The sequence below is a fragment of the Lynx canadensis genome, chromosome D1 (genome assembly GCF_007474595.2).
Source record: "Lynx canadensis isolate LIC74 chromosome D1, mLynCan4.pri.v2, whole genome shotgun sequence".
NCBI classification, from domain to species: domain Eukaryota; kingdom Metazoa; phylum Chordata; class Mammalia; order Carnivora; family Felidae; genus Lynx; species Lynx canadensis.
The window spans coordinates 11,762,747-11,906,103 of NC_044312.2; the positions used below are offsets into that span (position 1 = coordinate 11,762,747).

Sequence of the window (143,357 nt, forward strand, 5' to 3'; positions counted from 1 at the left end):
TAATAAAATGATCCTCTTTTGTGTTATTGAATACTTGTGTGGAGCTTGTGGAATAAAAGAATGAAGGGAACGTGTTAGGAAAAGAAAAAAGGAGAAAGACGGAAATGCATACTTCTATTTCTTCTCTCTTCTCGTTTCACTCTGTAAATAGTTTCTGCCACTGTCTTTGGAGCAACTGGAACTGAGAGCTGAAGGCTGAGGCTGATTGACAGGTATGACTGTTCTCTGAGCAGTGGATTCCTTTCCAGGAACAATCTAGTCAGAAATGTCCTTACGGGCCAGCTTCTTAGCAGTTAGGAAAATGGCCTTTCTCACTATTTTGGAAACAGTATGGATATTTCTGTTATAACCCCTAGATTAAATAATTAGATGAATTACAAGGTTAAATTATAGGTATTCTGAAAGTGTCTCAGAAAAGGCTCTCTTTGGCTACTTGAAAAACGAATTTCTGGCCTTCCTGAAATGTGTACTGTAGGCAAATGTAGTTTGTTACCCTTTCAGTAAGGTGAATGAGTTCATTTTCATTTTCAAGGTATTTGGCCTTAGCATGCAAAATAACAACCTCATATCTCCTTGTTTTTGTTTCTCTAGAAAACAAACACTAAAAAAGAAAAAAACATAAAACAAACATCTTAAATCTGTTTTCTCAGAATTCATGAATTAACCTTTAACCTGTGGGATTCAATTTTCCTTTTATAAGAAGGTGAATATAACTTTAGCTTCCAGATTGAGACGTGATAATAAAGAACCAGAAATAAGCGTACTTCTGCAAACTTGATTTTTGACAAACCAGCATTGTAGACCAGTGGGCGTCAGATGGGACTTTTCATAAATGGTACTCAGACAACTAGTTATCCATATAAAAAATTAATTTTGGACTCTTAGCTTACATCATAAGTAGAAACCAGTTTTAGGTGGATTAAAGACTTTAAAAAAGCAAAATTAAAAAAATTTAAACATCCAGTTGGAGATTATACCTTGAGGATAGGAGAACTTCTTTAAATCAGATACAAAAGTACAAACCATAAAAGAAAAGTTGGTAACTTTAATTAATGCTAAAATTAAGAATTTCTCAGGGCGCCTGGGTGGCTCAGTCAGTTAAGGTTCCGATTTTGGCTCAGGTCATGATCTCATGGTTCGTGGGTTCAAGCCTGGCGTCGGGCTCTGTGCTGACAGCTCAAAGCCTGGAGCCAGATTCTGTGTCTCTGTCTCTCTCTGCTCCTCCCCCACTCACGCTCTGTCTCTCTCCCTCTCTCAAAATAAATAAACATTAAAAAAAATTAACAAAAGATTAAGAATTTCTCTTCGTTAAAAGGTACCATGAAAAAAAAAATCCACAAACTGGGAGAAAATAATTGTAACAATGTAACTGATAACATATTAGTATCCAGAACAAAATTCCCAAACCTTGGCACTGTTCACATGTTGGGGCCAGATACCTCTTTGTTTTGAGGCCTGTCCAATGCGCTGTAGGATGTTTTGGCATCATCTCTGGCCTCTCCCTACTAGATGCCAGTAGCTCTCTGCTGCCTACCTATGACCATCACAAATGTCTCCAGACCTTGCAAAATGTTCCCTAAGGGGCATATTCTCCAGTTGAGAACCAATGATCCAGACCAGGTGAAACACCTTTACAAAAGAGACAGTGTAATAGAAGGAACAGCCAAACGCTGTGCAGATGCTGGATAGAAAAGGAAACCCAAGCAGTTGAAAAGATGCTTAAACTCACTGATAATGAGGAACACAGGAATTAAGACCACAAAGATGCCATGTCATGCATCCAGTTGGCAAAAATTTTTAAATACCACAATTACAAGTGTGGTCAAGAATGTGGAGCAATGGGAGAACACTTACACACTCGCTGGTAGTGTAAATTAGCACAGCCACTTTGGAAAAATTTGGCATCTAGTACTAAAATTTGAAGTTGTGTGTGCCTCACATTCAGCATGTCCTAAGTATGTATCCTAGAACAATTCTTAGTGTTAGTTAGGATCTATGTGTAAGATGTTCTTAACACTTTTAATGGCAGATGAAGCAGGGATCAACCTAAATATATCAACGGTAAAATTGATCAATTGTTTTGTGTTGTCATTCGATGGAAATTTATAGAGCAGTTAAAATGAGTGAATTACAGCTATGCAATATCATGGATGAATCTTAGGAACATAGTACTGTAGGGGATCAAGCAAATCACAGAAGATGGCACATAATGTAATTCCATTTGTATGAATTACAAAAACCATCAAATAATATATCATCTAGGGAGATAAACATATGGTTAAACTACAAATGAAAGCCTGAATATTATAAACACAAATTTGAACAAGAAGCTCTGAAGGAAGGGATGGGAAGGGAAGGGATAGGGAACGGGCATATAAGGGAATTTACAGGTACTCCTAATGTTCTGGTTTCATAAATCAAGTGGTATTTACATGAGGGTTCATTATATCATTTTACATAAATTTTATTAACTACTCAGTAATACAAAAGTTTAAAAGAACATTAAACTTAAAATGAAAAGCCTATCAATCCTTGCTCTAATGATGTTTCCGTGCCCTCAAAAAATATTGAGAAAAGTCTCTGTAGTTTGCAGGTTACCCTTTTGAATGCCGGCTGATGCATGAGGCAGAAATTTAACATTCTCTGAAATTAGGGGCCCCTGCGTGGCTCCGTCGGTTAAGCATCCCACTTCGGCTCAGGTCATGATCTCGTGGTCTGTGAGTTTGAGCCCCGAGTCAGGCTCTGTGCTGGAGCTCAGAGTCTGGAGCCTGCTTCAGATTCTGTGTCTCCCTCTCAAGCTCTCTGCCGCCCCCCCCCCCCCCCCCCCCCGCTCACACTCTGTGTGTGTGTGTTGTGTGTGTTGTGTGTGTGTCTCTTAAAAAAAATAAACATTAAAAAAATTCTCTGGAATTATAATTTGAACTATCATCAAGATAAATGAAAAATATTGCCATTCCATTTTATGCAGAGTGTGCCCCAAATCCATATTTTAGATGATGTCCAATGAGCTAGAAATTCTATTTTATAAACATTTTCCTCTTTAGCTTCAAGATTTGGGGAAAGACTTCTATGTCAAAGTTGTGGCCTCCTACAGAAACCGAAAATATCATTTAAGATAAAAACCAGAAAGCTACCCAGAAAAAAAAAAAAATAGAAGTTTGTATAATGCAGCAAGTACTAGAAGCATAAATTGGAACTTAAGGTGACTTAATGTTTTCACCCAGGGCCCCATTGAAGTGAAAAATCTTCCTCCTCAAAATATCAGAATTTGAAAAAATAGATGAGGCCAGAGTAACTAATACAAACTTGCCTTCGGAAATGTGGATGTTTTTACTGATCTGATAACTTGACCTTGGAAGAAAACAGAACATTTTTAGAGGAAGTAATAACTTCACTGAGCACTTATAGGCTAGGTGGTGTCCTGAGTGCTTTGCAAGTATGAACTCATTCTCACGAGACCCTATGAAGTGCTGTTTTATTAATACCTCCTTTACAAATGAGGAAACCACCACAGAAAGGTAAAGTACTTTGCCCAAGACTTTTCTCCTCTAAAGACGGGAGCCCTGATTCTAAGCTAAGCAGTCTAGCTCTCTTTCTATAGGCTGAGGTAAAATAGAAGATTCTGGCTTAAAGAAACCCAGGAAAGATGAATCATTAAGAAACAGCCTGTAAAGATTTCTAGGAGGAGGTGTTACCTGAACTGAGTTGACAGAGAAAGCAGAGAGTAAGACAATGGGAGTCTTGGCAGGCCATTAAAGACTAGTTATAGGTGGAGTTAACCACAGGTCCACCCAGTTTGCCTGGGGCAATTATGGTTTACCCCCTGTTTTCCCCGGAATGATTTTTGGTAGCTTTTCCTTCCTCAAACTTCTAGGATTGGATGTTAAATTGTCTGGTCATCCTACTACGGAGCAGTTTATCTTGAAAGTAAGCAATTCCTAGAGAATCTCACCATAGTATAACCCAAAGTCTTTCAGATATAACTAAAATGCAAATCTCTAACCCTGTCTGATTAAGTATGTATCCTTAATAAGAACTGGTTCATCTGTTTCTAAAGAACATAGCCAGAGGGAGTAGAGGGCACCCCATTGAAGGTGGGTGGGATCACTGCCTGGAGACCCTTGCCCTTAAGGGACTGGGTAGCTTTTTCAGTTTTGTAAGCCATCCTCTGTGGCATTTAAGGCCAAGAGGTGCCTGAGAGCCATCCCGGAAGAGAAAGGCGACAACGTGGAGTTCAAAGGAGGGAAAATATTTGATGGTCTCTGCCAGAGGGGGGCAGAAGTTGAATGGGTTTTTGATTTTGCAGTTGTGGGATTTTTTTCTTCCCATGAGAGAAGAGAGTTTTAGAATTTTATTTAGACCTGGAATGTTGAAGGGAACAACTTTAAAATTTGGAAACAGTGGTTTGTTGGAGTATTTATTGTCTCTTCCACTTCTCCAGAGTAACCAGAAAGTGAAAACCGAAGGAAGACAGTGTCCTGAATAGAGTGGACTCTTGAGCCATTTTTGTGAGGAGCCGCCACTCCATAGAGGGGACATCAGTTGTGTTCAGGAGGACAGGTACGTAGTGCGTGCTTTGGGCTGGCAGTTCAGAGAGCTGGTCTGTGCAAATCAAGATTCTCTAGTACCAAGGAGTAAAAAGATTTGGAAAAGTTACTTAGCTCGAAATTACTAGTCATGTTATTTGAAGTAGAGGATTCTCAAATTTGGTTCCCTTAACTTTATGAAAAGAGAACAGTGATCCCCACAATTATTGTCATATGTTAAAGCTCATTAATTCGTTGGCAAGACAAAGAGAATGGAAAAGCAGCCAGACCAGCACTCTGGCTCGATCGTGGTGAGCAGGTCCATGATCTGGTTGTGACCTCGCTGGGAGAACGTGATGAAAATACTTTCCGCATTATGAAGTGACACTTAAATAAGTTTTGATTTTTACAAAAACAAAATTTGCATTGCTCAAACTGAATAGGGTCAAGAGCCCCTTTCTGTCACTTTGTGGACATTACCAAGGAAGCCTGCCTGTTCAGAGCCAGTGCTAGAGGTTCCTGGTTGGGGAAGGAGCACTTATTGAAGCAAAAGTTTAACAAAAGTGATGTTTTTGTTTCTTTTCTTGTCTAGGAATTCATTCTTAGTATTTAACCATACTAGAAAAGCCATATGTGGTGTATATTTTGGCTTCCCCCCCCCCCCCACCATGGACACATTATTTGGGAATCTCTGTCTTGGTTATCATAAAGACTAAAAATCTGAAGCTTTGGTGTTGTAAGCCCTTACCTTTTTTTTTTTTTAATTTAAATTCAAGTTAGTGTAGTGTTGGTTTCAGGACTAGAGCCCAGTGATTCATCACTCCCATATAACACCCAGCGCTCATCCCAACAAGTGCCCTCCTTAATGCCCATAACCCATTTAGCCCCCCCCCCCCCCCACCGACCTCCCCTCCAGCAACCCTCAGTTTATTATCTGTACTTAAGAGTCTTTTATGGTTTGCCTCCCTCTCTGTTTTTATGTGATTTTCCTTCCCTTCCCCTATGCTCATCTGTTTTGTTTCTTAAATTCCACATGTGCGTGAAATCATATGTATTTTTCTTCTCTGACTGAATTAATTTGCTTAGCATAATAATACTTTAGTTCCATCCATGTTGCAAATGGCAAAATTTTATTCTTTTTGATCACTGAGTAATATTCCATTGCATATAAGATAAAAAGCTTCTGCACAGCAAAGGAAACAATCAGTAGAACTAAAAGGCAACAGACAGAATGGGAGAAGATATTTGCAAAGGATATATTGGATAAAGCGTTGGTATCCAAAATCTATAAAGGACATATCAAGCTCAACAACCCAAAACCACATAATCCGGTGAAGAAATGGGTGGAAGACATGAATAGATACTTTTCCAAAGAAGACATCCGGGTGGCCAACAGACACATGAAAAGATGCTCAACATCACTCATCATCAGAGAAATGTAAATCAAAGCCACAATGAGGTACCACCTCACACTGGTCACAATGGCTAAACTGAACAACTCAGGAAACAACAGGTGTTGGCGAGGATGTGGAGAAAGGGGAACACTTTTGCACTGTTGATGGGAATGCAAACTGGTGCAGCCACTCTGGAAAACAGTACGGAGGTTCCTCAAAGAATTAAAAATAGAACTATCCTATGACCCAGTAATTCCACTACTAGGTATTTATCCAAAGGATGGAAAAATGCTGATTCGAGGGGGCACATGTACCCCAATATTTATAGCAACACTATCAACAATAGTCAAATTATGGAAAGAGCCCAAATGTCCATTGAACGATGACTAAAGAAGATGTGGTATGTATATACAATGTAAGCCCTTATCTTGGTATTTAACAGCTACTAGAACTCATTTTCCCTCTTATAAATGACAGACTGAAAATACTTTCATTTTTTTTACAGAAGTTATGTGATTCATTGTTACTTGTAGTTCTTATTTATTTTTCTTCAGATTTGAAAACTTAGTAATTAATAATTGTGATTTTGATGATTACGTTCAGTCCATAACAAGTTATATTTATTTTCTTTTTATGTTGCTGAGATAGTATTGCCTTTTTTTTTTTTTTTCAACGTTTATTTATTTATGGGACAGAGAGAGACAGAGCATGAACGGGGGAGGGGCAGAGAGAGAGGGAGACACAGAATCGGAAACAGGCTCCAGGCTCCGAGCCATCAGCCCAGAGCCTGACGCGGGGCTCGAACTCCCGGACCGCGAGATCGTGACCTGGCTGAAGTCGGATGCTTAACCGACTGCGCCACCCAGGTGCCCCAGTATTGCCTTTTTTTAAGTTTATTTATTTTAAGAGAGAAAAAGTTAGCATATGTGCATGCACAGGGAAGGAGCAGAGAGAGAGGAGAGAGAGAGAATCTAAAGCATGTTCCACACCATCAACATGGAGCCCGACGTGGGACTTGAACTCGTGAACCATGAGATCATGACCTGAGCTGAAATCAAGAGTTCGACACCCAACTGACTGAGCCACCCAGGCACCCCACCGTGTTGCTTTTTAAAATAAATTAATCAAGCGGCGCCTGGGTGGCTCAGCCCATTAAGTGACTTCAGCTCAGGTCATGATCTCACAGTTTGGGAGTTCGGGCCTCGCATCGGGCTCTGTGCTGACAGCTCAGAGCCTGGAGCCTGCCTCGGATTCTGTGTCTCCCTCTCTCCCTGGCCCTCCCCTACTTGTGTACTCTCTCTCCGTCTCTTTGTCAAATATAAACATTAAATTTTTTTTTTATTTATAAAATAAATTAATCAAGAATGTTGCTTTTGGTATGGAGGATTAAGATCTTAACAAATCTCCTGTCTAACAGATAACAGTTACAAAGTCTGGACAAAATAAAAAGTACCTGAAGTATCTGGAGCTTGAATAGAGGTTTCAAAAGGGAGTCGTAACGTGGCAGAAAGGTCCGACGAGGGGTGTGTGCCCCAATATTTCAGCTTTACTCAGATAACGGACCATAGTCACAGCATGACACGCGGTGGTGGAAGTGCTAGTGGAAAACCAACCAGGCTTCTGGCCTGAGGAACCAAAAACTAGAGTTAGGACAAACATGGCAACCCAAAAGAAAGGGAGGGAATTGTGAAGAGGAGAGAGGTAGAGAAAAGATCCCCAGGTTTTTGTGCAAAGTCTAACCACGTTTCTGGCTGACCCTTCCAGCAGCCGCAAAGCACCTCAAAAAGGACAGAACAAATCGGATGAGCTTTGAGCTGTTGCCTGTGTCCAAAAGAGACAGTTTGCAGTTTGAGTCTCACCAAATTAGCTGCCAAAGCACAAAACTGCCAAAGCACAAAAACATCGACATTCATTGGAGAAAGAGGTTACACACACACACACACACACACACACACACACACACACACACACACACAAACACCCTCTCCATCCTTTAGACAGAGATTTGAGAGTCTCGGTAAAACATAATATATAAGGGGGCACCTGGGTGGCTCAGTTGGTTAAACGTCTGACTTCAGGTCAGGTCATGATGTCACAGTTCATGGGTTCAAGCCCTGCGTGCTGACAGCTTGGAGCCTGGAGCCTGCTTCCGATTCTGTGTCTCCCTCTCTCTATATCCCAACCCTCCCTCTCTCTTGCTCTCTCTCTCTTTCTCAAAAAAAAAAAAACATTAAAAACAAACATAATATGTAGGAATACAATCCCAAATTACTTGATATATAAAGAACCAGGAAAATATGACCTCTTACCAAGAGAAAAGACAGGCCAGATGAAGATGTTAGAATCCATTAGACAAGAACGTTAAAGTGTCTGTGATAACTAAGCTCTGTGAAGTAAAGGAAACCATACTTGTAGTAAGCAAAATGGAAGAACCTCCACAGATAATTATAAAACATAATAACAAAATGAAAAAAGTCAAGCTTAAACATTCAGTATTTGAAATGAAAAAGTCATTGACTTGGCTTTATAGTAGGGTACGTATTGTGTAAAGGAAAAACTCTCACACTGTCTTGTGGGGTGTATCTATTTAGATGTAACACGTGACACAACGGAGCATGGTGATGGCAGGGGCCAGTAAATGGAACCAAATGATTGCATGGTAACTACATTTGATGGGAAAGTGCTGTAGTAACTTGAAAAGTAGACTGTGTGAACAATGTTTATTTAATTTCTAGTATAACCACTAAAAAGAGTTGTGCAAAAAGTATAGCTAAAAAGCCAATAGGTAATCTTTATTAAAAACCAAAAAAATCCAGGGGTGCCTGGGTGGCCTGTTCGCTTAAGCATCCAACTTCAGCTCAGGTCATGATCTCGTGGTTTGTGAGTTGAGACCTGTGTCAGGCTCTGTGCTGACAGCTTGGAGCCTGGAGCCTGCTTCAGATTCTTTGTTGCCCATTCTGCCCTCCCTCCCTTGCTCGGTGCTCTGTCTCCTCTCTCTCTCTCTCTCTCTCTATCTATTTAAAGAATAAATAAACATTTAAAATTTTTAAAAAGTTAAATCCAAAAGTAGGCAGAAAAGGAGGAGTTTTTTAAAAGAAAGAATATAAAATACAAATAATAAATGGGTAACTTAAATCCAAACGTATCAAAAACTACTTTTAAATATTAGTGGATCAATATTCCAATTAAAAGGCAGAAATTAACAAACTGAAATGAAAAAGAAGACCCAAATATGCTAGATGTAAGAGATGGCTTTAAATATAAACACACATGTAGGCTGAAAGCAAATAGATGGAAAGGGAAGACATACCATGTGCCATGGACTGAATGTTGGTTTCCACCCCCCCCCATTCATATATTGAAATCTTAACCCCCAATTAGGAAGTGAGGCCTTCTGGGGGGTGATTAGGTCATGAAGGTAGAGCCTCATGATGAAATTAATGCCCTTATTATATATTATGGCCCCAGAGAGTTTCTCTAGTCCCCTTTCCATTATATGAGGATACAAGAAGCCAGCAACCTGCAACCCTGAAGAGGTCTCTTCACCCAGAACTTGATCATGCTTACACCCTGACCTTAGACTCCAGCCCCGAGAATGGTTGAGAAATAAGTTCCTGTTATTTTAAGCCAAACCAGTCTGTGGTATCCTGTTAAAGCATGTAAATAAGCATGGAAAGGCCACAGTGGGTTATTAATATCAGACAAAACAGACCCGTGGCAAAGAGTATTATCAAAAACGGGCCATTTTATAATGATGGATACATGGATTCATCAAGAAGACTGATATTCGTAAATGTGTCAATGTGTATGTGCCTAATAACAGAGCTCCTAAAATGTATGAAGCAAAATTGAAAGGATAAAAGAAGAAATGGACAATTCCACAATGGTAGTAAGAGGTTTTAACACCCCACAGGAAGTGGTACAACAAGAGACAGGAAAGAACCGCAAAAATATAACCCAAACAACACTATCTACCACCTTGATCTAATTGTTATTCACGGAATGTTACATCCAACGATGTCAGACTGCACCTTCCTTTCAGTACACACGGTGCTTTTACAACAAATCATATGCTAACCCACAAACAGCTCTCAGTCAAAATAAGATTATTGAAATCATCGAATATGTTCTTTTACCACAACAAAATTAAATTGCAAGTCAAGAACAGTACAGATGTCCCCAACTTTTGAAGATCTCACTTACAATTTTTCAACCTCACAGTGGTGCAAAAGTGATATACATTCATTAGAACCACTATGAATTTTGAATTTTGATCTTTTCCTGAGCTGCTGCTGTACAGTATGGTTCTTTGTTGTGACACTGGGCAGCAGCTTTGTGCCACTGTGCCCAGTCAGCCACGACGATTGATCCACCTACCACCTACAACCATTCTATACCCATGCAGCCATTCTGGTTTTGGGTTTTCACTTTCAGTATAGTATTGAGTAAATTATATGAGAGATTAAACTTTATTATAAATAGGCTTTGCGCTAGATGAATTTCTCCCACTGTAGGCTATGTAAGTGTTGTGAGCCCGGCTAAGGTCAGGTAGGCTAAGCTATGATGTTTGGTAAGTTAGGTGTATTAAATGCATTTTCTGCTTAATGATATTTTCAACTTATGATGGGTTCATGGGGATGTAACCTCATCATAAGTCGAGGAAGATCGTACAATATCTAGAAAAACATCCCAAATTTTAAAATAAAAACTTACTTCTAAATAATCTGTGGGGCAAGAAAATCACGAGAGGTTAGAAAATATTTAAGACAGAAAAGTAACGAATATACAATATATCAAAATTTGTGTAATGCCCCTAACCTAGTGCTTAGAGAAAATGCATGGGTTTATTTTATGTTTTATTTAAGTATAATAGACACACAATGTTACATTAGTTTCATATGTACAACATAGTGATACAAGAAGTTTATATGTCATGCTGCGTTCACAAGTGTGGCTACTGGTCTGTCCTGATACATCCTGATACATCGCTATTACAATACCATTGGCTATGTTCCTTATGCTGTGCCTTTTATTCTGGTGGCTTATTCACTCCATAACTGGAAGCCTGTATCTCCCACTCCTCTTCACCTATTTTGCCCGACCCCCAAACCCACCCCTCTGGCAACCATCAGTTCTCTGTATTTACAAGTCTGATTCTGAAATGGCTACATACTGTATGATTCTAACTATATGACATTCTAGAAAAGGTAGACCTTTATAACATTAAAATTCTTTATTGGTTTTGGGGCTCCTAGGTGGTTCAGTTGGTTGAGCATCCAACTTTGGCTCAGGTCATGATCTCAGGGTTCATGGGTTCGAGGCCTGCATCAGGCTCTTTGCTGACAGCTCAGAGCCTGGAGCCTGCTGCAGATTCTGTGTCTCCCTCTCTCTCTGCCCCTCCCCCATTCACACTCTGTCACTTTCTCTCAAAAAATAAATAACACTAAAAATTTTTAAATTCATCTCTTGTTTTTTTAATGTTTATTTTTGAGGGAGTGAGGGAGGGAGAGAGAGAGAGAGAGAGAATGCATGGGGGAGGGGCAGAGACAGAGAGAGGGAGACACAGAATTGGAAGCAGGCTCCAGGCTCTGAGCTGTCAGCACAGAGCCCGACATGGGGCTCGAACCCACAAACCGTGAGATCATGACCTGAGCTGAAGTCGGACGTTCAACTAACAGAGCCACCCAGACGCCCTTATATGGTTTTTTTAATTAACACTTTTTATAACATTTCAGAAGTGGAGAGCCAAGGCTTTCTTTATTTCCACTCTTAGGGAGAAAGAGAAACTGCCTCTTCAAACATCACTGAATCACTGGGAAACTTGGGTGCTCCTGGGACCAAGAGTTTGGAGAAGGAAGAGTAAGGAAGTAAGCAAAGAGGAATTTGTTGACAGTTGCAAGCAAAGTAGAAACAGATGATGAATTGGTGTTGGGGAACCTGGAGAGGAATGTTTACAGCAAAGAAGACAAGAGGCATGAATAGAGGCATGGCATGACTTTCAAGCTGTGGAAACGTGAACAGTAAAGTACGACGGACAATAGGTTGGATGGATGTTCCCTGGAGCTGCAGGTGCAGTGGCTGCCACAAGGCGGTGCTCTGACTACATCTACTTTGGCTTCCACTGTGCTTTTCATTTTCCCACTCCTCTCTCCTCTTTAAGGGCTCTAACTAGAGGTCTGTCACACTCCAGCCATAGTCAGCCAGCCTGTTATTAGTGCCAAGCCATCCTCCTGGAGCAGTGACAGTGTAAATTTCAGCAGTGGCAGAAAGGGGACAAATACAGCTGTTGTGCATTTTAGAATAATTGCCACAGACCATTTAGAGACAGCTTTATAATAACGGCACTTATACAGACTTATACAATATTTCCCTTTTCTGTTTTATTCCTCTCTCAACACTTTGCAACATGAATGTGTTAATCCGCTCATCTTGTGAGTCTAGAATTATCTGCTCCCTAATTTGCTTTTCTTTTACTTTATTTCATGTGTTTGTGTTTAAAGCGACTGGCCTTTCTTTGGGCAATTAGGGTGGTTCAGGTAGAAACCTGTGTTCTGTCTGCTCCCCAGTTTTACAAAAGGAGGCTTGCAGTCCCAGGGAAGGTACCATTCGGCCTTTTCCTACCTTATTCCTTCTGCTGGGAGTTCCACTCTTCCTGCCCTCGCCTTTTCCCAACAGAAATGCTATTTGTGAAACCCCTCTTCTCACCCCACCCCAAGTCTGGCTCCTCTTTTTGCTTCCATTGTCCCGAGTTCACTTACCAGCTAGCTAGTGTTTATCTCATTGTGTGCTCAGTGTTTCTTATCTATCACCTGTATTCCAAGTTCCTTGAACTTTCTTTATATTCCCCAGTGTCCACCACAACTCCCCACATAGTGAGCACATGGATGGCTGGATAAATAAAACAGGCTCCAGCAGGTCAAAGCCCTTGCCCCATCTTGAGTCCGCAGCAGAGTTGGAAATGTCCAGAAATTTAGACCCGAACCAGAATATCTTACTGGCTGCTGTGGTTGACCGTGGTCTCTCCACAGAAAAGTTCTAAGTGGGCCTAAATGGAGAAGCCCTGGGTCCTGCAGTGCGCCACAGATCCGGGGAGATGCCCGGAGCTGGCACAGCAAGACTTCAAGGCCCATAATGTGTGCAGGAGGCCTGGACGATGCAGATTACTAGGACCACCTGCCTTACATGGCAGCTGAAGCAGCGTCCTGGAGCCGATGTCCTCAGAGGCATGACAAGAAGCAGCAAACCATGTGATCCCATGTTCCTCTAGTTTTTTTGGGCGGGGGGACGGACATCTCTCTCCAGGTAACTGTGAGACCCCTGAATTTTAGCACCCTCTGAGAGAATCAAAGAGGCATGAACTCCCTGTGTCTGGATCCAGTGTGTATCCTTTGCATGGCTTGCTGGCTGGCTCTGGACCAAACCCACCAAAAGTGATCTTGCTCTGAACCCGAGTCATCGTTGCCGCCCATCCTTTCTGAGATGGTGGAGGAAGGACAGCATATTGGGTATGGTTGTGAAAAAGCTCATCCCTTTTGGTGTGTCCTCTTTCTTGCGTAAACCAAACTTCTTTTCTGCCCGTCTGTTAATTCTTCCCTCCCTCTCTTTGTTCCATCCTCCTTATGTATTTAATGAGTACTCACTAGGTGCCAAGCTCTGTGCTGGAGACGCAAAGATGAATTAGATACAGTGCTCTACCTTCAAAGAATCCACAGGGTTCTGGAAGAGACAGGAAGGTCACAATATACTTGCATAAATGCCATAATGTAGGAGGTATCTGTGAGACCCTGGAAGTTCAAGGGAGTGGGCCATAGCACACTAGCAGGTGTTTGGTAGCCAGCTGGTGGGAGGAGCGCTGACTGGTAGTGTTTGCCGATGTCCGACGTCCGTGTGGCAGACATTCCCATCATGGCTGCTCTCAAGCTACTAACCTGATGTCACTGAACAGAGTTGGGAAGGGATGTACACAGTTGGCCCTTTTGATGCAGTAAGAGCCATTTCTAGTATACCACCATGACTTCCCCCTCTAAGACCCTGAGCAGAGAACCCATTCAAGCTGTACCTGGGTTTCTGACTTACAGAACCATGAGCTCACAAACGAGTTTGGTTTTAAGCTGCTAAGTGTGTAGGAATCTGTTTTGTTGCCATAGAAAACTAAACAGAGCCTATTACACCCTTTTTACAGATGTGAAAACTGAAGCTTAAAAACAGTAAGCAATTTGACCACGGCCATGAGCATCTAGCAAGTGATGGGGCTGGGAGGGCAACTGAGATGTGTCAGATTCCAAAGCCTGGGAAACTTACTCCTGTGTTCCATGACTTCCCGTAGAAAACCATGTCACATAGCCAGGAAGGGCCAGGGTCATGGGTGATACTATTCCTCTGTTCCTTCGTCCGTTCATTCGTTCATTTATTCATTCATTCATTTTTAAGGACCAGGAGAAAATGTGCGTTATTATTAAAAATGAAATTCTGAGCCAGAAGAAAATCAAATGTTGAGTGCGGCTTTGTACTTGAAGTGGCGTCCCAGTGGTTACCTTGATATTTATTTCAGAGGATAATGCTATAGAGTAAAAGAAGTTTCACATGGGACTGTACTCATTAAATATTTGATTTCGGCTAGAGTGTCCATTTCTACTTTTCTGCTCCAGCCTGACCAGATGTGCTCAGAAAATGTGGTTTCCCCTGAATATGTACATCTGTCAAAATTCCTGTCAATGTTAGCACAACTGCCAAGAGAGTGAACAAAGAGAGTTAGCGATTAACTTCAAAGAATTTTGTTGGAGAGGAATAAAGATATTTAAGGTCTGTTTTGTGAACTAATTGCATTTGCATATTTATGGGATTTACTGATATAGCAGTAATTAAAAACTATTTAGTAGTCTTAAAGGACACATAACTCAGTTGCTGTTTGCATAATAAACACTTCTTATTATGTTTGCATAATAAAACCTCTCCCCCTCCTTCTTCCAAAGACACTGGTCCAGCTAAGAGGTGTTGTATCTTACTTGGAAATAATGGAGAGACAAAGTGCAAGGGCTCCTGGGAATGTGGAGACGGGACTTCTGAAAGAAATACATCTCTAGGTAGCCTCTTAGTGACAGGCCTGACCCTAGACTGCTTTCAAGAAACAACAGATTCAAACCTCAGATTACTAAGTCTTTTTCTTAGCTGATATTTTAAGAAGGCTGAATGCTTAGCTTCTGACAATTCCATTTTTTTTCGTTTTAATACACTGATCTGCTTGAAAGGCCTGAACGGGGTTCACCTCACATTCATTCTTCCTAAATAGCTTAGAGGGGTGTGGTGAGATCTTTGAGTAATGGATAAAAAGTACTGTATTAATGAGTGAGAAGAGACCATGTTCCTGAAAAATTTCATGAAAAATTAAATTTTCATGAAAAAAAAAATGAACAGGGAAGAGATACCAAATCTAAAAGCACCAAGTAAACAAACTAAATCCAGACAGGGCAGTAAGATTGGAAAAACAAATATCTGAGCCATTTGGTGATACAGAGCAAGGCGATCAAGGAAAGATGGGGAAGCGTCTGTGTATAAACTATTTTGAAAACAAGTCAGTCACACAAAACCGTTCCCATCTTGGCAGAATTCATCAGCCAATAAAGAGCTGTAATGGGCAGGATCACCAGACTGTTGTTAAATTAGCTAATGAAGGTTGTAATGTACCTGTATTACACATCATTAGCAGTGGCCTTCCAGTAACAGATGGGTACATGAGGAAGTGAGAAGAAAAGGGAGGGGAAAGCATATCCCAGAAGGTCTGACTTACCGTGGCTTGCTAAAATAAAATGTGTGGCAAGAATGTAGTGCCGATCATCATCGCGATTAAACCTTTGCATAAAGGGAAGCTTCTGTGTCGCCTTCCCATAAAAAGTGCTAGGTGCATAGATATGTCTGTCTGCAGCTTGCTTTTCTTCTCATGGAAAGTTCTGGGACTTTGGTGGCCAGATCAGTCTTTGGAGGTCGGATCTCTTGATAAAGCCCCATTTATCTGGCCATCCTCTTTCAAGGATGTTTCTAAACTTTCCATAAGTTTGTATCAAATTTTCACTACCAGGTTACGTTTCTTTTTTTTTTTTTTTCCTGAAATATTTTCAAATACACAGCAAGACTGGGAGAATAGTAAAATGAATCCCGCCCCCAACCGTTTGAGAGTAGTTTGCCAACATGATGCTCTGTCGCCTGTGCGTGCTTAGAATCTGATTCTTACGAACAAGAACATTACATGATCTCAATTCCATCAAAATCGGGAGTCTCTAGGCCCCCACCTTGGGTTTTGCGAAGTCTCCCCAAGATGTTCTTTGTAACAAAAGGATCCAATCCAGAGTCACACATTGCACCGAGTTGTCATGTCTCCTTAATCGGCTTTATGGGACACGGTTTCTCCGTCTTTCCTCAGCTTCCCTAACCTTGACACTTTTGAAGATTATAAGCTGTTTTGTAGAGTGTCCCACAGTATGGGGTTATCTGGTGTCTCCTTCCAGATAGATCCAAGTTTTGAATTTTTGGCAGGATGATCACAGAAGTGCAGCTGTGTCTTCTCAGTCCCTCCTATCTCATGGCACACAACTCCCGTGATTGGTAACGTTAATTTTCATCATTTGATTAACGTGTTGTCTGCCAGATTTCTCCACGGAAAGTTTTTTTTTTTTTTTTTTACTCATTCTGATTAATAAGTATGTTGTGTAAGTGTCCTGTTTTTCATCAAACTTTCGCCAGCTAGGTTTTATCAGCCACTGATGTTTTTTGAGTGAATTATGACTATGAAGATTCTGACATTCCTTCTACATGTGTTAGTTGGCATTCTAACTTAAGGAAAAGTCTTCATTTCATTCATTTAAATCAGCATGGACTTGTGGATTCATTTTTTTTTTTTTTAATTTTTAATGTTTATTTTTGAGAGAGAGAGAGAGAGAGAGAGAATGAGAGGGGGAGGGGCAGAGAGAGAGGGAGACAAAGAATCTGAAGCAGGCTCCAGGCTCCGAGCTGTCAGCACAGAGCCTGACGTGGGGCTCAAACCTGCCGATCACAAGATCATGACCTGAGCTGAAGTCAGACGCTTAACTGACTGAGCCTCTCAAGCACCCTGTGGATTTGTATTTTATTTTGGGAGTTCCTTCAACTAACTATGCCCTTTTAACATGTCTCTATCATTCTTTTATTTTTAATTATTTTTTAATGTTTATTTTTGAGTGAGAGAGGGAGACACAGAATCTGAAACAGCTCCAGGCTCTGAGCTGTCAGCACAGAGCCCGACTCGGGGCTCGAACCCACAAACCACGAGATCATGACCTGAGCCCAAGACGGATGCTCAACCGACTGAGCCATCCAGGTGCCCCTCCTTGTCATTCTTTTAGCACTTCTTCACTTTGTGACGCAACAAGATGTTCTTGGGTCTTCTCACACATCCCCTGTTCAGCTCCATGTCTTCCTTTTTAGGTAAGTGTGTTATTTAGAAACTAAGATCTGGGTGTCGGGTATACTCATTGCTACTGGGGTGTCTTGGCTCCCAGACTCACCAGTGGACAGAGCTTGGGATACAAGTATGTATTAACATCTGTACACACACATTGACATCTGTGTTTATTTTTATATGTAGCCACATGTATTGAAAACCACAAATTCACACTGATGCCTCCAAAACCAACTCGATGCTTCAGGGTTCATCCTAGTTTCCTCCCTTTCCATATTTGTAACTCCTGTCACCAACAGTAGGAAGTCAGTCAGGCTACATTTTATTGGTAGATGAAAATTAAGGAGACAGCTTCATAGATTGTAAACAAAGGGACTAGATAAATTAGCAGAACAGGGATCAGGTATGTATTTCTCCCCTCGGTTTGCTCTGTGAAACTCATCTCAATCCTATGCCTCTACAATCCCACTCGTATTAAAAAGCAGATAGATGTTGGAAATGGTATGAAATTCAGTTTTTGTTTCTAGAGCATCTAGGGGTCTACCAGTGGCAGATAGAATCATATGGAATTAGGTCTCTTTTTCCTTCATAATGAAGAGTATGGGTGCTCAGTGAAAAGATGTAAGAAAAAATTTATCACATGATGTCCAGCTTTCGTAGCCCTCATCTTCAGTCAGCCTAGAAGGATCCTCTCATACATGGTTTACTTTCTGGATTGTATACTCAGTGACAATTTAAGAAGCACCCCCATTTATCAAACATCAACGTTTCTTTTAATTAAAGGAGCTCAGGAAACACAGAGTACACTTTCCCCACTGTATTGTTAGCAGCTGTTCTTGATTAGACAATAACAGGGTTCCATTAGCTTTGTGTGATTCAAGAGTCCAATAGCCATTGTCAAATGCTGAAGAGGCTCCTGCATAAGTCTGGTTTAGAACAGCTATTTAGGTCTCAATTATTAATGAAATTAGTGTCCTGAATGTCAGCAAGATCATCGCCTTAGGTAAAGGCTGTAAAGGAAACCATATTAGTGTGGAATGTCCCCTCCTTAGGGGCTCCTCTTAGATTACATTTTTCACTTAGCTATCTCTTGTCAGGGAAATTGAAATGTTGGCCACGATCTGATGCTGGGGCAGAACCAAATGGAGAAGTTAAGGGGTATTGCTGTGGCATCAGTTCTGAAACATTGTGTGGTGCTGGCGTCGCCTTTGGTCCTGTTCAATGTTTACAAAATAGCACCGGCGAGGACAGCATAAACTGGCAAACAGCAAAGAACGGAGTGAAGAGGGGCCCCTTTGGGAAAAATTGAGTGGTGTTCCGTCCCGTAGGCAAGTTTACGTTTCTTCTCTTTGGGATGTGCCCGGGAACAACGGCAGGTGCAATGGCTCCTCTGTGGCCCTTCATCCTGGTGGCTGCCTCAGGTGGGTCCTTGTAATGATTTTATTTTAGGCATTGAGTATTAACTCTTAGAAGCGAGAGATGATATTTGTCTACATTGTGCTGTATAACTCTTTTCAAGTGTTTGTTTTTATTTATCATCTGTACAATGCCTAGTCCTCTGAAGCTACATGGAGACCTACGATGATAGATCTATATATGTATATGTATACCTACATCTGTATCTTTATCTACATGTATACATACACACAGAGGCACACAGTGGGGCTTTGTACAGGCAGCTGGAAATATGCTCTGAAATGTTAAAACTGTTTGATAAACCCCTGTTTCTCTAGAAATCAGTCTTTCTTGGCAGCAATTTACATTGATAGTCTGGGGAATTCTTTTTCAGATTTGCTTTTATGTCTGAATAATACATTTTTTATCCAAAATGGTCTTGGCTTCATTGTAAGCTTTTAGTAGACCACAGAAAGAGTCTCTTGGATACAGCATGGCTATAGATGCCCGGATGTCATTTTGATATTAAGGGTTTCATCCAGCTGTACAAAGTCTGTATAGATAATGAGTATATCTCAAAAGACAAGCACTATGAACTTGCGTGTTTTAAGTGTACAGTTCCCCTTAAAATGCTTTAGAAACTAAAATATTTTTCCATATTTCTGGAACTGAACTACACTTTTATGGTTCCAGTATTAACAGCACTGAATTGGGCCATTAGAGTTCGGATACAATGGATTCTTAAAGACACATACACATCAAGCAGATCACTTAGGCTGGTGTTTCCCAACACCCCACTTTTTTGAGGGGTCTTGTGGAACTCACATCTAAGAATTTCCATGTTTTAAAATATAACTGGAAGTGGAATCCGTCATTTATGGCAATGAGGAAGGAATTTGGTAGCAAAGCAGCTGGAAATGAGTTTTTCTTGGGTAGAGAAGAAACTTAGCCTTAAAGTATAAAAATCCTGAATGTTGAACTTCAAGGATAAAATCATTATATAATTATAAAAATGAAAATAGGAAATTTCATTAAATGCCAGATGAGTTTCTTAGCAGAAAATAATTGTAAACATTGAGCTAAGTAAGATAGAAGGATAAAGGGTAAGGAAAAGAAAGAAATTGTTCTTAACGATATCTCTTTCTAATGTTTAGTATTACGCTTGATTTTTGTTCTAAATGTGACAGAAAATGTGTTTTAATGGTGTCTAGTAATCCGTACTTGACTATAAATCATACTGGGAACATGTGTTGCAGAAAAATCTGCCCTTTGGAATCTTTGCTGGGTTAATATCAAGATGATTTGTAAATGCAAGAGCACTGAACCAACCACCAATTCAAGGCCACTGCCTGGAGGTGATGTGTGCTGGGGTAAGAGGCCCAGGTTAGGAGACCTGTTTGGTTCCTACTCTGCTACTCACCAGCCATGTAACTCTGAAGAAGCCAATTAGTCTCTTAGAGATTCAGTTTTCCTGTAAGTTAAATGTTTCTCTTGTATATTTGTGAAGATCTAGTAAGATAACATTGTGAAATTGTAGGGTGCAATGCAAATGTAAGGTACTTTTGACCTAAACATACACACACACACACACACACACACACACAGAAAATAACAGCGGGCTGTTTCTACCCAGTCATGCACACCATGCAACATGTCAGTCTTCCTTTTGAAGGGTTACTTACTCACTGCTATCCCTAATATTCTGGGGGAGTCAGGTCAGTGTAGTGTCATGATTAAGAGCTTGGGCTTTGGATCCAGATAACTTGTGTTTAAATTCCAACCTCTTCATTTGCAAGCTGTGGGACTTTGGGTGGTACTAACCTCACTGAGCCTGTAGTCCCTTACCTGTAGCAAAGTGACTCTGCATCGGGCTGTAGGGTACCTATGTCGTAAGGCTGCTGTAAAAGCCAAATGAGATAATCCATGTCAATTGCTCTTAGCACAGTGCCTGGCATATGGCACATATTCAGTCAGATTTGGGAATTCAATAGACCACACACCTAAATCTGAATGTCCTTGTAACCCCTCAGATAGATGATAACTCTTTTTTTTTAATAATCCTAGACATGACATACTCACTAAAGCAAGAACATCTCTTTTCATCAGAGTGCCCAGAACACTTTAAGATAGGTGTGAGAGTAATTTGTTAAAACAAGAAAACGAATAATTCTATTGTATTCTTACCTTAAAAAAAAAAAATCTCTCTTCACCTAAAAGTGCTTCATAGCTCAGTCCCCTAACACATTCTACTTTCCAGAAATCTTACAAATAAATTATTAGCATCCACAGAGGCAGTGCTAACAAGGAATCTTTCCTGGGTCTGTGGATCGTTTCCATCAGCTCTGTTGAAACATCACTGAACTGAGTCATTTAGTGCTTGTGTGAATGTCACATTAGCTTTCAAGGGGGCATAATTTACTGTTAATTAATGGTCACTTAAATCCTTAATCTCTCTCTTGTAATTGATCTTTCTCCTCAGGCAAATTTGCATTCATAGTAGAAATGTAATTTATTATTTCTTCCTGTTTTGGACAAAGAACTCTGCCCTTATAGTTTTTTCAGCATATTTTCATTTCCTTCTTATTTTTCTTCGTATCATTGCTTGTTTCTCTATTGTTCCTAGTTCTAGATTCCAGAACTTTCTCTTTTTACCCAAGGACTTTGACATGTTCTGGAAACTTATGTTATTCTATAGGGTATCTATGGATTGTTTCCTAGAAAAGATAGCAGAGGGAAATTTGGGTCTTTATGGGCAGAGGGTGTAGGGAAAACACATTCATTTCTCAGAATTATGCTTTCACTCTATCTCTGATAGTTTCCTGTATTGGAACACGCACATTTCAGTACTTCCCCGACTGGGACTTGAATTGGGAGCTTCCAAGCGAGGTGAAAGTGAAGTTGCCCAAAGCAAAGTTCACAGGAAAAGCACCAAACCAGCTTTGCTTTTATGCACCTGACTTCTCTCCCCTGGGGTACAACAGCAAGAAATGGTCTCAGGTGGAGAGGTTCACAGCACATTTTTTTGACAATCACAGTTCACAAGAACCTTAAAAATGATGCCTGATGCAAGCCACCTGCCTTAGTCCTGCATGCCTGAATAGCTGATGCCATTTTAGGCGTCTTCCTGGGTGAATAGTTAGGAAGTTAAACTGCTCATTAGCTTTGCAGCTCTGGTGGTAATGAAAGTGAATATTCCACTGCCCACAACGAGTCTGCAGTTGCACCCCCAGCATCGTTGTTAGCATTTTGGTCACACTGACATTGATAAATCATAGAAATTGCTGCCCGTGGTGGCGAGTGACACGACATCATTCATAAAGAAACGGGTAGAAACAGGACTGTTGCACAGAGAGAAGAGATCTCATTTACAGTTTCCTGCTGGACCCTGCACACCTTCAGCGGCTCATCAAAATAACCATCAAAACCACTGAGAGGCGAGGTGAATTCACGCACAGGACACGACAGATAGATTTCACTCACGCACTGTGGCAGGAGGTGTGCAATTTGCTTCAGTCCAATGACTTAGCGAAGCTTTGAATCCCCCAGGAGCTGGCAGAGCTTGTGAGCAAAATATCTTTTTGCAATTCAGAGGAAGCCCTCGCAAATTTGTCACTTCCAATTGTTGGTGCTCGCTTCCCGGGCTTCCTTTCCCCTGGCCTCCCCTGCCTCAACACCAATCACTGCTCCTCTGCAAATCAGGATTCCCAGGTCATAGAAAATGGTTGTTCTCTGGAACCAGAAAGAATTTTTTCCCAAAGCGGAGATCTCCTTTTCTGACAGGCATGTTTTATTTAAAGACAGTTGAGTGCAAAAAGAGATTTTTTTTTTTTTTGAGAAGAAAAGTGTGAATTGTAATCTCATTAATCCCATTATTGAGGAATCCACACAGATCTTTGGGTCCATTGGTTTGTCCATGTTCCTGCTTGGATTTTCTACTTAACCGTTGAATTGTGAATGGAAAATCAAAAGAAAAATCCAAATAGGACATAACTTGTCGCTGAGTGTATAGGAAGGTTTTTTTCTATGTAGGTGTAGGTGGGGGTGATACAGAAATAAAGGATTCTGTCTCCAAGATGCAAGACTGCTGTGAAAACAGAATTGTAGGTGAAGTTCAGATCCTTGGAGATCAGGTTGGTTTATTTATCTTTACAGTGAGATTTCTCTACTGGGCAGTTAGACCATCAGCTTGCTTTAAATAAGTGTCTGCCAGAAAGTCCACCAGCTGGCTATGAATTTAAGCAGATTGGGGTAAGCTGAAAACTATGTTCTGTTAGGAACCACCAAGTCCTGAACTGTCTGAAATCTCGTAAAGATGCTAAGATGCTAAGTTTTGTTTTTCAGAAATCCTAGTCACAGATACACCTCATCCCAGGAATTCTACTCTGTATCGTCTCGCCAAGCAGCTATTACAGAAATATCACAAGAAAGTGAGGCCAGTTCATGACCGGACTAAGGCCACCACGGTATACCTGGATGTATTTGTCCATGCCGTATTGGATGTGGTAAGGACCATCTTACCCTTTCTGATTCATGTTACCCTTTTGTAAAACTACCTGCTATTTACGCAGGAGCCTAAGAGATGTTTTATCCTTAAGACTCCAGTTGAGCTGGTAGGGAAGTTGCACTAGACTCATGTTAGCAGTAAGCGTGAGATAAAATACTTATTAGACACATGCTTTCTAGTCCCCAACTTGTAAGCTGAGATACAGATGGTCTAGAAATAGGAGTTTCATGGAATTAAGAGTTTTGTTTTAATTTTTTTAATGTTTATTTATTTTTGAGAGAGAGAGAGAGACAGGGTGTGAGTTGGGAGGGGCAGAGAAAGGGAGGCACAGAATCCGAAGCAGGCTCCAGGCTCTGAGCTGTCAGCACAGAGCCCAACGTAGTGCTTGAACTCACAAATGGTGAGGTCATGACCTGAGCTGAAGTCAAACACTTGACTGAGCCACCCAGGCACCCCAAGAGGTTTTAAGAATTATAGTCATACAATAGCCAAAGTATGGAAAGAACTCAAATGTCCACTGACGGATGAATGGATAAAGAAGATGTGGTATATATATATAATGGAATATTACTCGGAAATCAAAAAGAATGAAATCTTGCCATTTGCAACTACGTGGATGGAACTAGAGGGTATTATGCTAAGCAGAATTAGTCAGAGAAAGACAAATATATGACTTCACTTGTGTGTGGAATTTAAGATACAAAACAGATGACCATAAGGGAAGGGAAGCAAAAATAATATAAAAACAAGGAGGGGGACAAAATGTAAGAGACTCTTGAATACAGAGAACAAACTGAGGGTTGCTGGAGGGGTTTGGGTGGGGGATGGGCTAAATGGGCAAGGGGCATTAAGGAAGACACTTGTTGGCATGAGCCCTGAGTGTTATACATAGGAGATGAATCACTGAAATCTACTCCTGAAATCACTATTGCACTATATGCTAACCAACTTGGGTGTGGATTAATTAATTAAATTAAAAAAAAAAAAGAATGGTGGTCATAGATCAGTGTACATATTTTATGAGTTTGCTGACACCGAAAATAGCAATAGGTATGTTTTTTCCCCATGGCTCACGTTTTTTAGTGACAGTGGTAGATTTAAGAAAACATCTACCACTTATTTAAAAAAAATTTTTAATGTTACTTTTGAAAGAGAGAGAGAGCACAAGCGGGAGAGGGGCAGAGAGAGAGGGAGACACAGAATTCGAAGCAGGCTTCACGCTCTGAGCTGTCAGCACAGAGCCCAATGAGGGGCTTGAACTCACAAACTGTGAATCATGACCTGAGCCGAAGTCGGACGTCTAACTGAGCCACCCAGGCGCCCCTACATCTACCACTTATTGCCTGAAATTGAGGAAAAGAAAAAAGTGCCCTGGTGTCTTGAGTTTATACCTAACGTATTTCATAAGGATGGTGAGGGAAGTTTGTGTATAAAACTGTCTCTCCTTCTATATCTAAAGAGGGGGTTGTTGCAGGAATCAAATGAGAGAATTCATGGAAAGCAGTTAGCAGAGGTCTCAGTACACCCTCAGTAAATGGTGGCTTACCCCTGCTCCTCTCTCTTCTTAATTACAAAATTTCCAGTATCAATAGGTCCCAGATTTATTTTGATTTTTCTTATGAGCAGACCTTACTGAGCTTGTTTGTTAATATAGTTTAATATTTTTTTCAAGTTACTGCTCAAACCTTTTTTCTAATTAAGGTATAACATACATATGTGGAAATGCACGGATCTTAAGTGCACAGTCCAATGAGTTCTGGTAATTGGGTGTACCCATAGAATCCACACCCCTGTCAATATAACAGTCCTTTCCATCACCCCAGAAAGGTCCCTCATTGCCTGCCTGCCCAGTCAGTTCCCATCCCCTCTACCCACAGAGACAACTGCTGTTCTGATTTCTTTCACCATAGATTATTTTTGCCAGTTCTAGAATTTCATTGAATGAAATTTTATTGTGTTGTCCTCTATTGTGTCTGGAGTTTTTCGCTCAGCATCATGTTTTTGAGGTTCACTCATGTGGTGTATATCAGTAGTTTTTCTCTTCTTCTTTCGTTTTTTTAAAAATTTTTAATTTACTTTTGAGAGAGGTAGTGCAAGAGGACACCAGAGGATCTGAAGCAGTGTCTGCGCAGTCTGACAGCAAGCAGTGAGCCCGAGGTGGGGCTGGAACTCAAAAATTGTGAGATCATGACCTGAGCTGAAATGAAGAGTTAGGCACTTAACTGACTGAGCCACCCAGGTGCCCCTAATGGAGTCCATTTTAAACCAGCTCGTTAGGGGCGCCTGGGTGGTCCAGTCGGTTGAGCGTCCGACTTCGGCTTGGGTCATGATCTCACGGTTCCTGAGTTCGAGCCCCGCGTCAGGCTCTGTGCTGCCGGCTTGGAGCCTGGAGCCAGCTTCAGATTCTGTGTCTCCCTCTCTCTTCCCCGCTCATGCTCTGTCTCTCAAAATTGAGTAAACATTAAAAAAAATTAAAAAAAAAATAAACCAGCTCGTTAGTTGTGGTTAGTGCTTTCTAGGTCCTAGGACATCTTTGCTACTCCAAGTTCACAGACATCATTTTCCTGTATTTTCTGTCAGAAGATTTACAGCTCCTTACCTTTAGTTCTATGATCTATTAAGAATTAATCTTTGTGATGGTGTGTGATATAGATCAAGGTTTTTATCATTGTTTTTGTGTTTTGGTTTGGTTTGGGTTTTTGCATTTAAACAGGAGTTGTTTCAGCCTTGTTTTTTCCCCCATTGAATTGCTTGATGCCTTGATTGAAAATTAAATTGACTGGTAAGTGTCAGGCTCTTTCTCTTGAAATCAGGCAGTGTAAGTCCTTGGACTTTGTTCTTCATTTTTGAGATAGCTTTTTAGGACCTTTGCATTTCTACATAAATTTTATACTCAGCTTGTCAGTTTCTATTTTTTAAAAAAACTGCTGGGAGTTTGTTTAGAATGATATGGCATCTACAGAGTAATTTACGGAAGAATTAACATTTTAATAGTATTAAATATTATTCTAGTCCTTGAATATTATGTTGTTCCATTTATTTGGGTCTTCAACAGTGTTTTATTATAATTTTCAATGTAGAAGCTTTACACATATTTCTATTAAATGTATCCCAAAGTATTTTTGATGCTGCTATAAATGTTACTTGAAATTTTTTAATTTTCTATTTGTTATTATAGAGAAATAGGAATTTTGCATGTTGACTTTGTATGCCTTACTAAATTTACTTATTCTAGTAGTTTTTTTGTAGATTAATGTTGTCTACATACACAATCATGTCATCTGTACATGGTTTTGCTTCTTCCTTTCTGATCTGTTTATGCTCTTTATTTTTTCATTGCCAAATTGTACTGCCTAAGACTTCTACAATGTTAACAGAAACGGTGAGAGCAGACATCCTTGTTTATTCCCATTCTCAGGGGAAAATTTTTCACCATTAGGTATGATGTTAGCTATAGCTTTTTCATAGATGTTCGTTATCAGGTTGAGGAAGTTCCTTCCTATTTCTTGTACACTGAGAGTTTTGTTTTGTTTTTTTAATCATGACTACATATTGAATTACATCAAATGTTTTTTCTCCATCTATTTGGAGAGCAGATAACTTTTCTGTTTTATGCGGTTACTAGGGTAAATTATTTTGATTTTCAAATGTTAATCATCCTTGCATTCCTAGGATAAACCCCATTTAATCTTGATATGTTATCCTTTTTCTATATTTCTGGATTTAAATTCCTACTCAATACAGGTTGTGTCTATGTTAATGAGGAGTATTGGGCAGCAGTTTTTATTTCTTGTAATGTGCATGTCTGGTTTTGATACCAGGGTTATGTTGGCCTTAAAAAAACTAGTTAAAAATGTTTCTGCTTCAGTTTTCTGAAAGAGTTGTTTAATGTGGATATTTTTCTTTCTTTTAAAAAATTTTTTTTGAGTTTATTTATTCAAGAGAGAACAAGTGCAAGCAGGGGAGGAACAGAGAGAGAGGGAGAGAGAGAATCAGAAGCAGGCTCCACTCCCTGTCAGTGTGGAGCCTGATGTGGGGCTCGATTCCACCAACCATGAGATCATGACCTGAGCTGAAATCAAGAGTCTGCTGCTTAACCGATTAAGCCCCTCAGGTGCCCGTATGTTTTTCTTTCTTAATGTTTGATAGAAGTCACCAGTAAAACTATCTAGGATTGGAATTTTCTTTGTGAGAAGATATTGAAATGTGAATTCGTGGGTGCCTGGATGGCTCAGTTGATTGAGTCTCGGACTCTTGATTTCAGCTCAGATCATGATCCCACGGTCATGGGATTGAACCCTGATTCAGGCTCCTCACTGAGCATGGAGACTGCTTAAGATTCTCTCTCTTTCACTCTGCCCCGTCCCCCCACTCTCGCTTGCTCCCTCCCTCCCTCTCTCTCTCAAAAACAAGTGTGCGTTCAATTTAATTAACATGTGTAAGAATGTTTATATTTCCTATTTCTTCTTGTGTCACTTTTAGTAGTTTGTATTTTTAAAGGGATTTATTTTATCCAAGTTGTCATATTCATTCGTTTACAATATTGCCTTTTTCATTCCTCATGTTGGTAATATGTGTTTTCTTTTATTTTCCCTTAACCAATATTGTGAAAGCTTTATCAGTTTTACTTATTTTTTTTCAAAGAACCAAATATTGGCTTTGAATTTTATCTATTGTTTTTTATTTCATTGATATCTGCTCTTTATTTGTTTTCTTTCTTCTACTTACATTTAATATGTTTTTCTTTACTTAGTTTCTTAAAGTGGAAGCTTAGAGCTTTGATTTTAAACCTTTTCTTTTTAATTTTAGCAATTATGGCCGTAAATTTCCCTCTAAGCACTGCTTTAACTGTATTGTACAAGATTTTGAGCATCTTAAAATTGAGATATAAGTTACATAAAATGAAACATCTTTTTTTTTTTTATTTTTTTTAAGTGTTTATTTATTCTTGAGAGAGAGCAAGCACACATGAACACACATGAGCTGAGGAGGAGAGAGGGAGACGCAGAATCCGAAGCAGGTTCCAGGCTCTGAGCTGTCAGCACAGAACCCAATGCAGGGTTCAAATTCACAAACTGTGAGATCATGACCTGAGCCAAAATTGGACATTGAACCAACTGAGCCACCCAGGCACCCTGAAACACCTTTTATTTTTTTTTATTTTATTTTAAAAAAATTTTTTTAACATTTATTTATTTTTGAGACAGAGAGAGACAGAGCATGAACAGGGGAGGGTCAGAGAGAGAGGGAGACACAGAATCGGAAACAGGCTCCAGGCTCTGAGCTGTCAGCACAGAGCCCGACGTGGGGCTCGAACTCACAGACCGTGAGATCATGACCTGAGCCGAAGTTGGACGTTTAACCGACCAAGCCACCCAGGCGCCCTGAAACACCTTTTAAAACACCACTCACTTCCCCCTAACCCCAATACCTGGCAACCAGTGATCTTACCTTTTTCACTATAGTTTTGCCTTTCCAGAAAGCCATATAAATGGAATCATGATATATTACACTTTGTTTTGGCTTCTTCCATGTGGCATGCTGCCTTGGAGACAACCCACGTTTTGCTGTAGAGTCAGTAGCATTCTGTTGTGCGAGTGTCCTGCAATTGGTTTCTGTTTACCAGTTTTTGGACATGTGGGTTATTTCCAGTGTGGGGAAATTATGAGTAAAGCCACTATACACATTTGCATATGTTTTCACTTCTCTTGGATAAATACTTAGATGTAGGATTGTGAGTTGTATGATAAGCTTGTGTTTAACTTTGTAAGATACTGCCATACTGTTTCCCAAAGTGGCTGTATCATTTTGCATTCCACCTGCAATGTGTGAGAGTTTCAGTTCCTCCACATGATTGCTAGCACTTGATATTGTCAATCTTTGTAAACGTTAACCATTCTGGTAGATTTGTGGTGATAGCTCACTGTTTTTTTAACTTTCATTTCAGTAAAGACTAATGACCTTGAATATCTTTTTGAGCTCTAATTTGCCAATTGATATCTCTTTTGGTAAAGTGCTCAGATCTTTTACCCAGTTTTAAATAGTGTTGCTTATTATGTTATTGAATTTCAGGAGTTCTTTATATATTTTGAGTCTATTTCTAGACTCTGTTCTGTCCAACTAATCAGTGTCTCTCCCTCCATCAGTACACTGTCTCAATTACTGCAGCATTACAGAAACTTGAAATCAGAGCATGTTTTCCAAGCTTGTTCTTTTGTTTGGAAATCATTTTGACTCTTATAGGTCCTTTGCATTTTCATATAAACTTTAGAGTCAATTTCTATTTAAAAAACTGCTGGAATTTTTGTTGAGATTGCATTAAATCTATAGGTCAATTTGAGGAGAATCAACATCTTTAACAATAGTCTTGCAATCCGTGAGCCCATTTTATCTCTCCATTTATTTAGTCCTTTCATTTCTCCTCGTAATATTTTGTAGTTTTTAGTGCTTTACACATAATTGTTAAGGTGTATCCCTATTTCACATTTTTTGTTATTCTATAAATGGTATTTAAAAATGAATCTCTGCCTAGCATACAAAAATACAGTTGATTTATATGTATTGGCCTTGAATCCTGTGGCCTTATGATACCTTATTAGTTTTAGAGGCTTTTTTGTAGATTCTTTCAGATTTTCTATGTAGAAGATCATGTTGTCTATGAATAAAGACAGTTTTTCTTCTTTATTCCCACTCTTTATACCTGTATTTCCTTTTATTGCCTGTTGCACTGGCTCGAACCTACAGTACAGTGTTGAATAGAAGGGTTTACTATTCCATAAATATCAATTTGATAAAAGTATTCGATAGTATTATTAAAATCTTCTCTAACTTTTTAAATTTTTGTTGCTTTATTAATTTCATAGTGAGGAGTGTTAAAATCCCCAACTATAACTGTGCTTTATTTCTCTGCTCTGTTGTTAGGTGAGTATACATTTAGAATTACATGCCTTCCTGATGAACAGATCCTTGTATCATTATGAAATGCCCCTCTTCATATCTAGTAATACTCTTTTTCTTGAAGTTTTTCTCATGCTTACTTTTTGCATGGCGTGTGTCTTGCCATCCTCTTATTTTCCATCTCTCCGCATGACAATGTATTCAAAGTCATTTCTTGGAGACAACATATAGTTGGGTCTTGCTTTTTTTTTTTTTTTTTCAACTTTTATTTTGAAATTATTATAAATTTACAGGAAGTTGCAAATAAATTTATAGGGAGGTTCTGTGCACCCTTTACCCAACATCCCCCAATGTTAACATCTTAGGCAAATAGAGTATTGGTACTAGAAATCGACATTGGTTCAATCCACAGAGTTTATTCAGATTTCTCCAGTTTTACATATATTCATTTGTCTCTGTGTGTGTGAGCTTCTATGCAACTTTATCATGTGTGTAACTTTGTGTGACCACCACTACCACACATTAAGCAACACAGTCATCACCATGGGGCTACCTGGTTCTGCTCCTTTATAGCCACATCCCTGCCCCTGCCCCCTATTCCTAACCACTGGCAACCAATAAATCTCTCTTCCATCTTTGTATTTATGTTTTTTAAGAATATCACATAGGGGAGCCTTGGTGCTTAGTTGGTCAGGAGTCAGACTCTTGATTTCGGCTCAGGTCATGATCTCACAGTTCATGGGTTCAAGCTCCCCATCAGGCTCTGGGCCCACAGCACGGAGCCTGCTTGGGATTCTCTCTCTCCCTCTCTCTCTCTTTTTGCCCCTCCCTCACTCACTTTCTCTGTCTCTCTCTCAAAATAAATAAACTTAAAAAAAAAAAGAATATAAATGCAAAGATACAGTATGTAACCTTTTGAGATAGGGTTTTCATTCAGTGTAATTCCCTTCAGGTTCATCCAAGTTGTCCATAATCTTCAGTTCATTGTGTTTGTTGCTGAGTAGTACCCCAGGGCATTGCTTTTTTTAACCTGTCTATCTGTGCATTTTAACTGAAGCATTTCATCCATTTACCAATACTGTCTTTCTATTTGTTCTCTAGTTGGGCCATCTGTTTTTGTTGTTCTCTTCTTTCCTTCCTCTCCTGCCTTCTTTTAAATAAAGAAGATATTTTTTTTAATATTTGATTTTAGTTCTTGTATTGGCTTTTTAGCCTGCCTCTGAATCATTTTTTTTTAGCTGTTGTTTTAGGGATTCCCATTTCCATCATTCATTTAATACAGTTTACTTAGAATTAATGTTATTATCCTTCACATACATTGTACAAATCTTGCAATAGTAACATTCCATTTACCTGCTCCACTGACTTTTTTACTATTTTTGCCTTCAACTTTACATTTACATACATAATATACCCTACAATACAATGTTAGTATTTTAATGTACTTTGTTAAAATCACTTAGTAATTTCTCTTTATTTAAATAGAGGTAGTTTTCTATGTTAATATCTTAGTGCTGTGCTGGGAGTCATAGACTGATTTTTTTGTGACTGAGAATTAGGCATTGTAATTGATGAAAAACATAATTTGAAACTGAAAGTATAATCAATATAACAGGGTTTAAATTATTTTTTTGTCTGATGCAAGATATTTTAGCATAATTTTCCTCCAGCTTAGATAAATCCCCAATCATTATTTCTTTGCAAACAGGAACATTTAAATGACACACACACACACACACACACACACACACACACACAAATCTCAGTTTTAGCAAAAGTACTAGATCTAAGATCCTAGAAAATATTATTTAATACATGCCAGGAAATATCCACCCCTCCTCCAAAGGCCTAGTCTTACAGAAAGCTCCAACAGAAAACTCCCTTAAATGCTCTCTGTAATTGGATATTGAACTTAAATTCTTGAGACTTAATTTCCTGGGGCTATATTTTCACCTACTTAAGAAATGTCAGTCTTTGCTGGTTGTCTGTGAGCTATTATGACTGCGTCGTTTACCAGACATTGTACAGTGGGAATAGCATGATTTGAATTGAGTAAAGACACATGAGATGAACCATGTCATGTGAAACCCTGGGACAGATGTATAATCAGCCTTGAGTAAGGGAATAAGAGAGGCCTTCTAGGTCCCTCCGCATCCTCCCACTTTTTATTCATATTGATTTAGATAAAGTAGAATTGCTCAGGCTTTCCTTTAGAGGCTTATTAGGAGATAAATATAGAAAAGGAGTTAAGTTCTATATTCATATTTTCCCTTAGAACAACTGTATCAAATTGGAATTTTTTTTTACCTAATTCTTTCTTTCTATCCCGATAAAAGTAAATAAAACCAGATTCCTTATGGTAGTTAAGGAGAACACCATTACTTTTTCAAAGATATGTTTTTCTCCACTGTTGTGGAATATACTAATTTTTTACTAGAATACATTAGACATACCCCTGTTACTGGATAAGACAGACTTTCCTTAGAAATTTGGAAAATATTATATTCTATCCCTCTAGTTTTATCCCTGTCTACTGTCTTAGCCTTATCTCCTCAATACTACAATGAAATCAACTCCTTGTTGTTTCCTGCCTGTATGCTGTTTCCTCCACTAAATGTCTTTGTCTTCCTTCTCCATCCGTAAAATATTCTAGTCCTTCAAATCTCCACTTCTGAGAAAGATTTCCCTCAATTCTGCAAGCTGACAGCAACATCTCCTCCCTTTAAATCCACAGAAGTCTGTATATATTTTTTAAATTTTTTAAATATTTATTTATTTTTGAGAGAGACAGAGCGTAAGTGGCGGAGGGGGAGAGAGAGACAGAGACACAGAATCGAAGCAGGCTCCAGGCTCTGAGCTGTCAGCACAGAGCCCAATGCGGGGCTCGGACTCAACGAACTGTGGGATCTTGACCTGAGCCGAAGTTGGACGCTTACCCGATTGAGCCACCCAGGTGCCCCAAGTCTGTATATTTCTTAACACACATAGTGATTTGTTAAAATGTCACATACCCTAATTTATTAATAAGCTTCCTGAGGGAAGGACTTGCTTACTCATATTCATATTTCCCATATTATGCAGCACAGCATATCTTGCTTCAAAGATACTGGATAGATATTTGTCAAGCAATTAATTAATCAAAATACATAAGTGCCAATTTTAGTACCGTCATTATGAATGGCTCCGTCTAATAGGCTTTGCGAACGTCTCTATTACATTCAGCAGGGCCAAGCCTAGAGTCCATCCTGGAGGCAGGGTCGGTTTGGAAGGACTTGATGACATGGCACACGGAATCAGCCAAGGACACCCCCAGTGTGAATAGATAACTTGTTGGGTGCATCTGGCGACAGCTGAGCTGCTGGCAACTTTTGTTTGGCGTGAAGAGCTTTCAGCCCAGCTCTCATTGTGGCACCTCGCTTCCATTATGTTTTGCCTCCTGTTTTGTTTACATGAAAGACTACAGTCTTGTCTTAGAATTTCTGGGTATTATGAGTACCTTAGGGAAATCTGATTATAGAGATAATCTACTCAACAGTGAAGAGTTTCAATTTGTTTCTATTGAGTTTTGTCAATTCCGAATCCCAGATACCTTTGTCTTCCAGCCCATTGACTAGAGCCTCCCAGCCAGACGTTGAGGCATCTGTTTCTATAGTCTTCCGAACTGGGAAATAAATAAGAATGTGCGGGAATTATCTGTGTATTTGCTAACCACCAATTTAGATCTAAATAGACTCCCTCTGTTAGGAAGACTAATGAATTCCAATTCTCTGAAATATCCTTTGCTTTTAACAAGCAAGATGGAAGGTAGCTAAAGAAAAAGAGAGGGAGAGAGAGAGAGAGAGATACACAGAGGGAAGAGCTGTGAATAATGCCACCAGAGAACCAATTATGTTCACCAGCTGGCATTGAGAAACTTGTTTCCTGTGACAAAAAAAAAAAAAAAAGATTTCAGTTTTAGCCTCAGACTCCTTTTTGACATTGTGTTCTTTAGGGCTGAATGACAAATGCTCCCAGATACCCCCTAAATATTAGAAAAAAATTCTTCATACTTGTTACATGTAACATGACAGAGCAATGGGTGGGAACAGAAGGGCCAGCAGAGGCATCAATATGGCAGTCAATCCGAATCGATGGGATAAAATGCTGGTCTCCCCAGCCACATAACTGACTTAGTGATACGTTCATGACTTGGCGAGACGGGGATTTAAAAAAACACTTGGTCAGGACATTTCATAGATGTAAGACTATATTTGTTGTGAAAGAAGAGTGAAAAAGCTGTGTTTCCCAGTAATACAAAGTGCATTTTGAACTTGGGTTATTTTTTCCCCTGTTTGTGATGGCAGCGAAACCCAGAACTGAGCCTTTATGTGTTTTAGTGGGGGACAGCCCAGATCTTAGAATGTCAGTAAATCAAAGCCCAGTTCTACAGTATGACAGTTCAGAGGAAGAAAGTCAGATGTAAATAATACTGACTTTAAAAACAGTATCTATTTCAGAATCTCTCAGCTGGTAAAACTTGGAAGGAAGCAGTGTCACCTCAAGGTTCATTCATGTTGTAGCATGTGCCAGAATTTCCTTCCTTTTTAAAGCTGAATAATATTACGTTGTATGCATATATCACATTTTGCTTATGCATTCCTCTTTGATTGACACTTGGGTTGCTTCCACCCCTTGGCTACTGTGAATAATGGTGCTGTGAACATGGGTGTGCAAATAACTGAGTCTCTGCTTTCAGTTCTTTTTGGATTTATACCAAAGAATGGAATTGCTAGACCATATGGTAATTCTATTTTTAATTTTTTAGGAGCTGCCACTGTTTTCCATAGCAGCTGTACCATTTTACATTCCCACTAATAGTGCACGAGGATGTCAATTTCTTTATATCCTCACCAACACTTATGTTATGTTTTTGTTTTATTTTGTTTTGTTTTAGTAGCCATCTAATGAGAGTGAAGCGGTATTTCACTGTGGTTTTGATTTGCATTTCCCTGACGGTTAGTGATTGTATTGGCCAGCGTGGACTGCCATAACAAAGACCATCAACTCTGTTTCCTACAGTTCCAGAGGCTGGGAAGTCCAAGATCAAAGTTCTAGCCAGTTAGGTTCCTGGTGGGAGCTCTTCCTGGCTTGCTAATGCCTGCCTTCTTCCCATACCCACATGGAGGAGACAGAGAGATCATTCTCTCTACCTCTTCTTCTAAAGCCACCAATCCTAGTAGATAGTGCCCTCATTTAACCTTAGTTACCTTTTAAAAGTCCTGTCTCCAAATTTAGTCACATATGAATTTTGGAAGGACATAATTTGGTCCTTGGCAGTGATGTTGAGCTTCTTTTCATGTGCTTATTAGCCATTTGTATATCCACTTTGGAGAACTGTCTGTTTAAATCCCTTGTCCATTTTTAAATGGGGTTATTGTTTTGTTTGGGTTTGTAGAAATTCTTTATGTATGGATATTAACTCCTCATCAGGTATATGATCTGCAGGTATCGTCTCCATTCTGAGGGTTGTCTTTTTACTTCTTGATGGTGTCCTTTAAAGCGCGAAAGTTTTTCACTTTGATGAAGTCCCATTTACTTTTCCTTTGGCTGCATGTGGTTGTGGCCTCATATGCAAGAGACCATTGTCTGAGTCAGAGTCATGAAGATTTACTCCTATGTTTGCTTCTAAGAGTTTTACAGTTTTAGCCATTATGTTTAGGTTTATGTTAATTTTGAGTTAATGTTTGTACATGGTGTGAGATATCCCTCTTTGTTCCTAAGACCATAGTAGTTTTAGAATGCTCATTACTAGATCAGATATGAAAAAAAATTGGTAAGGAGTGTTTGTTTTTTGTTTTGTGGTTTTTCTTTTCTTTTCTTTTCTTTTTGGTTGTTATTCTTAAGGGTCTTCTCCAAAACAATTACTTATTGCAGACATGGGTAAATCACATCTACTTATATCATCACAAATATACTTCATTTACATTAAGCTCATTCAGTCTGATAACCAGAGAAATCCAAACATCAGGTAACCTAACAGGAATGGCTGCCAGTAGCAGTTGAGATTAACAGTCGTTGAAATGTTGTGAATAATATCTCGATGACAAATAAAAGCTTGGCCTCATCTTTGTACCCAGAATTGGCTAAGACTACATGTCATTTTTAATTTTGATTAATGGCAGAGTAATTAGGGTGGGAAAGGGATTAGAAAATCATTCAAGATGTCGGTGTAGTCCTCGTGCCATTTTGTCATGGATGCTATAGTCAAGTTCACAGTGACAGGCACATGTAATAACTAGGAGCTGAGAATAGTCAGATTTGAAGAGTCAAGGCAGTGCTTTTAAAATCAGCATTTTTAGTTAGATTTGATTTTCTTTCTCTGAATGATTATGCTGTTGAATTGGGCTTTGATTTATTGACATACTGAGATTTGGTACAGATTTTCTTTTTGCTTTGCAGGATGCACAGAATCAAAAATTAAAGACCAGTACATGGTACTATGAGGTAAGTGCTGTTTCCTTCCATGCATACTGGACTCCTGATTTCTCTAGTGGTGCCTGGGTGGCTCAGCCAGTTAAGCGTCCGACTTTGGCTCAGGTCATATCTCGTGGTTCATGAATTCGAACCCTGCATCGGGCTCTCTGCTGACAGCTCAGAGCCTGGAGCCTGCTCCTCATTCTGTGTGTCCTCTCTCTGCTCCTTCCCCACTAGCACTCTGTCTCTATCTCTCTCTCTCAAGAATAAATAAACATTAAAAAAAATTTAAATCTGTTGCAAAATATAATTATTCTAAGGAATAGATATTTTCTTGGTGTTTGCAATTTAGTTTCTTAGACCTGCAGCAGATCTAATTTATTAGAATCTGTGTAAGATATGGCCACGGTTTCTGGTTGGGGCACCATCTTTAGGGGTTAGCAGGGAAGTCCTCTCCCCTAACAGTACCAGCAAGCAGATCAGTTGGGTTTTCATCCAAATCCTTCTTCAGTTCTTTGGGGAGATTGACATTGCCCCTTTTTGATACATTTCTTTTCTAGCTCCTCCTAACAGGTTTGGGATGATGAATTTTTATCCTGGAGCCCCACCATGTTTGATGGGATCAGGGAGATCTCTCTACCTCTAAGCGCCATCTGGGCCCCTGATACATCATCAGTGAGTTGTAAGTGTGCTGGGGTGTATTTCTACGGGGCTTAAACTGCTTGGACTACTTATGCCAGTTGTCACTTTCAGTCACTGTTGCTGTCTTTCGTTTCTTAACCTAAAGAGGATCATAGTGTTGGGAATATTCCAGGTAGAAGTACCATGAGGTGACATCATTTAAGATACAGATTTAATTACAAATGCTTGAGGTTACTCATGGGTTATGTCCGTTGCAAAAGTAGCAAGTGAATTATCTTTTGAGGCTGTCATTACTGAATCCATCTTTGCCAGGGTAAATGACGTCATGGGAAATGTGATTCTGTCTTTGCACTTCTAGACTATCCTGAGTATCAACAGCCACTACCATCTCATAATCAGTTCTGTTCATGTATTGAAATGACTAAGGCCTTCTCTGTAACAGCGAGGTTCTTGTGTTTCATATAGTGTGGACATTGAATGATCACCCGGCCTCCCTATGTCTGTGTGAACTCATCTGGGACCATTAAGCCTACCCAGGTGGTTTCCACATGCAATTTAGAGACATAACGCTTTTCCATTTGATATGCAGAACTGCAGCCTAACTTTCAGTAGCATCCTGCACACGGGTAAACCGTGAGCGGCATAGTCTGCCAATGGGAAAACACTCTTGTGCTGGGTTGGTGCACTTAGGTGAAATTATATCATGCTGTCTGTGAGGTTTATTTTGTTACTGCACATAGTTTTTACAAATAGAAATCTTTCTTACAGCTATTTGGCTACCATTGTAATTTGGACTGAGTACAGTGTTGTGCCCAGGTATATTGCTCACTGCTGCTCTAGGTTTGGGAATACAGTATTAGGCCTCCTCTGCCACTGAGAAGGTTATAGAAGTGGTAGGACCAGGTCCATCATTCTATGGATAATGGAGTGCAAACTATAAATTCACAGTTGGTTGTTTGTTTTGTTTTTTTCACTGAGAGGGAGACTCTATTCCACATCCCTATCCCTAATTCAAAATGGTTATACTGAGCCCCATCTCAGTAAGACTGTACATGTGGGGGCAAGAGTGAAAGGAATAATTTGAGTTGGGAGTTGGAAAAGCGGGTGGTTATTGGGGCCTCTGTGTGTGGGGAAGTCCATTGTTTCTCTTGTTGTCAGTGGAAGATGTAGACCTGGCCTTCCTGAGAGAGAGAAGACATTAAGCATGACAAAAAGGAATTTTTGAAGGACAGTGAGTGGGAGCTTCTTTCTGTGTCCTCAACATACAACATCCTGCAGAGCAACACTGGAGATTTTGCACAGATTCAGTTTAACGTAGGTCCTTCCTGTTCCTGTTGCCTACTTCTCTGCAGTCGCAAGCCTTCTCTGCTGGGCTCAAGGATCTCTGCTCTGTCGTGTATTCTCATTCTTTATCATCATCCAAAAACTGATGATTCAGGTGGCTCTGGAAGCCCCTTGCATTACAGCATTTCACAGACCAGAGATTCAGTCCCAGATCCTGGACTCCTACTGTAAGGATTCCATATGTGAGTAAAAAGAGAATGGTTTCAGGCACCTGAACCACCCACCTTAGCAGGCATCCTCAAGCCTTTCGGTGCATACTAACATCCCCACTCCCAATTGCTGCTGAGAGGAGGGGGAAACAAAAAAAAAAGAAAAGAAAGAAAACCCATATACAGCAACAACAACAGAGTGGGAGAAGAGCGTCTCTTTAACGTTACTGTCCTGTTTTTAACTGAGTAAATTATTAATTAATTCCAGAAACAAATGCATAAAGCTATCATTATTAATTTGACTATCTTGAGCAGTTAGCTAACAAATCACCTACAGGATCCTCAGAGACTCCTGGTGGTTTCTGGATCAGAGAGAACAGCTGCTCTAAAGGGATTCGATGAGAACCCAAGCTTCTCGGGAGCACCACCAGGATGCTCTTGGCTGCATTTTCATGGGACAGTTTGTTCAGCAGGAGCCTGAGGGGTGGGGTGCAGGACAGCGAAACTGCTGTTTTGCACTCCAGAAGCAGCCATTCTCCCTTCCCTGGCCCTTCTGGCAAACTGTCCTGATAAGTGGTTTGTAGCAAGTTCATGCAACTGGTAGGTCCGCTGTCAGTATTCACTTCTGCTTTTCTGCACAAAGTCAGCTAATAGTGTTGATAGCTGGGTGGGGAGGAGTTCTTCATGCCAGGTAATGTCTGTGATTGACAAATAGAGACTACAGGCAGGTCAGGATGACACACGACATGAATTCTCTTGGAAACAATCCTTTTGGATAAGAAGGAAAATTCAGACTAGCCTAGGTGCTATGGTTATGCTGGATAATCATACGCTAAGAGAGGGTGGTATCGAAATAAGCTATTATTGAGGGCACAGATGCCCCTCCATTGGTCAAAAGATGTTCCATGCAGCTTTCCAGCAAAGCTCTGGTTAAATCAGGGCCTCCTAGAAATAGCTGTGGCTTGAACGTGACCAATGTATAACTCACTCATCACAACTCATACCTTCCTGGTGGTGGAGTCTGGGTGTTTGCCTGTACTGCTTGGATTTTAGCAAAGCTGGCGTCGTGGCTTATTTGTCCACTTTTTTTTTTTTTTTAAAGTGAGAGAAAGGGAGGGGAAAAAAGAAAGCTTTTTTAATTTCAATGAGTTTCTTGGCTAAGAGTAAACACCTCATTAATTTTAAAGATATCAGCCCACAAACATTATTAATGCAGCCCGAATAATGGCGAGCATTAAAGGGAAATGTGAGGGAGGAGCACGTGCGAGGTGGAACACAGTCACCTACCAAGCGCTCCGGAGAACGCTGCACACACCATTACCTACACTGCACGAAGGAGACAAACAAAGGCAAGAGGCAGGGCCGATAAACAGGAGTGCGCACGCACACACGCACACACACATACACTCACACTCTTTCCATAAAGCAGCCATTATTTGTAGTTACACGTCACCCTTTACCCTGAATATTAATTTGTCTTCCCAGTCGTGGCGAAAGGCTTTCTATGTAGTAGGTCCGTTTTTAAATATGATGGACAGAGGCGTAAAACAGTGCTTACGGAAGGAGAAGCTTCCCTGTGTCTCGGGAACAGTGATCCCATCCCTTTGCTCTGTTCACCGCCATGCTTCCTCTGCATTTACAGTGTTTACATTGAGGTATGCCAGAGGTGGGCATCGACAGCACTGTATGCTTTTGGAGCTGTTTCCTGTGTCTCTTTGCCCTGGAGGCTGCTTTCCACCCTCACCCTCTGGAACAGAGTAGGGAGAGAACCCTGAGTAGTCACAGATCATGTTTCATAGGCAGGGAGCCACGCCCAGAAGCAGTTATACAACTTTGGAAAGACTTAAAGTAGATTCAGTGGCTATCCTAGGTCTCTTGTCTCCCTTGGCCTCTCTCAGCCCCCATGCCTCCGCACACCTGCTATGTGCCCTGATTGGTTCATGATCTCTTACTCCATACCAGTCATCCTGCTCTGAAGTTAACAACTGAGGCATCCTGGTGACCTTCGGTAGCCTTTGGGCAATGACGTGAAATTGAGAGCCCGGTTCTCTGCCAGCACTGGTCTGCCAAGGTCCTGACAGCAAAGGGCCATCTCCCTCCTGATCTAATCACCTGCATTGTCCCTGTCCAGGCTGCCCAGTGCGGGGGTGGAGACAAGTGGAGCAGACAGGAGGAAAGATGATCTAAATATTGTCTGGGCCTGATGTACATTGCTGCCATTACTACTAAATCAAGTGCTCAGGATTCCTGGTTAGCTCGAGCTAATGTGCAGTCATATCTGCTGGCTCTAGAACACGTATTGTTTATCAGAGGGCACTGCTAACACATTGGAGTCAGGCTACATTCCACAGGGGGCTCAGAGCATGGGCACCTTTTGCCTACAAGGAGGTCTGTGTGCAGCCTGGCACCTGCTCCAACAGCCATAGGAGGGAAGATTCCCTCCAATACATTATCGGACATGCTGCTTCCAGAAACAGAAGGGTGAGCATTCCATGTCTACGTGGCAGCTTTTTGTTTTTTTGTTGTTTAAAAAAAAAAAAACGAGGGTAGAAGTGGGAGGAGGTAGGAATAAAATGTGAGAATTCATTTTGGATGGAAAAGGGTGGACAGCTGTTGGAAGAACTAAAGTGAGCCCAACACGCACATATACTCACAATGAGTGAGATGTTCATGCAGGCAGGGCTGGGAGCCTTCCCGGGCACCCCTGGAAAAATGCAGAGGGGCAATTGAGAAAGCAAGGTGCCCCATCTTTTCCTCTTTTTCTGGCATAGTTTTCCTTATAGATTAGGTTAGAGTAGTTTTGTTGAGATATCCATTGAATGCAGCTCATGAACTTGAGAGAGGTTCCTTCTGAACTCCACCAGATCGGGAGGGAGAGTGAGAGAATAAGAATTTAGAGCCCTAGAAATCATTCCAGGGTCACTCATGCACCCTGACATCATGGACTTTGTGCTAACCCAGCCTGACCTGTGGTCCAGATCCAACTCCGAGTCCGGAAGCTCTCGCTCCTGTGCAGGGATCTTACTTAAATGGCAGCAACTTTCCCATTCTTTCTGAATTGGGAATGGTGGGAGGGGCTTGGGAGAGGAGGAAAATGGGCTTCTGTATGAAGCGTGAGTCTGGGCGTCAAAAATTCCAACTATGTCATAAAGACGGTCATGCAAAATTGAGTACTGGTGGGGTCTACCATCAAGGAGGCAATTAGAGGCTAACCTTGGGGCCTATTCCATCTCCAAGGAGCTCTCCACACACACACTCTGAATTAGATTGATCTCTTTCATTAACATCAATAGGCTCCAAATACCTTTGTGTACTTATTATTACCTGGCTTTAATGGATAATGAAATTGTGGCATAATATTGCTAACACCTGAAGGGTGTCTAATGGAGAACACGGACTGAAACTAAAGTGCTTTTTCTTCCCTTTCTGTGGAATTTAAAGGCACCAGCTCCTTTAGTCCGTTAGAAATGATGGGCTCTAGGTAGGGGCAGTTCCACAGAGAGTGGTCTCACTGAGCTGGTGACATCCCTTCCCCCCCTAGCATCAGCCATCAGCTGGAGTCCCTTACTGTCTCTGGAATGACCCGCCGAGAGGTAGCCCTCAGGGGATGGCTCTCAATAGGAGAAGCCCTATCTGTGCTAACTCCACGCTCCCACCTTCTTCGAACTAAAAGTAACATTACTAATAAGACTCCAGTACAACGCAGCGAACATCTCTTGAGCCCTTATCATGTGCCAGGCTCAGTGGCCCCACTGAGGACACAAGCATGGGTAAAGCGGGGCTTCTGCTATCCATCATGGGCCTGGGATGTTGCCCAGGGAGACATTGTGACAATGACCACAAAACCCAGCATTTACTTGACCCTGGGCACCATTTTAAGTTTGCACATGTAATCCTCACATCTCTATGAGTTGGGTACTCTGAGTATCTGCATTTTTACAAATGGATGGATCGGGGTACAGAGAAGTTAACTTGCCCAAGTTTAAGTAACTTGCCCAAGGTTACAGGGTAACTGTGGAGCCTGACCTTGAGCCCCCAGTCAGTCTGACTCCAGAGACTATGTGCTAATCCTCTTTGATGTTGACATGCAACTCGGCTTGACATGGTCTATTCTAGTCCATTCTTTGGCGTTCATCCAACTGTGTGTTACTGGGCAAGTAACCTGTGCTCGTTTCCTAGGGCTTCCATAACAAAGTACCACAAACTGGGTGGCTTAAAACAACAGAAATTCATTCTCCCAGCTCTGGAGGCTGGAAATCAGGGTGTGAGCATGACTACTTCCTTCTGGGAGCTCCAGAAACAATCTGTTCCGTGCCTCTTTCTTAGCTTTTGGTGGCTGACAGCAACCCTGGGCTTGTAGGTATATCAGTCCAGGATCTGCCTCCACCCTCATGTGGCATTCTCCTTTGTGCGTCTCTCTTCTTCTCATAAGGACCCCAGTTGTGTTGGCCCACCCCACTGCAGTCAGCCCTCATCTTAACTAATTATATGTGCGGTGATCCCATTTCCAAATAAGGTCACATTCTTACCTTCCAAGAAGGACATTAATTCTTGGGGCCATTATTCAACCTGGACAGTCCACTGCCCTCTCTGGCTCCCCCAAATTCATGTCCATCACCTGTGCAAAATATCCACCCTCTCCCAACATCCCTAAATGTCTTACCCCATTTCAGCATCAACTCTGAGACCAAAATAACATCTAAATATAAACTCAGAAAGTCCCAAATCACATCGTCTAAATCAGGTACAGACTCTGGATGTGGTCCATTCGGGGGCAAATTCCCTTTCCATCTTCAGAGTCTGGTTGCTGATCCCCTGGGATGGGCAGAAACCTGTCCTATTAACTCTTCTAATTCCAGTATTTAAAAAAAGTACCTGACGCTGCGTTTATGGTCAGTTAATGTTCCTTCAACAAGAGAGTAAAGAGATTTGAAGATCAAATGAGATCATGAAAACAAACCGTATCTGAAAACTGTGATAAAATTAGAATTTCTTTAGGCTGCACTGGGCTTGCAGAGAAAATTAGTCCATAAGTACATTGCTCCTAAATCAACCTGAAGAAAAAGGAAGGCCCCTTGTTCTTGAAGAAAACCAAAGAGGGGGCCTATGTAGCTTTACAGTGTTATAAGCCAAACATAGGTGGCAGGATTTCTGCCTTATGTTACAGGACAGCTAATTGTCTGCCTTGTAGCCGCCATGTTTCCCTTGCACTTCCGGCTGCTGGCACTATCCAGTGACAAATATTCTCCTGACAGGACTGGGTACATTCTTGGTGGGGTCCGGTGCAAAGGGAAAATGTGGGACCCCCTGTTCATAAATTACGAGTTTCAAAAATGGCACCAGCAGAGCCTGAAACCAAACAAGCCCTTGTAAGTGCCAGGACCCGGGAAGTTTCCCAAGCCTCATGCCCATGAAGCCCGCCTACCTCGCAGCCTCTTGGCCCCTGCCACACCTCTCCCCTGGCACTGTGAGGGACACATGGTCTGACAAAACTGAGGAGCCGTCTTTGGTTCTGACCCAGATTTATGTTCACTCTCTGCACCAGCCTCTGGGTGGAGAGGAACCATCTCAGCATGTGTTATTTACACAGGGGCTTTATTTAAAGAGACAACAGCCAATCTCAAATGTACCCAACATGTTCAGCAAGCAAAAGTGAAGTGCATTTTAAAAAAAAAAAACTAGGGGGCACCGGGTGGCTGAGTCGGTTAAGCATCAGACTCTTGATTTCAGCTCGGGTCATGATCTCACAGTACGTCGGTTTAAACCCTGCCTCAGGGTCTGTGCTGGCAGCACAGAGCCTGCTTGGGATTCTCTCTCCTCTCTTTATCCCTCCCCTCCCCTTCTCTCTCAAATAAACAAACATAAAAAAAAAAAAAGAAAAGAAAGGAAAGTCAAGGCATGCACCTGGGAGCACTTAAACTAGGACATGTAGGCACTTAGAATCCAGGGACTCTGCAACTCTATTCCCTTGACTCTAAGCCTAGGCTCTTCCTGCTTAGGCAGCTGCCTACTTGTACTTCCTTTAGGGCAGGGTTCTTACACTTACTGTTCATGTCGTATCTGCCATGAGGTCTGGGGGGGCGGAGGTGGTCTTCCCACTTCTACCCTCTAGCGACAGCAGGCTTGGTTGCCCCCCACCACACCACATAGCCCAGGTCAGGCCCACAGCACAAGACACCTGTGGACTCTGACCACGTGGCTCCCTTTCTGTGGCTCCCTTCCTACGGCCCCCAGCTAACCACTGCCTGGTGGGTCATGTCACAGCATGACCAAGAGAGCTGGAGACACACGGGTTGGTGACAGTTCATTTTGTTGTGGTTTTTCTTGTAGACTGTGCTTTGGTAGAAATGTGTTTTAACCAAATCATTACAAAGCATGAGTGTGGCTCTCATTTAGATATCTGCAGCCCATTATGCTTCATGTGAAAGACAACAGCCAGACTGCAATCCTCCAAATGGCTCTGGCCTACCAAGCTCCACTGAGTCGGGATATGCTCCCAGACCCAAAGGCTGGGGGACCCCTGTTATCTCCTGTAAGGTGGTAGGTATCTGGTCTCCCCCAGCCAAGCTCTTCCCCACCTCCGTCTCCTCCATTCCCGGCCTCTGCCTTGGCCTTCAGGTATCATTTCCATGCCACCCCCCTCCTCCAAATCCAACAGCAAAGAGCTCAGAACATGCATTTGTTTGGCAAACTGATTGAACACCCATCATAAGCTAGGTATTATCTTTGGCCCCATGAGGAATGTTTTAAAGGTTGGCTTTTGCCCCAAAGGGTCACAGAAAGCAGTCCTATCGTTCCCTGATGAAAATAGTTTGTGTTTATTAAAGACACTTCCTGTCACCGCCCCCAGAGAAGCGAGGTCTACAAAAATGGCCATGACAGAGCAACTTTCTCAGTCTCAAATTCCCAGCTACAGAGCCCCGGCAGGAGCTCCGGATGCTCAGCCATCCTGCGGGGTGTCTTCAGTTATCTCCCCAACTTAGACCCACTTCGCCCCTTCTCCTCCTGCTCTGTGCCCCTGGAGACGAGCCACGGTCTCTCTGACCAATAGGATGAGGGGATGGAGTGGTAGGAGATTGGAGAGAAGGGGAGGGTGAGGAGGGTGCAGATGAGCACTCCATTTTTCTCCCGGTGGAGTCAAGTTACCACGAGGCTGGCTGTGCCCCTAAGGGGAAGCCACAGCTCCTGCTTGGTGTCCTTCTCCACCCAGCTTTCTCTCAGATTCTGTTCACATTCTCAGCCCTTGCCCCTTCAGGACTAAGGACAGAAGCAGCTCACCCAGTCCTCCCAAGTATCGGGGGCACTGCCCCCTTCTTGTGGTTTCCCTCTGCCCTGCTCCTTGTAAACGGTCTCCTTGCCAAGCGCTCCACAGATTTCCCAGTGGTGCTATTTGTTCCTGCCCAGACTCTGACACATACACAGGTGCTAAGGTACTCACGTTCCACATAGGAAGACGGGCTAAACCAAAAATAGTACAAGATGTTGCCTACACGCTGTCCAAAGAAAAATGTTGGTGTGAGACCTCAATTTAAAACAGCTTCTCACTCACCAGCTGTGTAAGTTTGAAAAAGAAATTTAATGTCTGTGTACCTCGGTTTCTTTGTCTGGAGATGATAATACCCAGCCTTTAGTGTTGGTGTGAGGGTTGAATAAGAGCATAGGAAACACAGCCCAGTGCCTGGCATACAGCAAGTGGTAAATAAATAGAGGCTTCTTTTATAATTATTAATAATATTAATACAAGTTCTACATAAAAGCTTAAAGGTTTTTTTTTTTTTTCTATTTTCTAAAACACAAAATAATCTCCGTTCTCGAAACTACATAGTCATTTCACATTATGTAGAACTGCTGGGACTTCAGGAATCTCTTGGCCGTGGGTTTGGCCAAACATTAGTCCATCAGCTTATACCCTGTCTTCAGTAGACTCCATGGCCCCGGCCAGGTGGTGATTCGCAGGCGCCCACTGGTCTACGTCATGAGCCTGCTGATTCCCAGCATCTTCCTCGTGCTCGTGGATCTGGGAAGCTTTTACCTGCCACCCATCTGCCGAGCCAGGATTGTGTTCAAGACCAGTGTGCTGGTGGGCTACACCGTCTTCAGGGTCAACATGTCTGATGAGATGCCAAGGAGCGCAGTGAGCACCCCTCTGATTGGTAAGCAGCTTTGGGGACACCAGACCTCCATGTTACAGATTCCCATCAGAGATGAGATGCTGCATTTCAGACAGGGGGCGCTGGGGGAGGGAGAGGCTCCAGAGACTCTAGCTGATGCCACCTCATTTGGTTCCTTCCACCAGGAGTCTTCTTCACAATTTGCCTGGCCTTCTTGGTTCTCGGCTTATTTAAGTCCATCCTATTGGTCACATTCCTCCATGATGAGTGCAGCAGTGAGCAAGAGTGGCCCCTCTCATGCCTTCAAGGGGACATTGACGCTGACGGGCCTAGAAGAGATCCCCAAGCCCAGCCTGCTGGGGTGACAGGTTTGTGAGAAGCCTCAAGGCCCCTACCCTATCTTGCTTTATCACTCTCCGCCCTAGTTTCCGTTGGTGGAGCGCCAGGCGGTGTCCCGCTGGGTGAAAAGTGTGAAACACTTGCTTCTTAACCTCTGTGCTGCATCTGATATTACCGCTCTGGAGATCGAAGGCTGTCTACCACCTGCTGGCTTTCCAGAAGGCCTCCTTTTAGCTTAGAGGTCAGGCCCTCCTTTGGCTTTCCTTGTTTTTGTTTGTGTTTTCCATTGCTTCTCCGCCTTTTGGCTGAGATCAAGTGTTTGTGTTTTCCAGTTTTAACCAGTACCTAAAGTGACTGAGCCTCTGACTCTAGATAATAGAGCGCACATGCACAGTTTGTATGTATTTGGGTTCCTATCGCTTAATCTGAAAAAGTATATGAATGATCTCAGGGCTCACTTTTGGCCCCATATGTACTAAAACTGGAACAATACAGCGGTTAGCATGGCCCCATGCGAAGATGATATGCCAACTTATGAGGCTATTTTTACTGTTCGCTTGAAAGTTGCTATGGTGGGGCACCTGAGTGGCTCAGTCAGTTTAAGCATCCGACTTCAGCTCAGGTCATGATCTCACAGTTTGTGAGTTTGAGCCCCGCGTCGGGCTCTGTGCCGACAGCTCGGAGCCTGGAGCCTCCTTTGGATTCTGTGTCTTCCTCTCTCTGCCCCTCCCCTGCTTGCACTCTGTCTCTGTCTCTCTCAAAATAATAACACTTAAAAAAAATTAAAAGAAAGTTGCTAGAGAGAGTATACCCTAAAAGCTCTGATCATGAGAAAAAAATATGTGACTATGCATGGTGATGGATGTCCAACCAGACTTACTCTGGTCATCATTTTGATATAAATATCTCAAATTACTATGCTGTACACCTGAAACTAATATGTTATATGTAAATTATATCTCAATTAAACAAAAAAGAATCATCCCAGCCTCTAAAACTCCAACTGAGTCAGTGGGGCTGGCCCCCTCCCTCTCTCAGGAAACCTCCTGGGTGGATCCAGCCTAGACAGCCTTCCTCACAACACAGCTCTGCCGTTGTTCTCCAGGGCTTCTTTCAGCACAGCCCTCACCTGCCCTGAGCAGGCAGGAGAGAGGCCCCAACCCAGTCCACTGCCCTGTACCCCCTACAGACCTTCCTTGTAGTATGAGGCAGTCAGCTCCAGTGGGAAGTCCAGGGTCCACGGAAGCACCATTATCCCCTCTCATGCAGAGCCCTCGCTCTGTCGAGAACACCAGGCCAGTCAGAGACCCTGAAGAAGTCTCGTTCCAGCTTAAGTCCCTCAGCACTACTTCCAAACCTGGGACCAGGAGGACGACAAGAGGTTAAGTGCTGGCCTTCCTGGAACGTTTTGAACGACTGCTCTTTAAAGCGTGCTCGTCGTGCTGGGGCTCTATGCCGTGAGCCTGTGCTCCCTCTGGGCGCTGGGGAGCAGCTTGTGAAGACTGGAGGCTGTTGGTCTCACCCAACTTCGCTTTCTCGGTACTGGGGAAGGTTGCAAAGTTTTGTGGGGAGGTTGGAGGGGGCATGGCAGGTTAAAAGCTCCCCTCTTGCTGCTCTTTTCATTCCGTGCAGGTCTCACACCTAATGAGGTACTGAATGGCCCAGGGCTAGTGCATTCATGGCGAACTGTCTGGCCATCTCCAGGTACACAGTGAAAAGGAAGCCCGCCTTCTCATTCCGTGCCACTCCCCAAAGGTGACACCATAGCCATCTCTTTCAGAAATTTTCTAGGTACATACATACTTGTTGTTTTTGGGTGTTTGTTTGTTTGTTTGTTTCGGTTTTTTGTTTGTGTAAGATTCCTTCATCTCCCTGTTTTATCTTAGTCACTCAGGCAGCCGTTTCAAAACCTTTACCGAGTGTCAGTTAAGTCCTAAGCGTTATGTTAGGACATGAGAGAACACAGAATAAGTCAGTCACAGATCATTCTTCACTGGAATGATTCCCGAGGTCAACCTTGTACAAAGCAGAATGCAAATTGTCACCATGTCTGTATCCTGAAGCTCTTGTTCCCACTGCTCCAACGAACGCCTCTTCCCCAGTACCTCACCACAGTTGGACAGAAGCCGGCCTCCAAACCTTCCAGACCCAATCTAGCACAACCTGTAGTCAACGCAGACCATGTATAAGGCACTGAGCTGGGGGATGGGCTTCATGCATGCCCCTTTGGGTTCAAGGAGATTATAATCTCCTCTCCCTGTAGATCAGCTAGGGCCGCCATAACAAAACACCACAGACTTTGTGGCTTAAACAGAAATTTATTTTCTCCCTGCTCTGGAGGCTGGAACTTTTCTTTGAGGCCTCTCTCCTTGGCCCATAGATGGCTGTCTTCTCCCCGTGTCCTCGATGGTCTTTCTCTGCATGTACATGTCTGTGTCCAAATTTCCTCTTCTTATAAGGACACCAATATATTGGATTAGGGCGTACCTTAACAACCTCATTTAACCTGAATGGCCTCTTGAAGGGCCCTGCCTCCACATACACATGCTGAGGTACAGGGCTTAGGACTTCACCGTATGAATTTGGGGGGCAAGGTGAGCACAATTCAGTCTATAGCACTCACATGATGGTGGACGCTTGGCAAGTCAAAACTGCACATAAGTTGGAAGGCCAGGACCCAGGGAATAGTTGTAGTTTGAGTCCAAAGGGGTGGGAGGTGTCTGCTGGCAGAATTCCCACTTATTCCAGGGGCGTCGGTGTTCTTCTGCTGAGGCGTTCAACTGATTGGATTAGGCCCACCTGTACTCTGGAGGGTACTCTATTCACCCAAGTCGACTGATTTAAATGTTAATCTCCTCTAAAAAATACCTTCACAGAAACACCCAGGGTAATGTTTGACCAACATCTGGGTCCTGTGGCCTAGCCAAGTTAACACACAAAAACTAACCATCACAGTCCCAATTGCCCCTTCGCCTCCCATCTGTGCCCACAGTTACTTGTCGGGACAGAAGAGCCCTGAGCACATGGAACTGGGGTAACTGGTCAACTTCTGGCTCTTAACCTCTCCAGTGGCCCGGTCTGCCATGAGTATAGCTGACCTTCTGGCAGTTCCATGGCCTCACAACCTGAATTCTAAGGTGGAAGTTCAGGTCTCCACAAAATTTCCTTCCTGCTATTTGACTTTCTTCATTTCTCATGGCTTCTTATTACAGTCTTCTGTCTAGCCAGACTAACCTGCCTGCCGTTTCCGTCTAAGCCTCTACTGTGAGTTGACATATTCTTTTTGTTTCTCCAGTCTGTGTGCCATTGCGTCTGAGGAGCCTGCTCAAAACAGCCTCCCTCACCTTCTTCCCCTGAGCACCTCGTGACGGTCCCCTTTCTCTGTCTTTACCCTTACCTTATTCTGTGGTCCCTTCCCCCTTTGAACATCTAGGGCCTTGTGTGTGTGTGCATGTTGGTGTGTGCACGTGTGTGTGTGTGTACATGGTGTGTGGTGTGGTATATGTGTACAGGTGTGTGGGTGTGTACATATGTGGGACGTGGGGTGTGTGTACACATGTGTATGTGTGGTGTGTGCACATGTGTGGGGTGTGTATACCTGTGTGTACATAGGTATATGGTGTGTGTGTGTGCGTCCGCACGTATGTACGGTGGTGTGTGTGCACAAGTGTGGTGTGTGTGGTGTACATTGTGTGCACATCACTCATCACACAGACCACATACTCCTAGATATGGCCATCCCGTTTTCTAGTTCTAGTTTATCCCCATCTCGGCCCAGGTCCACACAGAGCTTTGCCATGGCGATTTCTGCGCTAATTGTTGCAGAGCAACGCATTCTAGCTCGCTGCTGACGTTGGACACATTTCTAGTGTATTTTTCCAGGTCTGAGGGGGAAATCTACCCGGGGACAGACTCCCAGCCCCTCGGCATCCCTCTGCCCTCCGCCAGGGCAGCCATCGGGAGGTTGGCGGCAGACCACGGTTGGCTGAGAGTCCAACTCTCCTAACACTGCCAGCAGAAGGACACGAAAGTCCAAAGCTGTTTGCTAGGAACTTTTTGCGGCACTAAAATTGTCTTTTAAAAACCCTGCTCCCCCATCCCCCTAAAGAAAAAGAATTTAAATTCAAACAGCCTTACCTGCATCCTCCCTCTCTCATTACCTCCCAGTTAGTGCTCAAACGCCAATTGTCCATGAAATTCCGCTGCTGCTGTTAATGAAATGAGGAACATAAGAAGTTTGTGAACAGGAAGTGTCCGTGCAACCTCCACCTGTTTCCCTCCTCACTTCCTCCTCTGCCTCCGCCTGCTCAGTTAGCTTCTCGATCGATCCCTAGATGTCTCTTCACTTCCTCCGCTGTCACGGGGGAAAAGGCTTGCAGTGAACTCCCCGCTGCGTTGTCTCCTTCCTTTCCAGTTGTCCTTGGGGAAAGCGTCTGGTTTTGGTCCCAGCTCCGTCACTGTCCAACCAGGAGACCTTGAGCGTGATTTCTCAGAGCTTCGACTATGCGACACGGGTTGCTTATACTTACTCCACCAAATCACAGAACTTTGAGGAGTGGAATGAAGCAATGTATTTAACAGCACTTTAAAAAGTAACTAATACATCACAAATAAAAATAAGACCTGCCTGCTGTCCACAGATGGACTGTACTCTTCAGGCTTTGGTGTGAGGTCTTTCTTCCTCTGCCTCGATCAGAATCACCTTACGAGCTCTGGCTCTCCCCAGAAGTGCTTTTATTCCAGGATCCAAGGGCCCAAAGCCTGAAGCCATCACCTGCCTTCTGGCCAGGGACTTGGGTGGTGGGGCTGCCCAGGGATGTCCCATTCCACTTTCCATGCAGCCTTCTTTCACTTCCTCCTAGAGAGCATCTCCTCGGTCCTCCTCCAAGAGGCAGCCTTTCAGGAGCGAGGCCTGACCACTAAGCTGGGCCCCAGTGTGGACCACCTCCGTCCAAGTGCCAAGGGGCCCTGATCTCAATTGTGGCAGCCAGGGGATGCGTTTGAAGCCCCAGGGTCAGGTCTGCGTCCTGAAGCAGTGCCATTATTAACAAATGACATGGGACCCCCTCCCCTGGAAGAGAGTCCCTGTGCCGTGGGAGGAAGATAGGGCACCAGCAGCTTTATTTACAGAACAGCTTTAGCTCAGCTCCTCCAAATGTTTAGAAGTTTCACGATTCCTGTGTCACAGAGGAAGGAAACTGAGGAACAGAGCAAAAATGGGATTTTCCCAGCTGTGACTGCTCCGACCATCTGCTGTTTCCCAGAATCTAAGGTAGTTTCGGAGCTCACCAAGAAATCACAGCTCCAATTTGGGGGACTTCACTGACGTCTAGAAGAAAGACTTAGCTAAGCACAGCCCCAGGCTAGACAGGCAGCCCTCCGTTTTTTATGTCCATTCTATCTCAGAATAGCTTCCAAGTCCGGCTGCTGTGGTCTCCCGTAGCCTGTGCGGTCTGGTGTAGGGCCAATAATCAGGCCGTGGAGGGTCTTGCTCCCCTCCCGAGACACCCAATCCCCCTCCCTGCTTGTCCTAGAGGGAGGAGCTGTTGCGGTTAAGGAGCTGACCCCCTCACCCTTAGTCTCTGCGACCCAGCTTGAACCTGGACAGGTCGGACCGGGAGCAAACCAAAGAACTCACAGCTCCCATGCTGGGCACAGGCAGCATGGAGCCAGCCTGGAGGGCCCCTGGGTCCTCTAACTTCTCAGGGATCTAAGTATACATATATAAAGGCAAGGTTAGCAAAAGGAGGTGGAACTGAAATTTTTTCGCCCTACCGTGTGGCTCTGAGGTTTCTAGAAAATTTCAGATTTTGTGCTCACGGTAGGGGATTCCTCCACCAATTCCTGGATGTTGGCTGATCGTCCCAAGGTAGAGACCCCAGGTCCCCTGGTCCCCCCAGGAAGGAAGGCTGTGCCTCCCTCCCTGCAACTCCCATCAGTGCCCTGGGCCCATCGCAGGCGTCTCCCCCGTCTTCGTCCTCCCTGCCTGGCGCACCACTCCATCTCAGCAGCCAGAACCTCTCAGTCCTGAGTTATTTACCTGCTGAGACAGTAAGAGCTTCATAATTAGCTGAGCAACAGCATGGAGGCTTTTATGAGCAGCCAGGCCCCCCACCACACTCTGGTGTCCATAATTGAAATGACCCACGCCAGTGATTAGATTAGGGGGCTGAAGCAGCCCAGTGTGCCCCCCCACCCCCCTCCCCTGTCCTGTCAGGGGGTGATGTAGTTAAGTTTGGTGCTTCATTTGGCAGAGGCCATAAAGCAGGCGTTGCAGCGAGGCTTTCTGCAGGGCGGGAGGCACCTGCTGGGCCGTGGGCGGGCTCTGTGGCTGGTGACAGATTCAGATCTGAGGGGGGAGCACCTCGCTTGCCCTTTGCCTCGCTGTCTCTGCCTCTCCCCCAGCCTAGTGCAGGCTCCAAAGACCTGGGCCTAGCGGGGTTACCAGCCCTGCTCAGTGTCCCTAGGGTCCAGGGCTGTGTGTGGGCAGGCAGCCCCTGATGGGACTCCGCTCCTGGTCACCCTGCTCATCCTCCAGGATGAGAGCTCCAGGCCAAGAGCAAGAGGGTCAAGGTGCTGTCAGCATTCCTTTTCCTCCCCACCGTCCCTGCCTAATCTCGGTTTCGCAGCTCTGTCCTGTACAAGCCTTCCTCAGCACCCCTGTCTCCTAACCCTACTGCTTCCCCCCACCCCGGGGAGCGGGTGTGGACACCACAGGGCTTTGGAGTCAGAAACATTTGTTTGTTCTACTACAGCATGGTTACCCAGAGTTGGCATGGATTTGGTCTCAGTGCAAACCTGAAGGTCTGGTGGAGGCTGCCTGGAGCGCTGTCTCGAGACAGGTTTGGGGGCCCTAGGTGGGCTCTGTGGGAAAGATTGCTGTGATCAGTTGTGATGTCTGCCCCAGGATAGGGAGGGGAGGAGGAGAGGGGCGCTAGGGGGCCCAGTCGGTTGAGTGTCTGACTTCAGCTCAGGTCAAGATCTCATGGTTCGTGGGTTCTCCCGGGTCGGGCTCTGTGCTGGTGCGTGGAGCCTGAGTTCTGTGTCTCCCTCTCTCTCTGCCTCTCCCCTGCCCCTGCTCATCCTCTCTCCTCTCTCTCTCTCTCTCTCTCTCTCTCTCTCTCTCAAAAATAAACGTTAAAAAAAATTGTTTTTAAAAAGGAGGGAGAAGCAGAGCTAACGTTTACTGAGGGTTTTGTCATGTGCCAAGGAGGGTTCTGGGTGCACGGGTGGTAATATTCTAGGACCCAAGAATGTCAGCCCTGGTGGGGCAGGGAGTATATCGTGTTCGCTGGTACATCTCCAGTGCCTGTGGCTGCGCCAAACACGTAAGAATCATCAATACGGCGATATGGGTTGAGTGAACCTCACCAGGTTCAAATTCCACTCCGCCACCGATTAACCTGTGATTTGGGGAAGTCATTGAACTCTGTGCCTCGGTTTCCCCATCTATAAATATGATAATATTAAACCTAGCTTACAGCGTTCTTAAGAGAATTAAATGAGTTACTATATGTAAAGTGCTTAGAACAGTGTGCCGCACACGCTAAGTACTCAGTTATGTAATAATTTTATTGTTAAAGTCATACCCCCATTTCACAAGTGGTCACCATCACGTATACCTGTGCCAGACTCTCTAACTGATCTCTGTGGGTAATTGCATCAGATAGATAGATAGATAGATAGATAGATAGATAGATAGATAATACTAGGGCTATCAGAGAGATAGATAATACTAGAGCTATTATGAAGATTTATATGTACTATGAGATATGTATATATATGATGAGACCTCGTGGTGTATATAATCCCATAGTCACCCTACTATTATCATTTGCACTTCACAGTCACACGGGGAGGTTAAGTACATTGCCCCAAACCACTAAGCTAGCGAGTGACAAAGCTAGGGTTCAAATCTAAGCAGTGTGGCTCCAGACTCCATGCTCTTGGGGAGTCTCCTGTGCTTAGGCACACTCTGGCTCCAGAGATTTAACCCTTGACTCTTACTTCTTTCCCCCCCCCCCCCCCCAACCCACTCCTGACTCTCACCATCACTTCTAAAGAGGCTCCTATTCCTAACTTAGAGGTGGCTACTGTAGAAGATAGGAGTTTGAATTCTACTTCTACCACTCATTAGGTTTACGCCCTGGGGCAAGTACTGAGTTAGCTCAGAACGTCAGGGCTGTTTTTCTTATCTGTAAATTCCGACAAGGGCTCTTTCACTGGGGTGCTGTGAGGACTGAGTGAGTTAAGATTTATGCACAGTACCTGGCATTAGAGGCATTGAGAATGATAGCAATTATTATTATTATTATTATTATTATTATTCACCACCTTCCCACTGGGCTGTTCCCAGAGCCCAGAGAGGTTATACATATAAGCTATGTCAAGTCTAAACATTTCCTACTCGATGTATAGTCTCTGGATCAGCAGCAGCAGCAGCACGGGAACTGTTAGAAATGCAGAATCTTGGGTCCTCTCAGACCTACTGAATCAGGATCTGAATTCTGACCTCATCCCAGAGGATTCGTTTGCACACTGCAGTGACAGAAGCGTGGATCTAAAGAATGATGATGGTAAAGGGGGACCGGGGTCCCTGGGAGGGAGGCCTCATGGCAGGCCTGGGAGCTGGGGTTCAGGGGCAGCTGAATATCATGCAGAGCCCGCCTCTGCTCCCCAGGCAGCTGGGCCCGCGGGGCACCTGCCAATCACCCCGCTCACTCAGCAATCTGCCCTCCCCACAATCAGAGCAGTCAAGCACCCCCGTGCAGCTGGGCGGCTGAATTATAGGCTGTGGGCAGATGGCAGAGATGGCTCTGTGTGCCATCCAAGGGGAGAAGGGAGTGAAGGGAAAGGAAGGTCCCTTCCACTGCCCTCCTTCCCCTGACAGCAGACACCCTGTTTTCTGGAGAGCCAGTGATGGGACGACCCCTCTCCCCCACGGGGCAAACCACCGAGCCCCCTTGCCTGGCGGTGTCATGGCCACATTATCTCAAGGGGCCTCAGCTATGTGAGTCCCTCTTCTCAGGGAGGAGCCTCCTCTCACTAACTAGCCTCTGACGATGTAGCCCTTTCACTCACCCAAAGCTCTGACTCTCCCCCAGAGCTGTGACTCATCAGCACACCAGGCAGAGGTAGACCTGAGACCGGAGGGGCCACAGCACAGTCATCTTTCCTGCGTCCAGAACAAACCCGACACAGAGCACAGGCACACGGGGTGCTAGGCGGGGAACATGCACTCCCCCCCGAAAGCCGAGCTGCAGCGGGTTGAAGCCTTTGTCGTCTTCTGGTATCAAAGCACGAGGGATGAGGATGGGGGAAGGACTCCAGGTGACAGGTAAGCCATGCTGCTGTCCCTGCTCCTTCCCTGTGCCTCCCAGAGGTGCTGGGAGGAGGCATCCCTCGAGCAGAGCCTACGCTCTGTCTTCCCACCCACATCCCAAGGCTGCATGTGGTCTGCTCACTCCGCCACCGTGTCTCAGCCCCGGTTCCTGGGAGGTTTGAAAGCTCTGTTTCCCAGACCTTCCCTCACTGGTGATAATTCAAACATCCATTAGGTTTTATGGGGCACCGCTTCCAGAGCTGCAGGAGATGGCTCTGGGGCTTCACTCTAGGCCTTAGGACTCCCTATGGCCTGCAGATCCTTCTGGCCACTTAGCCCATCTCCCCTGAACACCCTGCCCTCTCACCTTTCAGCCACCATAGCACTCTCCCTGAACTTGACGCTGAAGATACCAGGGCAGAACCCAGGCTTGTCATTGTAGCCTAGGCTTGAGGCCCCTTGTTCTGCCCAAAGAGGCAGCATTGCGGGTATGTGTGTGTGTGTGTGTGTGTGTGTGTGTGTGTGCGTGCATGGGTTTACATGCCTATATGCACCTGCATGTGTGCATATGTGTTTGAGGTGGTCACTCAAAGTTGGAGGAGAACCAGACCAGCTCGTTCAAAGCTCTCATTTTTCAGAGGAGGCTGGGAGAGGATAATAATAATAAACCCTAGATAATGATAAAGGTGATAGTAATGAGGCTGATTAAAGATAGCCACTCCCTATGGGACACTCACTGTGTGTCACATGACCAATGAGGACTTCCCATAGGGTGTCTAATGTAGTCCTTATGGTAGGATAAATTCATGAATACAGAAACTGAGGCCCAGAGAGGTTAAGTGACTTGCCTAATGCCACACAATGAGTAGGTAAAGACTAGAATTTGAACTCAAGGCTATCTGACGGAGCATCTAGAAGCTTTAGTATCTGGTGTTTGGTATCTAGTGTTTGGAGAGATGGTGGAGGCAGCGGGTGGCCTCCCTAACACAGGAGCAGTGGCAGAATTAAGTGAGCTCCTGGGGGTGGAAGTTGCAAAGATAAGGGACTGTTTTCTCAGTGCAGAGCCCAGACGAGAGCTGCAGTTCTTCTTTCCCAAAGCAGTGAGCTTCCCTGGAGGTCTTATCCCGCTGGGAGACAGGCCCCTGCCCCAGTGCCCTGGGGTTAGAAGGTACACACAGTGTCTTAGGCTAGACTCCTAAGAACCCTGTGTGCTCCCCTACCGGGCAAAGAGAAGCAGGTGAAGGATCAGGGGCGGGGTCCAAAATGAGGCTGGAGAAGGTTGCCATGTTGGAGCCCATGACATCTGTGCTGATCTGGAAAAGTGATAGGGCTGGCTGGAGGCTAGAGTGGAGGACGTGGGGTTTAGTGGGGGGACGTGTGCCCGGCACTGGAGAATTCTCTCTCCTTTTTTTTTTTTTTTAAGTTCTTATTTAAATTCCAGTTAGTTACATACAGTGTAAATTTAGCTTCAGGTGTCCAATATACTGACTTAACACTTCCATACATCACCCAGTGTTCATCACAACAAGTGCCCTCCTTAATCCCCATCACCTATATGGCCCTTTCCCCACCAGCCTCCCTTCTGGTACCAGCAGTTTGTTCTCTATAGTTAAGAGTCTATTTCTAGGTTTCTCTCTCTCTCTTTCCCCTTGCTTGTTTGTTTCTTAAATTCACATATCAATGAAATCATTGGTATTCGTCTTTCTCTGACTGACTTGTTTTGTTTGGCATAATACTCTCTAGCTCCATCCATGGCACTGCAAATGGCAGGATTTCTTCTTGTACAGCTGAATAATATTCCACTGGTATATATACCACCTCTTCTTTATCCATTCGTCAATTGGTGGACACCTGGCTCTTTCTATAATTTAGCTATAATAAATAATGCTGCCATAAACATCGAGGTGCATGTATCCCTTTGAATTAGTATTTTTTGTATTCTTTGGGTAAATACCTAGTAGCACAATTGCTGGATCGTAGGGTAGTTCTATTTTAATTTTGGGGGACCTCCATACTGTTTTCCACAGTGGCCACGTAAGTTTGCATTCCCACCAACCCAGCAAGAACATGGGGGAATTCTCTTTTAAGGAAGTTAAAGAAGATGCTGGGTAGAGAGTCACCCAAGCATAATTCAAATCTTGGCTCCACCACTTAATGCTTCGTGATGCTGGACAAAGTCAAATAATTCTCTGAGCCTGAGTTTGTTCATCTGTAAAATAGGGATTATAAGTCCAATACCCAGCATGAGGACTTGTGAAGTATATAAGACTTGTCATAGATGCTCAAAAATATGGTCCCTTCCTCTTCCCACACCCTACCAACCACTTCCACTAGAGACTCTGGACAATTTCCTTTATAATAATAACAGTAGTAACAAAAGTGACTACAACTTCCATTTACTGAGCACTTACTGTGTGATAGACATAACATTAAGCATCCTACTCATATTATCTCATTAACTTCTCCCTAAAACTCTATGCTAGATGCCATCCATCCATGCTTCCAAGCCCTGGAGAGGTTGACTGACTCATCCCAAGGCCCACGGAGCTAGAAAATAGCAGAGCTGACGTTCGATCTGATTCTAGGTTATACTGTGGTGACACATGACCCCCAAGTCTCAGTGGCTTACAGCATGTTGTGTGCCCACTGCCGGCCAGCTCTGGTTCTGGACCATGTCCTCCCTCTGAGACCCAGGCCGGTGGAGCAGCGTCCATCTGGGACATTGTCGGTCACCTTGGCAGAAGGAAAGCGACAGGGCCTGGAAGACATCTCTGTCTCTTCTGCTCACAATTAACTCATTGTCCCATTGTCCTCCTCATGCACCCACTCAACAACCATGTTGCCAGAAGGGCAATCTGTCCAAGAACCCAGAAGAGGGGACAGCCAGAATATTTGGAGCGTAACATTAATGACCACCATACCCAGTTTCTAATCCCTACCCTCGATGGGTTCCCACAGTAGAGTGAGCCTTGATTTCCTCATCTGTAAGGGAGGAGTAATAATTCTACTTTCAGGATGGTTCATGCTGACTCTGTGACCTGGTACACAAGAACCCAAGCCTGGAAAGACTGAATCATGGAGATTGCGTGCGGGGTTCAGAAATACTCTCGACTGGTCGGTTTAACCTTTATTTGGTGGAATGGCAAATGGTGCTGCGGAATTCAGAGGTTCCCGTGAGACAAGGGACATGCTTTAGAAAGTGCTGCTGCTCTCAGAGCTCGCGAAACCACCTTCAGGGGAGCCAGAAGGGAAGGAACGTTTCCAGGATGTCGATCAGAGGCAACAGCAAATGTGATTATGTCAGCAAATGTGCAAAAGTGCTGTACGCTTTTGAGGACTCTTCATTTAGGACTAATTAAATACTTGGAAGCAGGAAGATGAAAGGGTCCTCTCTGGGAAGCTACTTAGGCCAGCAAGACACTTCAGGGTCTATTTGCAGCATTTGGAGAGCTCCAGAGGAGGGGGAAGTGGGCGGCTCAACTGGGAACAACACTCAGAAGGAGGAACACGAGGCTATCAGGGACACTGCAGCATGCCCCCACCCCCACCCCAACCTTGGTCTCCCAGGGTCTGAGGTTTGGGTGATGTGAAAAACAGACCTGGGGTTTATGCTGGTTGTTGTGAAGGGGGTTGGGGGGTGCCTGTAGAATGGTGTGTATCAATTTCCTGTTGCTGCTCTAAAGAATTACCCCAAACTTAATAACTTAAAACAACACAAATTTGTTCTCTTATAGCTCTGCAGGTCAGAGGTCCGAGATCAGTTTCACTGGGTGAAAGTCAAGGTGAAGGCTTCCAGCGGCCACCTGCGCACCTGGGCTCATGGCTCCATCCTCCACCTTCCAAGCTCATCTCTGGTTTCTGCCTCTGCCTCCACATGGCTTTCTCCTATCCTGTCATCACACCTCCTCTGCCTCCTTCTTAGAAGAACGCTCAAGCTTACATGTAGGGCCAACCAGGGTGATTCAGGATAACCTCTCCATCTCAAGATCCTTAACACAATCATATCTACAAACTCCCTTTTGCAAACACTCACAGGTTCCAGGAATTAGGACCTGAGTATCTTCAGGGCCATTACCCAGCCTACCACATGACACATCCGAGATGGGTTGGGAGCAAAAGGGCAACCATGATCCAGCTGCACCCCACAGATCTCCCATGGGTCTGAGATAGGGGTATCCTCTAGGTCATGGTGGGACCTCTGCGGCAACCCCAGAAGAGCCCATGACACATCTCTCTTCAGCCATGAGGCAGCACATGAACACAGTGCTACTGAGCAGCAAAGACATGTTATATAATCAGTTAATCATGTATTAACAAACATGTGTTCAACACCTACTGTGTTCCATGGGGGGCGATTCAGACCTAGGGCCCTCCTGGGTTTTCCAACTAGGAGATTCATTCAACAATACTTACTGAGTCCCTGCTAGGTGTCAGGCACTGTTCTGGGTACTTGGGATATATCAGTAGACAAAACCCCCAAGCTCCCCGCCCTCAAGGTTACTGACATTCTACCAGTGGAGATGGACAATTAGGAATCATCATAAGTCAATCACATAGTATGTTAGGAGGTGATGGGGCTGTGGAACAAAAGACAAAGTGGGCCAGGTAAGAGGGGTCAGGTGTGCCAAGGTGGGGACAGGGAGGAGAGGGTAGTAAGAAGATAGTCAGGATAGACCTCATTGAACAGGTGAGGTTTAGGCAAAGACCTGAGGGGGAATTAGCCAAGTGGACATCTGGGAAGAGAGAGCTCCTGGGAGAGCAAAGAGCTAGAGCGAAGGTTCTAAGGTGGAGTGGACAAAGTGATGGGAAGGTCATAGCAGGTGAACACAGGGAACAGGAGCTCGGCGGGCTACCTCTGTGGAGCCAGCCAGGCCAAACCTAAAGAGAAGAGAAGACGGCGTAAAACAAGGTCTCTAAACCGCTGGTATGGACTCGGGAAAATCCTCTGAACTGGGAGCTAGCTCTGGGGTTGGGAGTTGCATGGCCTTGCTGAAGTCACTTAGCCTCCCTGAGATTCACGTTCCTCACTTACAGACTGAGAAGCTTGTGTGGATTCTCTCACTCCTCCGTTCATTCAGCGGACTCCATCAAGCACAGAGGAGGAGGCCCCAGGCAGATGGGAGACACTGCAGATCCTAAGGTGAGCCTGCTCTCCCTGTCTAGGTCCTTTCTGCTCTACTCTGTGCTGACAGAAGTGAGGGGCTTGGCCTGTAGATGAGAAAGCATAATGGTGGCAGGCCTTGGTATCAATTTGTGAATGTCCTGAAGAATAGCCCTGGATGGGTGGAAACGTTAGAGAAATACATCTGAGGAGCAAAATAAGAAATATCTCAGCAAAAACGAAATAGTTCTGAAAGGTCTCCTCCTTTGCTTGGAGGTGTGCAAGTAAAAGCTGAGAGCCGTTGGCTGGGGATGCCATAGAGATTTGGGTGGCAGATGGAGGCTGGAGTAGATGGTTTCAATTTTTTTTTTCAACGTTTTTTTATTTATTTTTGGGACAGAGAGAGACAGAGCATGACAGGGGAGGGGCAGAGAGAGAGGAGACACAGAATCGGAAACAGGCTCCAGGCTCCGAGCCATCAGCCCAGAGCCTGACGCGGGGCTCGAACTCACGGACCGCGAGATCGTGACCTGGCTGAAGTCGGACACTTAACCGACTGCGCCACCCAGGCGCCCCTGGAGTAGATGGTTTCAAAGGCCAAAGGGAGCTCTCTCTGATGTCTCCAACTCTAGAGAATGTTCATACCAAGGCAGGCGTGTCTGCTGGGACGTGTTGAAGACCTTGCTTTAGGCTGATGCTCTCCCATAAGTGCAAAGTGAGTGAGACAGTGGCCCCTGAAGCAGGAAGGCCATGTGACCTCCTTACCGGATCCTGCGTCTCCACTGGGTTGCTGTGGGAAGAGGGCTCCATAGCACAGACCTCCTGTGGGGTCTCGCTGCCTCTCCTCTAATGGGAGTGAAGCTGGGATTTCTCCTATGCCTGTCCTCTCCCATTGTCTCATCTGTCTATTGGCCACACAGGACTACAGTCTCTATGTCACAGAGTCTTTTCTCTCTCCAGTAGTGGCAGGTCAGGGAGCCCAAATGTTCTCCACTCCAAGACATACATTACTTTACAAGCCACCCAGTGGCCAGCTAAGACCCCCTGGGTCACTGCCCAAGAAAGCAACAGACCAGAGCTATGACAGCAGTGGGGCCTTGGCAGTCTGCTCCATGTGTCCCCAGAACAGGGGAGGGAGCCAAGGATCCCAACGCCAGGCCTGGCAGTATCCTTACTACCTCAGTTGACAGCCACACCCCCAAGGAGGTCAGGAGAGCTCCAGAGCACAGGTGAATTTTGCTAAATAGCCTCATTTTCTTCCCTTTTTACTACTGTCGTTCATTCATTTACCCAACAAATATTTATTGAGCATCTATTATGTGATAGGCACTCTCCTAGTTTCAGGGAACTCAACAATCAACAAAACAAATAAAAATCTCTGCTCTAAGGACAGTCTCTTCAATAAGTGGTGTTAGAAAACTTGGGGCGCCCTGGGTGGTTCAGTCGGTTAAGCATCTGATTTCTGCTCAGGTCATGATCTCGTGGTTTGTGAGTTCAAGCCCCACATCGGGCGCTGTGCTGATAGCTCAGAGCCTGGAGCCTGCTTCAGATTCGTGTCTCCCTCTCTCTCTGCCCCTCCCCCTCTCACACTCTGTCTCCCTCTCTTTCTCTCTCTCACTCTCTCTCAAAAATAATAAATAAACATTAAAAAGAAGAAGAAGAAAATATAGGGAAGAGCTCTTTGACATTGGTCTTGGCAGTTATTTTTTGGATATAACACCAGAAGCACAATCAACAAAAGCCAAACTAAACAAGCAGAGGTACATTAAACTACAAAGCTTCTGTACAGAAAAGGAAACCATTGACAAAATGAAAGGCAACCAACAAAATGGGAGAAAACACCTGCAAACCATATGTCTGATAAGGTTTTCACGTATAAGATAGATAAGGAACTCATGCAACTCAATAGCAAGAAATAATAATAATCTGATTTAAAAATGGGCAAAACACCAGAATAGACATTTCCCCCAAAAGATATTCAAATGATCAACAGGTACATAAAAAGGTTTTCAACATCACTAATCATCAGAGAAAGGCAAGTCTAAACCACAATGAGGTATCACACCAGGACTGTTAGAATGGCTATTACCAAAAAGAAAAAAAAAAAAAAAGAAAGAAAGATTTGTGAGAGTGTGGATGAAAGGAAAACCCTTTCCTGCAAATTGGTGTACTCATTATGGAAAACAGTATGGGGGCTCCTCAAAACATTAAACATAAACTACCTATGTCCCACTCCTGAGTGTATCTAAAGGAAGTGAAATCCACTACATGAAGAGATATCTGCACTCCCATGTTGCTTGCGGCATTATGCACAATGACCAAGACTGGAAAAAACATAAGTGTCCATCAGTGGATGAATGGATAAAGAAAATATGATCAATACATACACTGAAGTATTTGTTATTCAGCCATTAAAAGAGGAAATCCTGCCATTTTGCAATGTGATGAACTTAGAGGGCATTATGTTAAGTGAAATAAGCAGATGGGGAAAGAACAAATACTGTATGGTATCACTATATATAGGATTAAAGAAGAAAAGTCAAATTCATGAAGCAGAGAGTACATTGGACGGTGGCTGCCAGGGGCTGGGAGGGCGGGCGGGGAGTGGGGAGACGTTGATCAAAGGTCCAACTTTCAGTTATAAGATGACTATGTTCTGGCATGTGTGGGTGGCTCAGTTGATTAAGTGTCCGACTTCGTCTCTGGTCATGATCTCTCGGTTCATGAGTTTGGGTCCCGAGTCAGGCTCTGTGCTGACGACTCAGAGCCTGGAGCCTGCTTCAGATTCTGTGTGTGTGTCTCTCTCTCTGCCCCTTCCCTGCTTGCACTCTGTCTCTGTCTCTCTGTTTCTCTCAAAAATAAATAAACATTAAAAATTTTATTAAAAAAAGACAAATAAGTTCTGAGGATCTTGCACAGAGCATGGTGATTACAGATAACCATACTGTATTGTATACCTGCAATTTGCTAAGAGAGTGGGTCTTAAGCATTTTCACACAAAGAAAAAGATAACTATGTGAGGGGTTGGATATGTTCGTTAACTTGTTCGTGGTAATCATTTCACAATGCATATGTATATCCAATCACCACTCTGTGCACTTTAAATGTACACAATTTTATTTCTCAATTATACCTCAGTAAAGCTGAGAGAGGAAAAATCCCCACCCTTGTGGAGCTCACATTCTAGCAGGGGAAACAGATAATAAACAAGATAAATAAACTGAGCATGCAGCGTGTGAGAAGTGTGCGGAAGGAATACAGGGAGCAAGGGGGGTGTATGTGAGACAGGGTGGTCAGAGAAGGTCTCGCTGGGAAGGTGCCGTGGGAGGCAGGTGAGGGCAGCCGGGCTCACAGACAAGCTATTGCTCTCTGATTCTCCCCTCCCCTCTTCCCAGGCTGGTGGCAAGCTGCTGGGAACCCACCCCTTTCAGGTTCTATTGCTGTATTTAACTCTTTTAGGGTGTTCACAAGCCATTACCTCTTTTATTTATTAATTCTATTGATCCCTTTTGTTGTAATGGGAAGGAAACTAATAGCTTCTGAGCCTATGCTGTGTCCTGGGCCCTGGGCTGCATGCTGAGCTGTGCGTCCCTCAGCCCGTTGAATCCTCATGACCCCTGGGGGGCACGCGTGCTTATGCCCACTCTAGACATGAGAAAACTGAGGTGACCTGCTTTAGGTGTCTGGACCAGGGTTGAAGGACTAGTAAGCTGAGCAACTGAGATTTGAGGTCAAGTCTGACTCCAGAGTCTGTGCTTTTTTCACAACACATGAATTGCGATTTTCATAATTGTCGGGGGAGGCGGGGAGGGAGCGGGTCTCAGATTATCTGGGAAGGCGTGTGCTTAATTTGAACCCTATGATGCTGGCATCGCCTTCCCCATTCCAGAGTAATAATTACTGAACTATACTATTCTCAAAAAGAGCCCGTGAATTTGGTAGGCAGAGCAACTATTCCTTTATTCTCATTTGATAGGTGATAAGACCTAGGCACAGACGATTTAGTTGGTTCGCCCACGGCCACACTTGGAGTATTCGATGGAAGCAAGGCTAGAGTCGCCTGGTATTCCGTTCTTCCTCTTGCTTCCTTTTAAAAACCCATCTAGTTTCTTTTCAGTGAGATGGTACATGTACACTGGACAAAACTTAAAGGCGTAACAGGGTAGATAAAGAAAATGTCTCCCTCCCCACCCTGTCCCCGGATCTGCATCTCACCGCCCCTGAGGCAACAACCATACAGCCTGCTGTTCCTTCCTCTCCACTCCTTCCCCCAGTGGAAATGGCAGAGGAGAGAATCAGATCTTCTCTTGGCTTAGGGTTTTAAACCAGTCTCGGCCACCTGTTTGCTGAGTGACCTTGGGCAAGTTGCTACATGTCTCAGAGCAGGAGTTCTCCAGCTATAAAATGGGGACAAGGTCACCTACCTCAGAGAGCTCTCCTGAGTATCAAAGTGAAAGGGGAGCATGCAGGAAAGTGCATTGTAAACCATGCAGAGCCTCACGAAGGTTGCTAAATATTTTTATTCTCTGCCTCTGGAAGAGCCCAGAAATGACCACCAGGTTCTCACCCTCTCAGAGACAATGGAGAGGATGAATAGGAGATGGAACTCATTTCCACAGGATGAAAGGAAATGATTCAAACTGTACCAAGTGCAATTAAAATTTAATAGTACAGGAAACTTTGCTTTGGAATCCCAAAGGGGCTTCTGAGTTTTCCTTCTTTGAAAAGTTTTTGGAAAATACTAATAACAATGTATTAAGACACTAATCTTCCAAGAGGCAAGGGAATGGATAAAAAGCCCTCTCTAGTCCCTTCCTTTCTAGAAATTAGAATTCAAGTGGAAGAGAAATTTAAACCAAACCTTCTGTCCCTGGCCCAGCTCTGGGGTGACCAGATGGGCTAATGACACATTGCCAGCCACACTCATGCCTGGCCTTTGCTACCAGCTTGTTGACTCTAGGTGCACTTTCCAGGTTGACCTTCTACTCTGGAGACCACCCTGGAGTTGGTTCTGTTGTTTGTGGCCAACGAACAGAATTTGATGGATATCTGGGGATTGGGGTAGAAGGGGAGCTTCAGCTTATAGGAAGGAGACATTCTCCAGAAGCTGGAGCATATCCTGGTCTTGGCTACTTGTAAGGACCCAGAGCAATATGGCCACCCTTCTGTGCCAGGAAGGAGGGGAGGGGAAAAGAAGGGTGGGCCTGCCTCTCTGCTGCACATGGCCTGCATGAAGGATTGCCACCACCCTTATGAAAACAAGTCCCCGGATCTCCAGAGTTTCGCTGCAGGAAGATCTCTAGGAAGGTGGGGCAGTGGGGCCCCTAGGGTTTCACTTTGCTTGGACGCTTCTCTCTCTCAGACAGTTGCTGCTGCCACCTCACTGGCCAATCAGGAACAAAGTCCTCCTCCTCCTCCACCCCTTAGTGTGGCAGATGAAGGTTGGGGATTCCCACATGAACACCTATTAAGGGAAGAGAAAGGACAAGGAGGCAAAGGAGTATTCGCCGACTGAAATACTCGGTCTTGTAGGGCACAGGGTGCTGGGTCATCCCAGGCCTGTCGAATACCTCCCTGCAGCCCCACAATGCTCTAGGGGGTCCCAAAGGAGAAGCACGACTTCATGAGGCCCCTTTCTTGGGGCTTCTTCACCTCTACTTCTTGCTTGTCTGCATGTGGATGGTGGTGCCTTAAAACGAACTCAACCATCTTGACCTTTGAGGTCCATATCGACAGAAAAAGCCCCACTGTGCCACCTGCTTCAGGATTTCCATCCCTTCTGCTTGGAGGACTAGAAAAGACTTCCTCTCCAGGCGACAGATGACAAGGAAGCCCCACCCCATGCACCCAGACTCAATAGAATAATATTATAGTCCAGAGATTCTAGCATCACTTCCATCCCATGACGAGGGGTTGCAGAAGGTCACTGGTCCCAAGTTTAGTGTGAAGCCCCATACCTAGCATTTGCAGAAACTGGCTATATTGGGGCCAGGATGGGAAAGGGCAGTATTTCTGAATCCAGTCTGTATTGGGGAAAACAATAAATGCAATGGTCCCTAAAGTTATCATATATTCTTATGACTATTCTTTAATAAAAATATCTTTAATTTGCAGGCTTATGTAGGGCCAACCCAATGAGCCTGCCCTTTCAATAAGAGCAGTCAAGGCAGGAAAGGGGGGACTCCCATCCATACTAGGGATCGGAGCCAGAGTCCAGTCAGCCTGGGCGTCAATCCTACAGAATGCTCTCTCTGGACTCATTGTAATCGGGAGGTTACAAGCCCAGGCTTTCAAGTTTGTAGGACCTAACACCACACCCTCCATTTATCAGCCCTGGAATTCTGCATGGGCTGCTTGACTACTCCGTGCCTTCCTTTTTATTTTATTTTATTTTATTTTATTTTTTTAATTTTATTTTTTATTTTTTAAAATTTGCATCCAAATTAGTTAGCATATAGTGAAACAATGATTTCAGGAGTAGACTCCTTAGTGCCCCTTACCCATTTAGCCCATCCCCCCTCCCACAACCTCTCCAGTAACCCTCAGTTTGTTCTCCATATTTATAAGTCTCTTCTGTTTTGTCCTACTCCCTGGTTTTATATTATTTTTGTTTCCCTTCCCTTATGTTCATCTGTTTTGTCTCTTAAAGTCCTCATATGAGTGAAGCCATATGATTTTTGTCTTTCTCTAATTTCACTTAGCATAATACCCTCCAGTGCCATCCACGTAGTTGCAAATGGCAAGATTTCATTCTTTGTGATTGCTGAGTAATACTCCATTGTATATATATACCACATCTTCTTTATCCATTCGTCCATCGATGGACATTTGGACTCTGTCCATACTTTGGCTATTGTGGATAGTACTGCTATAAACATAGGGGTGCCTGTGTCCCTTTGAAACAGCACACCTGTATCTCTTGGATAAATGCCTAGTAGTGCAATTGCTGTGTCGTAGGGTAGTTCTATTTTTAGTTTTTTGAGGAACCTCCATCCTGTTTTCCAGAGTGGCTGTACCAGCTTGCATTCCCACTAGCAGTGTAAAAGAGATCCTCTTTCTCTGCATCCTCACCAACATCTGTTGTTGCCTGAGTTGTTAATGGTGCCATTCTGACAGGTGTAAGGTGGTATCTCATTGTGGTTTTGATTTGTATTTCCCTGATGATGAGTGATGTTGAGCATTTTTCATGTGTCGGTTGGCCATCTGGTTGTCTTCTTTGGAGAAGTGTCTATTCATGTCTTTTGCCCGTTTCTTCACTGGATGATTTGTTTTTTGGGTGTGGAGTTTGATAAGTTCTTTATAGACTTTAGATACTAACCCTTTATCTGATATGTCCTTTGCAAATATCTTCTCCCATTCTGTCGGTTGCCTTTTAGTTTTGCTGATTGTTTCCTTCGTTGTGCAGAAGCTTTTTATTTTGATGAGGTCCCAGTAGTTCATTTTTGCTTTTGTTTCCCTTGCCTCTGGAGACATGTTGAGTAAGAAGTTGCTGCGGCCAAGATCAAAGAGGTTTTTGCCTGCTTTCTCCTTGAGGATTTTGATGGCTCCCTGTCTTGCATTTAGGTCTTTCGTCCATATTGAGTTTATTTTTGTGTATGGTGTAAGTAAGTGGCATTCTTCTGCATATCGCTGTCCAGTTTTCCCAGCACCACTTGCTGCAGAGACTGTCTTTATTCCACTGGATATTCTTTCCGGCTTTGTCAAAGATTAGTTGGCCATACATTTGTGGATCCATTTCTGGGTTCTCTATTCTGTTCCATTGATCTAAGTGTCTGTTCTTGTGCCATCTCTGCCTTCCTTTTCTCATCTGCGGTATGGGAATAATCATATCTTCTTCGTAGGAAATAGAAGTTAAATGTGATAAAGAGTTTAGCACAGTGCCTGGCACACAGTGTGCTTGCTAATGGCAGGTACTGTTGTGGAGTGGTGCAGAAGCAGGCCATTCCAAGGAGCAGGGCCTTGACAGAGAAGGCCCAGAGATGGGACGTGATGGGGCATCAAGGAAAGAAAAGGCCAGGAGGGAAGAGACTGCTCCTCTTCTCTCCTCTCCATAAAGGCCACTGCTGCCTCTGTGGGCAGGGAAACTAGGAAGTCTGAGTCAGGCCTCTTCACATCTCCCTAGCTTCCATCTTCCCCTTGGGGAGATGACCTAAATCTTTCAACCTCCATGCCAGGATGTGTCAGGTGCCTGGAACTGGTGGAAGAAGGGCTCCCCTGTCTGCCCCTGTGCCCTTCCCAGAGCTGAGGGGTAGAGCCCACAGGGATTCCATGAACAAGTGCCGAGCGTGGGTAGCATGCAGCCAGTAGGGCCCATGGACCCCTCTCCTCAAGGTGCCGTGGGAGAGTGGAGCTGCATCCCCCACTCGGAACCCTTCCCCAGCAGGTGGGCGCCTGGTGGGGCCAGATGCTATGACAGATTGCAGAAGTTTTTCTAAGTTTATAGGTTTTAAAAGGTCAGGCTCTTTGGTGGTAAAAGTTTCAGAGACCAGTAAAATTTACTGGAGGAGACGGGAGACATGACTGAAAGTAAAAGGCTGCAGCCAGGAGTCTAAGGGATCTCAGCTCCATCCCCTAACGGGCTGTGGGAACGGAGGCAAGGCACAGAGGCTCTCTGGGCTCTGTGTTTTAACCTGGAAAATGGGAGCAAGCACCGTGGTAAGGGGCAGGAGGGTGTGCGCCCCCATGAGCCTGGGCTCTTTACCGCCTGATTACACTGAGTCCCAGAGCCCTCTGTAGGATTTAAACCCAGGTTGATTGATTGAATTCTGGAAAGTGCCAAGCACAGGCGTGACTACAGTCCTCCTGGGCACGGTGTTGGGAGCAGCTGGACACAAAGCCAAGGCACAGGCCTACAGGTCCTGCATCCTCAGGGCTTTTCATTACCCACCCTGGGCCGCTGCCGTCTGCGTGTCTGCCTCTGCGCCCCCGGAGGAGCCCGGCCGTCTGCAGGCAGAGCTCCGGAATCAAATTAGCCAGGCCTCTGCTTTTTCCCTCGTCCCCACCGGCCACGGCGAGTTCATCAAGGCCGCTCACTAATTTTTATCTTGTTTAAAAGGGACAAAAGTGACTCCACAGTTTCATCGGAGGCAATTTACACCCCGCCACTGGCCACAGCTCCAACTACCCCCTGTCTGCTGTGCCATCAAATCCATTAATAGGAGATTTCTTTGGGGGAAACTTGACTGATGCTCCATCAGAGAGGCACAGAGGCAATACATCTCCATTCGAGGCCGTGGCCTGCCCGGCTCGCTATAATCCTATTACCTAAAGCTAATTCCCTAATGCACACACTGTACCAAGACATTCTCTTCCCTCCCCAGCACAGTTGGGCAGTCCCAGAGGATTCCAGGAGCTCAGAGCAGAAGTGCAGGCTTGGGGCTCAGAGGACAGGGTCTCCAGGCTTTTTGGTTGCTCCCTTCCCCGGGGCTTGGCATGTGGCCTTGGCTGGCCCTCCATTCCACAGCCCTGGAGGGTCAGTCACATTCAGGCCACCCCAACTCCACGGCTCTGCCTCTCCTGAAGCCTTCTTTTCTTTTCCTCCCTCTATTTCCCTCTTTTTTTTTCTCCTTTTCTCCTTGCCTTTTACTGCTAGCTTCCTTTTCTTCTCCGTTTCCTGCCAATGTTTTCTTTTCTCATCTTCCTTTTCCTCTTCCTTTTACTTTTGCCTTCTCTCCCTTCTTCTCCAGATCCCTCTTTTCCTGTAGTATTACCTTCTGTTTCTTTGCACCATCTTCTTGCCCCCCTCTCCCCCACTGCTTGGGGACCATGCCCGCACAAGTTCAGTGCCCAGTGCTGCTTCTTGCTGTCTGTCTCCAGGTGGCTTGGCTCTGTGGAAGGAATGGGCTCCAGGCCACACTGGTCGTGGCTTGGGGCAACAGGTGAGGGAGTGCCTTGTGGGTATGCGCAGGGAGCCCCAGGGAGGACAAAATGGGGCATTCGGAGGCAGTGGTTAGGACATGGAGGGGAGCGGCTAAGTGTTGTTTGTTCTTTAATGATGCAGCAACTGTAATGGAAACCCCAGTGGGTTACTGCTAAGCACCAAACCTGGTAACGGCCATACGGAGGGCCCCCGTCAGTGAATGGTATAATGCTTGTTGTAGATTTTATAATGCACATAAACAAGAGGAAACATCCTTCTAGAAATTTACAGCAGATTTCTCAGTGACAATGAGAAATGAGCATGAGCCTAAGAATCTTTGTGTATCACTCCAGATGCTGGGCTTGAAGATGGATTTAGGAATCCACAAATGCCCTTCCTGAGTTTGAGCCCCTTCAAGACCTCAGCCTGGACGCCTGGGGACAGCCTGGTTCTTCTTGCCTTGTCCTGCTGTCAAGCCTGGATGTACTCGTTCTGGAGTGGAGGTGCCTAGTTTCTCCTATTGTACCGTGTGTCCTCATCTCCATTCCTCCAAAAGGAATTCCTGGAGATGATTTTCCCTGTTTTATCTGGCTTGTGCAGTGAGGAAGCACATGACTTCAGAGAAGGGGAGCCCAATCTCCTTGAGCTGGACCAAGCATTCCGGCACCAAACTCTGGCTAATAGCCATCCAAAGGGACTCCATCAGTGAGTGTTAAATGCTAATGCAGGTTTCATCATGCACACGAATAAGGGGGGAAATCCAGACAAAACCAAAAAGGACTCGGCCCTGACCAAGGTGATTTTTTTTTTAACCATGACAACTGAGAAAATTCTTCTTTCCCACAGTGTTCCCAGCCTATGCCACACTTAAATCCAACTGGAAATGGAATTGAAAGGAATAAAAATATTTGTGGTTGAAGCTTGCCGTGATTTGATACAGGTGTATCTTGCTTTTCACACACTCGAGACAAGGAAGTCTGCTTCTACCCAAATGGTAAAGTGGGAGTGAGATTCACTCAAACAGAAATTCCCAGCCACACTCTTCTCTGACAGTTTTTTTGGCGCACAGCTGGGTGTCTGAGGGATAGATCCTTTCCTATTCGACTGACAAAGGAAAAAGAAACCCTTGTTTCAAGAAAACGTTTAAAAGCAAAGTGTTGATGGGGCACCTGGGTGGCTCAGTTGGTTGAGCATCTGACATCAGCTCACGTCATGATCTCATGGTTTGTGAGTTCAAGCCCCACATCAGCCTCACTGCTGTCGGCACAGAGCCTGCTTCAGATCTTCGGTCCCCCTCTCCCTCTGCTCCTCCCCTGCTCAGCCTGTCTCTCTCAAAAATAAATAAACATTAAAAAAATTCTTAAAAGGAAAGTGTTGACAATGTTCATGAAATGGTATTAATAAGCAAAGGACAGGATGGGATGCAAAATTATATGTACAGTGTATTTACTTCATTGGACACATTATAACAGAAAATTATAGAGGAATATATATCAAAATATTAACAGGGGATGTTTCTGGGTAGTGAGTAAGCCCATGGATGATTTTAATGTTTCTTCATATTTTTCTATAATAAGCATGTATTATTGTATTCTCTTTTTTAATTAAAAAACTTTTTTAATGTTTATTTATTTTTGAGAGAGAGAGAGAGAGACAGAGAGACAGAGCACAAGTGGGGAAGGGATAGAGAGAGAGGGAGACACAGAATCTGAAGCAGACTCCAAGCTCTGAGCTGTCAGCACAGAGCCTGATGCGGGGCTTGAACCCACAAACCGTAACATCATGACCTGAGCTGAAAAGTCAGATGTTTTACTGATTGAGCCACCCAGGCACCCTTATTATATTTTCATAATACATGTTATGGGGGTGCCTGGGTGGCTCAGTCAGTTTAGCGTCCAGCTCTTGATTTCGGCTCAGGTCACGATCTCGTGGTTCATGGGTTTGAGCCCTACATCAGACTATGTGGTGTCAGTGCTTGGAGCCTGCTTGGGATTCTCTCTTCCTCTTTCTCTGCCCCTGCTCCCCTTGTGCTCTCTCTCTCTCAAAAATAAATAAACTTGGGGCGCCTGGGTGGCGCAGTCGGTTAAGCGTCCGACTTCAGCCAGGTCACGATCTCGCGGTCCGTGAGTTCGAGCCCCGCGTCAGGCTCTGGGCTGATGGCTCGGAGCCTGGAGCCTGTTTCCGATTCTGTGTCTCCCTCTCTCTCCGCCCCTCCCCCGTTCGTGCTCTGTCTCTCTCTGTCCCAAAAAAAATAAATAAACGTTGAAAAAAAAATTAAAAAAAAAATAAATAAACTTAATAAGAATAATACATATTATGTATATGAAACAATATATAAACATATTTGCTTAGTATAAATTACATATACAGGTTACTACTTAAATATTTAAATTTAAATGTTTTGTTGAGAAAAATAAATCTTTTGATGAGGACAAAAGGACAGAGGTAACCCCATGTGGTAACCCAGGTCCCTTCCTCTGTGTGCAGAGATGCCCGGCCCCTGCTTAGGAAGGGGAGTGAACGCATGGCACCCCCTGCTCCCGCTGCACCTCCCCCTGCCCCAGCCCCATGCTACCCAAGCGCACTAGCCACGGGACATAAATGAAGGTAGCAGCCCAGGGCCACTCCCAGCAGATAGGCTGCACCCTTGCTCCAGGAGCCCCTGCAGCGGCCCCCAACCCCCCAGCCCCCCACCCCAAGTTACTCCTTGGAGCATTTGGCCCGGCCACCTGGCTGAAGGGGCGGACTGAGTCCTGCCCCATGACATCAGCTGGGCGGCCTTCCCTCTCACTGGCTCCCTCTCCTTCCTTCCCGCCCTGAAACCTGATCCGGCTGAGGGACTGATTGCGGGAACTTGGCGACTGTCCGGCGCTGGTGGCCCCTCAGCAGTGGGAGGCTGCAGCCTCAGAGGGGTGGAAGGCGGCCCTGAGGAGGCAGGCCCGCTGGGACACGAAGCCGGCAGAGTGTGGGCAGCCTGCTTCTCAGCACGTCTTACCCTGAGGCCACTCCAAGGCAGCTCCCGCCCCGGGGAAAGTCACCATGCTGTCGTGGGTGCCACGGGTCCTGCTGGCCTTGCTTCTGCCCCCACTCCTGACACATGGACAAGGTAAGCGGGCAGGTGGGAAAAGATACGGGACATGGCTGGCCGCCTGCAGAGGTCGGGTAGGGGCTGTTTGATTCCCCAGGGGTTGAGGGAGGGAGGTTTTCAGAGTGGGTGCTGCTTCGGGAAAGCCAGGGGTCTTGCCACATCCGAGCACAAGAATTTGAAGGCGCTATGGTCCAGCTCAAGAGCAGGGGTGGTGGAGCGCCAGGTGAGGGCAGGGCTTGCCGAGAGGGGCTCCTGTCTTCTTTGCCCTGCTCCCAAACTCATGGAACAGTAGCTGCAAGGGACCTTGGACTTCGTTTGGTCTACTCCTTCTTGTTATAAATGGGAATGCTGTGTCCAGAGAGGGGGCATAATTCACTCAAGGTCACACAGCACATTAGCAAAGAGTGGCGACCAGAACCAACCTCAGCTTCCCTGGTCTTGTTCCATGGGCTCCCTGGGCCTCCTTTCCTCAAGTTCCCTTCCAGAGCTAAACTCTAATAACCCCAAGCTTCTCTGCATTCCCCTACCCTTTCCTCCTGCTTTCCTGGGATATGAGGTGTTTGGGTCACAAAAGGATTTGCTTCCTTTTGCCACAAAAAACATTTATTTCCTGTTTTGGAAGGTTTTCTTCCCACGCAGAGCTAGGTTGGGAGAGCTGGGGCACAATTAGGATGCCGTCCCAGGGCTGAACAGAGAGGAAGAACTGACATGCATGTGCGTGCTGGCTTTCCTCCCTTGAGCTGTCCCTGCGGCAGCTCGGCAGGACCAACAGACCCAGGAGGCGTGTTAAGGCTGTGGCTCGGAGCTTTCTTGGCTGAGGAGAATTACTGTCCAGTCTGGCTCCCTGCACACCGGTCCGTTTCCCAGCAATAGACTCAGGGCTATTGCTTGCGTAGTGAAGACACAGAGAGATTTGGATTTGAATCTCATTTCCCCCACTTGCGGGGCACAGTCTCCACCTTTCTGAGCCTTGGGGACCCTTATCTGGAAACTGTGCCGTCATGACAGCCGCCCCCATGGGCTGCTCGAAGATTGAAATGAAGAATGTGTTAACTGATATTATTCCACAGGAGACACTCAGTAAGTGGTCTCTTGTCCTCCCCCTCTCTCTGCTCTTCTCTGTCCTTCGGAGGGAAGCTGAAAGTTTATCCGGGAAAGTGGGTGGGGAGCAGGAAGGGGGATCTGTAGCAGAAATTTGCCCACATTATATAGACAAGATGCGAGAAGAGGCAGCCTTGTTTGGAGAAAGTCAGGCCCACTGGCACCTGGTCTGTGGAAGACCCCAGAGTCACCCTGCTACTCCCCTAACAGCTTTGCCCCCTGTGCCCTGGACCTCTAGGGTTCTCGCATTCCTTACCCTATGACTTTCACCTTCTTTTTCTTGGCACCTTTCAGGAAGTGCTTCCGCTATTTCCCAGAGGGGTAACAGGTGCACGTGAAACCCCCATAGAATGGGGTGAGGACCTCAGAGTTAGGTTTTCTCATCGCCATTTTGTCCTTGTAGGTCTCCTGCTCTGGGAACAATTCAGTTTCTCCTCACTTCCTGTAACCTCACGTCTAACCCTCTTCCCAACCCACCAAATCTGCCCATAAATCAACCCTCTGGAGGAGACCCGCCCCCAGGAGTTTGTGCGTGCCTGACTCAGAGGGGAGGATTTCGCAGGAAGGAATGGCAGCTTTCACGGGATGCCTCCTTTCTTTCTTTGTTAATAGGAGGCTGGGGTCAAGGAGCCGACGAGGATCTGGCCAGACGCTGAGGTCTGACCTTGACTGAGGCAAACCTTCATGCAGACCTTTGGGCTTAGAGATGGTGTACTTGGGGCCACCTTTCCTTGCAGCCCCCTCTCCTTCCAGTACCCATCCCGAGGGCCACTCCTCCTTAGCTCCCCAGCTCCCCTCCTCTGTCTCCTGCAGACCACCTCCTCTGGGCAGGTACCTGCTCAACCTTTCTCAGCCCCTGGCCCACTTAGACCTCACCTGTCTTATATCACCTGCGTTTACAGCCCAGCTCCCCTCTTTCATGGAAATGAGTGTGTAGGTTACCCTTAGGAGACGATACCTTCAGATTTGGGCAGGAATCTCTGTGGACAAAACATTGCAGTGACGGGACTTTCAGTCTGTGGAAGTATCTGGGACTCTGGGGTGAAAATAGTGGAGGCATTTTCCTTTTAATAGCCTTCAAACCAGGCCAAAAGATGGGGGAAGCCTCAGGCTCTGATGCCCACTTTGCCCTGTTCTTCCTAGCCAGGCGCAGGGAGCACCCCCAGGCTCAGAACACCTCTAGGCCCGCTCTGCTGAGGCTGTCAGATTACCTCCTGGCCAACTACCAGAAGGGCGTGCGGCCCGTGCGGGACTGGAGGAAGCCAACCACCGTGTCCATCGATGTCATTGTCTATGCCATCCTCAGCGTGGTGAGCACTAGGCCCCAATCTGCCCCACTCAGAGGTGGGCCTTTTGGGGTGAGAGACCATGTAAGGCCGGGTCACTCCCTGGGCAGCACAGGGGACATTCAAGTACCCAGAGTACCTGTGATCTGGCCCAGACCCGTGCCAGGCTGGACAACAGCACCGACCATCTACTGAGCTGCCCAAACCAGAAAACCAGGGTCACCTCTGTGGCTGCCTCTCCCAACCCCTATTCCTAGAGGTCCACTTACCACATGTGGTTCTTCATGCATTGTATCATGGTAACCATGTCCCCACATAAGCTGTTCTGTTCATCTGTCCTATTCATTTCTAGGCCCTTGGTGTCTGACACGGGCCCCTGATACATGACAGGTGTTGCTAAATGATTGTTGAACAATTAATCCTAAACCAATTAATAAATCAATTCCTTCATCAATGACTGTAGTAGGGCGGGGTGCACTGCCTGGTGAGGAGGTCAGACGTTGTGCAGAGATAAACAAGAGAGCAGTTGCAGAGATGGAGAGCACCAGAGCAAGCAGGACCTGACCTCACGGTCTCTACTGCAGCCCGTGTGGCTGTTTCGGGAAGCAAAGCTGGGAATTAGTTGGGAATGAGGGACAGTGATGAATTTTGGACTGTGTGTTTTTGCATTTCTTGACTGCATACTAGGGTGGGAGGGAGATACAGATGTAGATATACAGGCATACAAATATGTAAAAGTGTATAGATATAGGGGCATCTGGGTGGCTCAATCAGTTGAGCATCTGACTCTTGATTTCGGCTCAGGTCATGAACTCACGATTTGTGGGATTGAGCCCCATGTTGGGTTCCTTACTGACAGCACAGAGCCTGCTTGGGATTCTCTCTCTCTCTCTCTCTCTCTCTCTCTCTCTGCCCCTTGCCCACTGGTATGCATATGTGTACTCTCTCTCTCAAAATAAACAAATAAACATCTAAAAAATACAGATAGATAAAATACTTTCTATATGTCTTCTCTTTTTTTAAAAAAAAATGTTTATTTATTTTGAGAGAGAGAGAGCACGAGCAGCGGAGGGGCAGAGAGAGAGAGAGGAAGAGAGAGAATCCCAAGCAGGCTCCACACTGTCAGCACAGAGCCTGACTCAGGGCTCGATCCCACTATCCATGTGATCATGACCTAAGCCAAAATCAGAAGTCAGACACTTAACTGACTGAGCCTCCCAGGCACCCCCTTTATGTTTTCCCTTACCTTATATGTTACGTATATTATATATGTAAAATATATGTAGCATGGAGACATATATATGTATAACATAATAGAAAATAGTAAAAGATGATTGATAGATAGATAGATAGATAGATAGGAAATTAAAAAAGAAACAGTTGTATTTCTTCCTAGATGTGTCCTAGTCAAAGACCAACCAGCTCTTCCTGGTTGGCCCTTTTCTCTTTTTCTTCACTACCTCTTCCCGAAGGAATGGGGACACAAAGCAACAGCTCCTCTTGGGGTACATGTGCAAGGTGGACGTCTGCCCACGGGGCACTAACGCTGAGCCCTCTTTCCTTTCACAGGATGAGAAGAACCAGGTCCTGACCACCTACATCTGGTACCGGCAGGTGAGCGCCCACCCCCATTTCCTGGGACGGGATCTTCCCCTTCCAGGAAGGATTCCTCAAAAGAGTCAGGAATGTCAGAGGCCTTGGTGAGGGGAGGGGGGAAGAGGCTCAGAGACAGACTCAGGAGACCCGGGAGTCTGGGCCCCTCTCCTCTCAGGACTGGAGATGGAAGGAAGCTCCGTGCTCAGTGGAGGAGAAATCCTCCAAACCCCCTCTGGTTTCCGAGTGGTTTCACAGCATCTCGAACAACAACTTGTCTGGTCTCTGTTGATAAACACCTCCAGTGCCCAGTTGCTCAGCGGGAAGCTCCCGCACTTTTAAACAACTCTAATTGCTAGAAAGTTCTTCCTTCTATTAAGCCAAGGGTGATGACAATCAAATTGGGTGATTGACACGGGGCAGTCCCATCCACCGAGTCCTCACACCCTCAGCCACCTCCCAACTCTCCAAGCTTCTGAGGGACGTCGCTCAGCCACTGCTGAGAACGTCTCTGAGGCCTTCAAGGCCTTCATGTGGCCCTTCTGGCAGCGAGCTGGTGGGGAGCAGGGGTGGGGGGCGAGCTGGTAGAGAGCTGATGGGGAGCTGGCAGGGAGCTGGCGGGGAGCTGATGGGGAGCTGGCGGGGAGCTGGAGGGGAGCTGGGGGAGAGCTGGTGGGGAGCTGGTAGAGAGCTGATGGGTAGCTAGCTGGGAGCTTGCAGGGAGCTGGCTGGGAGCTGGTGGGGAGCTGATGGGGAGCTGGCAGGGAGCTTGCGGGGAGCTGGCAGGGAGCTGGGGGGGAGCTGATGGGGGAGCGGGGGGAGAGCTGGGGGGAAACTGGTGGGGAGCTGGTGAGGAGCTAGGGGGGAGAGCGGGCAGGTAGTGGGGACTGCTGTCCACAGGCTGGTCCTGGGCTGGCAGGCCCTGAGCTGCAGAGCAGATGTGAGAGTAGAAGGGAACCAGAGGAGCTGGCCAGAGGGGGCGGGAGGATGGGGCCAGGTCGTAGAGGTCAGAGCTTAGAGGGGCTCTGTCTGGGGACATGCCAGGCATGTGCAGGTCTCTGTTACATCCCTCCACTGCTCGTGAGTGCTCCCCACTACCACCAGCATGCGGGGCAGAGGGTGGGGTGGAGGCACAAGCCAGATGCTGATTCCTGGCAGACTGCTCTCTTCTGCCCCAGAAAAATCTCTTAATATAGAGCACTCCCTGCATCAAAGGAAGGGATGCACAAGAAGAAGCAGCCCAGGGCTCTTTTCCTGGGACATCTGGCCTAGGTCCCACCTCTGGACCTCTAGGGTCACTTGTGTGCCCAGCAGTAACGGGATGCCAACCTACTGTGCCAAGGGACCGGAATTAGAGACACGAATGAGACTCAGGCCCTGCCTGCAGTGAGCTCACAGACTAGGGGAGGCCACAGACACATGAACAGACAGTTGAATGTAGCAAGATTTCCAATGAGGCAAGAATGAGATACCAACCATGAGGGCACAGAGGGGGCACATGAAAATCCAGCCCGGGGAGTGGGGGGCACGGAAGGTTCCCAGAGAAGGGAGCAGACAGATGCTCTGACTGAGTCTGGAGGGACACAGAAGACCTCCCTCAGGGGAGAAGACAGGGATTGCGGTGTGGGAGAGCGCAGGTATGCAGAGACGTGGGGTGTTTGCACGCAGTGGAAAGGAGACTCCATAGAGAAGATGGCAAAAACCACGAGGCTCGAGAGGGGAGCCCGGGTGGCTTAGTCGGTGGAGCTTCAGACTTTGATTTCAGCTCAGGTCATGATCTCACAGTTCAAGGGTTTGAGCCCTGCGTCAGGCTCCGCACTGACAGTGCAGAGCCTGCTCGGGATTCTCTCCCTCTCCCTCTGTCTCTGCCCCTCTCCGACACACGCTTTCCCTCTCTCAAAATAAATGAATAAATCTAAAAAAATAATGAGACTAGAGAGATAGCTGGAGATCAGATTGTGCAGACCTTTGCTGGCCATGAGGTTGAACTCTATCCCAAGTGCAAGAGGCATCCCTAGAGTTTTAAGCAAGGGAATGACATAATTACGTTGACTTTTTAGATCAGTCATTCTGACAGGATAGTGAGGAATGTGTTGATCACAACTTAACAGTAACCATCTCTACCCTGTCAGATGCATCTTATTGTCCCAATTTGCATATGAGCAGACCAAGACCCAAGAAGCTATGTGTCCAAGATCCCGCAGTTGGTGGATGGGATAGTCAGAGGGGAGAAATGACCGCAGGGCAAGGCGTCATTTTCCTGGGTCATATTTGCATGCCGGGAGAGTGTGAGCACAGAGATGGGGGGACTCTCGGTACTGCTGAGTGATTCCCCCAAGAAGATGCCCGTCTGTTGCCTGGACACTGAGCGGTGAGGTCATCCCGAGGGGTGGCCGCCTGTGACCATCCCCTGCTCTTCCCCTAGTACTGGACAGATGAGTTTCTCCAGTGGAACCCTGAGGACTTCGACAACATCACCAAGCTGTCCATCCCCACCGAGAGCATCTGGGTCCCAGACATTCTCATCAACGAGTTGTGAGTGCTGTCATTTGATGCTGGGTGGCTGGGTGGTTCTGGGGCTGTGGAAAGATGGGGCTGGGGGCAAGACTCTGCTGTGGCATGAGAGGTCCCACCCAGGCTTGCAGAACTGTAGGTAAAGTTGGCTTGGGCCCAAATTCCCCTTTGGTTTCTTTCTCTCTTTTTTTTTTTTTTTTTTCTTTTTAAAACTCCTCTTTTTCTATGCCTGATGTGGAAACCCTGTACTTCTTGGTCCCAGGAAAGGGAAGCCAAGGAATGAATTTGCCCTGTCATAATAGCTGAATGAAGGACAGCTGTGGTTTTCAAGGGGACAGTGAGATTACCGATAGGGATGAAGCTCCAGCAGTGGTCCCGGGGTGATTTGGAGACACTCACACCTCTCAAGTCATACACATGCCTGGCTGGCTCCAGATCGCACCCCCAATGTGAAGTGGGTACCACCATCCTTGATTCCCAACAGCTGACAGCCCCGGCCAACATGCCCTCCCCCCATCCTTCAGGTTTTTCAGGCTCCACTGCCTGGGCTTCTTAATGCCAGGCGGTGGAAGATGGCTGGGGGACACAGATGGAAGGAGGAGGTGGCCCGGGGCCAGTTGCCCTCCGCCGGTACCCACCACATTGCCCAATGACGTGGCTGCCACTCAAAGTGCTTTTCAGGGGAGACAGTTGACCTAGACCTCGGGCTGGAGGGATCCCAGTTCCTGGCTGGATCTCCAGGTTAGACTGTGAAGTAGCCTGGATCTTAGTTTCTTATCTCTTGGCCTGATTCCACAGAAGGCTGCAGGCTCAGGACCCTAAGCTCAGGCCACTCTGCCACAGTGGTCATTTGGGAGAGCCTAGGGGTTGGGGATCTGCTGAGAGAGAGTGACAAAGTCCACCTCGCCTCTTTTCTTCTCAAGGATTTCTCTAGTTCCTTTTCCTCCTGGGAAGATTATTCTCGTGTCACAGGACCTCTAGGCAAAGAGAAGCCCAGGTCAGGATGGATCCCCAGGATGGATCGCCCAACCAAGTTTACCCATTGCCACCGGGCTGCTGATCCCGGGAGCTGGGCTCTGCCCAGCTGCGTGGGTGGTGGAGTAGGGGCAGCTGGGCATGCTCATGACAGCAAGTGGCTTTGAGATACCTGGATTCCTCACCTGCCTTTTGTGGCCAGGTTGCCGGGGAAATGAAGGAGCAATGCCCTTTGCTGCTTGGAAAGTAGCCTTGACAATGGCAGGTAATCTTGAGCCCCCAAACCGCCCCTGTTTCCTGGCCAGTGTGGACGTGGGGAAGTCTCCAAGTATCCCGTACGTGTATGTCGGGCACCATGGCGAGGTCCAGAACTACAAGCCCCTCCAGGTGGTGACCGCCTGTAGCCTGGACATTTACAACTTCCCCTTCGACGTCCAGAACTGCTCGCTGACGTTCACCAGCTGGCTGCACACCAGTGAGTACCGCACACAAGCTTTGGGGGCTGGGGGTGCAGGCTGGAGGGTCCCCGAAACCCCTACTTAAGGAGCCCACCCTAGCAGGCACTCTCCTTTATTCAAGTTACTTACTGCTTATTTCGTAATGCCGCTGAGCCTCTGTTTCCTCATCCTCCAAACGGGACTCTGTTGTTCTTGCCATCTCCCCAGTAGTCACAAGGGTTGAATGATCGCCAGGACACCCGGTGAGGGCTAGGATCTGACACTAAGTGTCTCTTACTTGTCTTTTCTCCATGGGTGCACCTTCCCCCTCATCTCTCTGCCCAGCTTTCTTCAGTCACCTCCCCAGTGGTCCCCCTCTCCTTCATGCTCCTCAGAGCCAGCAGGGAGAGCTCATTAAATGCAAACCTGACCTTGCCCCTCTCTGCTTAAGAGCCTCAGTGGCTTCCCTGCACTCCTGAGACAGAACCCAAACCCTTCACCTGGCTGACAGGGGCTGCCCATAGTCACCACTCCAGCCTCAGCCCATGCATGTTCCCCCGAGTCCTGCCCCAACCCAGCTGCCTTCCTTCCCAGGCCCGAAAGCCCTTGTTCTCTCTCCTTCTCACAGGCTGCTTCCTCTCCTGGGCCACCCTGCACCCTCCTCCTGCCCCCCACCACTCCTAGTTCAGCCAAGTCTCCTACTCACCTAATCACAGCACTGGCGTCAGTGCCTCGGGGAAACTCCTCTCATCCCAGGCTAGCCATCCCCCTTGTCCAATTTTTAGCACCCTGATCTTCTCCCCACTTCTGTTGCACTTGTAGGTGTTTGTTCAATGTCTGCTCCTCGATCAGATATAAATTCACAGAGGGTAGGACCATGACTTCCGGCCCACCATTAGGTCCCCAGTACAGTGCCTACAAAGGAAGGTGCTTGGCAACTTTTATTTAATGGATGAATACGAGGTTCTCACTAAAGTCTACAAAGTGAGCATCACCCTCTGGCAAGAAGGCATCCTCCACTTCTATTTGATTTCGTCACATTAACTGTAAATTACAGACATAATACAGAACTTCCTTGCACAAAAACCAGAATTGCAAATTATCTTTGACTTTTGACCTCTACCTTCAGTCCCGAACTCTTCACCAGCAACTCCACACACCAAGACTTAACAGCTTTTATCAGTATAAGCCTCATATGGTATGTTCTTCCAGATCCTTCTCTATCCTTTGCATATACACATACATACTCCTCTATGGAAAGTACATGAAAATTATTTCTTAGGTTGTTATTTTACTAAATGTATCATTCATGCCACTGCTACCTGATTCTCTTTACAGACAACAAGAAGCATTGGACATCTTTCCGAGTTAGTGTATATTTAGATCTTTAGCCTACATGTTGACTGCTGTAGGATAGCTCAGGGTTGGGATGCATCATAGTTGATTAAGCAAGCACTTTCCTGATTGGTGGACACGTAGATCGTTCCCTATACTTTGCTGTAACGGATGCTGCTGGCTTTCTATATATCTAATGTCTCTAGCGTAGATGCAGAGAAGTAAAACCGCTTTTCTCTAAGTGAAGATTTTGCATATTTCCCTAATTCACCTTTGAGGACAGTCAGCCCTATAAAGGCAAACGTGAAGAATGTTGACTTTTGTTCATTTCCTAAATGGGGGACCCTAATGGAAACCTAGAAGAGGTGTGCATGAGAGAGAGAGGGAGGCAGGGAGAGGGAGAGGAAGAGGGAGGAAGGGAGGGAGAGAGAAGGGGAGAGAGGAAGAGAGGAGAGAGAAGGAGAGAAGGGGCTTTCTAATAGTTTGGTTCTGGTAGATACAGTGTGCGTTATCACTTCGTTTTACGGCTGAGGACACGGAGGCTGAAGGCTAAGAGCTGAGTCCACCTAAGTCCTGCCTGTGCGGCCCACCGCGGGCCCCACCCTCACAGGGCCCGGCACATCCTCCTGGCCCTGGACTCCAGAGCTGGCTCGGTCTCTTCCCTCCCAGTCCAGGACATCAACATCTCCCTGTGGCGCTTGCCAGAAAAGGTGAAGCTCGACAAGACTATCTTCATGAACCAGGGCGAGTGGGAGCTCCTGGGGGTGCTGACCCAGTTTCGCGAGTTCAGCATGGAAAGCAGCGGCTGTTACGCAGAGATGAAGTTCTTCGTGAGTGGTCCCGGGGACAGACGCGGGGGAAATGATAGCTAGAACTGCTGGGCGTCATCCCCAGGGAGACTTCAGGAGGCGTGTGGGGAAGACCATCTATAGCCCTTCTCCCAGCTCCAGGTCACACACATGCGTGGGACCTTCAGGGCAGCAGATGGGGAAGCTCAGGGGAATTGTCCCTTCCTCGTCCTCTGCAGCCACCGGCCTCAATCCAGAGGCCGGATGTGAGGTCTGTCCGGTTCTTCCTCTTCCAGCGGGGCCAGGCCGGAAGCTCCATGAAGCGAGGGGTCCATGATGGGCTGGGGGGTCCTGGGCGCAGGACCTGTGTGCCCCGGGTTTCCCCCAGCTCCTGTCCTGGTCCTAGGTGGTCATCCGCCGGAGGCCCCTGTTCTACACAGTCAGCCTGCTGCTGCCCAGCATCTTCCTCATGTTCATGGACATCGTGGGCTTCTACCTGCCTCCGGACAGTGGCGAGAGGGTCTCCTTTAAGATCACACTCCTCCTGGGCTATTCTGTCTTCCTGATCATCGTGTCGGACACGCTGCCGGCCACAGCCATTGGCACTCCCCTCATTGGTAAAGCCCGCTCCAGGGGAAGAGCACAGTGTGGTTGGGGGTGGGGGTGGGTGGGGGCTGAAGAACCGGCGCCCTCCCACCTGCTGTGTGTCCCCCGACCTTCCCCGCGTGCACAGGTGTCTACTTCGTCGTGTGCATGGCGCTGCTGGTGGTGAGCTTGGCTGAGACCATCCTCATCGTGCGGCTGGTACACAAGCAAGACCTGCAGCAGCCCGTACCCGCCTGGCTGCGGCACCTGGTCCTGGAGCGGGTGGCCCTGCTCCTTTGCCTAGGGGAGCAAACAGCTTCCCGACGGCCCCCGGCCACCCCCCGAGCCGCCAAGACCGATGACTGCTCAGGTGAAGAGGGAAAGGGGGCGTCCCATACGGAGGGCCTGGGGGTGCGGACGTGGTGGAGAGTCTCTGGCTGGCGAGTCTGACCGGGGCTGGGAACTGAGTGCCACCCTGCACCTGGCACCCCATGCCGGGTCTCACTGGGAGGCAGCAGAGTTCAGCCAAAGTCATCAGTGGACCCTTTCTGCACCTTCACCTCCCCTCATCAGTCCGGGTGTGGAGAGAGACGGAGCGGGAGTGAGAGGCTGAGCCTGTCGGGAGCTCGGAAGGACTTGCCTTTCTCTGAGATGGACCCAAAAGGGGGTCATACAGGTGCCCCTCCAGCAGTTATGGGTCCCCTTACCTCGCATGGCTAAGTGTGCAGCCGGGATTTCTAAAACTCTGCATTCAGTCAGCCCAGAGACCAAGTCCCCTTCGAATTTCAAACACCTATGACAGAGAGACAGGGGTGCAGGGGACAGTAAACGTGAAGCTCGTTCTCCCTGACAAATTGTTTCAGCTACATTCGTTGCTGGTGGTGGTGGTAGTCGTGGTTTGTTGATGTATTTGTTGAGCACTTTGAGGCAGGCACGTGCGCTTTCTGTGCGTGATCCCAGGCCATCCGCAGGCCCCGTAATAGGATTGTCATCCTCATTTGTCAAGTGAGGAAACAGGCATAAGGCCAACTAGCTTGCCTTAAGTCACAGAGCCAAGGTACTGGTGGACTGGTCTGAACCCAGGCCCAGCTGACGCTCTGCTTGTATTTTTCACCACCCCTCTTTGTCCTCCCTTCTGGCGAGAGCTAGGCCTTTTACAGGAGATGCATGGTTAATCTAAGACCACCTCATCGTGAACTGATGAATGAGTACTCCAGCCTAATGCCCAATTTCACTGCTCACCTATGAGGTAGCCATAGCTGAAGGTGTATTTTCTGGTACAAAGGGACTTGGACTGGAGTCAAGGAGAGGGCAGCAAGGCCATATGGCATAGCAGAGACAGCAGTGGAGTCACAGTCCACATACCTTCAGCCTTGGTGGCCTCACTTTTAGATGATGCTCCAGCTGTGTGACCACAGGCTAGTCACTTAACCTCTCTGAGCTTTAGCACTTCCATATAAAAAGTCCAAATAGTAATCACTCCTACTCTGCCTCTCTCGTGGGGCTATTGTGAGGCTCAAGTGAAATAATAGATATCAAATTGCTGCAGGAAGCCCAGGTGTTTAAAAAATGCATGGGAAAAATAAACACCAAATTCATATCTTAGTGACCTGGGGACAGATTGGAGGATGTGACTAAAGAGGGGTATGCAGGAATCTTCAACCGTGTTGCTTTCTTTGTTCGCTCAAGTGAGACGTTGGGTACACAAATAGGTAAGTTCACATCTATACTGTTTATGTCTGGAATTCATAATAACAATTTCTGCAAGCCACAGGCACAGAAGGGACAGTGGTCGTGCCATTCTGCCAGGCTTTCCTCCTCTGCCAATGCTGTGCCCTTTTTCCAGACGTGGGGAACCACTGCAGCCATTTGAGAGGACCCCAGGACTTGGAGAAGACCCCAAGGGGCCGAGGCAGCCCCCCCTCACCACCGCGGGAGTCCTCCCTGGCAGTGTGCGGGCTGCTGCAGGAGCTGTCCTCCATCAGGCATTTCCTGGAGAAGAGGGATGAGAGCCGAGAGGTGGCCCGGGAATGGCTGCATGTGGGCTCCGTGCTGGACGGGCTGCTCTTCCGCATCTACCTGGTGGCAGTGCTGGCCTACAGCATCACCCTGGTTACTCTGTGGTCCATCTGGCAGTATTCTTGAGTAGGCACAGCCCAGCGGGGGTGTTTTGAGGGAGGCGTGGTAAGGCACTGGTTAGAATGGGGATTGAGGGTTTCAGGGCCCAGCAGATGCCAGGGATGTTTTCAAGACCCTGTCCGATGCCAGTAATTCTGAAGCAGGGCCTTAACTCTTCCCCAAAAGCTTGATGTTCAAGACTCTTGTACCCCACCCCCCCACCCAACTTATCATGGCTTTAAAACATGCTGTCTTTGATCTAGAAAAACCCATGCATTCCCTAACTTCATTCTATTTATCTGTGTATCAAGCCTTGATTTCCCCATTGTCACTTCCCTGAATAAGGCACTTTGAAATTCCGCTCCTCCCCCTTTAGCCTTGTTTTTAGATACAAAGCAAACCAACTCTCTACTGCACACGGCTGGTAACACTGCATTAGGTTTATTCAACCGTAATGTTCTCCTTCTTCACCTCACCTGTAGCCACTTCCCTGAACACTCATGTTCCATTGGATGATGGTGGGGTAGGGGGCGGGTGGGGGTAATAAAATACAATGAAGCCTAAACTCTCTTCTTAACCATTTGTCAGCAGCTGGGTGGGTGGAAGAAGAAGCTAAACGTTGCTGGTGGAAATGAGGTAGGGGTATTACCTGTGGTTTCGGTATTTGGTGCTTCCTAGCCCAGGGAATTGGGAGGTGACCACATAGTGGCTGCTATGAAGACCTAATAGGAGGTGGAATTCAAGGTGGGAGGGTAAGGATCATGAACACTTAGCAATGCTCTGCTCTGTTGACCCCCAGGAAGATGCTGGAAGAGTCCTCACAGTCTTGTTACCATTCTGTGCTCATGGTCTGTCAGTGAAGCTGAGAGCGAGCTCTCTCCCTGCCAGAGGATCCTGCCGTGGAGGCCAAGACATCAGCACCACGGTCAGCGCCCACTGGTCTGGTCCTTGGAAGACAGAGGAAAGCCAAGGCTTGAGTTTAACTATCTCCTTTGGGAACTCTTAGCAGCCAGCCCCTGGCACATTCACCCAAGAGAGCAGGACCATGAAAGAGGCAGAGTCAGGAGCCTACTCTTCAATGTTACTTCTCATATCCTGGTCCCCTGTCCCAAACACCAGGGTTTAAGACGTGCTCAGGAGCACTCTATCACTCCAGCACTCCATCCATCTAACAAGCGTTCAGAGGAAAGGAATGCCAGAACCCACCCAGAGTGACCTTAGTGTCACAATGTTTTGCCTGAGGCTTTCTCTGGTTCTCCCTTTCTCATTCCAGCCTTATCCTTCTCCCCGTCTTGGGCTTCCTGTCACTCAGAGGAAGGCATGCTGGAAATGCACTAAATGCTGCCAGTCTAAAGGGAAAGGACCCCAAAGGAATCTTTGGGATGAACTGTTCTGGGCTGGCCAATCATAAGGGCTTCAGTAGGGAACATGTGGAGTTACACCTTTTCACGACCCCAAACTGCACTTCTAATTTGTAGACCACCCTGCGAAGCTGGATGGAGGGTAGACCTTGAGCCCTTGGGAGCTTCAAGAATGAGATATCCTAGAGGCTGAGGAAGGGGACTCATCTCTTTTAGCTTCCTTCAGCTTCTTCATACCCTGTGCTCCCCAGCATGCAAAGTGAACTCATTAAATATTGTCTAACCAGCTGCTGGCTCCTAAGGTGAACTAGAATGAGATTTCACCTGCTTCTTCCATTCCAGACATATGGGCTTTTGCTATTAAATAGGGATTTTATATTTACCTTTGTTTTGTTGATGGGTGGATATCAGGGTCCCCCAGCAAAAATCAAGAGGCTGTGGGGCTGGGGATTGGCCCCATTCACAGTTGTTGCCTCCTGCTGAGCAGAGATTGGGCTACAGGTGGTCGTTGTCCATCCCAACTCTTTCAGGACGGTTCTGGAAGCTCATACTTTGGAGCCCGGTCTTGGGACCAAAAGCTGCCCCACCCCACCAGGATTTGCTGGGGCTGGTCAGGCTATTGGCGGAGTCTCATGCCTCCGGCCAGAGAGAGAGAAAGGGGGACAGTCTGGCACTGTCAGTGCACCACTGGTCAGTAAGTGGGTGGCTATTGACAAAGTGTCCAACCAGAAAGCTAGCAAGACACTAATCAACCTATTGATTCCTCATCTCCCCCCCCCCCCCCACCCTTCACCCACAATCAATGGGGCAACAGGGCCCAGCATTGAGGCAGCCAATTAACCACCTTGAGAAAGAGCCGCCACGTGTAACATCTTCTGCTCCACTAGCCACAGCCAATCAGCTCATCGATCCGGCATCCAAACTGTGCCACCCAGGGACAGGAAACTGAGGCCCAGGGCCAGAGAACACCCAGTGTACTGCCTCTCATCGATCAGTACTGATCTTGATCTTCTCCCAAGGAGACCTTTGCCCTGTGCGGGATATGAGAACGCTCAGAATTTCCTTCCCACCTGTTATGTCTCCCAGAACCTGCTCCCTTCCTTCCTCCTGCCACTTCGGCTCATTTCCTCATGAGACATCCAGAGAGAGAGAACCAGAAACCACCTGTGTCTTTGTAAGTGTTTCTGAGAAGCCTGCCGGTTCTCTGTCTTCTCCCTGCTCCTCTCCTGCAGCCTCCCCTCGTCACCTACAATACTTCGGTCCTCACCTTCCCTTCCCACTCACGCTGCTTTCCAAACCTATCATGTCTATGCAAAAGATCCCACTGCAGGTCTTGAAAGTGCCCGGCATGAACCCTTCCAACCCCCTGTGGATTCACGGCCCGTACTGCTCAAGTTGTGGAGCCCACCGCCACCATCCCATCTAGGAGGCTGCCTTTCTACCTGGTCAGCCGCAGCCTGGGCTCCGTGACCTCAGGGTTCCCGACAGGAGTGGACCTTCCCTGGCCTCCAGGATAGTCCAGGGAGAGGAGCTAAACTCAGAGCCAGGATATGGGAGATTTCCCCAAGAGAACAGGAGAGAGAAAAAGTTGCCCAGGGTGGGGGGGGGGGGGAGGTGCAGCGGGGGAGGGAGAGCATGTGGAGAGGTGGGGTTCAGCAATCACTAGCCAGATTCTCCTCCCTCCCCCACCTCCCCCCAGCCTCTGAATCAATACATTTTGAATCTAATCTAATAACAGAGATTTAACGAGGGGATAATGCGCGTGGAGCGGCCAGGCGCTTTGTCTCTTCTTTCATGCGGCAGCTGGGGCCCATTATCCGGGGACAATGCCCCATGCTAATCACTCCTCCTCTTCTCCGAGTGTTTGGGGAGGGGTGGTGGGCTAAGAGGGCAGCTCCTCCCTGATTGGAGGGGAGTGGAGGGGCGGAAGAGGGGGGAAGAAGTCGAGAACCCGGCCGGATGGGCCCCTCACAATTGTCTTGACCTGATACGAACTCATTGGCCCTCTCCCCCAGTGCACACGCCGTTCACGTCCACGCTGACCGCTCAGGGTCGGGGAGCCCTAACAGTGCGCACAAACAGCAGATAATTACCTATCAGCTGCAAGTCCCCATGGCTGGGAGTTGGGTGGGTTTTTTTTTTTTTCTTTTCTTTTCTCTAACTTGGTCCTCTATAATTTAAGCTCCCGCATTAATGCTTGTGATTGGCCAGCCCTGACTGTCATGGTTAGAGAATTAAACCCTGCTTTTAGAGACCAAGAATACCCCTCTCTGAAACACAGCCACATCTTCTGTCTCTTCTCTCTGGGACCTTGCAAAGGTGCTTGGCCTGCAGGAAGAGGTGTGGAGGTTAGACTATAGCAGGAACTTCTGGACGGTCATATTGACATGAATTAGATTGAGAGTCCGAAAGGGAAGGAATGGAATCTTATTTTCGAGAAGACTTGGAAGAAAGAGAGCTCTGTATCTACGTTGGGAAGGGACAGACCAGGGAGGAAGATCTGCCTCAGTCTCCACCGCCAGAGCCCAAGTTGGATGGAACCTAGAACTGGGGCATCTGCAGTGGCCACCCCCATTTCCTTATACAACACAGTTATTGGGGGCACCATGGGTGCGGGTGGCTACCCCAGATTTGCATCTTGGCCCCATCACACGCCAGCTGTGAAACCTTGGACAAGTACTTAACTCCTCTGTGCCTCAATATTCTCATCTGCAAAGTGGGGGTCATATCAGTACCTGGCTCATTGGGCACGTGTCTCCCAATATGGGGCAAAAGCCCAGGGAAACATGAGGCTGGAGTCGAGAGGTGTCTCGGGGCGTATCAGCCCTTCCTCAGTGTGCTCACATCACATTCGGAATGGGTGAGAACGTCCTCCGGGAGAGTAGAGGCCTTTATCCTTCTCATCCCCATTTCAGAGACAGGAAGCCTAAGCAAGCTGGTGACTCATCATAAGGCCAACGGGGGCTCAACTTCCCGTTCCCACCAGGTTGGATTCAGACCTCTGTGCCCCATCCCTTTGTGTCCCCCTTTCTCCCATTACTCCCCCTTGTCTCACCCTGCACATTCCCAGCTCCTTTGCACAGAATTCCTGCCTAAAACAGCTTGGAGCCCCTGCGCTGGGAAGGTGTGTGCATACTGGCACAACATGGGTGGCCTACCCCTGGGTTTCTCCTATTCCGTTCCACTTCCAGTGTCCCTGTCTGCAAAGAGAATGAAACTTTTGGCAGAGGGCCACACCATGAGGATGACACTTGGGACTCTGGAAGCCTAGGGAGTCCCTTCCATGTATCTGGGAGGACCCCCGACACACACACCATCTTTCCCACCCTCAACCCCAAGACTTAGAAAGATCTAGCCTAAGGCATGAAATAAGATGTCAATCTTTGTCCCAGAAGAGCCACAACCCTGTCTTTCTGAAGTCTGTCCACAAGGTGGCAGCAAAGTCCAAACGTTCTATGGAGAGGCCGGAAACCTTGGATCATCCCCTTGGCTTCTTCCCCAGGAGCCTCTGAAGCCCTCTTCCTTCAGGGCCAGAGTGTTTCATGCCCTGTTTTGATACTCTGGGCAGAGGCTGTCCCACTGACCCCTTCCCCTGTCACACAGCTGTGTCCATGCTGATCCCTGGGCAACTGGCCCTCTTCTGTGCTCAGAGCTGGACTCCACACAAAGCCACACACCTAGCTGCTCTTCTGGTTTCGGCTTCTGCAATGAAGGTATTGATGCCTGATGGTGCAGAAGCTGTTTTACCCAAACCTGTACACATACAGGCCCACGGAGGACTCTCAGCCTTTTTCTGCTGCCCATGTCTCCAGGGCGCCAACCCCAGGCCGTCCTGGGCTGGCTGAGATGGTTCTCAGTGATCCCAGGAAAATAAGGTGGGAGAAAGGTACTGGGCAGAGCAGGAGCTGGTGGGGGTCAGTAGTCAGACAGGGGCGGTGGGACATAGAGATAGCTGTCCAAGAGCCCTGGGGTCAGTGTTGAAGAGGTGCAGTTGGTCCCAAACACGGTGAGCGAAAGGACTCTTTTCCCAGCACAGAGCCTGTATCTTTGCTGCTGTCACATGCTAGCTGGGGACAGTGGTCGCCTGCTGCTGCCGTAACAAATTACGAATCTAAAAACACAAGTTTATTATCTTGCAGTTCTGAAGGTCAGAAGTCCAAAATGGACCAGCAGGGATGTGTTCTTTCCAGGATGTCTAGCGGGGGATCTGCGTCTTTGTCTTTTTCTGATTCTAGAGGCCACCTCTAGTCCTTGGCCTGTGGCCCCTTCCCCGTCCTCAAAGCCAGGACTGGAACAGCGTCAGATCTCTCTGCTTTGTTGCATCTCCTCTGATGCTTCTGCTTCCTTCTCGTACAAACACTCCGGTGGTTACGGTGGGTCTGCCTGGGTAATCCAGAATAACGCCCCCATCTCGAGATCCTGAACTGTACCGCATGGGCAAAGTCCCTTTTACCCCGCAGTATGGCCTGGTCACAGGTTCTGGGGATTAGGAAGAGGACATCTCTGGGGGAAGGGCACCGTCCTACAACTGTAAAATCCATTCTATAGCAGGACCTGCCGTACAGGACTGTTACAGGGAATAAAAGAACCAAAACTGGGGTGCCTGGGTGGCTCAGTGGGTTAAGGGCCTGACTCTTGATTTCGGCTCAGGTCATGGTTTCGTGGTTCATGAGATCGAGCCCCGATTTGGGCTTTGCACTGACAGCAGGGAGCCTGCTTGGGATTCTCTCTGTCCTTCTCTCTCTGACTCTCCCTGTTCTTCTGCATGCTCTCTCTCTCTCTCAAAATAAGTAAATAAACTTTAAAAAAAAAAAAAAAGGAACCAACGCAAGTAAAGGGTTGAGAACAAAGTAAACGCTTGGTAAATTTTAACTACAGTTTTATTATTGCTCTTACTCACAATTCTAGAAGCTTCCTGCCCGGACACCTGATCAGCAAAATGAGGTGTGGTCCATCTCAGACCCATTTAATTAATGCTATATATGAAATACACTTTCTTTTTTTTTTTTTTTTTTTTTTTTTTTTCAACGTTTATTTATTTTTGGGACAGAGAGAGACAGAGCATGAACGGGGGAGGGGCAGAGAGAGAGGGAGACACAGAACCGGAAACAGGCTCCAGGCTCTGAGCCATCAGCCCAGAGCCCGACGCGGGGCTCGAACTCACGGACCGCGAGATCGTGACCTGGCTGAAGTCGGACGCTTAACCGACTGCGCCACCCAGGCGCCCCTGAAATACACTTTCTATTAGGCAACATTCATTTGTGCAATAGTTTATGGTGATACATCCTGCATTAGTATCTCCTAGCAGAAGAGAATATGTAAGCAGAACCCAGGAAGCAATGAGTCCCAGACCCCAGACTGGCAGGCAATACAGGATCGGGTTGAGGCAGGTTCTCTCTCTCCTCTCCTCCCCCCCTCTCCCCAAATCTGTTCATCTTCCCAGTGGGCAGAGGCACTTGACAGTGGTAAGGGCTTCTCCAGGTAAGAGGTGTTCAGCACAGGATGGGGTCTGGAATCACTTCCCTTCTCCTGATCCACCTTCTTTGCCTGAGAAAGTACACGGAGGCAGGGGAATGGACAGCATGGCCTCTAGAGGACCTTCCCAGCTGAAGGTCCAGGAAATTCTGCCTTTCCGTCTAGGTGACACTTAATCATGGCTTAGGCTCCAGTTCTGCACTGTGTCCTCTTCTCCTGGCTGACATATCCAACTCCATGGCCCCTTTCACCCAAGGACTCACTTTTCTGGTTCTCACTAATGAAACTCAAATCTGTCTGCCATATGGGTTTGTCCTCGGGCTTCAAATTCCCACCAAGGGCTCACGCCTCCAGAGTCTTGTGAAGGTGAGGGCTGTTTCTCCCACTATGTTAGCCTCAGCCAGCACACGCTCTTCCCACACCCCCGCCAATTTCTTTACAATAATTGTGGTGCACTCATTTCTTGCTGAGTGATTTTCTTTAGCATTTATCCCGGCTCCCAGCCTGTAAGTCCCCGAAGGCAGGTGTTTCTGGTGGTAGTCACCGCTCGCTTAGTGCCTGAACACGCCCCATGCTTTGCATTTGGTAAGTGAATCAGTGAATGCATCGCAGTTGGGGAAAGAGACACCTGCTTGCAGAGGGAGACCTTACCTAAAATTTCAATTCTATGCTGCCCTTCAGCCCTCACTGTGGCTACCGGTTTGGGGTGGGGGTGGGGGGCAGGGAGTCCCGTGCTAGAGAAAGACCTGGGCAGCTGCAAGGGTCCTGGGGAACGTGAGGGCAGTCGCCTTGCGGAGGCGGGGTGGCCATTGAAGCTCCTTTGCCACTTGCTCGGCGAATCTTCTCCGAGACCCTTAAGAGAACGAATCCCTTTCTGCCAGGACCTCACACTGAGCCACTGTAGCTGGTCTGGGGCTGTGTCCGCTGAAACGGTGAACTCCCTCCCCCAGCAGGGACTGGCTGCTTCTTACTCGGGTCCACACCTCCAGGGCCAGATGCATGCCTGGCCCAGGGTGGGAGGCTCGGGCTTTGTGGGATGAAGGAAGGAAGGTGGAAGCGTGGATTCCATTTCAGTCTGTGTCTACTAGGATGACCATAGGATTTTTCGTCCAGACCGGAGTATCTTTGTCCCGGAAACGGAGGCAGAATTAATAACAGCACACGGACAGCCTACTCTAGAGTGGGGTTGTCCGGGGCAAACGGGATGTATGGCCACCCTGCATCTTCAGGGTCTTCCCGGCCCCTTCCATGGCGGAGACCCCGCTGGAGCTGGCCAGCTGGGAGTGCTTCCACTCCCACGAATTCTAGGGACAAGAGGTCTTGGGCTGGGGGAGGGGGAGAGAGGCCTCAGCACTGCCCTTTGTCCACTCTGGGATCATGGTTTTCCTCCTGAGGTTTGCCTCAGAGGTCAGAAGGATTTCCTGTGGGGTCACATTCCTCAGCAGAGCTATGGGGCGGGGGGTGGGGGGTCCTGGGATGGCCTCTGCCCTCCCACCTCTAAGAAGAAGGATGGGCTGATGCTGGAGCAGGAAGCGGTGAGAGGCAGGCCCAGGCAGGCAGAAAGGGGCTCTGAGGGCCCCACCCCCACCATCCAGAGGGCTTGGTTCTGCGAACCCCCTTGACCCCCTTCACCCCCGGAGCAGGAGACGCTGCCTTGTGCTCGCGTGTGGGGTGGTGGGATGCAGTGAGGAGGGGGACTGCTGACACAGGGGACGTGCCCCGTGGGGTTGAGCTTCGGCTAAATGCAGCTGGCTTGACAAGGAATCCTCAGAAAAACCATTGCCTTAAAGGTCTGCTTTTCATTAATAATCTGTTTTTATGGAGGAGGAAACCCAGCCGCCCCCCCCCCCACCACCCCGCTTCAGAGTAGAGAGAAAGAAAGTACAATTATGTTGCTAAAGGGGGAAATGGATTTGGATCTCCCCCTAGCTTTCTGACAGCTCCTTGGGGGTTGCCCAGAGTTTGGGAGTGGAACAGAACTCCCCCTGAGGCCAGGCCATATCTGTGCAGTAAAGGCCAAGATATCAGGAAGATGGTGGGAAATGGGGGTGGGTAAGAGGTTCAACCCTGAAGGTCTACTGTGGTGTCTTCTGGGATTTGGGGTGGGCCTCACCATCCCCAGCATGCCTCTGGGCACCAGTTTTACAGGGCTGCTCTGTCAAGCTGCACAGGTTGTGCACTGTACAACCCTAGGGGCACCATTTACACGGACCCCAATGTGAACAGAGCCCCTGGAGTTGTGCCACTCAGGAAGCTCTGTCAGGAGCCTTTACACATGCTTGTCCCTCTGCGTAGAATGTCATTCTGGCAAGATCTGGCTTAGATCTCAGCTCCCCTCAGAGTTCTTAGTGCCTCCTTCCTGCGTACCCACCACCCCCACACACGCCTCTGTTCTACACTTACTGCACGGAATTGCAGCGATCTGCCTCAGTGTCTGTCTTCTCCACTCTTCCTCCCTGCCGCCTTCCTAACACAGTGCCTGGGCTGTCGAGGCACCGGGTGAGTAATGTGGCCTGAGCCCTGGAGCTGGTGGGACTGGGGAGATCACCGCGCACTCTTTCATGGCCAGGAAGATGCTGCAAAGTGACTTGTCCACAGTCACTCGGGGGCGTGAACGAGAACGTGATGGACGGGCCGGGGCAGCGAGCTCCCCCTCAGTACTGGAGATGGGGCAGGCTTCTAGGAACGAAACAGTGCTCTCTGTTCTGAAAACACCTGGGAACTGGGCCCAAACCCTCTTTCTGGTAGGTCACCCTCACCTGTCCTCTTCCCCTCCCCCCCCCACCCCCGCTCTCCAATGGTGGGAATTTTAAAGGCTAGTTTGACTCTCTCTGCTGGAATAAGAAACTAGCAATTAACTATTATAAGCCTGTTTTACAATCGTGTGGAACCCCTTTTATCCACTTTGCTTTAAATGGTTGTATCTTTTATCCCTAGTTTTCAGGAATATAAAACTTAACAGCGTTTGCTGCAAACCTTCATACTTTGCCTTATGGTTTATTGCTCCCTCTGCAGATATATCTTTCGCACAAATAAGACTTTCATCCGTACAGTACTGGGCTTGGGCCACCACGGGTCTCCATGCTTTCATCAGTGGGGCTCACCTTGGGACACAAGGTGATTCACACGGAGCCACTGGCCTGCCATTGGTCCCTTGTCCTCTGATCGGGGCTGGAGCAGCAGCCCTGCCATGAAGGAGGTCGTGAACCCCAGGGAGAGGGAGACATGATGGGGAATCCCAGAGGGGTGCGCCCCCCCCCCCCCATGCTGCGCCTGTTCTGAGGTTTGGGTCTCCACAGACACCAGCCAAGAGTGTTCTGGCTTCTCTAGTCCTTGGGTAGGGCAAGGGAATACCCAGGGAGTATGTGCCCAGGGTACACCCAGTGAGAATACCCAGGGAGAAGCAGCAGTGAGCTTTGCCGGAGCTCACCGATGGCATGCCTGCAGCAGAGCATCAACCAAGCTCACGGGCAGCCACTGCCCCGGACTTCCCGAGGCATCAGCCTGAGGGCCTCTCTGGGCCGGGGCTCCATCTGCAACAGCCGTGGCGGCCAGGAGGACCACACAGGCAACTCTATCCCCAGGTGAATTCCCCACGTTTGCACTGATTTCCTGGTTTTCGGCGTGGAGTGTTTCTATCACACGCACACATGGATGGCACCTCATGGGGTGGCCTGGAGAGCACCGCTCCCGGACCTCCAAGTGCAGTGAGTAATCAGTCAAGGGCTCCAGCTGCCACACTGACGTCCAGGGCTGCCCTTGTGTCCAGGCCACGCCCCTGGGGGGCTGCTCCCGGCCATGGCCAGGGACTGAGTGGGGCAGGGGACTGAGAGACCAGGGCTTCCCTCAGGGCCAGCTGGCCGGGGGACCCCTCAACAGCCCTGCCAAATCTTTCTTACGCTGCATGGCAGTCTGGGAAGATTCCTCTCTCTTCACGCACTCTCACGGAGCGCGGTCGGACAGCAACCCCGGCCTCCGCCTGCCCTGCTCACTCACCATTTTCCCCCGCAGGCATTTCCCCTAATAAAGTCCTGCGCATTTAATCCCATATTGGCATCTGATTCTCAGAGGACCTGGATTTGCACGCCTCTCGGCCGCAAAAGGAGAGACAGCTGTCCACATGGGTGTTGCTGGCAGAGAGTTGTTTATGTAGACAGCTGCTGGGAAGACAGAACATACTTATATGCAATGCTAGAAACAAATGCATATGTATTTCTAGGTAGAGATGTGTAGGTGGGTATAAGTGGATAGATATAAATGTGCCTTGAAAAAAAAAAACTTTCTTGGGGCGCCTGGTGGCTCAGTCAGTTAAGTGGCCGACTTCGGCTCGGGTCATGATCTCACAGTCCATGAGTTCGAGCCCCGCGTCGGGCTCTGTGCTGACAGCTCAGAGCCTGGAGCCTTTTATAGATTCTGTGTCTCCCTCTCGCTCTGACCCTCCCCTGTTCATGTTCTGTCTCTCTCTGTCTCAAAAATAAATAAACGTGAAAAAAATTTTTTTTTTTAATAAAAATAAAAAAGACTTTCTTGGGGCGCCTGTTGGCTCAGGTAGTTAAGCAGCCAACTTCGGCTCAGGTCATGATCTCATGGTTCGTGAGTTTGAGCCCCACATTGGGCTCTATGCTGACAGCTCAGAGCCTGGAGCCTGCTTCCGATTCTGGGTCTCCCTCTCTCTCTCTCTCTGCCCCTCCCCAGCTGGCACTCTGTTTCTCTCTCTCTCCTCTCAAAAATAAATAAACATTAAACAAATTTTAAAAAGATTTTCTCATATTAGGGCAATTTTAGATTCACAGCAAAATTAAGTGTAAGGTACAGAGACTTCCCATATACCCCCTACCCCACCCCCACACATAGCCTCCTTCACTAGCAACACCCCCCACCATTGTCATAATCGACGAACCTATACTGACACATCATAATAACCCAGAGCTCCTAGATTTCATTAGGGTTCACTCGTGGAGTTGTGCATTCTGTGGGTTTGGACAGATGTACGATGATGTGCATCTGTCATTACAGTGTTCTCCAGAATAGTTTCACTGCACTAAAAATCCCCTGTGCTCCACCCATCCCGCCCGCACCCCCAACTCCTAGAAATCACTGATCTTTCTAATGTCTCCATAGTTTTGTCTTTTCCAGGACGTCACATGGAGTCATATAGTATAGATACACTTTTTAAATTGTACTCATGCTACACTTAGGAACCAATTGCTAGTTAGCTGGTGATGTTAATGTGTGGAGAGGGTGATGGATGTGTAGCCATAACAATATTATCTTGCATACATACACATTTTAATTACTTTATTTTTTACAAGTTTTTTTAATGTTTATTTTATTTTCTAGAGAGACAGGGAGACAGAGCACGAGCAGGGGAGGGGCAGAGAGAAAGAGAGAGGGGGACACAGAATCTGAAGCAGGCTCCAGGCTCCGAGCTGTCTGCACAGAGCCTGACGCAGGGCTCAAACTCACAGACCTCGAGATCAAGACCTGAGCCAAAGTCAGACGCTCGACTGACTGAGCCACCCAGGTGCCCCAAGAGAGGTAATTATTATCTCTGTTTTCACAGATGTGAAACTGGAGGCCAGGAGAGCTATCCCAGCAGCCAATGGTGGAATCTGGACTTGTCTGTCGATAACTCGGCATGTCTGTGAAGCGAGATGATAGGCGTGCATAGAGGAGGAGGCGGGACTGGATGGGTAAGTAGACATCACTGAACATATGTGGAGACAGATGTGTGCTCTGGCAAACGGATGGAGATGTGCAAACCTTTCCCCCACAACCAAGACCTCTTGTCTGTAACTCAGGACTCAGGCTGGGTTTAAACTGGAGCTCAGAACAGAGTTCTTTCTCCGTAAACTTAACCTCACTGCTCAGCAGTAAGTCAAACCCCACTCCTGGATGCCAGGAAAGCCCATCCCTACTCTAGAAATTAGTCCTAGCACTTGGCCTGGGCAGCAGCAGACAGTGAGACGTATAGAATTTTGTGTTTTGTTTAACTGTCCCCGTGGCTCGTTTTCAGAACAGAACTGCTCTTCTGTTTCAGTAAAGACCTCCTACTTGTCAAAGCCAGCGGTCCTATTTCACCACTTGCCGTGACCACTTTCTCCCTGAATCTCTTCTCCATGCCTCCCTGGATACACTCTGTTCTGCTGTCTGGACACAGTCCTTCTCAATTTCTTCCAGATTGTTCTTTGGCTGCTCCACAGCAGACACTACCAGTTGACTACCCAACAGCGGTCTCCCCTAGTGTTCTAGTTTTCTCCTAGACACTGATGGAACCCTCAGTTTGTCTGGTCTCCTCCTTCCTCTTGAGCGGCACTGTGTTTTCTAGGAGTTGAGCCCAACCCTCACAGATGAGTCTTGATTAACCTAATCCACTGCTTCTCAAAGGATGATCCCAGGACTAGCAGCATCGGCCTTGCCTGGGAACGCATCAAAAATTCATCCAAGATTCAAATTCTCAGACTTGACTCCAGAAGTCTGAGTTCTCCCACTCATCTGGAAGCCCCTGGGTTGGGGCCCAGCCCACCTGCATTTGAACAAGCCCTTTCCTTATAAGGACACCAGTCATACTGGATTAGGGCCCACCTTACTCCCCTATGACCTTATCATAACTTGATTTCATCTGCAAAGACTCCATGGGGAAATCAGTTTACGCTCTGGGGGCCTGGGAGTTAGGATTTCAACATATCTTGGGGGGAGGCACAATTCAATTTGTAATAATGTTTTCAAAATTTATTTTATTTTAATGCACTTATATAAAAAATGCAAAAAGCCAAGAACATCTTGTAAGAAGAATAACAGAATTGGAAGATTTACATGTACTGGTTATCAAGACTTTGTACGTAATTACGGTAATCAAGACAGGTTGAAATAGGGGCAAGCGCAAATATATCGAGGGAACCAAATAGAAAGTCCAGAAATAAAGTCAAGCTTATATAGATACTTCGTTTATGGCAAGGTTACACTCCACTACAGTGGTGAAAGGATGGCCCTTTTGACATGATGGGTGTCTATACTTCACATCTATCACAATCATCCATTCGAGATAGATTGTAGACCTCAAAATGAAAGGTAATCAGTAAAACTTTTAAAGGAAAACATAGAGTGTCTTTATGATCTTGTAGTCAGTGATTTTGTAAGCTGGACGCGGAAATCATTAACTGTTGTGGAAGTCTGTTACTTTGGTGGACCCCAATGAACGCAGCTGACTGTATTCATACCTCTGTGTGGTCTCTTCCCCCGGAACGGGGCTGGGCTTGAGAGTTTACTTGATCAACAGAATGTGACAGAAATGATGTGATGCCAGGTTCCAGCTACAGGAAGTGCTGTCATCCAGAATTCAGCTAAGGATTCAGGACCCCAGAGGGAACTCTTTTTTTGTTTTTGTTTTTTTTTTTTTAATGTTTATTTATTTCTTTTGAGAGAGAGTGTGTGTGTAAGAGGGGGAGAGGGGGGCAGAGAGAGAGGGAGAGATCATCTCAAGCCGGCTCGATATGGGGCTCGATCTCATGGACGGTGAGATCATGACCTGAGCCAAAATCAAGAGTTGGGTGCTTAACAGACTGAGCCACCCAGGCACCCCTCCAGAGGGAACTCTTACCACGTTTGTCTGGGATTCCTCATGGTAATGGTAGCATTCCAGCCGACCTCACATCCCTACTTACTCAGGAAGCTCTAAAGACCATGCCTCCTGGGTGATTCATCATTGGTGCACCACCCCCCAAATCTCTGGTCAGTATCCACTAAGCTGACCCATTTCCCAGAGCCCCCAAACCCTTTCGTCTCTCCTCCGGGGCTTCCGATCTATAAGCAGCTCACTCCCTTCTATCTCCACATCTGTCCTCTGAGGACACAGTCCCCCCTTACAGTCCTCTTACGTAGTTCTGGGGTGAGGCCCCCAAACTGCACGTATGACAAGTTCCCACTGATGCTGGCCAGGGAATCACACCTGGAAAACCACCGCCATTGTCCTTATTAAATCGCTGTTCCGCGCACATCCTCAACTCTCTGCCGGCTCCCTCGCTGCTACAAAGCCGGCAAAGCCTCCACCCAGTGTGGACCCAACTACCCACATTCCCTGCTCCTGTGGCTGAGTCGCTGAACGTTCTTGGAGAAAATCACACTGATGGGATTTACTATAAATCCATGGCCTCAAGACACGATGGGCACTCGATGCCCCTCTGGCAAACCTATATTTCTCTTTTAACTTTCATTTCTTGCTCTCCAAATAATTATTTTATTACTTCCTGGTTTTTTTTCTATTTTTCCCCCTCTCTTTTTTTCAAACCTCCCACACATCTTCCATGCCGCTTCTTGTTCAGACCTCATTCTTTCATTCATTGAGAAGATGGGAGCCATCAGAAAGGGACCCCTTTCTCACCAACACCAAGGCCATAGATTAACTGGACCTGTACCCCGGTTCTCACAGGTTAAAGGGCAGGGAGACCGGGATGCTTTTAAAGGCCACCCCATCTCGTGCTGAGTTCCACCCTCATCCCTTTCTCAAGGGCTTTGCTTCTGAAGTTACTTCTTTGCATAGCCAAAGCAACCATGTCTACTGGAACATTCTCAGGAACAAACGTATCCAGTGCCTCCTATCATTAAGAAGACACAAAAACAGAGGCACCTGGGTGGCTCAGACAGTTGAATGTCCGGCTTCGGCTCAGGTCATGATCTCACAGCCCGTGAGTTCCAGCCCCGCACTGGGCTCCGTGCTGACAGCTCAGAGTCTGGAACCTGCTTCAGGTTCCGTGTCCCCCTCTCTCTCTCTGCCCCTCCCCTGCTCATGCTCTGTCTCTCTCTGTCTCAGAAATAAATAAACATTAAAAAACATTAAAAAAGAAAAGAAGACACAAAAAGAAACTTTCCTTGAAACTGCTCCAAAAAGAAACCTCTCAAATAGTTTTCGTATCTCCTTTTCTTCCTTACTTTCAATTCTCTAACTCAGCTGGCCTCAACAGCCATCACTCCCGTGAATCTTGTCCAATTTACCAATAGCCGTATACAAATGGCCAATATGCACGTGCAGTAGTCATCCGGGAAATGCAAATTGAAGCCACAATGAGATACTATGTCATACTCTCTAGGATGGCTGAAATAAAAAAGACAGACAAGAACAAGTGAAGGTGAGGCTGTGATGAAATCAGAACCCTCAACGTGGTGCAGCCACTTTGGAAAACAGTTTGGCATTGTCTGAAAATGTGAAACACAGTGATCATATGACCAAGCAATTCCACCCTAGGTGTGGACCCAGGAGGAATGAAAATGTATGTCCAAAGAAAAACTCAACATCCAGATGGTCATAGCAACATTGTTCATAAGAGCTTTCAGAAAGTAGACACAACCCATGAGATTCAAACTGACGCACGAGAACGAAAAGGTAGCATATCGAGGGGTGCCTGGGTGGCTCAGGTGGTTAAGCGTCAGACTCTTGATGCGTCAGCTCAGGTCATGATCTCATGGTCGGTCATGGTATCACAGTCGTGAGACTGAGTCTCACACTGGGCTCTGTGCTGACAGCCTGGAGCACACTTGGCATTCTCCCTCTTCCTCTCTCCGTCTCTCTCAAAACTAATAAGTAAACTTTTTAAAAAATTGTAAAGGTAGCCTATCCAGACAATGGCCTGTTATTCAGTCGTAAAAAAGGAATGAAGTCCTGATACATGCTGCAACATAGTTGGAACTTAGAGACATTATACTCAGCCCTAGGGGCCACATACAAAAGGCTACAGACTGCATGGTTCTGTTTACAGGAAATGTCCAGAAGCGGCAGATCTATAGAGAAAAGAAGTACCTTAGTGGCTGTCTGGAGCTGGGATTGGCTAGGGAGAAAGGAGAAAGAGGAGTGACTGCTGTTGGTGCTTTGCTGGCTCCCCCTCTCCCACCCAGGCTCCAAAGGCGGGGGCGCCCAAGGCAACCCTCTTGCCATCTCTGTTGACACTTTATTAACCTGAGGCTTTATCCAGTCCTACCCCAAGACTTCAAATACCAACTTCTATGCCGATGACTCCACATAAATTGGGACCTCTCTCTCTCCCTTAGTCTCAGATTTCCCCGTCTAACTGCTTATTCAATGCCTCTCTTTAGCGATCTTGAAGTTAGGTCAGACTTGATATGTTGATATGTGAGCTCTCTCTCCTCAGTCACTGCAGCCCCCCACCAAACCTATTTCTCCCCTGGTTTTCCTGGCCCAGTTAACGGCTCACACGATTGCCCAAGCCAACCTTGATTTATAGATTTTCCTCCTACCCTATACCTGATCACTCATCATGTCCTGTATTCTCCTTGCAAAATGCATCCCAAACCCACCCACTCTTTTTCACGTTTTTGCCACTAAGCACAAGCCACCACCATCTTCCGTCTGCAACAGCCTCCTGACGGTTCTCTGTTTCTACTTGCTATATTCCTTTTCCAATAAAGACGCTTCATTGATGTCCCATGATACGCTAAGCCCTCACCTGCCTCAGGGCGTTTGAATGTGCTGTCCCTCTGCCTGAAGAGCTTTCCTTCAACTTTCAATGGAGATGGTCCATTTTCTACCTTTCTCTCTCAGCTCTTATCACCTCCTCAGAGAAGCCTTCCCTGCAGACCTATCTACGTTCTTCCCTCATCTCAATCACACTCTAACACATCATGCAGTCTTTTGCTTTGTTCCACTTCCCATAATCTATAATTACCCTCCGTATTTTATTTCTGCTGGCTAATTAATGTGATAAAAATTTATTGTGTCTCCTCTGTATCAGGCACTGTGTTAGATGCTAGGGATAAAATCATAATCAAATAGACAAGGTCCCTGGTCCAAGGAAGAATCTATTCAGTGGAAGATACAGATATTAATCAAATGATCATACAAATAAAAATATAATGACAAACTCTGGCAAGTTCTTGAATGAAAAGCTGTTAGAGAATAAATATCTAACATTTACTGCATGCTTATCAAGTTTTTTTTTTTTCTTCCAGTAGGCTCCATGGCCAATGTGGAGCCCAGTGTGGGGCTCAAACTCACAACCTTGAGATCAAGACCTGAGCTGAGATCGAGAGTCAGAGGCTTAACCAAAGGAGCCACCCAGGCACCCCCACACTTATCATGTTCTAGATACAGAACTAAGTTACAGCCGGTCAAGGTAGGGACTCGTTTCAGCCCAGTTTGCTGGTGAGAACACCGAGCCTGAGTGCAAATAAGAAACTCAAAGTCACAGAACTCACTGGTGGCTGAGCCGAGGTTCGGCTCAGGTGCGTTTGACTTGAGAGCCAGGGTTCTGCACCAACACACCCCCTGTTCCACCCTGCTATCGCCTTTCTTGTTTTCCCTCCTGCCTTCATAACCACTTGGTTTCCCATCTCCCTACATTCTGGTGCTTCTCCTATTTCTGTTCTCAGGTGTCTCGGCCCCCGGTGTCCCAGCTGGGCTGGAGCTGAAATTTATACATTCCTCACAAAGAGGCAAATTTTGGACAGCAACGCAGCCCTACTTACATGAATGACAACCTGGCAATTCTCCTCCTGACATCCCAAAGCAATTCTCACAGCGGCTCTGAAGTTCCTTGAACGAGAACCACTGTGGCATTTCCCGTGATGAGGTAAGGCTGGGCAGCCCGGCATCCTCACCGGGTGGGGGCATCGACGTATGTGGTGGTTGCCCAGCATGGAGCATTATGCATCTATTAGAAGCAACAGAACTGTTGGGCACCTGGGTGGCTCAGTCGGTTAAGCATCTGACTTCAGCTCAGGTCATGATCTCACAGCATGTGGGTTTGAGCCCCGCATCGGGCTCTGGGCTAACAGCTTAGAGCCTGGAGCCTGCTTCAGATTCTGTGTCTCCCTCTCTCTCTGCCCCTCCCCTGCTTGTGCTCTGTCTCTGTCTCTCTCACAAATATGAAAAACAAAACTTAAAAAAATTTTTTTAAAGAAACAAAATCTTTAAAATAAAAACTCACACACACAAATTAAACAATATAGAATAGTCGCTTAGAGGGTCACAGGAATGGACATAAAGTCCAGGCAGGGTGACCACGTGCCCTGGTTTACATCTGTGGTCCCAGCATAGTAATTATTAACATGCTTCTCTCTCTTCTCACAAGGTTCTTGCTTATATGATAAAACATTTGGTCACTCTAGGTATGGAAATAAGAGGACTAAATAATAAGAACAAGACCTTGCACAGATCTTGCAGAGGTAACACAAAATGAGGACTATGGTTCACTCAACACTGCACCTGAGATCTGAAAATAAAACAGCAAACAACCACAACAAAAGTTAGCAAACAAAAACACAAAATCCAGACCGAAAACATTTCGTAACTACTCCAAGATGCGAACAATACTCACATCTTCATGGTCTGTTTACACGCACTCACGCACTTGGCCCGAGGGTCATTTGTGTTTGGCACTCTAAGTATCCACATTTGGGTTCCAGGCACATAAAGGCACATCAGGTGCACCAGGAGGGGCGGACTGGGAGACTGGGGGGTAGCTGGCAGAGGTCAGATTATCAGAACTTCCGGGCCCTTGGCAGAGAATTCACCACAAAGAGACAACTGGTTTGATAAGGTTCCTCTGCCGAGAGTGAGTGGTACTCAAGGCGGAGTGGGGGTGGTGCAGTGATCTAGGTGCCCCTGGAGGTCCTGCAGCGCAGCTGGTCTGCAGAAGCCCTCAGAATTTAGTGGATGGCAGGTATGCACCCTGGAAACAGTGCTCTGAGCTGGGGTTGCTAAGGGATCTCACTGTAAACGGCTGTAGGGTTTATGATGGTCTCGTAGCTGGGGGGAGGGGGTGCGCACCTCTGACCTCCCCACAGGTGAGCTCATGCGCATGGGCTGTTTACCTGCCGCTTCTGCTCACCTGGGCAGAGCTCCGCTCGGCTGTTGATGGCAGTGAGAGGGTCGGGCACAGTGCACCTCTGGCTTGGCAGAACCTCAGCTCTGCAAAGATAGCATCCACGAGTAATGACTCAGGTTGATTCATGAATGCTGGTAAGACTTTAAAAAAAATTTTTTTTAAGTTTATTTCTTTTTGAGAGAGAGAGAGACAGCGTGAGCGGGAGAGGAACAAAGAAAGAGGGAGACACAGAATCGGAAGCAGGCTCCAGGCTCTGAGCCATCAGCACAGAGCCCGACGCAGGGCTTGAACTCACGAACTGTGAGACCGTGATCATGATCTGAGCTGAAGTCGGACGCTTTAACTGACTGAGCCACCCAGGCGCCCCTATTGGTAAGACTTGTAAGATCCCGGGAGCTCTTTTTTTTTTTTTTTTTAATGTTTTAAAATGTATTTTTGAAAGAGAGAGAGAGACAGAGCATGAGTGGGGGAGGAGCAGAGACAGAGGGAGACACAGAATTTGAAGCAGGCTCCAGGCTCTATGATATCAGCACAGAGCCCAACGTGGGGCTCGAACTCACGAACCGTGAGACCACGACCTGAGCCGAAGTCGGACGCTCAACCAACTGACCCACCCAGGTACCCCAAGATGCTGGGAGCTCTTTAAGAAAACTTGGCAAGGATCTGTAGGTGGAGCTTTGAGCTAAGGAAATTGATATTTAACTGCAATGTGATAACATTTGTCCCCATGAACTGATGAAACTAAGGGACAGCCAGATGACACTCCCACAGTGAAAAAGAACCGTCCCCCACTTCATCTCCCGCAACCCAAACCTAGGGGTTACCATAGACTCTCTCCCTCATCTTTCCAAACTAATAGGTCACCAAACCGTGTTCAAGCTTTTGATACTTTGCTCGTCTGGAACTTCCTCTGCATCACTCTGGCCACTCTTCTTGTTCAAGCCACTGTCATTTCTCCCTTGGTTGATCTTATGTGTCAACTTGACTGAGCCACAGCGATGCCCAGATAGTTGGTCAAGCATGATCCTGAGCTGTCTGTAAGGATGTTTCAGGATGAGATTAACATTTGAATTGTAGGGACGCCTGGGTGGTTCAGTCCGTTAAGCATCCATGTCTTGATTTTTGTTCAGGTCATGATCCCACGGTTTGTGGGTTTGAGCCCCACATGGGTCTCTGTGCTGACAGCATGGAGCCTGTTTGGGATTCTCTCTCTCTCCCTCGCTCTCTCTGCCACTTCCTCTCTCTCTCTCTCTCTCTCTCTTTCTCTCAAAAATATATAAATAAACTTAAAAAATATTTGAATTGTAGACTGAGTAAAGCAGATTGCCTCCTGCATGTGGGTGGGCCTCATTCAATCAGTTGAAGGCTTGAAGAGACCAAAATGCTGACTCTTTTGCTAGTAAGGGGGTTCTCCTCCTGCCTGATTATTTCAGCGGGGACATAGTTCTTTTCTGGCCTTTGGATTCAAATGGAAACATCAGCTCTTGCTGGGTCTTGAGCCTGCTGGCTTTCCAACTAGAACTACACCTTGATTTTCTGGGGTCTCTAGCTGGGCAACTGCAGATCTTGGGAATTCTCAGCCTCCAGAATCCCACAAGCCAATTCTTTATAGTAAATCTCTTTATAGAGAGAGAGTTTACATAGCGAGAGTGTTCTCTGGAGAATCCTGATTAATGCACGTGATTACCGCAGTAACCTCCTGAATGTTCTCACTGTGTTACTAAGCCACCTTGACCTTCCACACTGGTTTCGGGGTGGTTTCCCCAAAACATAATCTGCATATTCCTTTTACCTATTTAGCTTTCTCCAATGACCTCCCATTGCTTTCAGGATAAAATTAAAACTCTCTAGCGCTTGTACAAAATTCTTCACGAGTGGCCCCTTCCCTACCTCTCCGTACCCTTATCTCTGCCCACATGCATCTCCTCTAGCCTCCCCGAGGCACCAGCCGTCCTTCAAGAGGGCCTCACCACCTCGTGTCTTCCCCGGGTCTTTGCACCAGCTGTCCCTCCTGCAGCCACACACATGGTATGCCCATGCCGGACAGGGCCCGCAGCTGGTCTAAGGGCTTGACAGCCTGATTCAGCACCTGCCGGCTGTCTGACTCATTCCATTTCTACACACCGAGTTCAGGAATGCGCTTGACCAGGCTGTGCTGCGGAGTCTGAATCAGGTTTTGATTCTGCCTTAATGTGCTATGGACACACTGTAGCAAGTGTGCTCTGAGATGGCCATGCACTTGGCCCAGGTGAGGGGGTCTCTGGCCAGAAGGCTGTAAAATTACGTGCAGGATGCCCTAGCCTCGTGTCTGGATGTGAGTATGTGTTTGTGTGCATAAACCGAAGCGGACTTGCCAGAGACCAGGCTTCAGGACCCCTTATCTGGACAAGGTGCTAGAAAGATGAATGTTTGCTGCATTTATTAGCTTTTTGAAATGTGATTCACTCCCATTTCTTTTTTCACTTTAAATATTCACTTTGTACCTGTATGTTCCTAATTTTATTATTTTTCTTAGGGAGTGTCTTTTCAATTTGTTTAAGCTTCATGCTGACAACACGTTGGAATACGTTCTTGCCTAGAAGGAAACAGCTTCCAAAAAATCTAATGTGACCCTCATTTACTCAGAAGTCCTGGGGGAGATGGCCAACAGGCACATGAAAAGATGCTCAACGTCGCTCCTCATCAGGGAAATACAAATCAAAACCACACTCAGATATCACCTCACGCCAGTCAGAGTGGCCAAAATGAACAAATCAGGAGACTATAGATGCTGGCGAGGATGTGGAGAAACGGGAACCCTCTTGCACTGTTGGTGGGAATGCAAACTGGGGCAGCCGCTCTGGAAAACAGTGTGGAGGTTCCTCAAAAAATTAAAAATAGACCTACCCTATGACCCAGCAATAGCACTGCTAGGAATTTACCCAAGGAATACAGGAGTACTGATGCATAGGGGCACTTGTATCCCAATGTTTCTAGCAGCACTCTCAACAATAGCCAAATTATGGGAAGAGCCTAAATGTCCATCAACTGATGAATGGATAAAGAAATTGTGGTTTACATACACAATGGAATACTACGTGGCAATGAGAAAGAACGAAATATGGCCCTTTGTAGCAATGTGGATGGAACTGGAGAGTGTGATGCTAAGTGAAATAAGCCATACAGAGAAAGACAGATACCGTATGGTTTCGCTCTTATGTGGATCCTGAGAAACTAACAGAAACCCATGGGGGAGGGAAAGAAAAGAAAAAAGAGCTTAGAGTGGGAGAGAGCCAAAGCATAAGAGACTCTTAAAAACTGAGAACAAACTGAGGGTTGATGGGGGGTGGGGAGGAGGGGAGGGTGGGGGATGGGTATCGAGGAGGGCACCTTTTGGGATGAGCACTGGGTGTTGTATGGAAACCAATTTGACAATAAACTTCATATATTGAAAAAAAATAAAATAAAAATAAAAAATAAAAAACCAAAAAAAAAAAAAAATATATATATATATATAAAAAGAAGTCCTGGGGGAGGCTGGGGGTCCCACGTGTCCTGACGTGCCTCCCAGTCGGCAGGTAAGGAAACACAGTCTGATGCACGCTGGTGTTTCCCTCAGTCCGGACCTGACACGGTCACACCACTGTCACCTGCTTCTTTCACTGGGGTGATGCCTTCTTAGCCTTGAGAATTCAGTTCAGGGGCTGGTCTCCGGGAAGCCTTCCTTCCTGCCCCAGCCCAAGCTGGGCGCCCACATAGAGCAGACTTTCTGTAAAACTGTTGGCTGAGTGAATGAAGCTGATCCATCAAATGAGTCCCCTCCGCTCCTGGAAAAATGCATCCTTTCTGGTTGGTTCCAGTGGACTGCTGAGTTCCATCTGAAGCAACACCCTTTCTCCCCTGACTCCTACGCTGTCCCTTTCACAGGATCCTGTATCTCCCACTTCTGATACCTTCAGACGAAAGTAGTTCCTTTTAAAATTTTCTTTCTTGGGGCGCCTGGGTGGCTCAGTGGGTTAGGCGTCTGACTTCGGCTCAGGTCATGATCTTGTGGTTTGTGGGTTTGAGCCCTGCCTCGGGCCCTATACTGACAGCTCAGAGCCTGGAGCCTGCTCCAGATTCTTTGTCTCTCTCTCTCTCTCTCTGCTCCTCCCCTGCTTGCACTCCCTCTCAAAAATAAGTAAATAAACATTAAAAAAAAAAAGAATTAAAATGTTCTTCCCTGACCTACAATGCCTTCTAATCCCTGATCTTTGTGTACCACCCACTGTGGGAAGAGCCTTCACCTACAGTCTATCACTCAGTCCCCCACAATTTCTGTAGGGGGCAGCATCCTAGGGCCTCCATAGCAAAGCATCACAGGCTTGGGGGCCCAGACAACCCAGATTTACTTCCTCATAGTCCCAGACGCTAGAAACCCAAGACAAAGGTGTCAGGGGGCGGGGGGGGGGGGGCATTTCTTCTGAGGCCTGTGTCCTTGGTTTGTGGATGGCTGTCTCGTCCGTGTCCTCACGTGTCTTCCCTCTGTGTTTGTCTGTGTCCTCGCCTCCTCGTCTCATAAGGACACCAGCCATGTTGGACTAGGCCCCACTCAAATGACCTCATTTTGCTGTAATTACCTCTTTGAAGGCCCTGTCTCCAGACACGGTCACATTCAGAAGTACTGGGGTTAGAGCTTCAACATATGAATTTGGGGGGATGCAATTCAGCTCATAGCTTTATGTATGTATATATGTATACATATACATATATGTATATGTGTATATATATGCACGTATGTGTGCAGTCGTTTTATATATAAGGAAACTGATACCCAAAGGGGTTAAGCAGCTTGCTATCTTCGTCTGTTGGGGCTGCTCTAACAATACTACCACAGACTGGAGGTCTTAAACAACAAACATTTATTTTTCACAGTTCTGGAGACTGCAAAGCCCAAGGTCAAGGTGCCAGCGGAGCTGGTGTCTGGTGAGAACCCCCTTCCTGGCTTGTAGACAGCTGCTTCCTTGGTCGGATCCCCCATGGTGCCGTGAGAGACCGTGTCTCTCATGTCTCTGTCTATAGGGGCACTAATCCCATTCACGGGGGCTCTACCCTCATGACTTAATCAGCTCCTAGAGGCCCCACCTCTAGGTACCATCACATGGGGAATTAGGTTTCAACATAGGAATCGGGGGAACAGTGGTGGAGGGACACAAGTTGGTCTAAAGCACTTGCCCACTTCACTCAGGTAGCCGGTTGGAGAGCCAGGCCTTCCGACTCCAAATCCTTGGGCTTTCGCTACATCCCACAGTGTCCAGGGCACCGCCCTACTCCCTGCCCCCCCCCCCCCCCCAATAGCTCTCTGACCTTGCTGTCATCTTCCTGACGTTTCATTCCCTGCAAAATAACATCTCTGCCTGCCATGTGAACGCAGGTGATCACAATCACGTAATTGGAAGGTATGGGGTTGGGAGTTTCTAGAACAGTCCAGGCAGCTGCAGTGGTAGGCAGGGGCTGGGGGTGGGCTGCAGTATAAAGGAGAGGTCAAGCGTGCATATTTTGAAACCAAGGCACCCAGTTTCAAACCCTAGCTCGCTCGTTTTCTAAGTTATTTCACCCCCCAGTGCCTCCATTTTCCCATCTGTAAAATGGAATTGATAACAGTACCCAAGTCGTGGTTTATAGAGACGATTAAACGGATCAGTATGTGCACAGTGGCCAGCATTTAGTTCGCCCTGAATGAGTGCCAGTGGTAATTACTATAGTAACAGTGATACTATCAGATTCTAGGGATGGGATTCGTTCATTCCCGCATTCTCACTGTTCCTGTGAGTTAAAATTCTTTGAAGCAGGAGTAGTCTTGGATTCCTGGGTGGGGGGGCAGGGAGGGGGGTAGCAGGGGGCGGCGCTCATACGAGGGAAAGAACAGGCAACTGTGGGTGGATGGGCCTCTAAACAATCTCAAGGTCAATGATGATTGCCTCCACCTTTGGACCGGGAAGTTCAAGAAGATACAGCATCCTTGGGATTTCGGGCTAGCAGTGTCCTGGAGAGATCTCTGCGGATGTTCGTCTCTGGCCCTTCTGTATATCCTCTGCTAGTACGAGGCCCTGAAGAGCTGGGTGACAGCATGCAGCTGACAAGAAGCTTTATGGTGCTTCATGCTAGCTCTGACTTGTTTCGGGACCCACAAAGGTCAAAGTCAGTCCCTGCCTGCAGGAATGGTGAGGTACGTGCCAGGAGCAGCTGGGTTCCCCAAGCCTCCCGGGTCCCACTAACCCGGAGGCGTGAACCTCGAACCCATCAAGCATAGGAGCTGACATAAACTCCAGCACTGAGCCCCGAGGGGCTGCTCTGTACACAATCCCCAGTGAGCCCAAAAGCGCAGAGAAATACACCTTCTCACGGCTCATTCTGGAGCTCGCCTCCCTTCCCTTCTCTCGTTCCCTCCACCAATGGAGTAGCTTGCTTCACGATTAAATACAGTAGCCATTTAAAACTGGCCTGCGGTCTAGTCCCCACCAGCTGAATCTCTCCCTGCCTGCCCAGACTGCTGTTTATTTTGGCAAAGCTGAGGTCCTCACCCCGCCCGGGCGCTGGCACTGAAAACTTGCCCATAAAACACCCTGTAAAAGGAGCTCTAGGGGCCAGTGAGCGAGCTTCGTGCCTGGGGCCTCCCATCCTCAGACCTTTTCTTCTTGCACTGACCAGGGTACACGGTGTCTTTTGCTTCACCCGCTTTCCCAGAGGCCTTGTATATTCACGGGTGACCGTAGCCCATCTTACGACTTGCAGGTGGAGGGATTTTAGGGCATTCATGGAGATCCCACCCAGGCACTCTGCTCGGGAAAGGACAAACACTAGGATTTGGGGTGGAAGCCGTGGGTGCCAGTGCTAGCCGTGACCCCGGAAGGACCCCTAGGGTCCTCTGAGTCTGACCACCCTCCCCCCTCAGCAATGGCATCCACCTCATTCAGGAGCTCGCTGGGACTCCTCACCCCCCACCCACCGAATCAGGAAGCAAGCTGGAGCCCAGAAACCTGCATCCTAACAAGCCCTCCAGGTGATTCTGATACCTGCTAAGGCTCCAAACAACTGTCTTACATCACTTCCCTTGTGTCTGAGACTCACGTTCCTCATCAGGAAAACGGAGAGGAAGAACTTGTTTCATGGGGTGGCTGCATGAAGAGACTCCATATCGGAAAGTGCCCGGCCCCACTGCTGTCCCACAAAAGCTGCCCCCCGCCCCCCGCATCGTTGCACCGGAGAGCTGAGGGGGCCCGACACTCTGGGCCCTGCCCCTGAGGGACTCTGAAGCCAGCTCTCCTCTGACAGTCAGAGAGGCCGAGCGGGCAGGGGCCGCCAGCCCTCTGACTACGCTACAGGCTGGAGAACAAAAGGCAGAAGAGGAAACACAGGCAGCGGGAGAGCAACAGACACGTGGTGAGTGTGAAATGCCACCATCACTTGGTTGGCTTTGACGCCGATGGTCTCCTGCTCGGGAAAACATTTGTGGTTGTGGGGTTGTCCCGGGGAGAGAGGCCTCTTGTCCGTGGTCCGTGTGGCTGGTTCCAGACACACAGTCCCCAATGCAACCAGCTGCAGATTCCCACCTTGCCTGCCCTTGGGGGAAACACCCTTGTCTTCACCTTCCTCAGCAGCAGCAAGGGTTCAGGGTGCCAGCTATATATGTGTGTGTATACTTTTTAATTGTTTTAACTGTTTTATTTATTTTTGAGAGAGAGAGAGCGGGAGCAGGAGAGGGACAAAGACAGAGGGGAGCAGAAGATCTGAAGCGGGCTCTGCGCTGTCAGCAGGGAGCCCGATGCGGGACTCGAACTCACAAACTTTAAGGTCGTGACCTGAGCTGATGTTGAGCGCTCATCCGACTGAGCCACACAGGCACCCCCATATACCTTATTAACTAATTAATTAATTAATTTTTTAATATATGAAATGTATTGTCAAATTGGTTTCCATACAACACCCAGTGCTCATCCCAACAGGTGCCCTCCCACCCTCCCACCCCCCATCAACCCTCAGTTTATTCTCAGTTTTTGAGAGTCTCTTATGCTTTGGCTCTCTCCCACTCTAACCTCTTTTTTTTTTTTTTTTTCCTTCCCCTCCCCCATGGGTTTCTGTTAAGTTTCTCAGGATCCACATAAGAGTGAAAACATATGGTATCTGTCTTTCTCTCCCCATATACCTTTTTTAAAGGGAGGGGACACATGCTTTGGCTGCTAAGTTATCACTGTCTGGGTACTTGGGAAGAAAAGTGTGTTTGGGCACCTGAGTCAGCCCATATCTCTTACTAGAAACCACGCTGGCTGCTGAGTGTCTGTTGATACGGGTGTGGTCCTGTGTGGTTCTTTCACATGCTCGTGAGAGAGACAGTGAGAGAGAGGAAGAGAGAAGCAGGTGCAGACCCCACATCTAGAATTCTCTGCCAAGTGTGCTCATCTGACACTTGAGCACCCGGCTTCCGCAGGCATCAGGAAACAACCACACCTCACAGACAAAGGGGTCCAGAATCCTCGATCCCCAGGCTGGCTTGTGCCTTAAGTCTTCACCTTTCCCTCCTCCTGCCTCTGGGTAGGACTGTCCTCAAATAATCCTCCAAGTTAAACTGTCCATCTCCTTTGCTAATGTTCTCCACAACCTTCTGAGTCTGAGCAGTTCAAATTACTAAAAGCAATCGTAAAAGTGGCCACTATTTATCGTCTACTTCACGCCAGGCACTGTGCTAGCCAGTGTCGAGCACTCATTGCTTTCCACCACAGCACTGGAGTACAGCTGTTCATCTTTGTTTCTATTAGTGAGAAAACCCAAGGCTGAATGAGGTCCGTTGACTCGGTCACGGGCTCACGGAAGGAGCAGATCAAGAGTTTGAACCCAGTCCTAACTCCGGTGGTCCTTCCACAATATTACCCAGCTATTAAAGTTTCCTCTGGGGGCACCTGGGTAGCTCAGTAGATTGAACATCTGACTCTTGATTTCAGCTCAGGTCATGAAATGGAGTCCGCACTGGGCTCAGTGCTGAGCGTGGAGCCTGCTTAGGATTTTCTCTCTCCCTCTCTCTGTTCCTCTCCCCGACTCATGCACACACACACACACACACACACACACACACACACACACTCTCTCTCTCTCTCTCTCTATAAGAAAAAAAAAATGAAGTTTTCTCCTGTATCTACTACTCACTCCTTCAGCTAACACATATTTTTGAGCACCTACTAAGTGCCAAGCACTGTGCTGGGCACAATAGCTAAATGGAGTTCCTTCTGTTTCCATATAAGTCAGCTCTTTCTCATCCTTATTATTAGGGGAAAAGAGGCAAGTTGATCAGTGTTTGATTATTTCGGGGGGGTTGAGTCAAACACAGGAACATAAAATTTCTGAAAAAAGTTGCTTCCGTTCTTTAATTCTCTTTGGTTTGTTAATCCCTTGCATCTCTCTCCACCAGGTTGGGAGAAAGATCAGAGATGCATGGGATCCAAGGGAAGGCCTTCAAGGGCTGGGGTGAGAGGGTATCATATAGGGCGCACTCCTCATGTTGGAAGATGTGTGAGATGAAAAAAAATTTTAATGTTTTTTTTTTTTATTTTTGAGGGAGAGGGAGAGACAGAGCATGAATGGGGTAAGGGCAGAGAGAGGGACACAGAATCTGAAGCAGGCTCCAGGCTCTGAGTTGTCAGCACAGAGCCTGATGCGGGGCTTGAACTCACGGACTGTGAGATCATGACCTGAGCTGAAGTCAGATGCTCAACCAACTGAGCCCCCCAGGAGACCCATGTGAGATGAAATTTTACCTAAGTTTGTCTAAATATTCCTCAACTAGTGGGTGTTGCCTATCCCTTCCCTCCCTCTCTTCTGCACCAGAAAGAAAGAAAAGGAAAAGAAGAGAGAGAGAGAAAGGAATAAAGAAAGAATGTTCTGAGATGGCCTGGGGTTCCAACAAGGGCCATCACTATTGGCCTGGAAGTCCTAGTGCTTTGGTGCTGGGGACATGTGACAGTGTCATCCTGTTAGCTGCCATTAATCCAAGTTTTACAGTCCTCTTCCTCTGGCACCGCCCCCTAAGGGCTGCCATTGGCCTTTAAGATCCTCTAAGGTCTTCCAGATCACTTGGGGTAAAAATAAGGAAGTCAGTAAGGTACAAAATGGCAGATCTGTCCCCCTCGATAAAACAAAGAACTATAAAAACAGGCCTTGTTAAAGAAGACTCCAAATGGGTCATTGTTATGGAAGCAGGCTGGCTTGCCATGGGGCCGTTCTACAGGCTCTTGGAGTTGGCCTGAGAAGCGGGTACTATGAGCCCCAGTGCTTGCTGCCGGGGCTGGCTTCCCTCCATGCTACATGAGCCCAGGAGGGGAGAAGTTAATGACCCTTCTGGTGACCGGCAGTCCACCAACCCTAAGCTGCCTGCCTCCCAAGTTAAAGGGACAAATTTGCTCAGGACCCCAGTTATGGGTAAAAAGCCTTCTTTCCTTCCTGCAGATCAATAACAAACCTCCCCTAAACTTCTAGATTGTAAATTCAAAGGGGGCTGGGTCGAGATACTGGCTGCCGTGACTATGCCGGAAAGGGAAGCATTGAAGGAAAAACAGCATTACCAGAGGCATTACTAGAGGTCCCTCTCTCTGGAGGACGAAGGTCAGAACCTCCCATTGGAAGAAGCCCTTGGTATTAGGCCCCTTTAAAATGTCTGTTGGTGTAAGTGGCAGATTCTGAACACCTTGGAAGCTGAGAAAAGATCAAAGACTGTGGTTGGTTGTATGCGGACACTGGTTGCAAGGACTTTGGTCTGTGCCCTGGGCACCGGAATCCATTCATTTATTAAATAATAGCCTCTTAGGAGGCACCTAATTCATGTCCCTAAAATAGTCCTTGCCTCAGGCTCTGACAGACACATGTAAACTTTCTCCAGGAAGAGGGGCTTGGGCACCTCTGTCTAACCCCATTCTCCCTCTGGGTCTGCATGTTTATGCTGATCCCTCTCCGGATTCCTAGGGAACTGGCGAGATTAGAATAAAATGTTGTTTGGTTAATAGCACCGTTCCAGGGTGAACGTCCCAGTGTTGATAACTGTCATGGTTATGTAAACTGGTAACTGTAGGGTGAGCGGTACGTGGGCATTCTCTGTCCTATTTTTTCCCCAGCTTTTCTGTAAGTCTAAAATTAGCTCAAAATAAGAAGTTACAAGAAAGGAAGTCTCGCTAGGAGTTTCATTGACTCTCTGGCTGCTTTTCCGTCTCTTAGTCCCTATCATTCTGTGTCTTTCTATAATCCTTTTAACAGGGGCACCTGGGCGGCTCAGTCGGTTAAGTGAGCGTCCAACCTCGGCTCAGGTCACGATCTCACAGTTTGTGAGTTCAAGCCCCACATCGAGCTGTCTGCTATGAGCACAGAGCCTACTTCAGATCCTCTATCCCCCCCCCCCCCCGTCTCTCTCTGCCCCTCCCCAGCTTGTGCTCTCTCTCAAAAGTAAAAAAAAAAAATTTTAAAAACTCTTTAAACAGCTCCTTGCCCTCTCCATTCCCTGCCTATCCCCCTTTCTCAGTCTCCGTCCTTCATTTCTCCTTCCCATAGGCACCTGCTCTCCTCAGGGATGTTTCCTCCCCGCCCCTCCCCCCCCCCATCAGCCACCACATTCTGTTGATTGAACTTCCTGAATATCCATCAGCAATTCCCTCCTCTCCAGTGCCACTTTCAGAGCTCCTGGCTCATCACCCAGGCTGTCCAATCAGCCCAGGACTCCAGGGACCCCCTCGCTGGGCTCTGAGGCTGCAGCTCTGCCCAGGTCCGGCCCCCGGTTCACACCATCCCCATATCTGTGCTACCCACTGAGGAAAGCCTGGCCAAGCTTCCTCACGCTCTGTTCCCTATTTCCCCAGCTTGCACTCATCACCAGTGGTGTGGCTGTCTCCACGGAGTCCCCAAGCAAAGTGTGTAACAGAACAGTGCTTCTTTCTCCTGAAAGGCAGTGAAGGTGGGCTTTTATAGGCAAAGTTGCGGTTCCTGGCTGGGTGTGGAGGAGAGAGGAGGGGAGGCACAGAGGGAGGAGAGACAGGTTTTCATTTCAGTATTGGCAGGGGAGCCTAGAGAGAAGAAAAGAAAAGGGAGGAGTCTCAAGCCTTCTAACGCGGTGTCCGTGGGCTTGGGCACTGCTGTGCCAAAACACGACAAGAACTTCCAGGGTAGCCAGGTGGAAGTGACAACGGACGGGTCCAAGCAGAAACTGTGGCCCCATCCTGCCACACCTGTCCCCCGGCCCATCCAGCCTCCAGCTTTTAGCTGTGCCACCCCAGCCTGTCATTGGACTGAGCTCCATCAGGGGCACCTGGGGGGTTCAGTCGGTTAAGCGTCCAGCTTCGGCTCAGGTCATGATCTCACGGTTCCTGAGTTCGACCCCCACCTTGGGCTCTGTGCTGACAGCTCAGAGCCTGGATCCCGCTTCGGATTCTGTGTCTCCCTCTTTCTCTGTCTCTCCCCTGCTCATGCTCTGTCTTTCTCTTTCTCTCTCAAGGATAAATAAACATTAAAAAAAATTAGGGGGCGCCCGGGTGGCTCAGTTGGTTAAGCGGCCGACTTCAGCGCAGGTCATGACCTCACAGTGAGGTCATGTGAGTTTCAGCCCCACACCGGGCTCTACCCTGAGGGCGTGAAGCCTGCTTGGGATTCTCTCTAGGTCTCTCTGCCCCTGCTCCACTTGTGCTCTCTCTCTCTCAAAATAAATAAATAAATAAATAAATAAATAAATAAACAAACAAACAAACAAACAAACTTAAAAAAAAATAATGCTAAACTTTAAAAAAATTAAAAAAAAAAGAAAAGAATAAACGAACGAATGAACTCAGTCAGACCCTGGGCAATGCAGCAGGGTATATTCCCAGTTTTAGAACCACTTACCCCCTCCTCAATATTTTATGTTTCAGCAACACCAAAATATCTCAGCGCAGTGGTAGCCACTGGGGGCAAGGGAGCTGGAGTGTTTATAGGTTTGTATCCATCAGTCAGTGGCTACGTCCACACCCCCCCCCCCCGCACCCCCTCCACACACACCGGGGACGAGAGTGGGGCAATACCTTCGGCACATCCCCACCCCACGCCCCATAAAGGAGGCTCCTGCAGGCAGCTCGAAGGCAGGCCTCCTAAGACCAGACCCGGTTGTTAGCTGCTGGGGATGGCCACACCCCGGGCAGCCGCGCACACCGACACCCTGAGGGATCTGAGAGGATACTGACGGAGCAGGACAGCATCTGCTACAGAAAGGGCGTTGCAGCGGTTTTAGATGGGGGCCACCGGAAGGGCCTCACTGAGAACACGACATCGGAATTAAAACCTGCAGGAAGTGCAAGCAAACTATGCGTGTCTCCCCGATGGCCACGCCAGCGCCCGGCAGGTGCAGCCGCCCCGTGTGGAGTCGTGACTGAGTGGCCGAACCATAAGCCGGGCCCTGCGAGCGCGCACGGGAGGGCCCTGGTCCCTGCACCCCCTACCCCTCACCCCACCCCACCCCACCCCAGCTCCGGGCCTGGCTCCTGCACCCAGCCGGCCCGGCCTCTCCTGCTGACCACCCGGAGCCACGAGAGTAGCGGGCACCCCCAGCCCCGCAGCATCCTGGCGAAGAAAATTCTCGGCGCGCGGGAGAGGCGCAAACTTGCCGGGTGCGTGCACGCCTGCCTCGGGAGCCACAAATGAGCCTGTGCAGATGGCGCGGAGATAAACGGCGCCGTCTTTCTACTGTAGCGGTACGGTCGTAATTCTCCGGAGACATTTACGAGGCGGCATCTCCCTTCTGCAGGATGGCGCTGTGGCTGGCGCCCGGGGCCGCTGCCGGCAAGGTGGGGTGCGGGACCCGGGGCGACGGCGAGGCGGCCGCCCGCGTCTCCCTCGTGCCTCTCCTCGCGTCCGCGCGTCTGACGATTTACAGGCTGGCCCGATGCTCCGAGAGCAGGGTCTCTGCAGTCTTATATATTCTCTGTAAGTGTTCCCTGCTGTGGCGGATTCTAAGAGAACTCCATCAAATAATTATCTTCCCTTGTATTTATCCTCCTTTTTTTCATTTGATCTGCATCGCTGTAAAATATTCGGTGGGTCTCCTTTGAGCAGAAAGCCTCCTCCATGATTGCAGAGCGTATTTATGTACGGCGTTAAATTCACACCCGGTAGCCCTTCATCTCGGCACTTGCTGGACCTGACACGGCCGCGGAGCAGCACTGGGTTCCCACCACCTTCCCTGGGGAAGGAGAGGCGGCCTCTGGGAGGCCACTGGCTCAGCCCACAGGCCCCAGTGGCCTGGGGAAGCCAGCTCAAGAGCCCACGCCCAGCTGCACCTCAACCCCCACCTACCTTGACCTCTCTGCTCAGGATCTCCAGGGAGCCCCCTTTGCCACAAGGAGTCTTGATCTGACTTGGTCAAACTTTCCCCACTTCTCAGAATCTAGAAAACGTGAGGGATCACTGGGAACCCACAGCCCTGAGTGTCCGGGTCCCACAGCTGGGATGGGGGCCTGCTGGCTGTGGCATCCCCAGGCCTTTTCTGTGCATGTGGCTGCCTCCCCACCTCGACCGGAAGCTCCATTCAGACAGACACAATGTCTTTGACCTTCCTGGATGTTCCCAAAGCCTTTAGCACAGAGCTGGGTGATCAATTCACAGGGAATAGTGACCACCTATCACTTTGATGCCCCTATCACTTTGATGCCCCTTCCAGGAAGCATGCCCTGGTTAGGTCCTTCATTCCATGACCCTTGTGCTCAGATTAACTTGTTTGCTTATTTATTTATTTGTTTGTTTGTTTGTTTATGAGTGCAAGCGGGGTAGGGACAGAGAGAGAGGGAGAAGATCCCAAGCAGGCTCCATGCTGTCAGCACAGGGCCCAACGTGGGGCTCAGTCCCAAGACCCTGGGATCATGACCTGAGCTGAAATCAAGAGTTGGATGCTCAACCAACTGAGCCACCCAGGCACCCCTAACTTGCATATTTAATATGTGGCTTTATACTTTTCTAAGAATCTCTCTAAATAGATGGCCCCCTCCAGCAGCATCTTATACGCTCAGAACCAAAAACTTCCTTAGGGGTCCCTCCGTCTCTCTCCTATCTGATGCACAAATATGAATCCTGGATTTTCTTTTGTTCTTGTTTTTTCTTTCCAGTGGCTAGATCACACAACTGGAAGGAAGAAACAGCTGACTGTTCTAGAAAGAGCACATACTTAGAACCAAGACACCTGGATTCTGGTAAGTCCTAATATGCTGCCCATCTAAGGCTCATAGAATTTTCTGGACTCCACTTTCCTCATCTATAAAATATGGAAAATACTTACAAGGTTACAGAAGCCAAAGATCTTTTTTTTTTAAGTTTACTTATTTTGAGAGAGACAGACACAGTGTGGGTGGGGGGATGGGCAGAGAGAGAGAATTCCAAGTAGGTCCCATGCTGCCAGCGCAGAGCCTGACGCAGGGCTTGAACCCATGAAGCTGTGAGATCATGACCCGAGCTGAAACCAAGAGTCAGACGCTTAGCCAACTGAGCCACCCAGGCACCCCACAAAAGCCAAAGATCTAAAGGCCATTTGATTCATCCCTCTCCCTCCAGATGTGCATCTGTCTAATCTGGAAAGGCTGTCATAGGCGGAAATTCAAATTTTGCCTATGCCCTTGACCCAGGGGTTAACCAGCTAGAGCTGAAAATGCCTCCCTTTTGCCTCTTCATCTTGCTGGTAGAGTAACCAAGAATCTCAGTGTTCTCTCACCTGCTTACCAGGGAGACTGTAGGTATGTCTCCTTCCACAGTCTGGAGCTGAGTGGGGAGGTTAGAGTTGGGGCCAGGATGGGGTATGCAACTCCCCAGGGAACCAGTTCTCTATCTGATTCCCCATCAGGATCACCTTTACAACTTTAAACAAACTGCATGACGGGGCACCTGGGTGGCTCAGTCAGTTAAGTGTCCAACTCCGACTCCGGTCATGATCTCACGGTTCATAGGTTTGAGTCCCGCGTCAGGCTCTGTGCTGACAGCTCAGAGCCTGGAGTCTGCTTTGGATTCTGTGGCTCCCTCTCTCTCTTTCTGCCCCTCCCCTGCTTGTGCTCTGTCCCTCTCTGTCTCTCACAACTAAATAAACATTAAAAAAATTAGAAATGAATCAATAAGTAAACTGCATGGACCACGAGGATGCCTTGGATCTGTTGGATCAGAGTTTCTGGGGTGTGGGCTTCTGCATCTGTGGTTTGCTGTTGATTCTCAGATTCATCAGAGTCCAAGAGGGCCTGTGGGGGTCCTGTGGCCCTTCCTCCTCTCCCAGGGGCTGGAAAAACCTTTGGGGTCTCAGCTTCTCCTGTCACTGAGCTCTGGAGGCAGGACTGACAGACAAGGTCTACTTCAGGACCACAGCCACGTGTGAGCATCAGAGCCTGGAGACGAGTACAGGGTGGCAGGGACGGTCCCGCGGCAGGAATGGGGCCGGGCGGGAGACTGGCCCCTTCGCCCCCAGCAGACCATGGCGATCCCACCCTCTGCCTGGGGGAACCATCACCCACACTGACTGCCTGCTGGCTTGGGTCGACCCAGGGGCTGACGTGCTTCCTCTCCTGGTCATCTGTGGAGTTGACTCTTCTGAGATCCATCTCATTCAAGTTCCTGAGTGCAAACAGGCTAGATCAGATCAGCGAGATAAGATCAGATAGGTTTCCTGCCTGTAAGAAGCTTCACACCTATAGGGGTGCCTCATCGTCCATCCTACCCCTGGCTTCAGACTCTGCAATATGCACAGAACTTGCCATGCCAGGCCTCGTGATGCCTCTCTCCTGTAAACTCTATGGCTGGGACCTCAGAGTCTACCCCAAATCCCAGATGAGGCTGGGCTGGCCCCAGTGCACAGCAGCGAAAGGGCTGAAGTCTCTGGAATTTGTCCTGAAATCTCTGGAAAGGAGCCATATGGCCGTACATGGTCACCCCTTGCAGGGTCTCCCATCTTGGGTCAGGGCCTCCCTCTATACCTTCCTCTGCTTCCTGCCTGCTCTCTGTTCTCTGCACATTTTTGACTTTGCTGGATTCTCAGGCCTGAGCTGCTTCCAGTGTCTCCCTGACTTATGGAAAGATTCCTTGTTTCCAATACCCACTCCCCACTCTCAACCTGCCCTACTCGCCTCTGAATGCAGGAGGGCTGAGCCCAGGGAGCCCCTCGTGAGGTTTTCCATCTCCTTCAGAGCGCTCTTCTGGAAAGGACATTTCTGAGCTCTCCAAGCCACAGCCTGGACTTCACCATGGGATGAGAGGCGCTCTGGGCGGGGGTCTGTGCCTCCTCGGAGAGTTCCCCAGCCCGGGAGCACTGCCTCCTCCCAGGAGACTCTTTCCACGGCCAGCCGTTCTCATCCGTCTTGGCCAGGGCTGAAGGGTAAGCGAAGCCACTGCAAGCTCCGAGAAGAGGTGGGCAGAAACACCTCCCCCCTGGCACCTCTCCCCCTGTTGCGGTGTGCTTCTCTTGCCCAGGGAAACTTCCAGACACCACTGATAGTTCAGAGGCAGCTGTTCAGCATTTACATTTTACACAGTGCAAGGTTATTTGACTGCCACGATCTGATCTTCTCTAGTTAATAACCTTGACTTATGGAGTAAGTGGCTCGGTTTCTTTTCCTGCCAGGGATGCCTGCTGCTTGGGTGAGCACAAATCCCTCTCTCCAACACCCTCTGTCTTCTTATCCCATAGCTCAGGGGACCCTGCAGGACGAGGGAAGGCCAACGGGCTAAGCCTGTGCTCAGAGCCTTCTCTCACTATGACCCCGACTTCTTCTCCTTGCAGAGCAGGACCCCTGGCTCCGGATCCCTTCTGGGCACCACCCCTCTACCTCCTTGGGTTGTCCTCTGCGGTCCACGGCCACAGGTAGGATGGCTTCAGTGTTGCTCCCTCTCCTCTCCCGGAGTCCTCCCTGGCAAGGGTTAACTGTGTGTATAAAATTGATTGCGATTTTAGTAATTCGGTATAATCACAGTCTACCAGCAGGTTGCTTTTCCAGCAGGAGGGTTTGGAATTATTTTCTGGAGTTTGCAATATAGAACTTAAATTAAGCCTCAGAAGTCAGGGGAGCTCCGCAGCGTCCCTAATGTGGTGCTAAATTCTCAGCAGCACAGTCTCCGTATTAAAGCCTTTGCTGGCAATTAGGTTCATTAACTATCACAATACCTTATTTATTACTCGTCCTGCCATATGGTTTCCCAGCTAAAGAATGGCGCCCGTTCTCCTACAGACCATTTGGCATCATAAAAATGTTAACAAATAATATTATGGCTCTCGGGGGCACAGGGCCTTGCTGGGTTCTGGGTCTGAGCGGCGGGAGAGAATATGAAAACATTTTTCTTCTATGGCGAAATAAAAAATTCCTCAAGACAGAAGTATTCAAAGAATATAGCACTTGCATAACAGAAATGGGAGTTTTATTTACTCTCGTAATGGTTATGTCAATATTTGCATCAGCTAGGAATTTCCACTCATCTTCCTCTCCACTCTCTTTTGGGTTGTTTTCACGTTCATCCTTCCCCCTCTTACTTTCTACCTCTGTGATGAGAGGCACCACGCAAGGCCTGGGGCCGGCTGCTGCTGGGGTGGGGGCCACGCTTGGGCTCTCCCGCCTCCGTGCACCTGGCCACCTGCTCCCCTGCTCCAATCCCGCCCTGGGCGTTCAGGTCCCACTTCTATCTCCAGCCAGTGTTCTTTTTTTTTTTTTTTTTTTTTTTTTTTTTTAATTTTTTTAACGTTTATTTATTTTTGAGACAGAAAGAGACAGAGCGTGAACAGGGGAGGGGCAGAGAGAGAGGGAGACACAGAATCTGAAACGGGCTCCAGGCTCTGAGCAGTCAGCACAGAGCCCGACACGGGGCTCGAACTCATGGACCGTGAGATCATGACCTGAGCCGAAGTCGGACGCTTAACCGACCGAGCCACCCAGGCGCCCCCTCCAGCCAGTGTTCTTAGCAGAAATTGGCAAGTACCGCCTGTGCCTGTGCCCGGCGTCACCCTGTGATGAGCAGGCGTCGTGCTGCCCAGGCTTCACCAGGCCTCGCGCCGTGGAGCGTGGGCACGGGGTGGTGGGGGGTTGGTCTGCAGGAGCCAGAGGTGACACCTCAGGAGGATGGGAGAGACTGCATTTCAAGGGCCCCGTTGGAGAAAGCCATCTCCTCCAAGGACAAAGCACCTCCCTGCTCCTTATCACCTGGATGCGGAGGTGCAACCCTAATGCCTGGGGACTGGGTGGGGGAGGGAGGGCTGCCAGCAGGTCCAAACTAGGGGAGAAGTTTTCTGCCAGGTCCCCAGCATCCAATAAGCAGCCCTTCCCGCCAGCTGTGAGGCCGCCCCTCTCTGCCCCACCAGGGCCTTCCTCTGAAATGGAGGGGCTGCCTGGGCAGTGTTCCAGTGCGGGATCCACCCTTTCCCAAGTGAGTCTCTAGACCTGGATGGGGACACTCCTTGGGAAACAATAGAATATAAAGGTGAGAACAGTGAACGTTGGAGCTAGACCTCCAGTTTCAAATGCTACTCTTGCCAGTTGCCAGCTGTGTGACGCGTTCATGGCTCAGTGTCTTCATCTGTAAAATGGGGATAATAGTAGCCACCCTGGGAGGGTTGTTACAAGGCCTAAATGAGTTAGCCTCTCTACGAGCCTCGGCCAGGAGCTGGCACAAAGCACGTGCGATGCCAGGGGACAGCTGGGACTGGGCCAGTTCTCTGGCCATGCCTCTTCTTCGCTCTGGCTTTTCCTCTTATCTTTGAGGCATTTGGGAGCATGGACCACTCCCCACGTCACAACCACACTGCCCCTGAATCCTGATTCTGACCCTGAAATAAAGCCACGTGCGCAGTGGCACAGCCAGGATGACATTTGCCCTCATTCACCCATCTCCTCTGCCGTGACGACACACGGTCCCAGTGCAGTGACCATGGTGGGCCACAGCCGATAGAGACCAACCAGACCGAAACCGTCAGGCCGGATGAGACCTTAGAGATGACTGCAGGGGTGGTACCGTGGCCACAGTCATACAGCCAGGAAAGGGCAGACGCAAGGCTCGGTCCCCACCCCCAGGTCCCCTCAGCAGATCAGGGAGGAGGAGAACTCAAAATTAAATTCCATTCAGCGTCAACTATGTACAAAGCATCACTGCCATCCTGGGCAGGTGAGGTTTTGGGATGAGCAGACTCCGGCGTGGAGAGTGGCCCCCCATGCTCCCAGGGAGGGGCCCCAGAGGCCCCAGAAAGAAACGGGCTCATCCAGGAAGAGGGCAGTGTCATAGGAAGCCTGTTCCCATTCCCATGAGCCTCTTCAAAACTCGAGGTGTGGGTGACCGACTGCCCCACCCTGTGGGCCCGGCTGCTTCCCTGGGAATCTCTCTCTTTGTCCAAAGGCACCCGGCTTGCCTTCCTGCTGGTTTTCGCTACTAGTTCCAGAGATTAGTTTGTTTCTCTTTCGCTTCTCTAAGAGGTGGCCCCTTTGGGAAAACTCTTCCAGGAGGGGACACGCGGGGCCTGGGACTGCACGGTGACAACGTGCAAAGATGTGCATATGTTCCCACATCACAGACATTAAGCGAACACCATGCCTAAGTTAGTATGTGCTCAGCCCCGCGGTACATTCTCTGAGGACACAGCACCAGGTTTCCAGAGATCACTTGTTTTTTTAAGTTTGTTTGTATGTTTATTTATTTAGAGACAGAGCACATGCATGCGTTTGCAAGTGGGGGAGGAGCAGAGAGAGAGAGTTGGGGGGGAGAGAGAGAGAGTCCCAAGCAGGCCCTGCACTGTCAGCACAGAGCCTGATGCAGGGCTCGAACACGTGAACCACAAGACCATGACCTGAGCCAAAGCTGGATGCTTAATTGACCGGGCCACCCAGGTGCCCCCAGAGCTCACTTTTTACTTTCCAGATGTCCTTGGACACGTCCCCTGATGTCTGTCTACCTCATGTTCCCATTCGTAAGTGGGGACGATAAAAAGATTCACCCCAGAGCATTGACGTGATAATTACCTAACAGGCGAAGGATGCTTAAAACGTCATCCTGTCCGTCATCCGGTAACGTGCAGTCAGTGCTATAGCTCCTACTGTCCTCGGTAACATTACGGATGATCACCTACCAAGGGGGAGGGTCTACCCATCATCTGTATGTTGTGGAGATATTTTTTCTGTACATCATCTCACCTAGTCTTCGTGACAACCTGTATGGTAGACCACCTCTTCCCCATTTCACAGAAGGCAAGACGAAGGCTCGGGGAACAGACAAGCTGGCCACGGGAAGCACAGGCTTTGAGCCTGCATCCTCGCCCCCAAGTCTGGCTCTCACTGTAACCTACAGTATTGCCTTTCCTCTGCCCCCTGGGAGGGCCCGCATGGGGAGCGCAAGGCTCCAGGTCACCTGGGGACCCCGTGAGGGCTGAGGCACCCTGACAGCCCGTCCCACTGCTGAGGGCCGTGCTGCTCCCTGAGGTTGGCCCTGCCCAGCCCCCTCGGCAAGTCTGGCAGGGAGAGGGTCAGGCTGCTCAGACGTGGGGTCCGTCTCTCCAGGGCTGTGCTCTCCTCCAGCCAACGAGCTGAGGGCAAGGAAAGGCAGAGCAATCGGGAATAAATTTACCAAAAGCTGTGACCATGAGGGAAGAGAAACATGTAGAAGGAGAGGATCAGGAGATTGTTTTCAGGAACATTAGACAGAGACCGGGGAGAAGTGGGTAATTTTAATCCCACGCAGCTGCTGGAAATTAATTTAATTGTCTCTGGCTCTTCTCCCTTCCAACCCATTCCATCGATGCCTGATGGAGTCCTGCACCTGAAGGAGACAGCCCAGCCCCTCCAGGCAGCCTTGGGGACTGCAGCCCCAGGCAGGCTGACCAATCCTACCTGCGACCAGAGCTGAGGGGCGAGCTGGCACTCGTTCAGCCTAGACTCTCCTCGGGGCACCTGGATGGCTAGTGGGAAGAGCGTCCCACTCTTGATCTTGAGGTCCTGGGTTTGAGCCCCATGATGGGTGTACAGATTACTTAAATGAGTAAATAAAAGCTTTAAAAAAATCTAGGCTCTTCTTGAGAGGGGCTCGAGTGAGAGACAACAGGAAGAACTTCCCAGGAACAAAGAATGTGACCAGTGGGAACAGGGGAAAGGGGCTGTAAAACCAGCTGCTTGGAGCCTTAAGGACACAAAATATTGACAGGACCCTTTGCTTCTGGAGTCTGTGCCTAAGGCGTGAGTTCCACCGCAGCTCCCCCCCTCCCCCCATTCAGCCACCTGCTGAAGCTCAGGACCCCCTTACAGCCACACCTGAGGCAGACACAGCGTCAAACACATGCTGTTGGTGGGTCCAAAAGCCAAGACAGTGGTGCCCCGACACTGGACTGGGGCCCACATGAGGACAGACATACTCAGCCGTATTCACACACTCACATCACCTCCGCCAACTCTCCCACGAGCGCATCAGACGTGGGCAAATGCCTGCTTTGGACAGCAAGAGCTGTCAGTCGAGGCAGCTGCATGGTACAATTACCTGGGGGGCTTAACAAAATACCGATGCCAACGTCCCACCGTGGGAGCCTTTGACTTAACTGCCCTGCGGTGGGGCCTGGACAGGGGGCGGGGGGGGGGGGGGTGTTTTCAAAGCTCCAGGTGATTCTAATGTGCAAACAGGGCAGGCGAGGACCGCGCAGGTGAGACAGACCTTGCTTCCCACTCTGGCCCGGCGTCCTGTTCAGTTCCACCTGGTGACCACTAGAGGTCAGCAGGGCTTGGAGGAAGGGGCCGCGCGTGGCCCAGGGGTGCGCCGAGGCCTGGGGCGGCTGGAGGTCAGGCGCGGAGGAGCCCGGAGGGAGAGCAGACACCGCGAGGGGGCGGAGGCGGCCCGCTAGCGGGACGAAGGCCTGTGAGCCGCACAAAGTCAACTTCACTTAACCAGACTTTTAAAAACTATCCCCTGTTAAAACATCCCAAAGTGATGCCCCCCTCCCCCGCCGCTGCAGCCAGCACCTCCGTGCACCACGATGGTCCCACCCGGTCACTGCCCGGTCCTATGCGCAGGTGGGCGGGCGCGCGCTGAACGCGCGCACACAGCCGTGTCCCGCATCCTGCGGGCCTCCATCAACACAGAGGAGAAATATTTTGCCTTTCCGGAGGGGGAGCCAGCGTTTGGATTCCAAAGGTTGTTTATTTTGACTCACTGCTGTTTTTGCTGGAGAAGAGTAAAGCAGAAAGTTCCTTTACTTTGGCCAAGATGAGGCACGCATAGCCACACGGAGCCCAAGTTTCAGATGAGCAAATAGAAGTGAACCAGTTGTCCGTCTCCTTTCATCATCTCCAAGAAGGATAACGTCCAAGAGGCAGGGGAGGCTTCCCTGCATTGTGGTTTAAGAGAAATGAAAGCTAGGGCATAGTCTCTCTTCCATGGACAATACTGGACCTTAAAAATGAAAAAATGCCTAGGCTTCCCTGTTCCACTTCAGGCTCCTCCTTCCCGGTTCCTCTTTCCTGGTTCCAGGTTCCAGCCCTTGGACACCTCTTTGGCACATTGCACATGCATGCTGCTAGCTCTTTACAAAGTAGCTTTCCCTCTAAACTGGGAGGCAGCTTGCTGGCTGAATGAGTTCCTAGCACACGCTAGGTATACAATACACATTTGTCAAACCAAAATGTTTTGTTGCCCATCTTGTCTTCAATCTAATTTGCATACGTTTAAAATCAGCCGAGTTTTTTTTCTAGATCCTTTTCTAAGACCCTTGCATTCTTAACCTTCAAACATTTCCAGGTTATCTGTTTAAAATACAGGTTCCTGGGGCACCTCGGTGGCTTAGTGGGTTAAGCCTTTTTGACTCTTGATTTCGGCTCAGGTCACGATCTCAAGGTTTGGGGGATCCAGCCCTGTGTCAGGCTCCACGCAGGCAGCGTGGAATCTGCTTGGGATTCTGCGTCTCCCTCCCTCTCTGCACTTCCCCTGTTCGTGTTCTCTCTCTGTGTCTCTCAAAAATAATTAAAGAAATACAGGTTCCTGAGCCTCACACTCCGAAAAACAGTGATTGGGTAGCTTTTAGGTTGGAGATCAGGAACATGCATTTTCCACCAATGGCTCAGGTGATTCTAGAATAGGAATCTAGGATGAGACCTCCCCTCACCCCCACCCCACAATTCCTGGATGGCAGGGAGATAGGCCAGGATGGTTTCTGATGATCCCCCAGGGCCTGCAGACTTTGCTGGCCCATAAGAGTGCTGTGAATTGCTCTGTTGGCCCCCAGCAGGGAGGATTCAGGATTCTTTTCTAGGTTCTGCCTAGTCTGGTTCACTCCCCACCATGCAGCTTCTTTCTTTCCTCCTCCTGTGATGCTGCCCCTTTCCTTGGTTCCTCCTACCAATCCCAGCATCTGGGGCAGGAGGAACATAGCAGGCCCCCATCCCAGGAGGAGACGATTGCGAGGGGTCCTGAAATTACACTTGGGGGCTGAACTTGGGGGCCGTTGTGCACGTGCTTCTGGGTCTCAGCCTGGCCCTCAGTGGAATACCGGGATTTAAGGTAGCCGGAGGAGAGAGGGAGCTGAGGGCCTGGAGTTTAACCAGCAGCCCAGTCCTCTCCTGTCCACTGCTTGGACTTCCATCAAAACCCTCTTCATAGCCACTCAAGAGACAGGATTATGATGACTTCTACAGCCCATTCTTCCTTCTCACAAAGACACTGTCAACAAGGCCACCCTGCAGGGAGTCATCTCTGTGAGTCCAACTAGGTTGGGGGGGGGGGAACTATGATAAAAAACAGCTACAATTATTGAGCACTTACTACATTGCAGACATGAACCAGGCACCTTACACGTTATATTAAAACTCACACCGATTTTGAAATGTAGCCACGCATAAACATTCCCCTCTCCATTTCACAGCTGAGACGAGGCTTACACAATTTGCCCCAGACACAGCTAGTAAGTGGCAGAGGCAGGATTTGAACTTTGATCTGTCTGGCCAAGGCTCTAAAACTCAACCTCAAAAACTGAAGAAAGAGTAAAGCCTCGCACATCCCGCCCGGGGCTGTTGTATATGGAGGCATTCAAGGCGAAGGACCGGCAAGGTCTGTGAAAACCAAGGCACCTGAAAACACACAGACTCTAAAATACAGAAAGGAAGTGACAAAATAGAAATGCTTAAACACATTTACATGACAACAAACTTTATGATGAGTAGTTAACCACAGCTCATATCTTTGCTAGATTTTTATGCCAAGATATGTAATTTGCACAACCTGATAAAACGGGGCAGCTCCTGAAGGAGGAGGGCTTGTGGCCTACCATCCCCACTCCCCACTGCCTCTAAAACCTTATCCCCACTACCCATCCGTCGCCACTGTGCCCTGCCCCAGGCGCCTGTGACAGAATCTTGAAGGCCCAAATAAAACCCTCTTTTGAAAAGCATGAAGTCCCACAGTCTCTCCAAAGAGGCTGGATTGTGAAGGATGAGAATCTCTCAGAATAAAAGATACAGACAGGCTCCGGTCAAAACGGGGAACAGGAGAGCCTGGGTGGCTCAGTCAGTTAAGCATCCAGTTGCGAATCAGGTCATGATCTTGTGGTTCGTGAGTTCCAGCCCCATGTCGGGCTCTGTGCTGACAGCTCAGAGCCTGGAACCTGCTTCAGATTCTGTGTCTCCTTCTCTCTCTGCCCCTCTCCCGCTCGCACTCTCTCTCTCGCTCAAAAATAAATAAACATTTATTTATTTTTTTTTTATTTTTTTTTTTAATTTTTTTTTTTTCAACGTTTATTTATTTTTGGGACAGAGAGAGACAGAGCATGAACGGGGGAGGGGCAGAGAGAGAGAGACACAGAATCGGAAACAGGCTCCAGGCTCCGAGCCATCAGCCCAGAGCCTGATGCGGGGCTCGAACTCACAGACCGCAAGATCGTGACCTGGCTGAAGTCGGACGCTTAACCGACTGCGCCACCCAGGCGCCCCTAAATAAACATTTAAAAAAATTTTTTTAAATGAGGAACATATAAATCATTCCCAGTGTCTTGTGTTATTCTGTTCTCTCCCAGATCTCATGGGGTTTCAGATTCCATAAGCATGATTACTAACTCACGTAACGCATCACCTTCTGTGTCCCATTCAGCTATGCTAACCATCTTGTAAAGCAGGCAGGACTAGATCTCCTCACTTCCCCGGCACAGATGCAATTTAACTGAGACACAGAGACAGAAAGGGACTTATTCGGGGTCTCCCAAATAGTTACGAGCTGAAGTCTGGAAGACCAATCCGGACACGAGCCCTCTTCATTAGTGCTTTGCCCTTGGGCCTCTTTTGTAACTCCCTGAGCCTAAATTTTCTCATTTGGAAATGGGTAACAGAACCGTCTTCAAAGGGGACATGTAGCAGTCATGACTAGAAGGTTAAATGAGAAAAAGTATGAAAAGTCACTCAGCACAGCTACTCCAGAGTGCCTAGCACTTACTTACTTACCTGTCTATCTATCTATCGCTTTAGTTCTTCTCACCACATGCTTCTCTAAGCCTCTCCCAAACCAGCGCATACACACATGCATTAGCTTTCTTTCCAGGAATAAAGACTTCAGATCTGAGCTCCTTGGGGAGACCCGGCCAAAATGTCAGCCTGACTTTGGCTGGCTTCTCAAGATCGTGCAGAGACAGAAAAGTGAGACACAGAGGAGGAAGAAAAGCAGATGGGTGCGAGCTGAGACCACAAGCGGTGAAGAGGAGATCCAGGCAAAAGGCTAGGCTGTGCAGGGCCTGCATCGTAAAGCCACACGTGCCTGACCTCGGCGGTTCTGGAAGTCTGATGCCAAAGTGCAAAGTCTGCAAATAGGCCCTGGGTGGGCAGAGAGGCCCCAGGATACTGGGGAACCCGATTCCATTTCATTACCAACAACTTGGATCCACACTAAAGAAGTCCGTTCAAAGGCTGGAGTCACTCAGCCCGGCTATAAAGTTAGCGCCCCCCAGACTCTCCCCGCACGTACCGCATTAGTGAGAGAAGGGAGGGAGCCCTGGGAGCCCTCTACCTAGCACTAGCCTCCTGGATCTGGCTACCCCTCTGGCCGCCGGTGGTGAGCTGGTTCACAGCGGCTCGGCTCCAATTCTTGAGCCATCCTGACCATGGGTGACCTTGGAATTAGGCTTTGAAGGGTACGTGATTCTGGTCCAGACGGACAGAGAGGGCTACCTCGGACAGAAGGCACAGCCTGTCCAAAGCCAGGGAAACATGACAAGTTTCATGAGGCAGCACAGTGCCAACTCGTAAAGGTCTTAAAGGCCATGCCAAGGAGCCTAGGCCTTTTGTTACTATTATTAAAAAAAAAAATTAATGTTCTGAGAGAGAGAAAGAAAGGGAGTACACAAGCAGGGGAGAGGCAGAAAAAAAGAGGGAGACACAGAATCCGAAGCAGGCTCCAGACCCCAAGCTGTCAGTACAGAGTCAGACGTGGGGCTCGAACCCACAAACCGCGAAATAATGGTCTGAGCCGAAGCCAACACTCAACCGACGGAGCCACCCAGGAGCCCCCTTATTATGATTATTTTTTAACGTTTATTTATTTTTGAGAGAGAGAGGGCAGAGCGTGAGCTGGGGAGGGACAGAGAAAGAGGGAAACACAGAATCTGAGGCAGGCTCCAGGCTGTCACCACAGAGCCCGAAGTGGGGCTCAAACCCACGAACCACCAGATCACGACCTGAGCTGAAGCGGGACGCTTAACCGACTGAGCCACCCAGGCGCCCCTATTATTTTGAAAAATACAGACCATGAGAAGAGTCTCTGAAGAGTTTCCACTTAGAAGAGTGACAAATCTGTCCTTTTGAAAAAATAATTCCAGTTGCCTTTTGGAGGAGAGGTTGCCAAGAAGTGGAAGGAAGGAAGGGAGGGAGGTTGAAAGCTAAGTGAGACAAATCCTCCCCAAGATACAACTACCCTCTAATTATTTTGAAGGCATTTCTAGACAAAGACGTATCCTGTGACATGACAGAAAAGAACAGAAAACGTGCAGAAAGCTCCAACAAGCCGGGCCAGGACTAGCGGGGACAAGCACTGTACCTAGGGTGCAGAAGGTTGGAGGCTTCACTCAGAATCATGCAAACGCCCTGAGGGTGAGGCCTCCTGGAGCCCGGTGCCCTAAGTGCCTCCCTGCCTCAAGTCCCGCCAGCCAGCTCGGCTGGCAGTCAGATGTGACCTATCACAGGGGAGCCAGCACACCAGGCTTCATCTGTAGAATGTTTACATGCAAAGGCAGGTGCGCCAGCTGTGGGCGGACCTGGACCCAAGTCCCGATCTTGTTGAGCTCAGTCATCAAAGTCATTTTCTTTTATAAAACGGAGAAATGATGTGAAGGTACTGGGTTCAGGGCTATACAAGTTCCAGGCACTGTCGCTCACCTGCCTTCTCCTTGGCTGGCACACCCTTAGAGAGCAGGGTTATCACGCTGCAGGAGGACATTTCTTTCAGAAGCAGGATAAGTAAAAATAGCTGCAGAACGATCAGCATGGCTACCTTGGAGCTTGTGGAAGGACACAGACGCGCTCCTCTCACTTCCTCCGCTGCTAATTATTTGGACCTGAAACCCTCCTTCTCAGGAACACGCTGGCCTGTTTGTTTCAAAAGTCTTCCTGGGGAGAGAGGAAAAAAAAAAAAAAAGGCAGTAGAGTTCTTGTTTTGTTTTCAAGTCTTTGAACAAATATTTTTTAGGAGCCTACACAACCAAGCATTGTTCTGGTGCATTGGATACAACCACCTGAATGAAAGAGCCCAGCCCTCTCTGCCCTCAGGAAGCTTACATTAGCAAGGGGAGCTCTAGGGAGGCTCCAGGGAGGGGAGCCAGGAAATAAACAAGCAGTCCTGTATACAAAGGAAACAATTTCCAGTAGTAACAAGTGCTGTGAAAACAATAAAGCAGGGCAGAGGGCCTGAGGGCGCAGGAGGCTGCTCCAGATACTGCCCTAGTAGGGAGGATTTCTCTAGGGAAGTGCTTTTTGAGTGTGATGGAGGGAGAGATTTGCATAGGAGGATGGGGGGGGGGGAGAGGGGGTAGACATCAAGTGCAAAGGCCCTGTGGTGGGAAGTAGCAACCTTTAGTTATGCTATCTGCTTTGAGTTGGGTGTATAGAGTTTGGGCATGGTTTCTAAACCGGAGAGGAACAAATGTGTTTCTGGCCCTGATTCAAAGTAGCATATCTGTATCTGTATCTATATCTAATTTTCCATCCCCCTCTCTGTACCAAGGACACCTTATTTAGGTCACAGCTAAACACTCCTGTAACGACAGCTGCCCGGCCCCCATTCCCCGCTCCTTCCTCTATGACCTGGCCATGGCTTCACCACTGATATTTCCTTTCCTTTCTAGAAACCACCAAGAGCCATCAGTGACAGAGGCACCTTACCATTTCCTGCCCAGGGCAAAGCCTGGCTTGCGGTCTCCTCCTTTGCCCATTCCTTTGTGGAGGTAGGAGACTCCCAACACCTTGCTTCCCTCGTCATGAGAATCAAAACTGTAAGGAGGGACCTCTTCCTTTAGACACACGCCCTTTATACCTTCTTTCAGTCAGAAGGTGCTGGCACCTAATTTCAGTGTATCTGACATAGTTTACAGAGTATCCTAGAATTTCATAACGAGAGTGGGCTTGGCAAGAAAACCGGTGTAATATTTTCATGCAATCCACAAGGAACCTGGGGCCCCAAGGAGGGAAAGTAACTTGCTCACGAAGAGACAGTAAATTAGGAAGAGGTCTCACGGCTCTTCTCAAAGAACAGGACAAATGCTTTAAAACGGTCAAGGCATTTTCCATATAAGATCCCCATTTTTTGCAGGAGAGCCCATTGAAGCACAGAGAGGTTAAGTGACTTGCCCAGGGTTGCACCGAAGTGTTTGGCATAGCTGGCCTTGATTCCAAGCCTTCTGATTGGAATTCCAGTGTTCTTATAATTTCACCATGTTCTCTCCAATCTGCCTAACAAACAAACAAACAAAAATCAATAAGTAAACATTCCAGAACATGCCGAAGAGATGTGGAGGGAGAAAAAAAAAATTATCGTTCTCCATGATTCCTTTTTTTTTTTTTCCTTGTTACTGAAGTCACTCGATAGGCAGTAAACTCAATAGAAGGAAAAGTCTCTTTCTGAGAAAATGGGATATTATTAAGTCTTTGAAAAGAGCTTCCACACAGATATCGGTGCAGTTTATTTGCGGTCTTTCCCCTGAAAGAAAATCCCCTCAGATGACTGGGAGCTCCTATATATTGAGGCTTTAATAAACCAGAGAAATCCTAGTTTTGCAGTAGAGTCTGTAGTCAATTTATAGTCTTTCCTGATCTTCACCAAATTTCTCTTCCTGGCAATATTTTTGGCATTTTAATTTTAGACCTGGGTGAGGGAGTGGGAGAGAACTTTGTTTTAAAGCTTCGGTCTGACATACATACCACTAGAATCATATCTGATTTAACCTATTTGCTCCTTGCACACACAGTAGAAGAGATGGCTTTAAAAAGAAAAGGTTGGGCAAGTTATGGGCCTCCCCTCCAATCTGGACGACCACCTTCCTCAGAGGGAAGAGTCCTCTGCTTCTGTAAGCATGGGGGACAGGCAGGGAGTGCCCGAAAGAGGGGTGGCTTGGGGAATCTGATAGACCCACGTTTATGTCCCAGCTCTGCCCCTAACAAACTGTGGGGTCGTGGCCGAGTTCATTAGCTTCTTTGAGGTAACAGACCTCAGGGCTCACGTTAAGAAATCTGCCAAATTTTATATCGCTGTTAAATGACAGGTCTGGGTTTGACAACCACGTTAGTCTGATTCCGAAGCCCAGATGGTAAGGCACACTGCTTCTTTGTAGGATTATCACCACTGCCAACCCCCAAAAGAACACGCTCATGGATTTTGCCTGTGGGAATCATGACTACGAAGTACCAGGATCAATTTTAAACTGGTATGTCAGAATGGGGGTGTGTGTGTGTGTGTGTGTGTGTGTGTAAGTATTTATATGTATACCCATGCACATATATATAAAGAGATACAGATAGATAATATATCTCCAAATGTATATGACATGCTTCACACTGGCCACAAGGGGAAAGCTGATACGCTTTTTACAACTCTATTGCTATTATTGCTAGGTTATGAGCCACAGGAGAATCTCAGCCTCCTCAGTTTTGACCTCAAATTTTATTATCCAGCTTCATCACCCCCTTGTGCTTGTTTTGAAAATCAAATCTTTCCTCTATGGGCAAGATATGCCACAGCTGGAGACTTGGCAAAGATTCATGCTATGTATGTATGTACTTCGCAGGTAGTTTCACAAGATTTCCAAGAATGACGGGCTGACTTCGGGGACAGCCTCAGGATGGCTCCCAAAGGGCTCTGGTCCCAAGTCCTGGCTCGAAGAGGCCTATGGCTTGGGGAACACCGTACTGCCTCTCTGTTCTGCTTCCTCTCTGACCAAATGGGGAGATTGGGCTAGATGATGTTTTTTTAAGTTCCTTTCGGTTTGGAATCTATCAAGCGTTTTGAAGAGGGCAACCCTTCTTGGTTGTCTAAGCTCTAGTGTGCTCATTGGAAAGTTAACTGCCTTGCTTTCCAGTCATGCCTAATGTATATAAGGGGGCACAAGGGCCTGGGGGTCCTCGTTTGGCGATTAATGCAAGAGCTCTACCAGCCTATCCATTTTTCATATTAATCTCCTGCTTCGATTTTTTCCCTTCAACCTAGAGGCCCCAGGGTATGAAAGACGGACATTGCAATGCCCCATCTTCTTGCAACCAACATATTCAGGGCTTTTACCTCTTTCCCGGGCTGGGCTCCCTCTCACGATTCCTGACATGTTACACTGGCACTGTGAATATCTTTCCCTAAATTCTGTCGCTACAAAGGATGTCCCTCGGTAAAGCTTTTCCTCACCATTTCCTCTACTGTTTCCCCTAGTGGGTTAAGCTGAAAACTTAACTTTTCCCTCATCATTTGTAGGGAATTGTGAAGAAACTCAGGCCACAGGGGAATCCTGTTCCAGACTTACACTCTTGGCCCCCTAGCAATTGCTTTGGGGAGAGGGGGCAGTCCTCAGTGTTCAATCCCCAAGAAACAGACCCCCACCCCCACCCCCAAACAGAGCCCAAATCCAAGGGCTTGGATTTGAGAGTGTGGGTGTTGGCTGCCCCTCTTCTTAGCTGTGTGGCTAAGGTTGCTTCATCTCTCTGCCTCAGTTTCTTCAGCTGTAGTAGGAATAAGGGCAGCGACCACTTCATGGAGTTGTCTGGAGGAGTAAATGGCCAGAGCCCTTGAGTAACTCCTCAATGTGTGTTAGTAAGCAGTAAGCAGTATTCAGTATGGGGCATGGCAGAAATAAGTTGGAGGCATGACTTAAATTTTTTAAGCCTATCAAATCAATATTCGTTCTACATAAACTACAGAGTTTATCAATCTGTGGGCAGGGGCCTCTCCAAGAGACTGGGAAGGAGCTTAACAAAATCAGAGGAAATGGAGAGGTCAGATTTGGGCTTCTTTGATTACTTTGTTATTTTTAATCCCAAACAGGTTCTTGTGGGGGGGCGGGGGAGGCTGGGTACCTATGAGCCCAAGCACCTTCCCACCCCCCCCCCCAACTTTTATTTTGGACAACAAGGAAGCAACAGTACAGCCCCCACATGCTCACCATCTGCACTTGGAGATTCCAGCTTTGCTTATGAGACAGTAACCTTCCAAGGGCCGAATTATGTTTGCTTTGTCTGCATCCTGTGCTCAGTGTGCCACAACAGGTATACTTGGCTATTTAACAAAGAAGCAACAACAACATCCCTAAGCAATGGGGAGGGAGGGGCGGGGGGGGGGGGGTCGTTCCTTCCCAGAGATTTTTGCAGACACCAAAATGTTGAGAAAAGCAAAACAAGCTGCCTGCATTCAGGGAATGCCACCTCTGATTTCTGATTAGTCAACAAGGAAGCACTTCTTGGGGGAAAGAAATAGGGAATGGAAGACAGAAATCCAGGAGGGCTATGGATTTGGGATGGAGAGAGCTTGCTGAACACTCTATAGCAGCCCTGCGACCCTCTGACTCTCGGTCCCCAGCACAATTATGATCCGTGTGAACCAGCTAGCAACTAGGAGGTGGCCACTGTCCCTGCAAGTTTCAGATGGATAACTTCGCCTCTGACTAATAAATATATGGCAAAAAGAAATAAATCACAGCCGGCAAATGACTTTTGAGTATCAAAGCACCCAGCTTTCTGCAACTTTCCCAGTTTTCCCAAAACCCCCCTTCCTGTCTCCAGCCAAACAGAACAGAGGACGTCCAACACTGTGCCCTTCTCCAGCGCAAGGGGTCACTCACCCCAGGCGGGTGGGCTGGAGCCTCCCTGCAAGGCCAAAGTGAACACGTACGTGCCTGTGGACTGGGCAGAGGCTGGTGGGTAGGAGTCTGAGGTCTTCGGCCTCACCCTGGGCTTCTCCTCAGACCCCCTGGTCTTGTGAGCGTAATCCTAGAGGTTAATAATAATCACAACAGGCAGCCCATCATTGCCTCCCTGTCTGGCTGAGAGGGTTACAACTTAAACTCATGGCAGAGGGAGAAATTGGCTCAATCACTTGGAGTAATGGTACATGGAGAGCCAGTTGGGCATGACTGCTATTTAACTCAGGGAAAACCAGCTGCTGCGTTTAACGTATGTACACACTAATAAACACGTCATGCTACGGGGTGGAAATCGACGTGCCACCCCCCTCCACTCCCCACCTTGCTCTCCATTTGCCTGTTGTGCCTCACCCAACCTAATCAACGGGACAAGACTGGGAGAATGGGGACGCAGACAGACGTGCGTGGCTATGGTGACATCAATGCTCCCAGGTCACCGCTCCCTCTTTAATGTGATTTAAAGTTTATCTATCACACACTTTACCCCAGATAGTTATACAAAGGCATTTTGTAGGGGGAGGGTGGAAAGAGCGGTGACCTGACGTCATCGTCAGGAAGCGCGCACATTTTCAGATCTTCCTTTCACTGTGGGTCAAGCACCCCTTGGGTCTCCTTCCTAAGAGGCTCTGGCGAGGCGAGGATCATTGCTGTCCCAGTTTACAGCTAAGGACAACTGCAAGTCAGGGAGGTTAAATAATTGACCCGAGATCACCCAGGACCCAAGAGGTGGGAGGTGGTATTTGAACACAGGCTCGCGAGAGTAAATCAGAGCCCACGCTCCCAGGCTTTATGCTGCCCTGGGTATTTGCGGGACAGAGGAGGGAGTTGTGGAGGCCATCACTGACCTGATGGTGTTCTGCACACTTCCGGTTGTATTCCTTAAGGTCCTAGGCAGGTCCATCCTAGGATGCTTTCCTATCTGCTCTTCCCCAGCGGCTATGCCACTTTCCCACCACAAACAGGAACCCAGCTTTCACCAGGTACCTAGTACAGCAGATACAGAAGGAAAACCCACGACCATCCTCGTTCCCATAGAGCTGGCACAGCAGAAGAGGCAGTTAAAGAAAAACAGGTTCATAGGGGAAAAGGATGAACTAACTATAAACTGTCACTGTCTTTCCCAGTTTTCCCCTTGGCCCTGTCCACACAAGATGCTCCAGTCTCCAGAAGGACCTGTCGTAGGGTCAGGAATTGTCAAGAGGACTTGGAGACAGCCCCTCCTCCCAGGCCAGAATCCCAGCTCAGGCGCTGTGCCCCTTCTGCTTCTGATAAACAAAACAAGGTATATTAATTAAGGTAATGCTAGCTACTGCAATAAACTCCCAAATAGGGAAAGGCTATGGTTGCCAGTTAAGAAGAAAAAGATCCTAATTTTTGAATTTCAGATACTTTTCTTAGTGTCACTATGTTCCGTACGATATTTGGGATATACGTATACTAAAAATTACTCATAGTTTGTCTGAAATTCAAATTTAATTGGGTGTATTTTACTTGGCAACCCTACTGAAGACATCAAAGGTTTATTTCTTGCTTATATAAGTTCCCAGCGGGTATTCTTAGGAGGCAGCTCCCCTGCAAGTTGTGATTCAGGGATCCAGGCTCCTTCCAACTTGGCTCTGCCATTTTCCTTACTCACCGTCCAAGGTATCTATATTCATGGGGTCAGGCTGCAGAAAGGGACAGGGCGTGGGGGATGCCATGTGCGAGATTCGAATGGGCCAATTCTGGAAGTGGCCCTTCTCACAATCCATCGGTTGGCCAGAACTCAATTCCATGGCTTGTACCGAACAGCAAGGTGAGATGAAAAATGTAAGCCAGTGTGTGCTCCGAAAGATATTTGGAGAACAGCTGGCTAGTCTTTGCTGGTACTTGTGCTGCACGCGTGTCTCACACTCTCCTGCTGGCTTCAGTAAGCAGCCCTCCACCCACTGGTGTCCCTAGAAGAAGATCAGATGCTCTCCTCTCAGCCCTGGACTTGGTTAAGTAACAGCTCTCCCAGACTGGGAATATGAGGCCATTGTGGGAGTAACGAGCAGTGTGATTCAAATCAATTCATTTTAATCCAATGCCATTTAATAAATATTTATTAATGCTCCTAGGATATTGAGAAACGCTTGATTCTAGGCCCCTGAAGGAGATATAAATTGAAATAGAACCCAGTATGCCCTCAAGGAGCTGCATACAATTAAATTCAACAGCTATCCTCAACTCTTATCTGTATCCCATTGACTTTTTTCAAAGGTTGGTGAAAGACCTATAGCTGCAAAGAATTTGGCCCTAAATGCTGGGATACAGAATGCTCCCTGCCTCCCAAAGTCCTAAAACACTTGGTGTCTGTATCCATCCATCCATCCATCCATCCATCCATCCATCCATCCAACCATCCATGCACAAACGTGTGTATGCATTCATTCAATTAGTTCATTCACCAAAATTCAACAAGCAAAGATCTGTTCTGTTTGACAGTGTGCTGGGCTCTGTGGAAGGGGAGTGGCAGCACCAAGTTGAACAAGACTGAGACCTTGCCTTCTAGGAACTCACAGCGGAGGGGCGTAGTCCGAATACACAGAACTCAGATACCAGACAGATGGTGGTAAATGCTATGATAAATGTTCAAACAGTGCTGAGAGACTTCGGAAGGAGGGAGAAATTAATTGACTCAGGGGTGGGGTGGAAAAGATTGCACCAAGGGCCAACAGTGACTTCCCAAAGAGACCCATGGATCTGCCCTGGCAAGGGGAGGCTGAGTCAAAGCATCTGGCTCTGAGCCCACAGGACACCGCCCGCCCCCCCCCACCCAGGTCTCCCACCTACTCAGCCCTAAGAGAAAAGTCAGTGAGCTTTTCTCAAAGAAGAACTCCATGGCGCTCTTTCATTTTATCTTAAAAATTCGTACAAATTTTGAATTCCACTCCACAGGATACCAACGTTTGTTTTGCTATAATAATTTTAATATAATTGGCTCAAATTACCTGTCATTGAGGAAAATCATTTCATCTGGTGGCTTGTGCGCCCCTGACATACCACTTCTAATTTGCAGAGC

At 47.4% G+C, this 143,357-nt stretch overlaps 2 protein-coding genes and 1 long non-coding RNA gene across 5 annotated transcripts; all 3 read left to right on the forward strand.

The window, feature by feature from the left end:
- Positions 1-4,499: 4,499 nt before the first annotated feature.
- Positions 4,500-51,835, forward strand: HTR3B (5-hydroxytryptamine receptor 3B; the record flags this gene model as incomplete). The annotated part of the gene is given in 14 exon segments (XM_032594978.1): positions 4,500-4,560; positions 23,088-23,248; positions 36,586-36,630; positions 37,174-37,264; positions 37,267-37,282; positions 37,708-37,730; positions 37,733-37,806; positions 37,808-37,868; positions 38,401-38,431; positions 38,433-38,556; positions 46,678-46,888; positions 47,032-47,214; positions 48,455-48,724; positions 51,353-51,835. Coding segments are annotated over 13 exon segments (1,125 nt in total), but the record flags the coding sequence as incomplete, so codon positions are not given.
- A 3,686-nt stretch (positions 51,836-55,521) lies between these two features.
- LOC115526018 lies at positions 55,522-72,386 on the forward strand. Of its 2 annotated transcripts, XR_003972516.2 has the most exons (5): positions 55,522-55,761; positions 56,290-56,522; positions 60,242-61,647; positions 71,821-71,970; positions 72,068-72,386. It is a non-coding gene; the product is annotated as an uncharacterized LOC115526018 (long non-coding RNA). The 2 variants fall into 2 exon arrangements; XR_004344200.1 differs by having other exon boundaries at positions 71,821-72,386.
- A 1,974-nt stretch (positions 72,387-74,360) lies between these two features.
- HTR3A (5-hydroxytryptamine receptor 3A) lies at positions 74,361-87,822 on the forward strand. 2 transcript variants are annotated; one of them, XM_030333629.1, is made up of 9 exons: positions 74,361-74,573; positions 76,800-76,966; positions 78,512-78,556; positions 80,961-81,070; positions 82,330-82,499; positions 84,466-84,626; positions 84,991-85,201; positions 85,318-85,539; positions 87,016-87,822. In XM_030333629.1, exons 1-9 carry the CDS (start codon positions 74,507-74,509, stop codon positions 87,312-87,314), a joined length of 1,452 nt encoding a protein of 483 aa, XP_030189489.1. In that variant the 5' UTR covers positions 74,361-74,506; the 3' UTR covers positions 87,315-87,822. The 2 variants fall into 2 exon arrangements, with proteins under 2 accessions (XP_030189489.1, XP_030189490.1); XM_030333630.1 differs by lacking the exon at positions 76,800-76,966 and having other exon boundaries at positions 74,520-74,573.
- The last annotated feature ends 55,535 nt before the right edge of the window (positions 87,823-143,357 follow it).

What these genes read in the sequence shown, in the direction of transcription:
- HTR3A (XM_030333629.1), top strand. Translation starts at nt 74,507, where the DNA reads ATGCTGTCGTGGGTGCCACGGGTCCTGCTGGCCTTGCTTCTGCCCCCA. An exon ending in CCTACATCTGGTACCGGCAG is followed by an intron (nt 78,557 to 80,960) that starts GTGAGCGCCCAC and finishes CTCTTCCCCTAG; the next exon opens with TACTGGACAGATGAGTTTCT. An exon ending in CATTGGCACTCCCCTCATTG is followed by an intron (nt 85,202 to 85,317) that starts GTAAAGCCCGCT and finishes CCGCGTGCACAG; the next exon opens with GTGTCTACTTCGTCGTGTGC.